General features: G+C 45.2%; 2 protein-coding genes and 3 long non-coding RNA genes across 11 annotated transcripts; 4 read left to right on the top strand and 1 right to left on the bottom strand.

The window, feature by feature from the left end:
- The first annotated feature begins 25 nt into the window (after positions 1–25).
- LOC308470305 lies at positions 26–3,449 on the top strand. The gene is made up of 2 exons (XR_013982356.1): positions 26–1,038; positions 3,131–3,449. It is a non-coding gene; the product is annotated as an uncharacterized lncRNA (long non-coding RNA).
- A 20,680-nt stretch (positions 3,450–24,129) lies between these two features.
- GATA2 (GATA binding protein 2) lies at positions 24,130–40,216 on the bottom strand (the record flags this gene model as incomplete). Of its 2 annotated transcripts, none has more annotated exons than XM_080996935.1 (5): positions 24,130–27,430; positions 28,300–28,425; positions 34,677–34,855; positions 38,144–38,761; positions 39,988–40,216. In XM_080996935.1, 5 exons carry the CDS (start codon positions 40,214–40,216, stop codon positions 27,131–27,133), a joined length of 1,452 nt encoding a protein of 483 aa, XP_080853061.1. In that variant the 3' UTR covers positions 24,130–27,130. The 2 variants fall into 2 exon arrangements, with proteins under 2 accessions (XP_080853061.1, XP_080853062.1); XM_080996936.1 differs by having other exon boundaries at positions 34,677–34,822.
- Positions 38,133–68,866, top strand: LOC308472262. Of its 6 annotated transcripts, none has more exons than XR_013983379.1 (4): positions 38,133–38,264; positions 40,352–40,416; positions 46,518–46,639; positions 66,240–66,604. It is a non-coding gene; the product is annotated as an uncharacterized lncRNA (long non-coding RNA). The 6 variants fall into 6 exon arrangements; XR_013983380.1 differs by lacking the exon at positions 38,133–38,264 and adding an exon at positions 38,286–38,375; XR_013983381.1 differs by lacking the exon at positions 38,133–38,264 and adding an exon at positions 38,612–38,751.
- Positions 68,867–69,997: 1,131 nt separating this feature from the next.
- Positions 69,998–89,145, top strand: LOC308472279. The gene is made up of 3 exons (XR_013983403.1): positions 69,998–70,799; positions 76,362–76,536; positions 87,983–89,145. It is a non-coding gene; the product is annotated as an uncharacterized lncRNA (long non-coding RNA).
- Positions 89,146–103,980: 14,835 nt separating this feature from the next.
- LOC308472291 (uncharacterized protein) lies at positions 103,981–113,829 on the top strand (the record flags this gene model as incomplete). The annotated part of the gene is made up of 4 exons (XM_080996982.1): positions 103,981–104,037; positions 109,829–109,959; positions 112,150–112,256; positions 113,797–113,829. The coding sequence occupies 4 exons, from the start codon at positions 103,981–103,983 to the stop codon at positions 113,817–113,819; spliced, it is 318 nt and encodes a 105-aa protein (XP_080853108.1). The 3' UTR covers positions 113,820–113,829.
- Positions 113,830–130,240: the final 16,411 nt, after the last annotated feature.

The raw sequence follows: 130,240 nt of genomic DNA, 5'->3' as shown, positions 1-130,240 counted from the left end.
TGTGGAATTCTCTTGTAAAGAACAGGACCACACTGGAGAATATAGCACGGGAGTGAGAGGCCTGTGGCTCTCTGGATGTTGCTGGATTCCAACTCTCATCTCTCAACTTTTCCACTTTTGATTTTAAAACATATGTCGCGGTGCACATTATCACAGATCGATGTTGTATATTTGTTTATGGACACAGCACAGCCCAAGTATTTCAGATATTTAAATTTTCAAATTTCAGTTCACACTTGCATGGTTGTCAGAAACCACTTCCTAATCCAAACAGAGTTTTGCCAGATAAAACAGACACTCCACGGTCAGAAGGAACATGCCTCTTAATACCATTTGCTGGGAATCCCAAGTCGCAGGCCTCCCATTGGCATTCATTGGCCACTGTGAGAACACAATGTTAGACTAGAAGGGCCTTTGGCCTGATTCTTATGTCTAACATGAGCAGGAGTCTTCTGTTAGCTAAGATTCAACATTCACAATGGCAACCAACACACACGGTGAAATAATATGTACAATTGCCAATGCTGGCGTCAGTTTCGGTTTGGGGGGGCTTCCGGTTTGGGGGGGCTTCCGGTTTGGGTCGCGGACAGCGAGGAAGCGCAGAAAGCCCTTGTCAGGGTTTTCTGAGCAACACGGGGGCTTGGGGGAGATGCAAAGGCACTGCTTGCGTCAGTTTTCTGTGGGAGCCCTTGAGCAAGATGGGCCTCCCTCTAGGAGTGTGCTCACCTCCATATTGCCATTGTCACTGCTCTTGTTCACTCGCCTTCTGCCTCTTGTTGCTGCTGGCATGCTTGGAGAAGACAGGTGAACAGACAGAGGCAGCAAGGAGTCTCTCATGGCAAAATATCACCCTGGACACCAGCATTGACTAACATCAAGTAGATAAACGTCCCATAGAGCTAGAGTGGCTGAGCTATGAAGCAGGAAGTTCTGCTTCTGCCATCATCTCATGAGGTAGCCTTAAGCAAATTTTAACCTCTTGGCCTCCTATTTACAGTAGAAGTAACAATCCTGACTGCCTTACAGAGTTGCCATAAGGTTGTTGTTTTTTTTTATAATTTTTTATTAAGTTTTTAAACAAACAAAAAAGAAAAACAACACACACAAAAAACAATACAAAGCTTAACAATATAAACACAAAACAATTAATAACGAACTCTCTTTTCCATTACCAATTTTAAATTACTTATTTTCTGGACTTCCTCATACCTCCCTCTTTTGTATTCCAATCCACATTTATTTATCCAGCAGTTTCTTTTCCACTTTTTTAATCCCAATCTTTAATTTAATAAAATGTTAAAATATATAACTTCAACTCTTTTAAACCTAATCCTTGATCTTAATATCCTGTAACTTTAAAGTTTTCCCTTTTAAAATCAAATTTCCATTTCTTTAAGCTTCTTTAATCTTAATCTTTAATCTTAATCTATCCTTAACTTTAACCTATGCAGCTGGAAACCACTTATTTTCAGTCCAACATCACTCTAACATTCCTTAATTTTGCAGTGTTTCTGAAGATAGTCTTTGAATTTCTTCCAGTCTTCCTCCATCGACTCTTCTCCCTGGTCACGGATTCTGCCAGTCATTTCCGCCAATTCCATATAGTCCATAAGTTTCATCTGCCATTCCTCCAGCGTGGGAAGTTCTTGTGTCTTCCAATACTTTGCGATGAGTATTCTTGCTGCTGTTGTTGCATACATAAAGAAAGTTCTATCCTTTTTTAACACCATTTGGCCGACTATGCCCAGGAGAAAGGCCTCTGGTTTCTTAGGGAAGGTATACTTAAATACCTTTTTTAATTCATTATATATCATTTCCCAGAAAGCCTTAATCTTTGGGCACGTCCACCAAAGGTGAAAAAATGTACCTTCAATTTCTTTACATTTCCAACATTTGTTATCGGGCAAGTGATAGATCTTCGCAAGCTTGACTGGGGTTATGTACCACCTGTATATCATTTTCATAATATTCTCTCTTAAGGCATTACATGCCGTAAATTTCATACCTGTGGTCCATAACTGTTCCCAGTCAGCAAACATAATGTTATGGCCAACGTCCTGTGCCCATTTAATCATAGCCGATTTTACCGTTTCATCTTGAGTATTCCATTTCAGCAGCAAGTTATACATTCTTGACAAGTTCTTAGTATTGGGTTCTAACAATTCTGTTTCTAATTTGGATCTTTCCACCTGGAAGCCAATTTTCCTGTCCAATTTAAATACCTCCATTATTTGATAATAATGAAGCCAGTCTCGCACTTTGTTTTTTAGTTTTTCAAAACTCTGCAATTTCAGTCTATCTCCGTCTTGTTTCAAAATTTCCCAATATTTCGGCCATTTGACCTCCATATTGACCTTTTTCAAGGCTTTCGCTTCCATTGGTGACAGCCACCTTGGGGTTTTATTTTCTAACAAATCCTTATATCTTATCCAAACATTAAACAGCGCTTTCCTGACAATGTGGTTTTTAAATGCTTTATGTGCTTTGACCTTATCATACCATAAATATGCATGCCATCCAAATACATTATTAAAACCTTCTAGATCCAAAATGTCAGTGTTTTCAAGAAGTAGCCATTCTTTCAACCAGCAAAAGGCTGCTGATTCATAGTACAGTTTAAGGTCTGGCAGGGCAAATCCACCTCTTTCCTTTGCATCCGTTAATATTTTAAATTTTATTCTGGGTTTCTTGCCCTGCCAGACAAATTTAGAAATATCTTTCTGCCACCTCTTGAAACAATCCATTTTGTCCACAATCTGCAAGGTTTGAAACAAAAACAACATTCTGGGCAATACATTCATCTTTATCGCAGCAATACGGCCTAGCAGTGAAAGCTTCAAATTTGACCAAATTTCTAAATCTTTTTTCACTTCTGACCAACATTTTTCATAGTTATCTTTAAATAAATTCCCATTTTTTGCTGTCATGTTAATCCCCAAGTATTTAACTTTCTTAACCACTGTTAAACCTGTCTCATTCTGAAACCTCTCTCTTTCAAACGGTGTTAAATTTTTCTCTAAAACCTTGGTTTTTGACTTGTTCAATTTAAATCCTGCCACTTGACCAAATTCTTGAATCAGTTCTAAAACCCTTTTTGTACTAGATCCTGGCTCCTCAGAGTTGCCATAAGGTTTACTGGGAAAATGTAAGCAAAGCACACTAAACACTCAGAAGAGCTACTTAAATGCTACATATCATTATTATTGTCCTGTATTTATCCAACACCTATGATAAGAGAGGGCAGCGCTAATGGGAATTTATTGTTGACAATTTCATACCTGGGGAGGCCCACATTAGTGAATTGGTGATGTTGGATGTTTTGAATTGTTTTTAGGAGGTTGTTTTTAAAAGTTTGAATTGTAATATATTATTGACATATTTGTCACCCTGTGTTCTTTCAGGAGGAGGGGTGGGTTGAAAATTTATTGAATGAATGTTGCTACCCAGTTTTAGTTTTGTCTTTTTTTACCTATTTCCCTGTGTAAATGAAACTATCTTGCAACCATTCTTGGGGTGGAGCAACACATTTCAATGGAAGATAAAACAGTGCATTCCTTTTTATTGGAGCTCTAGAGAGAGAAATAAAGAAAGGCTGGGGATGACAAAGAAGCTGGCGAATGTGAATACAGACACATCTTCAGGTAGAAAGGGAGAACAAAAGACCTTCTGCCCAGAAATGTCCCCCAAGCCTCATTGTCACTTCTAGGCGTAACATTATCCCATCTGCTATACAGAGACAGACTACTAGGCACTGGCACCTGAGTTCCATGACAATAGTCGCCTTTACCTTGCTGTGGCCCAGACATGCAGGGAGTGGCCTGAGGTGTGGGTTCAAGAGAAAATGGGATTATGCAGATTACACTCCCTGACACCAGCAAGGCTGCCAATACTGAGTTTATTGGGAAAGAAAGAAAGAAAGAAAGAAAGAAAGAAAGAGGGAGGGAGGGAGGGAGGGAGGAAGGAAGGAAGGAAGGAAGGAAGGAAGGAAGGAAGGAAGGAAGGAATCTCATTCATTCAACACCATCCATGTGTATATAGAATTTTTTTTTTTAACCCTGGGATTTAATATGATGCCTCAATAGTGATTTAAGAAGCCCTTGCATCCTAAGATTCCAAGATCCCCTCCTCTTCCTCTTAAACTGACCATAACTACACACTGACATTGAACTTAAATCAGGGATGGAGAATCTGTCACTCTCCAGATGTGGTTGGATTCCAACTCCTTTCATCCCTGACCTTTGGCCATCCTGGCTGGGCTGTGATGAGATTCAGAGCCCAAGAATGTTGGGAAGGGCCAATGGTCTCCCATCCCTGCCTTAAATTGCTAAAGAAAATCATTCCTGGGAGAATCATCAGACAAGACTCATTTACATGCTGAGCATCTAACAAATCAACATATTCAGGAGTAGGAAGGAATTCCCCCCTCCCCCCAAGGTTAGATTAGCTGGTAATTCTCACATAATTGCCAAAGCAAGCGTAAGACAAAACCCTTAGAATAAACTGGATTGAGCTGAAGGGGTGTCTCTGAGGTGGCAAAGTTAGTTCTACAGCTCTTTATAAACTGGATAACCAGAGGATGTCCTCTGTGAGAAATATGTGTGCTAGGAGAATAATTTAACTGCAGAAGGTTACATTCCAGGTGTGTTGGTCCGAGTATGCTTTCCCAGAAAAGCAATCTCAGCAGCACACGTCCACTCAGAGCCCATACATTTCAATGAAGCTGTGCTGACTTACAGGGAGAATGCTATATACCACTTAACCCAAATCCTCCACAGCATACTGAGTTGAATTACATTTAAGGTCAACAGCTTCTAGGTGGTACATAGATGGATGTAAGAAGGCACTTTATAGTCTCTCACATTAAACTTACTGGTTTCCTCGCCGCCTTTTCTGAGAGACATTTCTGTAAGTTACTTAGGAATCAACATATTGATTTCCTAGAAATCAACAAATTAATCATCATAAAACATATTACCAGAGGATCAAACCTAATGAGTCACATTTTCAAGCTACGGTAATTTTTGCATTGCTAAAATTTCCATCTTTTAACACCATTTTTTCCCCTGTTTTGCAAATTCCCCCCAAAAAACTTGGAGTGGGAGTAATGGCAGTGTGATCCTAGACATGTGTGCTCAGAAGTAAATCCCACTGAGTTCAGTAGAACCTACTCCAGGGTAATTGTTTATAGGCTGCAATATAATACACATTTTCCTAGGCCCCATGGAGCTCCATGGGTGGTCTTGAGCTAAGGTTTACCCGGAATAAACCCACTAAAATGAATCAACATAGCTAAGTCAGATCTATTAATTTCAATAGGTCTACTCTGAGTAAAACCTTATTAAATACCACCCAATGTGCTAACTTTTGAATAGACATGCAAAGGATTGCACTGTTAGGCACTAAGTTCCAATCAAGCAGAGGAATAGGAGGGAGAGGGAGAAGAAATGGAGAGAATGTAATAATAATAATAATAATAATAATAATAGGCAACAACCCCCTTTTTACTCATATTGAAAGGCGCTACACCAGAGCAATCATGCAATTTAGCTCCGGAGTAATAAAGACGCATGCTTGACTTTATAATTATAATGCTTTGGATGAGGAACCTGCCAGCCTCCAGATACTACTGAACTAAAACTCCCATTATTCATTAGCATTGGCCATGCTGGCTGGGGCTGATGGGAGTTGGAGTTCAGTTACGTTTGAAGGGCCATAAATTCCCAATTCCTGCTTTAGAAAATCCTATATGCTATTCTAGGTTATCAATTTTCTTTATTTATACAACAACAACAATTTGTACCTCACCCATCTGACTGGGTTGCCCCAGCCACTCTGGGCGGCTTCCAACATATATAAAAACATAATCAAACCTTAAACCTTAAGAAGCTTCCCTATATAGGGCTGCCTTCGGATGTCTTCTAAAGGTTATATAGTTACTCATCTCCTTGACAATGGGAGGGCGTTCCACAAGGTGGGCACCACTACCGAGAAGGCCCTCTGCCTGGTTCTCTCTCTCTATATATCTATATGTATAGATATATATAGAGAGAGATAATTATGTAGAGGTGGCAGTAATCTGCATATGCATTTATGGACCTATATGTAAATGTGTGGGGACGCGGGTGGCGCTGTGGGTTAAATCACAGAGCCTAGGACTTGCCGATCAGAAGGTCGGGGGTTCGAATTCCCGTGATGGGGTGAGCTCCCATTGCTCGGTCCCTGCTCCTGCCAACCTAGCAGTTTGAAAGCACGTCAAAGTGCAAGTAGATAAATAGGTACCGCTCCGGCAGGAAGGTAAACGGTGTTTCCATGTGCTGCTCTGGTTCGCCAGAAGCGGCTTTTTCATGCTGGCCACATGACTCGGAAGCTGTCTGTGGACAAACGCCAGCTCCCTCGGCCTACAGAGTGAGATGAGCGCACAACCCCAGAGTCGGTCACGACTGGACCTAATGGTCAGGGGTACCTTTACCTTTAATTATGTAGAGGTGGAAGTACTCTGCATATGCATTTATGGACCTATATGTAAATGTGTGAGCAAACTGTGGATGTGCATCACACATATTTTTGGCTCTTCCAGGTGTCAAAACACTGCAAACCCAAATCAGTATCCTTTTATCCTACATTTTAAGGTAATCCTTAACAGGGCAGAGTTATAGCAGTGCAATATCCTGGCCCCAAGTAAGGAATGGGGAAGGGGCAAGAGATGTGAGGATATTGGAATCAGGGAGAGAAAAGAAGCAAGAAAAGCAGTTGGTAAGATGAGCCGCATGATATTAAAAAAGGATTTCAGTGCAATACCACAGCGGGGAGTTCAAAGGAGCTGAAAATAAAGAACATTTAAAAACTGTTGTACAAATTGCTCAGTATGCCACACGAATGTTGTGAGGACAGTGTTGCACAGCTCCATTGATGTCATGATTGCTAGTTAACAGTTGCCCATGAAGCTTTTTCAAGCTGCAATTGACATGCCCGCTGGAGGGCATTTTGCCATTGTCTAGAAGCAAAATATTATTTATATATTCTTGTTTCATTTGTTAATTGCTTCTAGTAAAACATCCCAATGCGACTTAACAATAAATATATATTGCTGTCCAAGTGCAGGAAAAATCTGATTTCCGTGCATATACCTATCTACAGTGGTACCTCAGTTTATGAACTTAATCCATTCCGGAAGTCCGTTCTTAAACCAAACCAAAACCATTCTTAAACCAAAGTGCACTTTCCCTAATGAGGTCTCCCGCCGCCGGTGCCCTTCCACCGTTCAGCTTCTGTTTGTAGACCGAGGTAAAGTTTGCTAACCGGAACACTACTTCTGGTTTTGCAGAGTTCATATACCAAATCGTTCTTAAACCGGACTGTTCTTAAACCGAGGTACCACTGTATATGGAGGCACCACATACTGGGTTGAAACTGAAGGGAAAACCATTCTGCCATTAAGGCAAGTAAATGCATTGAAACTAGTTCCAGTTCTGAACCAGGCTTGAATCTTTTTTTTTTTTTTTTTCCATATTTGCTATTCATAATTTATTTGGAAGTTCTGACAAGTTTGCTTTCTTTCTTTCTTTCTTTCTTTCTTTCTTTCTTTCTTTCTTTCTTTCTTTCTTTCTTTCTTTCTTGTTTATGTATGCATGCATGCATGTATGTATTCATTTATTCCCAGAATATGTTTGTCCCAGCCTTCGTCCAAGGAGTTCCAGTACAGGGAGAGATAGCCATGTTACATTGAGACTCCCATGTCCACCTTGTCTCCTTTTCATCCCTTACTTCCAACCAACACTACCCTTCAGCCAAGTTCTTCACCCCACCCCACCCCACCCCACCCCAGATATATTTGTAAAAGGCCACTTATTCCTTTTAATCCCTTTGGCTATAATTAACTAACTCTGCATTTTCCCCTGCCCTTATCTTCCCCTGCAAGCCCCAACTGACTGAATATTCCTGTTTACTTGCATCTCCTGTTCTTCATTTCCAGGGCAAGTTTTCTTTTTGATCTTCTTAGATCCTGGAGCAGTCTCTTGCGAATTCTTAATTCTTGTACTCTCTCACCCACCACATTTATCTTCCTCTCTTCATCCTCCCCCTTTCTCCATTTTACTTAACTACTCCATCGTTTAAGATCCCTGGTTTTCTCTTCTTCTTGCTCACTATTATTTATTTACTCATTTTATTAAGGACTTGTTTTACCTTTGAGTCAAGGAGCAGCACATATTGGAGTTAGCCCTTTTCATTTTCACAACAACACTGTTGCAGACACTAAAAACAGGAATATCCAAGTAAGGATTTAGGAGGTCTGGAATATCTCAGCTTTAGGGTGCATTCATGCTGATATTTCAGGGCTCATACCCTCCCTCACTATTTCCCCAAACAGCTGACTGGTTGCGTTTTAGCTGCCCGCTCCCCAGCATGGCTGCATGTTCCATTGGATCAGGGCAAATGTATTATTTAAATTCAATTGCATTCCTATTCCACCTTTCCTCCAAGGAGCTCAAGGTGGTATACATATTTTGCCCGCTGCCTATTTTATCCTCGCAGCAACCCTGACTGGCCCAAGGTCATCTGTGAACTTCATGGCAGAGTAGAGATTTGAACCTTGAGCTTCCCAGATCCTAGTCCAGCATTCTGACCAGCCTGGCAGAGAAACACCACTATGTTTTGCATGACTAAGTGAATCTCCATTTAAAAAAAAGCAGAAGAATCTGTCCTCCTTACTGCTTCTATGAATTTCTGTGTCCACAAGAGGAGTGGTTTGGGTGTTTATTTGTTTGTTTGTTTTCACATTTGCAACTAGAGAAATAGGCAAGCAAATTGGATCATTTTCTACATCCCCGGGTCAGGGCTCCTCCTGCTTCTCATCTTTCCCCGTCTGCTGCTTTAATATGATCAGGGGAGCAGCAAAGCCCCTACAGGTCCATGAGGTAATTGGGTGGGTTGCGATGGCAATAAAGACCCCACTTCTTTGTCCACATTGTTTTGGTAACAAAGGCTGAAAAGGTAAACTGCAAACAAGCATTTTACCACTGTGTGTTTCCTGAATTTTTGCTAGACTAATCCTGTCAAGAGTTTTAGCCTGGTGAGCAGCTCAGGTTGCTGTCATGTGAAAGGAAGGGGATACATCTTGCTGAATCCCCAGAAAGCGCAGATGTGGTCCACCCACCTTGTTCCTTGTTCTGACTTCTCTCCCCATTTTGCCTCGTACGTTGGACCATCACACAAAAAAGAGAAGCATTTCAGAATTCTGGACTGCAGAGAAAGAGAAATAAATTTGCCATCTTTTCTCTCCCCACCCCTTAATTTAATTATTTCACTTCGTTCTGGGCACTGAGCCCATTTCAAATACAAATGGAGGGAAACAGGGGAGTCAGTACCACAAGTCAGCCTTTGGAGCTGAAATAGTGGGGTTTCCTGGGCATAGCTGCTCTCTTGGACACTGTGAGGGTGAGAGAGGATGAGCTTTATGACTGAATGTGTACTACTGTCTCTCAGATGATGCTGTACATCTCTAGACAAAGGCAGCAAGAGGCACAGGCTACACATTTGGTGGCCTTGGACCCGGCAAGAAAACAGGGTTCTAGTTGCTATGAAAAAAGAATCATTCTCCAATGGGATGTTTAGCAGTACAATTATGTACATGTCTATTCAAGAGTTAGTGTTATAGTTTTGCAATGGAGTTTCCTCCCAAGTAAGTGTGCATAGGGAGGAAACGGGGGCTATATTTGGGGGTGGAGGTGAACCTATGTCTCTGAACATTGTAATGATAAGTGCCTTTCCTGTTGTGGTCACCCCCCCCCCCATGTCAAACGCCCTGCTCCGGGAGGTCAGCTCAGCTCCTACTTTTAAATATTCAATTACCACCTACAGATGTGTTTTCCAGTGTGAGCATTGGGATTATATATTCTGGTGTGCCCACAAGTACCTCCTATGATGCCAAAGGAAGGTCTTAATAAATACCCTCTCAAAAATCCACATTGCATGAAAGACTGTTTGCTCTTCCTGCTCAGTTCCTCTGTGCAATGGCTTATATTCTCCTGCATTGAACACACCTCCTTAAATACGCCCAGCTTCCACTGGTTGATAGGACTGGACACATTCTCATCCATTATGAACGAAAGAGAGGTTCAAGGTCCTTCTCTCCGTGAGCAAATGTAGAAGCAACTGCCGTTTCTCTCATTGATGGGGTGGCTGATGGGGTGGGTATGCCTGCACCGTTTTGTGGCCGTCTCTTTTTCTGCTCTTACAGATGTGGCAGCCATTTTGTGAGTGGTGCCAAAGCCCTTCTCAAAATTCCCTATGTGCCCACTAGACCCAGAGGGTTGGCAAACCCTTATTGATTGTACATAATTTGTCTTATTTGCCCCTGACTCTTACTGAGTATTCGGGGTTATCTACTCAGCTATCCTCTCAGCAGCTGAAACAACTTGTATAAACCTTCAATGCTGACAGCACCATTGTATTGTTAATGTGTTGTTGTTGTTGTTGTTGTTGTTGTTGTTGTTCACAGGAGAAATTACATCATCAGTGCCCACTGAACAAATAGTATGCACAGGAGTGATGATCGTTAAATCCATGTGTGCCAATTTATTGCTGTATAGGATAGGGTTAAACCACACAGGAAAATCACGCATCAAGAAGAGCCTACAAAGGCAGTGAAAACAGGTATGCAAAACTTAAACAAATGGAGGGGTGCCACCAAAGAAGCTCCTTGTCTCTGGTGCCATTTGTTCTAGGTCTGGCTCGGCATAATATATTACTGTATCGGTATGATGGCTTAGCATCAGAGAGCTCCTTAGCTAGCAGCTAGCTGGTCTGCAAGACCCGGTGCACTGAGCTGAAGTGTAGGAAGGAAAATATGGTGTCAAAACAGTCATATACTCTTGAACTAGGCCTCCACAACCTGTAACCCACAAAGCCATGTAAAGAGGCCCCCACAATCCTGCAGGTACTCTGTTAAACTCCTATTTTTGCCTGACCAAATTCTGCATTCCTTCATGTTAGCTTATTTATTTAATTATTTGCAAAAGTTCTGGATGAAAGATGCCTCCAGGTCTCCCTTGTCCCCACAGTTTCCAGAAAGGTTAGACTGAGGTGGCTGGAGAAAAACAGACGTTTCCATAGGATGGGTAGGCTGGTTGTAAATAACCATTAACGAAAACCCTACGGTCCTTATTCCATAGTAGTACAGGCACTGGTGCTGGTCTGAATTCTGCTGTCCACATAAATGGGCCCCTCCAGATGGTGTTTTCTTGCAGATGTATTCTGCAGCACATTTTTATTTTTATTTTTTTTGCATTCGTGGTGGGTTTTTTCTACTTTCATTTGTTCTGTGATGCTTCCCTCATGCTACCACATTATCACTATCTGAAGGAGCTATAGTACAATAAATGCAGGAGAAAAATAAACCAGGACATTCGTGCTGGATAGAACATTTGTGGGGAGGAGGGGGGGGTTACTGGTTTGTTTCTATTCTTGTTTTTATTATGTACAGTATTTTGTGTTTTTTAACTTGTATTTTTATGTTGTGAACTGCCCTGAGATCTACACATGAAGGGCGGTATACAAATGTAATAAATAATAAAATAATAATGTTTTTTTAAAGTACAGGATTTCAGCAGGATGTTATGCGATATGAAGCACCCCAACATTTTTGAAGGTGCAAAAAGTACAGAAAGCAGGATCGCACGTGACCACCATATTATTATTATTATTTGCATATTAACTGAATTTATATACTGCTCTATACCTGGAGGTCTTAGGGCGGTTCACAGAATAAGATCAAAATATAAAACCACAAAATACATAATCAAAATAAAAACAACAACAACCCAATAACCCTCTCCCAAAAAAACCTCCACGTTTTAAAAGGGCAGAGGATGTCAATCATATCATACAAAGGCCCTATATCACCTCCAGCACAAATCCTCAGGGATGCACAATAGAAAGGATGTCTGGAGGGGCCTAAAATTAGAGTTGCCAGCTCTTGAAAACAAAACTTGCAACTGGTCATGGCCTGGGAACCAAGCCCAGATCAGGTCCAGAGGTGAAGGGAGAGAGGGAGAGAGCCCATCATTAAAAAATTTTTTGGCAGATTCACGGAAGAATTAGGAAGGGCAAAGACGATTTGCATAAGGTGTACATACAGTGACAGAAGGAAAGAATGAAGGGCGAAAGAAAACCAACCTCAGCCTTGCCCCCTTGCCTTTCTGGCAACTGGCCTGAAAGCAAAACAAAAAAGGAAGGGGGAGAGGAATCCAGTCCAGCCACGCTTTGTTGTCAGCTTGTTTCTGTACAAAATGCAGGTGGGAATAACATCTCCGACGACAACAGAGAATGAAAAGGGGGTCACTGAGAAAAGCTGCAGGTAGGTGCTGACTGCAGACTGAGAAGGGCATCTGAGCCATACATCAAGCATCACTCAGAGGTAGGCCTTGCCGTCTTGGCAGTCATATTGTTGCAAGGCCAGCTGCAGCTCCTGGCAGTTGCATCTTCCTTGTTCGAAATCCCGGATCTGCTGGTGATAACCAGTTCTATTATTCACTCGCCAGTGAATCAAGACAAACATACTATCCCAGAGTGCAAGGAAGCTTGTCCGCGTGTGCGTTTCCAGTGATCAGACAGCTTTAATGAGATCAGGGCCCGTCCTCCAGTGCAATGATGGGACTAGCCCTGCCTACTTAAGAACAATGGGGAAAGTGACAATGATAGGGATGGGTAGATTCTTCCCACCCCCCAAGAAAGGGTTTCTGATGAGATAATCCCTCCTTTCTTACACACTAGATTCTGCAGTGCTTAAAGAAAAAAGAAAAAAAGTATAACTATAACCAGCAGTTTATTTTCAAAAAAGCAATCTATTGAACGACAACAAAAAAGAACAAAGACCAGTTTTTATTCTCTAATTCCAGGCACATAAGCCAAAATGATTTGTGCTGAAATTACTAAAGATGCAAGTGGCGATAACCCAATGATGGTGATTATACCTGCTTAATTTGAGCCAGGTGCTCAGCCCTGGAACAACTTAGTTCCAGTGCCAGGGCTGAATCCTGGAACAGATCCATACCAGGAAAAGTCACACTTGTTGCCTTTTTGCCTGTCATATAGCTGCTGAAGGCACAGGAACCTAGCTATGGGGAGGAGGAAGAGGGCAACACAACATATATGCAGCAGATTGAAAGCCTTCCGATTCAGCTTTTCCCAGGGGTTCAGGGTCTTTCTTAGTGGGGAACCTGTAGCTCTCCTGATGTTGCACTGCAGCTCCCATCTGCCGCCACCAGCATGGTCAATGGTCTGGGTTGAGAGTTGTAGTCCAACAACATCTGAAGGTTGCCACACCCATCCCCAGCATTAAAACACATAGATCCAATGGGGCAGGCATGCAGTATCTCCACCAACAACAGGTTAACAGGCACTGGAAGATCACCAGATGCAATGCCTGACATGGGCATAGCCAGGATTTATTGGGGGGGCAGGCTTTATGTTGGAGGGGCAGAACCAAGTTATCTGTGATGCAATTGGTCAGTTAGTTGAGTATTTTTATTTATTTACATGATTAAGGGGGGCAGCTGCACCCATGGTGCCTGAGGAACCTGAGGGGGATGTGTGTTTCACAACCAGTGTGCCATTACTGAGTAATGTCACAGTATGGTTTTATAATATATTTCAAAGCGTGTTCAGGTATCTTCAGGGGTAGGGTTTGGAGAGAAGAAATGGACCATTATGAATGTTTCTCTTGGTCACTTTCTAGAGCTGAAGAAGGCCAGAATATTGATGTAAGCCCAACTTCAGCTCAAATAATTCTGGTCCAAGCCAGGGGAAGCATCACAGGAGTTTTATTAGCATGGTGCTTCCTGTTGCTATGGAGGTGCTGTGTTCCATTCCAGTGGTCTGCATTTTCAGGATGTAGCTTTTGTCTGTGTAGGTCCTAATGAAAGGGGTGGGGGAGCTGTTATATATCTGCCTTAGAGTTAGATGTTGTCTTGACTTTTTATTTTTTTAAAAAAAATCCAGACTTTCCACCATTGCATCCTGGAAACATCCTACCAAAGCTGTCCCTATTGTTTTGGCTTTTATTACCTCTATAGGAAGCAATAACCTCTTAGTCCTATCAAAGCTATCTTTCTCTCTCTCTTTTCTCACCTCCCTGGTTAATAAGAGACACCTTTCTTCATTTTTGTAATGAATCTCAATATTAAAATCCATTACCCCTTTAAATGCACCCTGACAGAGAGAAGCAACATTTCCACAAACAATTGCTTCTTGTGAAATCTGATCTATCCATTCTGCTAGGATTTCTCTCATTGCCTGGCTTTGTTCCAAGGAGTTCTCAAAGGCACTGGACCTTGGGTCTTAGCTTCCATTAGGCGAACTATTTCCGTCAGAAGTTACTCACTTCCTGTTTTCTGTATTTAGACAATCCGTGTTCTGGGGAGGCTTTGATTCGATTTGCTGTACACTTTAGTCTAAGTGTTAACAAAATGAAGTGAGGAGGAGAAATTTGAGGCATATTAAAGGTGTTTCTAGACAGGGGTTTATTCTGGATCTGTGCTGCTTATAAATGCAAGGTTTTCACACCACCCACACATGGTCATCAAAATGCCAAGGTCTATTTTTAATCCCATTAAATCCAGGTTTCCCTGTACCTAGTGTTCTTCTTCTAGAAGAAATGGTGCTAGTACTCACCATAAAGTTGTAAGTGTCACACTTTAACCAGTGCTTTTCTTCTTCTAAAAAAAGAGAGGTGCCAGTACTGCGTACCCCTGAGCACCCTTGAACTTTACCCCAAATAATCCAATAGGTAAAAATAGACTGTGATACATTTGCAGTCACTGTTCCTGTCGAGGTGCTATTTAATCATAAAATTGTATGGTTGGAAAAGACCATGAGGGTCATCTAGTCCAACCCCCTGCAATATCACATTGTTTGAATGGTTTGTCACGTGTGTGGTGGCATTTTGGTGGGTGTTCCCTATTGCCACAGCCCCTATTTCTGTTTGCTCTTCAACCGAGCACAGTCTAGCTATTTTGTTTCTGCCAGCTCAAACAATGTGACAATGCCTATTTCCACCAACTGCTGCATGCTGCTTGCATGTCGGAACCATAGTACATATCAGCCTCAAATAAATAAAATAAAATAAATAAAATAAAATAGAGAGGTCTTGGGCAATAGCACTCTTGTGCTAACTTTTGTGCAAGACCTCTGCATTAAATAGAATAAATATTCCCCTAACAGGGGTCCCAGCAAGCAAGTTCTTCAGATAGCTGTTTGCTGTGTGAGGAAGATGCTGGAGCAGGACAGCTGCAGTGCCCACAGTCACTATTGGGGTCTGTGGCTAGCCAAATACAACAACAACCCAGCATAAGGATGCAGCAATTCTGTATCAGTTGCATTTCCAGGTGCTGTGCAAATGTTAAAGGCCCTAGAGCCTTATTGGGGGGAAATATGGCAACCTTAAAAGCATTTTGTGAACTGGTGAGTCATTTTGTCCCACAAGACTTACAACATTTCAGAAGCATAGGAGTTTGGTCGTAGAAAAGGTTCCTTGTTTCCATATTATTAATGTGTCTGTTGTTACATTATGGATATCTTGTGTGGTTCAATTCACAGCACCTCCCAGTAGAATTGGGAATGTCCCTTTGTCTCAGTAGCCCTGGAGAATTTCTGCCAGTCATTGCAGACAATGCAGACAATATAGATGGGCCAAGCTTAAGCTGCCTCCTGTGTTCCAGGGTGCTTCAGTTTTGAAGGGCTGGCCCAGAACTGCTTCTCGTAAAGGGGCACAAAAGTTGTGTTTGCCTTTTGGGAAGACTTAAATGGCTCAGGAACGCAATACCTCAAGGACCATCTCTTTCCATATGAACCTACCGGGACCCTGAGATCATCTTCTGGGGCCCTTCTTCATGTGCCTCCTCCACAAGAGGTCCAGAGGGTAGCAACACAAGAACGGGCCTTTTCTGTGGTGGCTCCCCGCTTGTGGAATGCTCTCCCTAGGGAGGCTCGGCTGGTGCCTTTAGGTGCAAGGTGAACATGTTCCACTTCAACTAGGCCTTGGGCTGTTTAACATCCTATACCCTTTTGTTTTGGGGGAGGGGAGTTATTGGTTTGTTCTGCTGTTGTTCTTGTTTTTATTATGTATTTTGTATTTTTATCTTGTATTTTTTTATGCTGTGAATGGCCCTGAGATCTATGGATGAAGGACAGTGCACAAAATTAATTAAAATAATTAATTAAATAATTAAATAACAACAACAACAATAATAAGACTACTCCTGAATGTCGGTTTTTGTCAAGCGCAGTGCATTGTGAGTTGAAATCAGCATTAGACTTGGTTGAAATAGAAAACATAAGCTTAACCAGCTAACTGAATTCTATTGCTGACTCTATATGGTCAAATATAAAACCAATTCATTACCACAGCTATGCTGCAGTTCAAACGCTGCCAAGAATCATAAAACGAAGCAAGCGGCAGGATTTATTAAACCATCAGAAGAACATTTCTGATGACAAGCTGAAACAGACAAAGCTGCAAGTCAAGCTGAATTCAGCCTCTTGCTCCTCTTTATAATAGAGCTTATTTTGGTCAAGAAGAACGGTGCAGTAGCCGCTTCCTCTTCATGACCACTCTGGGGCTGTTGCTAAGTCTGTATCTGTCTTAGATGCCACAGTGTAGTAGGCTAAAACAAGGCAAGGGTAGCCAAAGTGGTGCCCATCCAGATTTATTACAACTTCCCTCATTCAGTCTTATTACCCTGAAAACTGTTTCCCAACATGATGCACTCATGGGATCTGGACTGGTAGGGACTGGCTGGGAGCAGGACCTTGGGGTTGTAGTGGATAGCTCAATGAAGAGGCAGCAATGCTTCTGAATACCAGTTTCTGGAAGCCACAGGAGGGGAGAGTGCCCTTGTGCTCATTTTCTGCTTACTGGTTTCTCACACGCATCTGGTTGACCACAGTGAGAACAGGATGCTGGACTAGATGGGCCATTGGCCTGATCCAGCAGGCTCTTATGTTCTTACGTTAAGATGTCACCCCAGTGTATGGTAGCTGTGGAAAAGGTGAGTGCCATGCTAGGGATCATTAGGAAAGGGGTTGAAAATATAACTACCAATAGCTTGATGCCATTATACACATCAGTGGTGCAACCACACTTTGAATACTGTGTATAGCTCTGGTCGCCTCACCTCAGAAAGGATAGGAACATAAGAACATAGGAAGCTGCCTTGTACCAAGTCAGACCAAGTGTCCATCTATCTCAGAACTGTCTCAACTGACCGGCAGTGGCTCTCCAGGGTTTCAGACAAGGAGCCTCTCACAGCCTGACCTGGATATGCCAGCATTGAACCTGGAACCTTCTATGGGCAAAGAAGATGCTCTGCTATCGAGCTTGCCCTCAGTTATAATGGCAATTATAATATTAAAGAACCTTTGGATATGTTATTTGTTTGAGGCTGCCAGGATGGGTTGGAGTTGTTAAGATGAAGGAGGGAAGAAAAGGCGCCTTGTTCTCAAGTACTTTGGGTAGGAGGTATTTTTTGTGTCTTTTAAGCTGAAGTAAAATAGTAGACAAGAATTATGAGGCAGGAAGTGTCCAGATAAGATCTAACCTCAGCCACGAACTCACTAGGGGTCCTGAAGCAAGTGACTATTCCTGACCCTCACCACCCCCATTTGTAACATGGGGGCCAAAATAGGTTCCTACCTCGAAAGATTGTCACCTGGGTTACTGAGGTAATGTACAGAACTTTGAGCATTCAAAAAGTATAAGGATCGGGTCCATTTTTATTGATGAGCCTTCATTCTTTTGAGCAATTCTGGACTGGAAAAGCACATAATACATAAATACATAATGCATAAATACTGTACTCATTCTGAACCCAAAATAAATGGAATAAACTTGGGGTTCCGACATTTGATTTCTCCCACACCGCTTCCCCTAAAGCCACTACAGACCCATTTTAATAGCTGTGTGTCTGGCATTAGAATCCAACACAAGGAAACGTAACGTGAATCAAGTTTATAAATGGATTAAAAGCAGCAGAACTGTTGTTCAGCTAAGATCCAACCTTGTTTCTATTTAATGGTGATAATTTAATACCACTTAAGAAATCACTGCTGCATACAGGGTCTGAATGCCTTGGACCTTTGGGATAATGAAGCATTTCACTTTAAGATCCCCCATCCTTATCCAGCCTAGGTTGAAGATCAAGGCATACTGTCACTTGATGACTCACTCCTTCTTGATTCTTAGCCCTGTTCACATGACACTCTTACTGCAGGGCAACCTCTGCTTATCCTATCTATTATCAAGGAATTACACAACAGCCCTGCTATTTACTCACTGCTGGAGGGGCTATTTGCAAGGTAAAGGTATTTACCACATAGCAGTGCACCGTCCTTGAATTTAGAAGCCAGCCCTTCCTCCCTTCTGTAAATTTTATGTTTTCATTTCCTTGCATGTTCGATAGTATATTTCAGGCATGTCCAACAGGTAGATCGTGATCTACCAGTAGATCACTGGACGTCTGTGGTAGATCACTGGCTCACCCCAAAGAACCTCAACAACTCCAGCTTCCCTAAAAAAAAGCTCTGCCCTGCTCTCCTAAAAAACGGGGCTTTCCTCCTCCCTAAAAAAAGCTTAACAACTTACCCCCAAAAGGGGGTAGATCACTGCCAGTTTTTAACTCTGTGAGTAGATCGCAGTCTCTTGGGAGTTGGCCACCCCTGGTAAATTTAAAGAAATCTGGCAATATAGGACCTACTTCAACTGATTAATAGGATTTCTGGAGTGCTTAATTACTAAGTATAGAATCCTGCAATGATGTGAATTCAGTATGCATTCATATATATAGTCCAATGCAACAGACCCCTTACACAGAACATGTGAGAATTCACCTTGCAGGCGGCCATGATTTGTGTGATGGTGGCACCCTTTTTAAACCACTGCCATTGTGCACATTTTGGCACACCCAAAGAAATAGGGGGGTGAGTGCGGAAGGCACTGGACTCGGGGAAAATCCAGGGAGAACAGGCTCTCAAAGTGCCAAAATGTTTTATTGTGCCCAACACATTTCAGAATTCTGAAGTCTCTTTTTTTGTGGGCAGCATTCCTACCGGAAACCTGTGAAGATTAACTTTCATTTATTGTTTTTTCCTTTGCTAAATATACTCACATGCATAAATTGCACTTCACCATTTTAGCTGTTTGTCTGAATGCATCAACAGAGGCGCTAACTTTCTTTTTTCATCTCCCCAAAGCTACTCCGTAAGGTCAGCTCTAATGGGCCCCCTCCTTAATACTCTGAGACTGAGGAAAGGCCAGGAACTGAGTGTCTACATTCCTTTCCAACACTCCAGGTCAGGGTCACTGTTCACAGGAAGTTGGTCTGACTATTGGCCATCCTACAATGATCCCCCCCCCCAATTTATATATATATATATATTGCAAGACTAACAAAATCTGTCACCTTTCATCATTTAAGAAACAAGAGGGAAGGAGAAGCAGAATCATGTATTTCCCCATGCTAGATTTGTATATTCTGTAACTGTGTTACAGAGCTATTTTTGTTGTTGTGGCTTGCCGTCTTTTGTCTACTTTTCAAGCTGTAAGTGGTACATATTTGGCAAGGGAGTAAATGACAAAATTCTCAAGGGCCATTTGCAGGTCACCCAGATAGCTTAAGAAGTTTGCATTAATTATGCTGTGTTTACTACCCAAGAGGGAGTGCATTAACTCTTTCAAGCCACAATAGGTTAAACCATGGCATTTTGCTGGTGGGGGGTGGGGGATGAAAGAGATTTGGGTTTTTTGGGGGGAGGGAACTACCCTTTTAAAAAGCATTCTTTTTATGTGCCAGTCAAAAAGCTCGGCAAAAAATAAATAAATCTAAAAAGGTAGACTATTTTCTTTTGCTCTTAATCTATTTTTCCCCTGTATTTTGACATCAAACGCTGCCTGTAACCTAATCTTCTAGGTGTTTGATGTGGCCTTAGAGACATGACAATTAAGCATGGCTTAAAACATTAATCCTAACAACAGAATCCAAAGACAAGTAATGTCAGGACTCTCCACCAGCGAGAAACTCTCTCAGCGTTTGTGGAGAAAATGAGTTGCAAATGAATTTAGGCACCTAGAACACCCTAAGTGGCCTGGGTGCAGAATCCCTTGGGGATCACCTTCCCATATATGGGTCAGTCCCCATCCTTTGGATTAGGGTGATGAAGAGTCACTACTGTATTTCAAGACTCACCACTGCTGGCAGTGAAGTTGTCCCCTACTAAGAGGAGAGCATGTCCAGTGGTGGGATGAGTGTTGCGGAATGCCTTCTCTAAAGAAATCCACCAGGCATGCTCTATTGCAATCTTGAGATGCTTGATTGAAATCTGTATCACCTCTTCCTCCAGACTTTTTATTACCTCTTGACTGGTCGCCCATCTCTCTACATTGTTACTATTAATTTTGCCAGTTGTGTCAAGCGCATGATGTTTTATTAGTTTTAGTGTTGTGTTTGGTGGAGTGCGGTGGTGGTGCTCGCCTGACTTCTGGTTGTCCACACCACAGCTGCACACCAGAGCACAGGGACAGGGAAGAGTGAGGTGGCAATGAGGTTGGCATGGTGCAAACACACTGGCAGGAGAGTCGGTTTGGTTCAGCTGCTGCATTTGCACCATACTGTCCTCTCCACTGGCTCAGCCCTTTCTGTCCCAGGATGCAGCAGCATGCGTGAACAGGGGGCAGATGAGCACCACTACCATCCACTGCTACTTATGTTACCAATAAAAGAAAAGGCAGCTGTTCTTCTTTGTACAGTGGTACCTCGGGTTAAGTACTTAATTCGTACCGGAGGTCCATTCTTAACCTGAAATTATTCTTAACCTGAAGCACCACTTTAGCTAATGGGGCCTCCTGCTGCCACTGCGCTGCCGGAGCACAATTTCTGTTCTCATCCTGAAGCAAAGTTCTTAACCCGAGGTAATATTTCTGAGTTAGTGGAGTCTGTAACCTGAAGCGTATGTAACCCGAGGTACCACTGTACTGAGAAAATCAGCATGTTCGTTTAAACAAAGCTGCATGCAGGCTTTAAATCAGGAATGGGGAACCTTAGGCCCAGCACCCAAATGTGATCTTCCAGGCCTGCTTGGCTGGCTTTTAGGAGTCTTCCCTGGCCACAGTTTCTCCAGAGCCTTAGCAGCCCTGATTTGCACCTTCCTCAACTGCTTTTGCCTTCCCAGAATGTGTACGTGAACTCCGATAATGCTTCTTGCTTGCCTGGATAAAGAATAGAAAGTTTGAGTGTGAAGAAACAAACCTACTGTACACAAAATAAAATTCACTTTTGTTACTTTGCCCACTTTTGGCCCAGCTCTGCCCACCAATGGCATGTGGCCCCTGGAAGGTCACTCAGAAGGGAGTGTGACCCTCAGGCTTAAGAAGGTCCCCCGCACCTGCTTTAAATAAATAATACTGTTTGAGATATCCTCTGTGCTTTATCATTGCAATTAAGGACAGACATTGCCCCAAGTGTTATTCTGGTTGATTTTTCAGATGCTGTACAACAGTATCTGCAGACACACATAATATTCAGCTTGATTTTTTTTTTTTTTTAACAGATAATAAAACTATGTAAACAATATAGTTTTCTTTTATGTAGTGGTTGTAACAATCAAATTCCTCTAGTGTAGCTGTGGGACATTTTGTGTCTTGTGGATGTTACCAGGACTCAAGCTGGACCAGAAGAGATTCCCTTCGAGATGGGGATCTGCCTTATTCCTATTTCTAGATGTGGTAACTACTTGCGGTTATTCAGTGGTGAGGAAAAGATATTCTGCAGAGGCACCCAGCTATTACTTAACATGTTCCAGAGTGTTAGGGCTATGCTGTGGGCAACAGTCTGAAGTGAGCCAAAAGCTGGGGAGACAGGCCAAAGATGAGAACCATTGGGTATGGCAAGACTGAAGGACAAACCAGGCATCAGGCTGAAGGAATAAGCTAGGAGACAGGACCAGGGAGCATGGCAGGTCTAGAGGACAAAGCAGGAGCACAGACCAAAGGCGGCGGCAGAACAATGTCCAAAGAGACCTTGTTGCTCAAGTATGGCTTATCTGGAAAAAGAAGCCCTTTTTACTCCTTCCTGCCCAGAAAGGTCTAATGGTCACAGTCTGGGTGGGTGACCCAGTCAGTTCTGACATCCTGTTGCACAAGCAGAAGCACAAGGGGAAGTATGTTTTGCTAACACAACAGCAGTAGCAGATGGTGGTGTTGTGGGTCCTAACCAGACCTCCGCTCAACTGCATCACTGCTGCATTCTGGGATGGAGAGGGAAATGGCAGCAGCGAGGGCAGCACAGTGCAAATGCAAGAGTGGGAATGCTGAATTGGCTTTGCCCTCATCATCCCAGTATGCAACAGTGATGTGGGCAACTGGAGGTTGGGGGAGAATTGATGCTCCATCCTATAACCAAACTATACGTATGCATTCTAAGCCCCAGGCTCACCTCCATTTCATTGCGTATCACCCTATAGACACAATCCAGAGAAAGTTAAGCATGCTTTTAAGTGCTACTGAAACCAATGTAATGAAGCCCACCAAATCAGGTCTAGCTATCAGACACTGTGCCAGATGAATGTTACTGCAACGGGGATTTATTTCTGCCCTCATTTAATAGTTGCTGAAACTTATTAACAGTGAAAAGATCTGTATTAAAATGTGTTACAATATAAAATCTGGCATTGTTGGTAGAGCTACAGACATTGCGTGTTGAATTCTGACCCAGGTTATTGCTCAGTGCCCAAAAACTGGAGTGTGTGCGTGTAAACAAAGTGAGTTTTCACACAGGAAACTTAAACTGTTAGGTCTGTATTGTGAAACCTACATTGGGTGGAATGTTATCAAATTTAAAACTGACTGCCCTTCATCTTCTGTCTTGCATTTCCATCCTTCACTTCTGACAAAAATAGAGAAGCTCAAGGGCACTTTTTGGCATTACAAATGAAAATGGCCTCAAATCTAAATTCTCAAGTTAACTGCTATGGCAATTCTTTCTAACACCTCCCTCTTCCAAACCAAGCTGCGCTGTCTTCATACCTTTGAATACCATCAGAAAAAAAGCACTGATAACATTGAATGGGAAGTGGATCTTCTGACCCATCAGGTCCAAATTGCAGCAGCAGCCTGTGCATTCAAAAAGCTACTCCCCAAGCTCAAAGACTCTTTGGAATATCTGCTTATAACATAAGGAACTTATGTCTGTGCGGGGAAATTCCAGGGCAGCTTGTGTGCTCAGGAGATATGCTTTTGTGCCTAATGCTTGCTGCAGGAGTAAAATTCCCATGGCTTCTCTTCCAATATTGTCGCAAACCAGAAACTCATAGCTTGGGTATCATCCTTTCACCACACTGCCCTATGAAGCAACATCATCTAGAGACCAGTGCTCTTCAACTGGTGTGTGTCAGGACCCCCTAGCGTCTCAGCCTGATCCAAAGTGCATCCCAACAATGGCACTACCAGCATGCAAATATACAGTAAAAGATTAAGAAGCAAGTCCCCAAATGCACATTTGGGTTCAAAGTGGGTCCCAGATCTGAAAAAGTCAAGGAGACCTAAAGTAGAGAGAGAGCAAAAACTTGCTTTCACAAAAAAGGGGGTATTTTTTATTATTATTCTTAGCAGTATTCACCTTGAAGGAATATGAGGGAAGCATACACTTTTTTTTTACAGACAATATATAAACATGTTGTACATAATTAACAATAACTTAGTTCACTAAACCAAAAATTAAGCCAAAATAAAAAAACAAAACAGAAAATACTGCCAAATCTTTATGCTGATACAAGTACAAAATAATTTAAATCCTGACTGCGGTTCTTATACGCTGCAGTGACTGACAATATATTGCACTTTGTCGACTGTGTGGACCCTGCCCAGCAAGCGCTCCTGCTGCACAATCTCCATTCACCAAAGCGGGGCTTGTCGAGGGCTCACCCCACAGAGACAAAGGAAGATTGTGGAGCAGCAGGAGCAGCACTGGGCGGCTATTCTCCCCCAATGTCATGAAGCCTCTCATGCTCTCACCCAGCCACTCCCACCCCTAAAGAATTTGAATTGAGTTACAAATCGTGTATAACTGTACCATATTTTTTAAAAAAGCCCCCCGCCTCCCTTAAATATAAAAGGTAGTTTAATTTCCCAGTTTGTCAATTGAAGATGCCATTTCTCCCAGACAGAATTTCTCTTCCATTTGTTTTGGCGATTATTTCTATTTCTTCACAAAGTGCAGCTATATATGCCCACACCAACCAGAAAAGGGAGGAAAGCAACTTTTCACTTTGGATGCTTGGTCCTTCGTTCTTTATAAAACAGCTGAATTATATATTTGGGGGGGGGGGGAGGAAAGAGAAACCAAAACCAACGTACACCTTTGTTTTTTGTTTTAAGCAGACTTTTGCAGTTAAGATACAATTGGCTTGATTAAAAAAAAAAACCATTAAAAAAACAAACAAGAAAAAGCTCGTCACAGAATTAAGCTTATGCGGTTTACATTATCAAACCCCTTTGCTCACGGGGGCTTTTTTCTCATCAGAAATATAGCTAAATATGTACATCATATGTTATACTGGACCTTGTGATCATGAAAGTCATCAGATCATAACAATTAGGAGAATACACTTCACACTGGCAAGAGCTTTATTTTTCGGTTGTTTACGTACAATATGGTTTCAGAATGGGATATAACTTTTTTTTCTGTTTCTCAACATTCGTGATTTTCCTTACAAAAAACAAACATATGTGTGCTATAGGAAACGGCCAGTATACCCGTCTATGCTCCCCAGTAGCAGATCACTTTCCCATCACTCAGTAGCTGTTGCTATGTCTGAACTACTGGACGAATCTCTCTTCCACCACTCTCCCTTATAGACCTTCACCTATTTTCCACCCTTCACCAGTTTCACAGCTATGAAAGCTGCTGTGTGACATGCATGCCTACAGATGGCAAACTCCAGCTCTGGACACATTATTTAAAACATCTAGTAGGGAATTAGCTACCGTGACATTTCTTAGTATCTCGGGCAAGGTCTGCTAATCAAACAGACAAAACAAAAGCATCATGGCAGATCCTCAATAAGGTTTCCTTTCCCTTGCCCTAAATTAAGGGTTGCGTGTTAGATCCAGGGGCACAGACCACTAAAGCAAGGGCTACAGCTCCAGGGTTTTAGGTGTCAAAGGTTCAGCATCTGGCATCACCATCTCAGAAAAGAAACACTCTTGCCCAAGACCTGGGAGACCACCTGCCATACCTCCAATCTCAGCAGACTGATACAAGGAGGGTCTGAATCAGTGTTAGGGCGGCTCACTATACCAAACTGTCTGTGCTGCAGCACAAACAGGGCAGCCCCCCTCCCATCCTCAAGGTGGGGCTGGGAAAGATGGCAGAGTTGTTGCCATCGGTCTCTGTAGGCAATACTGAGCTAGATTGACCAATCATCTGACTTGGTATAAGGCAGCTTCCTAGGTTCATATGAAACAAGAACTCTACACAAAAACCATCAGAGCAACTGGAGACTGAACAAGAGCAATGCATAAAGGTGGTGCCTCGAGGAGGGACGTTTTTAGGTTCTGGGGGCTCCTAGTGCCAGGAGTTAGTAGGGCTTTTTGGTGCGAAGGGCACGTCTTTGTACAGACCGGGGAACAGGGAAAGAAGGCACAGATAACAGGAGTGATAGAAACAGTGCGGTCACCCTGCACCGACCGGGAGGTTGAGAGCGGATAGAGCACAGAGGTTGTGGAGTTAGATCGCAGATTGCCAACGCGGTGCCTGCAGGCACAGATGTGCCCACAGAAGTCTCCCTTGGCGCCCAGGGGGTCCCCCTCCTGCCGCTGATGTCAGACAACGAAAGAAGCATTCTATTGCGGTCAATAGAATGGATTGCAATGTATGCTTGGCTGTGGTGTGTATGTGTTGTGCCCATGGGCTCCCAAAAAAGTTGGCAACCCCCAAGCTAGGCGGATGGAGCAAATCATGGAACTTAGTGGACTGGTGTGCTCTATCTAAAACAACACAATCCATGACTGGAGGAGGTGCAGTTCAGACCTGCTGTTGGGAAGGAGCAAGAGAGAAGGGCAGCCTGGGATGCGAGTATACCTGTTATCACTTTCTACAACCAACTAGATGCTCAGAGAGGTATGATGGGGAAGAAATGCCGATTTTGTGCATTTTAGCCCTCCGGCCAATGCAGAACTGTTCGGTATGGAAAAACCTTTTAGCCATTTGTCCAGTGTATCATGGTCTTCTTGTAGGATGCCACGCTTTTAAACAAAAGACCTTCACATTGACAAAAATGAATACAGAAATTATGTCAAAATAATCTGCACCTTGAGGCTGTTGGAACCTAGGTCAGCGCCAAATGTCTCCCTCTTTCACATACACAGCCCCTTCCTAGTAGATTTTTTAAAAGTCTAACAGCGATGAAGAGAATCAAGAGTGGCCATTAAAGCAATAAGAAGAAGATTTTTTTAAAAAAACTTTACCTGGGTGGACGTTTCTTTAAACAAAATAAAAAAAAAATAAGATCCACAAGAACATGCAAGAGTTTTGAAGCTCTTTCTGGAACACAAGAGCAAAATAAATAATGATTTTTTTTCCTGTATCTGATTTCTTTTCTTAAAAAGTAGATTTTTTTTTATAAAGTTGTCCATTTTTCCTCCCCTGAACACAAAGTCTGTGATAGAAATCCAGCATGGGCGGCTACCACTGAGCTTCCTCTTGCCTTGGGAGGCTGCTAATCTCTTTACAATATTCACAGTAATTAACAAAGAGAAAGGAAAGCTGGCTCCAGCTTCTTCGACTGCTTCAGCCACCTTTTCTTTCCGCTGGGACCAGAAGGTATCATTTCAGACAGGTGAGTTCCTTTTTCTCCATTTACCTGAGGGGGCAAAGTGCATAACAGGCACCATTAAGCATTTCTGCAGAAGACCCATCACTGCAAAGTTTTAGTCTAGCGCTAGGAGTCGAACCACACTGGAATGAGATCCCCTTTCGTTCCTCTTCCTTCCCTACATTCTCTCCTCTGGGCAGATTTTTTTCCTTGCTGTCGTCTTATAGGCAAAGCCCAGTGTTTTCAAGTTCTCTGTTAGGATCTTCAGATTCTATCCCATGGCTGTGACCATGCTGGATGGATGTGGATGTCCAAATGAGATGCTGGAAGATGGGTGAATGGGGGTAGGCGTTGGCAGGATATGTCCAGAGTGGCTGAAAGGTGGCAAATGCCCCATCGGTGTCATGTGACTGGCAAGGGCAGCAGCACTGAACGGAGAAGATTTCTCCTGCATGCACTTGGAAAGTTCCTCAAAGCATTCAGAGCCTTTCTTGCTCTTCTTCGACTTGTTAGACATTTTCCTATTTCTGGTCTGAATTCCTTCCTTCTTCATAGTCAAAGGCCTGTTCACCTGCAAGAAATGAGAAAATCAGGCTCATGCAAGCAAAATGACCTTCTTGTGTACAAAAATAAAAATATTTAAACAGCCCCTGAGAGTTTCCCGGACAGAAATCATTTTCAGGCCAAAAAACAAAACGAAAAGCCTACATCTCCTCCTTCCTCCCCGCAGATTTTGTTTATAAAATTTGATTTGTTTAATGAAACCACACTGGAAAACTTCAGACATGAAAAAGCAAGTTGGACCAAATACTGGCAGTTTCCACCCCTCCTTTCCTTAGCCTTAGCCCTTAACCTTCATTCATTTCCTAATTTAAAAAAGAAAGAAAAAAGATTTCCTTTTTAAAAAAAAGAGGGAGGGGGGAGGCACACACAGACAGAACACCAGATTCTAAAGCTGGAGTGTTTCAATTTTTAAAAAGAAGAAAGTTTGCACTATTTCTATGTTGAGATATATAATATTTGGAACCGTTCAGAGCATTCTACAATTTCTTTCATGCAGTGCCAAACTTATATAAAGATACCCTGATTGAATTAAACTTTACATGAATCCATTTGAAATGTCCTCTGAATTTCTGGGAAAGGCAGAGAACCATGGAGTGTTTGGGTTCTAACCAAAAGTTCTAACCCTATTTTGCTTAAATCGCCCGTGTGCTTTAGAAGCCAAGCTAATACATTGTAATGTCACTGAATTCCACATCACTATGCCAACAAAGAATGGCCGTGACTTCCCAGGGGGACCCTAAAAAGCTTTTCTCTTTAAATAAAAAAATAAAAAGACTCCCTGCAGTGAATACACAGGGGCTGGTGGACGCCATGCAGTTGAGGCATCAATCGCAGCTAAGCAAGCAAAAGGGTGACACATGGCAGGCAAATACTCACATTGTGCAATTTATAGTACAGTCCACAGGCATTGCACACTGGGTCCCCATTCGCATTACGTCGCCATAAGGTGGTGGTGGTTGTTTGGCAGTTGGCACAACAAGTTCCTGCTCTCCTAGCTGCTGACTAATTAAAGGGGGGGGGGAGAGAATATGTTGAACAATCTGTTCTTTCAATGGTTCACGTGCAGTATAATTTAATTTTTAAGAAACAAGATTTTAAATGAAATAAATGACACACACACACAGAGCAGGGGGGGGAACCCTTTCTATGTTCCACCCCCACCCCAATTTGTTTTCTTGGATTTAAATTATCTATTTTGAAAATGTAAACCTGGACCTAATGCTAATGGGTGGTACATTACTCTATCAAATGTATTTGGTAGCTAACCTGGGATATTATGATGCCTGAAGGTGTTCGGTCCCATAGCTCAAAAATTGGGGGGGGGGGATGTATGTGCATTAGTGCACCAGTCTAGTAGTTCCTTGCCCACCTGCTTGGCCTCTCATTCTTCTGCGCCAGAGAACTAAATGGAAAATTCCAACTGTGCAAGAGCCTAATGTGTGCATCAAAAATGCACCTGGAGCTCTGGGCTGTATGAACAGTGTGGAAAAACTGCATGTGAAATGTCATGTTGTTATCCATGTATATACAGTCGTATCTCAGAAATCAAACAGAATCTGTTCTGGAAGTCCGTTCGATTTCCAAAACGTTCAAAAACCAAAGCACGGCTTTTGATTGGCTGCAGGAAGCTCCTGCAGCCAATCGGAATCAGCGGAAGCCCCGTCTGACATTCGGCTTCTAATAGAACATTTGAAAACCAGAACACTCACTTCCGGGTTTCGATCGCTTGGGAGCTGAGATACAACTGTAAAGCAAGAGAGGAGCAGGAGAATGGACTGAACATCACCCAAACCCGTAACTTGCTGTGTTCCACTACTTTAAGCAACTGTCTTATAGGCTGTTTCACTTCCGTCACCTGAGCCAGAACTGGGAGAAAGTGTCTTAAAACAGAAGAGCACAGAAAGGGAAGGTGGGGAGCAGGGAGAGAAGGTTTGCACCTTTCCATGTGAAGCCTTTGCCCACACATTCTTGCACGCAGTGCTTTTTTCTAGAAAAATAGGTGCCGGTACTCACTGTGAAGTTGTTACAGTAAGTGTCACACTTTGTAACAACAAAAAGAGATGCCAGTACTAAGCACCCCCTGAAAAAAAGCACTGATTACCCAGATGCTTTACTCACGGTGTCTAATTTGACTCAACCTCCCATGCTAGTTCTACTCAGTAGACCCATTAAAGCTAACATATGTAACTAACTTTGGTTCATTAACTTTATCTACTCTGAGAAGAACTTATTTGGCTATAGCCCATTACCCATATACAGAACTTTGTGGAACAGTAAAAAAAATTAAAAAATTCCCTGTTCTCATTATCTCAAACTCCTTGCTTTTAAAAGAATATTTATTGCCATTTGTATGCAACATGGTATAGCACCACCAATGTTTCCCTCAAACTCTTTTAACTAATGCACCCAACCTTCATGAAGTATGAGGTATATTCAGCAGTTATCCACATTTCGGATCATCCAGGTCACTTGAATAAAATGAGTTTGTACCGTTCTCTTGTCTCCGTGTTAAATGCAGCAGGAGTGCATTTAGTTCTAACCACGACAAAAACTATGCATTTGATTCTAATTTGTAACCTGATGGTTTGGTGTATTTAGGCAGCTAGTCAATTCAAACTCAATGCTTTGCTTAACGCTCGGACCCTAAACAACTGGGCTGATTAATCTGCCTTTGACATGGCAGTAACATGAAGATGTGCGATACTGCACTGGCACCCAATATATATGACCACATCTATACACTTCTGAAGATGTTTGAATTTGCATTGGAATATTAAATTTAAACTAGTCCTTCTGACTTGCTAAGCATTAAACATACTAAACTTCAGCCTTGCTACAGAGTCTGCTAAACTGGAAGCTATGAGCTCTAGGGCCACCAGACTGAACTGAAAAGCTCCTGTGGATTGTGTTTAGTGTTTACTGTTGTTTTATAATGTTGCTTGGGCCCCCAAGGAGTAGGGAGGGAGGGAGCTCCTCAACATGAAAGCAACCTAAGTATTACATTCAGGGGGAAAAACTCTTTCCCCCCTAGATTGGCACTTGGCTGAGTGACCCATAACCCTGAAAACAATGGGGTCATTTCAGAAAATTTTAGGAGTGGGGGGGGGGGGAGGAAATGCACCCTCTCTTTTAGGAAAGAATCCTTCATACAAAGGGTTCAAAGGTATTCTGCTCCAGGAAATATGTTCAGTACACTATGTTTGGTGCGGCCTAATGAGTGTGTCAGGGAAATATATACAAATATGTAAAAAGCATGGATGAGCTGATCCTCAAAAGCTCCATGAACATTATTGCACCATCCAAGCAAATGAAATGTGTACTACGACAACGCCTTATGGCTCAGCCTGTGACACTGATTCAATTTCTACAAGCCCAGTTTCTGAAGCTGACACAAAATGTGCAATAAGCAAGTATCCACCCCACTATGGCAGAATATAGGACAGACCTCTACTCTGGATCCAGTTTAGACCAAAAAAATGTGCCTATCTACATAGGGTGCTACCACTGCTCTTATTCCATCTGATTTCAGCTACAATGCTAGGAATGTCTTATGTATGAGGACAAACGATCCAACCATCTTGACTGTGCACAACGGTCACCGATTCTCCCAAGCCTTTCAGTGTACAGTGGTACCTCGGTTTAAGAACAGCCCTGTTTACAAACTATTCAGTATACGAACTCTGCAAAACTGGATGTAGCGTTCCAGTTAGCAAACTTTACCTCGTTCTATGAATGGAAGCCGAACAGTGAAAGGGCACTGGCAGTGGGAGGCCTCATTAGGGAAAGCGCACCTCGGTTTAAGAACGGCTTCGGTTTAAGAACGAACTTCCGGAACAGATTAAGTTCATAAACCAAGGTACCACTGTATACTAAAAAGCTCATGACTGTGTTTACCAATTTTCACAATTTCATCATGAGTCTCACAACTAAGCATGTTTGTCTTTAATAGCCAGCTCTCAGGAGTAGAGAAATGAGAGAAAAAGAGAAAGAGAGAGAAGCATACATTTATTTTTACAACTGCTGCTATTGCTACGTTTGGCACCAAGAACGTGTTAGGAGCTGCAGGGGAAAAAAATATCTGAATCACAAAGTTACAAAATGAATGGAAGGAAAGCATGTTCAGAAACAAAGCTATATTATAAAAGGACTATTGAAAAAAATCATTATAACTGGAGTTGCCATACCATGGGACAAACTTAAGAGGCTAATTCAGGTGGTAGAAATTGGTTGCCCTGAAGTGCAGCAGAGGCACATCTGCTCCCTGGATCATAATCCTCCAAGAAGTTCTATTCTACAAGACCAATTGAAATGAATGGGAACTATGTGAAAAAGCATGGTAGTGGAATCGGGGAATGCGTGCCATTGGAGTTTGTTGTGTAAGGCATGAAAATGTAATGTGCCAACTGCGATTACACTATTCAGTTCACCAAAGTTGTTTTCAGAAGCTCCTTATAAGACACAGCCTTCTGTTACACCAGGCAGTTAGCCCAGTAGTGTCCATTCTGACTGGTAATAGCTCCCGAGGGTCAAAGCAAGTCTTCCACATCCTATACCACCTAATCCAAATGATGTACTAAACCAGGGTTTCCTAAACTTGGGTCTCCCGCTGTTGTTGGACTACAACTCCCATCATCCCTAGCAAGCAGGACCAGTGCCCAGGAATGATGGGAATTGTAGTCCAAAAACAACTGGAGCCCCAAGGTTGGGAAATCCTGTAATAAACTAACCTGTTACTTGCCAGAAAGTGAATCACTACCATTGCTTCTGCAGGAAAAGCACATACATACTCTGCCACTGGACTAAGGCCCCCTCCCAACTTATTCCAAGTTTACTGAGTCCTATTCAAAGAACTAGGAGTGCAAAAGAAGGACATGTAACTGCCCCTGGTTCTCAGAGCGGTGAAGTCTGGTGAGTAGAAGCTTCTCACAGCTGTGATCAGTTCAAGTAGGACCAGAGCTGGGGAAAGGGGATGCCTGGGGCATAGCTTAGGTGTTCCCGTCCCCCACTGAGGCCCCAGCACTGTAAGGGCCTTCTGGATGATAAGATGGGGTGAGGGAATAGTGGCAAAGGCTCTCAAACTGAGTCCTGCGCTTTCTTGTGTTCCTACTCTGCCTATCATTTGTGTTATGAAGGGCTTCACTCAAAAGCACATCACAGCACTAAACTGCTATTGGCCTGTGAGCACTGAGAGACCCCCCTTCCCAAAAAACCACAACAACACCCTTAAATAGAGCTAGATGTTCAGGCTGAATGATTGAAGCTAGCCTTCCCCGCCCCATCATGCTTTCATTGCAGCCGAGCAATGTTTAGATCCCTATCACTGGATCAAGATTATTTCTTATCTCTTATACAGCTACAGCTTTCTGGCACAGTTTATAAACATTTTCATCTTTTATCCAGACTTCCAAATTTTGCAATGCTTTTTGGAGGTCTCAGTGGGTAAAAAAATGGTGGTGCAGTATTTAAAAATTAATATCATTGTTCGGGGACAACAGTGGTGATTTTTCAACACCGATTGTTTATAATATTGGAAAGTACTTAGAATTTGGATTGCCCTGGCTCACTCCTTGATCTAACAAATAAAAAATATATAGTAACACAAACTCCAGAAACTTGCAGTGAGTTAAGGACTTGCAGTCTCCCACCAAACATTTGAAAGCAGAGAGCTATGTTTGCATATTTGAGATAGTTTATTGATACTAGACTCTGCCGCTTAACTCTATGGCCTGTCCCATTTAGTCTGGCATGGAGTTTAGCCTGCGAGAGACGATAATGTTACACTGTTGTCTTAACATTTTTCTAGACATGTCACTCACTTCAGAAGGAAAGCAAGCCTATTAAGAAGCTCGCCCTGTTGAAATTCTGACTCACAGCCGACCCCCACAGTAGCCCATCCTAGCTTTAGATTACTAGAGCCGCTCCTTCAGTCTCCTCCTAGTTCTTGCTGTGGCAAAAAACACCCCCCCTCCCCGAATGATGAGGGAGTTTTAGGACCTCCACCCAACTCCACAAACCACATTGCTCCAAAAAAGAAAAATATTTATTATTCTTAGCATATTTTTTTTACAAGCATTTGTAGAGTGGAGCATATTCGCAATTTCAAAACAGACAGCCTGACTGGCATGGCTTGTCTATAGAAACTCTTTAAAGCTTTTAGAGTCAGGAAACAGATACACAAAGTTTCCTTATCTTCAGAGTACAGATATCCGGATAGGAAACTACTACCAGGAGCCTAGAATTTTTTTTTTTAATCACTCAAATGAAAATACACAGTATAGGTGACTCCATGGAAAAATAATCAGTTCTTTTAAAAAGGCAATTAGAGAATTGCCCAAAGAGAGAGAGAGAAAAGAGAAAGAGAGAGCTAATGTTAGTTTTGCCATGGAATCTCTGAGTACAAAAATTACTTTATCAAAATAATTACTGAGCAGATAGCAACAACTTTGACGCATCTGATTTCCCAATCTCTCTTTTTCTCCCCTTTACACTTTCTGCTTTGGATCTCTTTTTGGACTTTTGGGCTGGAAGGGCATACATGACTAACACTTTCAGTTCCAGCCTACTTCTGAACTGTCCAAGAGGTCAAATGAATTAAAGCTGTCCTTTCTGGATAAAAGGGACAGAATGCAGCCACAGGAACAAACAGGCAAGCACAATTGGCTACACACCTTTCAACAGCCAGAGCTTTAGAGAAAATACAGACAGAACAGGAGAAGGTGAGCTGGTGGTTTCACACTGGCTAGTGTCTTTGAGCTACAAATCGGCAGCTTCAGAGTTTGAATCTCACCTCTGCAGTGAACTCAACTCTGTAGCCTTAGGGAACCCACCCTCTTTCGGCCTCAGTCCTTACCCCTGCACAATGGAAATAATAGTACTAACCTACCTTACAGGATCGATTTAAGAGCTACAATAAAACAATGGATGGGGGGGGGGGGAGAAGCCGCTCAAATACTAAATGTGTGATGTATATCCACAAACAAAATTGCTATTGTTCTGTAACTTGGCATGCAAAGTTCTGCGGGCAGGACCCCCTGCAAAAAAGAAAGTATGTCTCTAAGCGACACCGTGACCGCTGAGTGACATGGGTCTCGTGTGCAGTGCAATATCTAGATCCCATACAGGCTCTGAAGCACACAGATAGGGGTCAAGTTGCCCTCTCGTCACCATACACGTGTGTGTGTGTGTGTGTGTGTGTGTGTGTTCCCATTAAATCATTTTAGCCTCAAAGCTGGTAGAGAGAAATAGACACCTACCAGTCTCCGTTTAGGTTTAATGAGAGGTCGGTTTTGACCGTTCATTTTGTGGTAGAGCCCACAGGCGTTACACAGGTAATGCCCAGTACCGTCTCTTCTCCAGAGAGGGGTGGCAGTAGCTCCACAGTTGACACACTCTCTGCCTTCTAAATGGAAACACGAAGAAACCGGATTTCTTTCTTTAAAAACAAATTCACAAAAGCTTTTTGCATTGTCCTTTTAGGCAGATTCCAGAAATCAAAACAGCATATTATTCAAAACAGAGGGAAGGAAAACAAGAGAGACACATGAATGGCAACATCTACACTGCATGCAATAAAGGTCTAAATCCAGGAGAGTTGCACAAATTTCAAGCATCAATTTCGTACACAGCGATCAGAAAGCAATTATATTTAGTAGAACTTGCATTGGTATCAATCACAATGTGGCAGAAAATGTCCTGCTTTGCTTCTCCAGTCTAATGCAGCTCTATGGCCACAGCATATTTGGGACTGTTCTTTCCTCTCCTCACTCCCCCCCCCCCCCACAAAAAAAAGCTCCCAAGAAAAGCAAAGTAGGAACATCAACAATTGTATGGATTGCATTGCCGAGTTAGCATAGTTATCTAAACAGAATGGCAACTCTCCCACCACCAGCAGATCCAAACTGTTTTTCCTGTGAATACTACTCTCTCTGGAATTAAGCAGAGTTTGAAAGTGGACAAAGATCTGAAATAGTTCAATAAGGGTTTTCAATATATGGGAGGGAAAACAGCTTGAAATCTATTCTTTAAATGAGTATACATTTAACTTTTTGAGCCTGCGGTTTACAATTTCATAAGGAAGTTCTGATTGATTGAGTATGCTCTTTGTTGCTGGCTTGTTCATATCATACATAAATATTCACTGGCTATACGTTTAAGGATTGACCTAACTTGAAAGATTCTGCTATGTACATGCTTGTTCCTCTAAAAAAAAAAAAAAGGAGGGGGGGAGGATATTTACTAAAAGTTCATTTTTCTGTGAAAAAGTCTAGTTAATAGAGGAAATTCTTTTAGCACAGTTTATGCAAATCATACAGTATTTAATGCAGGGGAAATACACTTTGGCCAGTAACTCGAGCAGGCTGAGTTCTGCTGCATCTATGTCTCCTTTAATCTATGGAGTGGGTGGTTTTTAAACAGTACAGGCTGGAGTGAAAAATGAGGGAACTCTGTGAAGCTGAGTTCCTCGCTTTTGTCCCTCCTTGAGCAGGAAGCTGCAGGAGTCGCCTTGTCGTGAGTCTTGGTTTTTCTACAAAAACATTAAATGGTCACGAACTCTCCCCACTTCCATCTACAGGACAGGGTCTCCATTACAACACTTAGGAAAACTCACATCTAATAAAAAGCCTTGTGCTGAGAGAGCAGGGGAGGAGGGGCTGAGACCTAATTTTCCAAGGTGACTGTTTTATCTAGTTTGGAGCACTTTAGAAAAGTAACAGTAGTGTGGGATATTTTAAAAATTGCATTCTGTTTCTATGTACTAGAGACAGTAATCTATCTCGGGTCCTGGGGAAAATGTGAATTCTCTCGCTCTTGAAAGGGAGCAATTTGAAGTGGAGATCCTGAAGCAGTAAAAACATGTGATATTTGGGTTGCAATGCTCATAAAAGAGATCATGTTTCTGAATTACTAGCCACTTTGAAAAGAGATGTGTGTATAGACATATATATCCTGTTTTATTTTTTATTTTTGGCCACATTAAACTCCATATGTATTTACTATGACCTGGTAAGGTTTGAAAGCAAAAAATATAAATGAAGCAATATGAACATTAATTATTAGCTTTTGTATCCATGAGAATATTATTCATTCAACAGTACACTTTTAAAGAAAGAGAGGTTAAGAGAGTCTCTTTGGCTTAAAGATTTTATATGTGATGACAGATGGGATTTTTTTTTAAGTTGCTTGTTTTAACAAACAGGGATGAGCTGGAGTTAACATGATAAGTGGCACTTATTTCCCTCCCCCAGTTTTATTGAATTCATTTAAATTAGTATTTACAAGGTACCTTAGTAGCCAGCACTGGTATGTAAACTATATTTGAACTTTTGCTCCTTGTATGATCTGAAGGAAATCAGGCCCTCTGGAAGTTTTAAGAAAATGGCCTTGTAAATTTCAAGCTTGAACAGCTAGTTCTTTGCAAAATGTACTGCTTAATAAAGATGAACTTTTATCACAAGTTAACAAAAGCAACTTAGTGGAGATCCCGCAAAAAGAGGCAAGGGAATACAGGATCTTGCCAGACATTTCCAGTGAATACAGCTGGCCTAGGCCTTTATATTGCTGCTTTAGAGATTTTCCAATATAAACCCTTATTTGCATAATTCAGATCTGCCAGTTTTGTGGGGGTTTTTTAACGGATTACTGCATCCCTTGGGCCCAGCGGTGACCGAATGCTGCAGAGACCAGCGGCAGGAACTTGAAGGGAGAGACAGCTTGCCTACAACCAATTAGCAATAACAAACTAAACTTTTGAAAGCTAGAGATGCCCCTGCTGTTCCAAGCTGCTCCCCCATCCTCATAAAATGTATGAGTAAGTTCAATTTGGTTACACTTTCTCACTAAAACTGAGCAAGGGGAATCCATTCAGGTCGAAGCAGGGCATTTTAAAACATGTCCTATGAAACACAGAATCACTTAATCCAGATTATTTACCTACACCTTAACCCATTTAGCCACTCTTTTTGCACAAGATCAAGGTGCTTAAAGAGTTTTAAAATAAAAAACAATTGTTCCAGTTTTCAGTATATGTTAATACACCAACAGCAATTCTAATCTGCCTTGATTATTGCAATTACAAAACCAAAGGAGCAGTAAATTTAAACTGAATTAATAAACTGGATGTGAATGTAAGTGGCCCAGAACTTCCAGCATCCATTCAACTTTTTTTTTTTTTGTAAATGCTACTATTTAAATAGTTAGTTCAATGTGGGTGCTTTGGTCTTTGCAATTTGTACTGAGAAAACCACCCCGCAAAATACACTAAAAGCCTTATTTTTAAGCACTTGTTTTCATTTTTTTCTTCTATCCACTATCGCAAAATCTCTGAACTCTGATCTGATGGATGACATGAATTGCCTCAATCCCAAGCACTGAATTTCAGACAGGAGGTCACAAAGGATACATGCCTCAAGTCACCTCGGAATCCTTTGGCCGCATTTTAAATATATATAGTTATTGCTATAAGTTGTTAATTAGCAGCGGCCAGGGTAGCAGTTTCCAGTTCTTATCTCGGAGTAAGGCAGGAGCATTATAAATCCTCTTTTGAGAATATACACAAGACATCAAGTTGAGCAAACAAACTCATACGGGCTGCCTCTTCTTCCACCCCCATCCATGCACATGCAGCCCACCGACCCATTTTCCCTTCCTAAAGGGGTGCATTATTTATTCTTATTCTTATCATTATTCTGTGAGAAGAGGGTGGGGCGGACAAGGGGCTTACCTGAGCAGGACCGGGCTTTGCTCCTCTGCTTGGGGGTGAAGCTGGAGGCGGGCCCCCCGAGGAAGCTCCCCGGGTGGAAGAGGCTGCCGCCGTAGTCGTGGGCAGCGGGCACGTAGGAAGGGTAGGTGGGGATGGGGTGGTGCGTGGAGGGCTGCGCGCCCATGGAGGCGGCGAGGCTGCTGCGCAGCGGGCTGGCGCTCTCCATCTTCATGCCGTCGGCCAGGGACACCTGGTACTTGAGCGGCTCCTTGTCGTCTTGCCGGCCGGCCGAGGCCGAGGCGGGCGAGGCGGCGCTGCTGCCGGCGTTGGGGTCCGGGGAGACTTCCTTGGGCGGCGTGGGCGGGAAGCCGAAGAGGTGCGAGCCCGAGTGCGAGGCCGGCGTGAGCGACGAGGCGGAGGCCGCGCTCGACGCCGAGCTGCCGCCGCCGGGGTACACCGAGATGGCGCCGGGCGGCGCGCCGGCCGCCGAAGGGTGCAAGGGCCCCTTGGTGAAAGGGTTCACCGTCCACGGGTTGTGATGGTGCGCCGCCGACAGAGCCGCTTTGCTGCTGTCCAGCCAGGGCAGGCCGGGGCTGTGGAGCAAGTGAGGCCGGCACATTTGGCTCCCGGTGAGGCGGGCTGCGGGCAGGGAAAGGGCGGCAGTCAGTCAGACGGTATGGGGAGGCCTATGGGCGCTTTTCTCTCCCGGCCACCCACATGCCGACCCCCGCACCCCGCTGCGCCTAGGCGAGGCCTTGTGTGCAAGGAAGATAGCACACCCCTTGGCCTTGCCCCTACTCGAGCCACAAAATGGAGTCAGCCTTGCCTTCGCCCGGAATCTACGCCATGCACATTAGTATACCAGCCCCTCCAAGCAGCCATGATTCAACTCCCATTCCAAGGGAAACGCGCTTTTGACTCCCAGAGGAGGGTCAAAAGCTCGTTAAAGGAGCGCAAACGAGGCCGCCTACCCAAAATAAAATAAAAACTTGCAGAATCAACAGTGAGCAGCAAGAAAAAGGACACTTGGGGCTTCTTTTGGAAATCAGTGGGGATTCAGGAGTAAAGTGCCCGCATGCTGGATCCCGTGCTTTGGAACAGGGTTTTTTTTTGGGGGGGGGGAGATCCAGATAGGAAGGTACCCCACAGCTCCTCCACTCTTTGCTCAGGTCAAATGAATTTTAGCAACCGCCAGGCAGGCGATCTTCCCTCCTGCAATCGAGCAGCAGAACTACTTCGGGTATGGGAGCAAAGCCCCACCGTCAAAAGTACACGAGGAGAGGGCAGGGTGGGTGGATGTGTCAAGGAGTTGGGCCTTTCCTAGTCTTAAAAGCAACACGCACACCTCCCAACAGAGCTCTATTAAGCAGAACGAGTTGTTTTTGTTGGTGGTGGTGGTTTTGGGAGGATTTTTTCTCCCAGTGACTGCAATGCTTTTTAAAGTTTTCTCCACACACATGAAAAAGGTGCGCGTCATCTTTCCCCGACCCCGCCTTTATACGCATGCTGATCCAAAAGTATTTCAAATAGGATTAGATTTCATATCCGGGAAATGGCCCGGTCTTGTGCCTGCGAAGTATAGTACTGTATATCTGTAGTTAACAAGCCCCTTCCCCCTCTCCCAACGCAAAGACGCCGCTTCCCTTTCCTATTCCCCCCCCCTTTAAAAAAAAAGGGCACGCCAACCTTTTTCTAGGATTAAACCCAACCCGATCGCCCTCATCTACCATTGCTCCTTTGCCAGAAACCTCCCAGTCGCATCTCCATGAAGATCAGCAGCAGCCCGAGGCAGAAACAGAAAGCAAGAAGAGCTGGGAGGCCGGGGGTGGAGGGAGGAAGGAGCAAGCGGGGGGGGGGGGATTTACCGTGCGCCTGGCTGTAGGAAACTCTGGCTCTGGCATGGGCCGAGTTGGCATAGTACGGGTTGCCTTGGGAGTCCAGATGATTGAAGAAGACATCCACTTCGTCCGGAGGTAGGAGCTGCGCTGGTTCCATATAGTTATGAGCCAGTCCCGGGTGATGGCTCTCCGGGTGCTGCCCGTTCAGTACGGCGTGATGGGCCATCCAGCGCGGCTGGTCCGTGGCTACCTCCATTCCTGTGGGCTTCTCCCCCACTCCCCCCCTAAAACCCTCCCTCCAACCCAAAACCGTTTTGGTTTAGAAACAGTAGAGAGCTAGGTTGATCTCGGAAGGCAGACAAAGGTAACCGTGTGTCCCTCTTTTAAACAGGGAAGTTGCGGAGAGAGGCTCCTGCCACACACCTGGGATCACCACCTGTAAGGAAGGAAGGAACGGTTAGTACCTTACGTGCCTTTTGAAGATGTGCTCCAAAGAGTACGCGTTAGATTCCGGCAGACACAGTCCTGTAAAAATTGTCCTCTGAATCACGGGATGGAGGTGGGGGGAGGGAAGAGAGGGGAGCGAAGGAGGGTCCTTATTTTGACCATCACAGTCTGTAGCCGCCACCCCCTCCCAGTTCAAAAATATTCATTCTTCCACACCGTCCCCAGGCTAACATCAAAACATTTGTTTTTAATGTTCCGCTGTACAAAAAAAAATAAATAGTATCTACTTTTCTACAGTTGTCAATAAGCGACGAACTGTAAGAAAAGGGGAAAAGAAGAGAGCCCTTTGGTCTGCGTTTGTTTGTAGTTCAAACTGAGATAAAAGAAAAGAAAACTCGGAGTGATGAGTGCTTTAAAAACAAAAACAAAAAACAGCGATTCGAACGCGTTTTCTCCTGCAAAATAAGCGCAGTCTCCTTTTCCTCCTCCCGCCCACCCTCTCGGCTCCACTAACAAACATACTTACAGAGAGAAATTCCAAGCAGACTGAATCTAACTCCAAATGTTTGAAAAGTTTCTTTATGAGGCTGTAAAGGGGGGGGGGGGGAGATGATTGTTTGGAGGATGGAAATGCAGAAAAGAGTGAGCGAGGGAGAGGCGAAGGAGAGCGAAGAGAGAGAGAGAGAGAGAGAGAGAGAGAGAGAGAGAGAGAGAGAGGAGGCTTGGATAGAAGCTCTTACTCAGATGGCAAGCTCCACTTATTCTGGCCTTTTTTGTAACATCCCCAAAGCATCCTATGTCAGCTCTGGCGCCAGCTGGACTCAGTTCAGTAGACATGAACTAGGGGCGACGCGCAGGCTAAGAACCAGCCAATCAGCAGCCAGGCGCTCAGCCGAGCCTTGCGATTGGCCCCGGGAAATCCACATTCCCCTCATTTACTCCAAACAGCTAAAAAGCGCTGAACCCGCCAAAGACTCCCTCCCCCCCCCCACGCGCCATTCCACTCCTCCATTGCTTTTTAGACTTTTGCTGCCCCCCACCTCTCCCATAACTTCTCGCTTCGCCCCATTCCAGCTTTCCCATTATTAAGCAAGCTCCTTATCTCTCAGAGATCGCGCTTTCTTCTTGTTGCAAAGTGTATACTTTACTCAGCGTAAAGCATGCTCCTTACCTAGGATTTGGGAATCTACGCGGCACTAAATAACATAGGGAGAAAGGGGGTGGGGGAGAAAGAAGTACTTAAAAGCAGAGTAGGCAGGGACATGGGATCACGAAATATGGTCAGCTTTAGGAAACCCACCCCCTATTTCTCAAGGCCCACAGTCCGGTTTCCCATCATTTTAAAACAAGGGCAACAATTGCCTGCATTTGTTTTGTTTTGTTCAAGCTGATTCAGTTGTAATTAGAGTAGTGTTAGGTGGGTTGGATCCCAGGCACATGCAGAGTAAACCAGAAGTACCTCAAATAAAACTGAAGTGGCTGTTAATGTACCAGCGAATTTGAATCCAAACGTATTTAAAATCGGCAATGATTTTATTTCTAACTACATGCCTTATTTCTTTCCGCTGTAGTTCAGTGTTTTGGTTCTATTATTACATAATTGTCATTTCCTCATAACTTCAGTGCTCAGTCCATTCACTTCACAGTAGATCAGCCCCCCAAGCTGATTTAACTTCTTAGCAGTAAGTACATTCAGGATCGTAGTCGATATGCCATTTTTCTCAGGCAGCATGTTTTGTTCACCATTTCATAAATGAACAAAACCAATACCCAACCTGCATTTTTATATATATAAAAAAACAGAAATACGTTTCCCAAGTCACACTTTTAACATCAGTTTAAAATCTTCGTTTAAAATAGTAAATAATTTTAGTAGAAGTGAATTAATTATATTAATACTCCACGGGCATGGCAATTTGGAAATAATTCTGGGTAGAAGTATAATTTAGTGATAATATAGCTGCCAGATCATTACAATAGCCTCCTACCTCTCTGGATTTTCTTAAATCTGATATTTAGGTTAAAGCAGGAATACAAAAGCACTGGTTTTGCATGGAAGTCATGAGTCTTCCTAGGTAATCGCCTGAAAAATCCCGCCCAAACCAAGGCCATATTTAGAACCCTTTGTGTCCAATATAACTATTGGACATTTACAATTCCAGGAAAATCCAGGCAAACCACATAGGTTATTGTATACTCTTTTCATTCCTTATGGGGCATTGAAACGATGTAACAGGACCAGCTCACAATCATGTTCAAAATATTGATATGCTTTTAACTCCCTGAATGTAAACCATGACTATGCTACTGCTTGGGCTTTCCAAAACTTTTTAATAAACGCTTTCTGTTAGTTTGAAGCCCCCGAAGCTTTCGAGCCTGCTGCTTGAAACAGCTCCTGCCACAGGCGAGGTGGGTGGCTGGAGAGAACTAGCCGCTGGCTCCGCAACTCTCACTCCCCATTTGAAACCCAGCAAAAAGTAAAAATTGAAAAGGAAAATTATCCAATCACCCCCAGAAAACACTGATTGCCGACTGAAAGAACGCCCCCCTCACAAGCAAAAACATTTCTAAAAGGAAAGAAACCATCCAAATCAAGCCCACGACTTAGAAGACAAACTATTCAGTGGATACATTCTTCCGTCCACCATTCCGCATTAATAAAAACAGCAGCAGCAGCAACATTTCAAGGGACTTTGCTTTTGCACACGAGTTCTACGAGCGCTAGCTGCCTTCCCTTTCCTCAGATTAAGTGCGTTGTTGTTGTTGTTGTTGCCCATGCCAGCCTGACTAACCTTAAGAGTTTTAATATTCGCAATTTTTGCTAAAGACGCTGCTGCTCTTGTGGCTCGTTTCTTCCCTATTCCGAATCAGAACTCTAAATCTTTCTTTCAAATCCAGCACATAGAGGAGCCTAATAAAACCTCTCCTCTCCCCTGCCACTATTTTAAATGTTGCCTTTTCTGCGGCGATTTAATTGGGAACGAAGTGTGGGGTTGTTCCTGGATCCTTGCTAGCAGCGAAGGGAGCAAGGGCGCCCGACTGCCCAGGAGAGACTCCCCCGGATCACTTACTCGAGATTGGATTCCGCCTCCCTCCGTGCCTCGTTGTAACGAGGGTGAAAGCTGTGAATTCTTCGCCCTTAACTCGTTTCTCTCGACTCCTTCTTCCTTGAGCGAGCTGCGTGTCTCTAGTTTCTAGAAAACTCTCAATGCCATGGACGGCGTCTAGATAAGAGAGATATTCTTGCGGATTTCTCTCCGAGCAGAATACTCTTAAATATAGTCATGCCTTTTGTGCGGTAAAAGTTTTGATCTCCCTAAATCTGTTTTCGGGAGTAAGGCTATTTTCATAATAAGGTAGATTTTTTAAAAAATGCTTACTTTATAGATACTACCCCTTTCCCTCTGCCACCCTGCTTTTGAAGAGATATTTCCCCACCCCTCGCCGGATTTGAGACTCGCTCCCCAGCTTGTTTTAAATTGATGGACAGGTAAATGCCCCGTTGTTGCGGTGACACGCGCGCACGCCTTAGCATCGGTTCACTTGTGTCATTTGAGGCAGGCACCTGTGTCTCTGATCTGGGGGAAACACACACAACACACACCAGAGAATGACCTGGCTGGTTGCAGGAAAACAAGCCAGCCCACTGCAATTGCCATAACTAGCCAAGCCTGGTGAAGGAATAAATGGAGGCGTTAGATTAGAAACACACTCACCAACTTTGTCTCCTCGAGTTCGCTACTCCAACAGGAGCCCGCCCCAGACCCCTCTTGCTGCTCTTGCAGGTAAAGAAGGAGGTTTATAGACAAGTGACGTCTCTCCAAATATTTGATCTGCGGGCGGGGGTGCAGATGACGGCGTCGAAGATAGGGTGGGAACACCACACACTCTCTCTCTTTGGGGTTTACCCCCCCCCCGTCCCTACGAATGCAGTCCCGACTCTCCCCCTACCCCGCTTCAGTTTGGTGCAGCGTGCCTACTCGGAAGTAAGCCCTCCCGACTCTGCTGCGCGCATTCTCGGCCTGCATTTCCTCCCAGAGCCTGAAGCCGAAGCTACCATGGGCTGTAGTTGCCGCCTGTGATTTCTGGCTCTTCGTTGCGCATTGCACAATCAGGCCAGGATCGCCGTCGAATTTAACCGACCAGATAAAGGAAGTTCTGAAAGCCAAGCTCGCCCCCTTCCCTCCGCCCTCCGGACCCCCCCTAATACTATATTGCTGCCCTGTGTGATCCTTTCCACGACAGCCCCCCCCCCCCAGGTATGGATCGGGCGCACGCGTCCAGATACAAACTAGAGCGGCTAGGAGAGATGGCGACTCCGGTTGCAGGGCAGGCAAGCGCCGCGTCTTAAACTTTCTTAAACTCTTGGCCAACCGCTGCGTCGAGGGCCAGGCTTGCTAAGCAGCCACCCTTCCTGCCCTTTTGCTCAACACCCAAGCGGTCTGCTTTCACTCCGGTGGATTCTCGCATTGTTATTTTGTCCTTCGACCTTCTTCCTTATTCGTTCCTCTTCACAGCCGCCCAGGACTACCAAAGCGCTTGCACGGATGCTAAGAGACCTCACCGATCCTCAACCCCTGACCCAGACCCAGCCCTTTCTGCAGAATGGGGGTGGGGAAGGATGGGAGACACGACGCGCTCCCGTAATTTAGCCAAAAATTCTCTTCGTATTTGGACGGAAGGTACAGCAGCCTGTCCAGCCTGCATCAGTTCTGGAACAGCAGAGGCGTCATTTTCCTTCTCAGTTTTAAGACGCAGTTAATGAGAAACTTTTCTACAAAGTCAAGGCACTTTCATCTCTGGGTCTTTAATAACGCGCACGCACACAAACGCGCAGGCTGACAATGGAACCCGCGAATGGGCATCCTGCCTCTTCTTTCCAGTCTCCTCAAACGATTATTCACCTCTAATGTTACTTTTTTTGAGGGGTGGAGGTTGGGTATGGGGGAAAAGAAGTATTTCCCAAAGACACTTCATTTATTTTTCTCTTTAGGCCCTTGCGTACTTTTTACCTTAGTCACGTAATACAGGTCAGCCCCCTTGGATGGATACATTTAGGACAAATTTGGTCCTAAATTCACCTCAGATTCTTAGGTGAGAGAGGTTAGTGTCCACAATCTTAAAGCACGTTTACGCAGAGCCCACTGTGTTATCCTAGGTGCGCGGGATCGCAGCCTTAGTCGTAAAAAGGAAACATTATAAACCCACCTCGAAACGCCGTTTTGTTACCACCGCCCCAAACGCTGCTAAATCTATCTTATAGTATTCGGAAGGGATGGAAATAAAAGCAACCCCCTTTGACTAATGTTCCCCGTCAACAAGGCAAGGCTGGTTTATTTCAAACGCCCAGAAGATCTTCCTTCCTTTGACACCCTGAGCTGTTCAGCTGTCACTGGGCATTAGCCCCTCTTGGAAACGACAAGCCCCCAAGGTAGAGTTGGGGGAAGAAACTCCCCCTTTCCCCAAATGGGCTCTGTGTCCCTGCAAAGAGTTAGAGAAGTCGGCAGGAGAATGGAGCCAGTTACAAGCCCTTGCTAAGGACACCACCAAGGCTGAAGGAGCCTCTTCAGGTGTTCAGCAGCATGGGCTCTTCCGCCTCTGGTGGGGAGCGTCTCTTCCTCCAGGTGGACCCTTGCCTATCAAGCCCCTGTTCTGAAGCTATAGGAACAAGTCAACAGGACTTTTCATTCATGGCGTTAATTCAGTCATCACATTTTGAAGACTCTGTCTCCAGCTACCTGCACCTTAGGAAAACCTTAGCCAAGAAGAACTTAAGATATGGGAGTTTTCCTTTCTCTTAAAGTACCTGGTTGTGAGGGTAGGGTGGCTGTTTGTTTGTTTAATTAACTAAGGTAATGGAACCAAATGTCCCTATTCTCCCCTTCCACAAGGTATAATACTGTCTCCAGTATATATATATATACACAAACAGAGAGAGAAATTTAAAAATAAAAATGAAATCATGCCATTTAATGGAAGAATGGATGCAATCAACCAAATGTGAGTCAGAGGGAAGGAAAGACCTTCTTTCCCGTTCCAAAATTGAAATTTACTGGGATGGAAAATATAGGAGTGCCTCTGTGACTGACCCAGGTGCTATTATGTTCCAGGTGTTTGTTGTTGTTTTGCTTCTCCTGACACTTCCCGGGATCCAGGCCACAGAACAGAATAGATGATGGCACTTCAGTTGGCTGAGCATCTTGGAGGAATTGTGATCCACTTGTAAAGCCAGGTACTGTAAGCATAGACAGGAGGGCATCTGTTTGTGTGTGTCATTGTGGCTTGTGAAGGATCCCTATTTATAATGTGCAAACAGTGTAGGTGAAACAGGAAGACAAATAAGAACGTTCCCCAAAGTTTCAAGTGATAACATACCTATTTATTTTGCTAACAAAAAAGTGCAAGCTTTAGAGCTGCGCAGAACCCCCACCCACCCACATTGTTTTCTTTCAAAAGGTTCTGTAAAACTGGAAAAGGTGCTGCGCTGCATACATGCTTGATGCAATCAAAAATACCACCTGAACCACATCTGCCTTGTATACGACCAGAATTCTAAATACACTTCTAGGTGCTCTTGAAAAAGAAGTGAAGGTAGCTTTGTTGGCCAATAATCTAAAATCCATATTAGGACAATGCCCTTGCTAGGCCAACCAAAATGCTACACAAAACAATAAGCAAGCTTTAGGGTGCTTCAGAACTCTTCATCAGGCTAAATAGCAAGAGTTCTGGGGGACAAGAAAGTCTGCACCTTGTTTTGTGACGCTCTGGTTAGCCTAATAAAGGGATTGCCCTAATAGGGATTTTTTGGAATTGGTGTTGGCACCAACTTATAAGACAATACTGCCACGTACGCACACATTCCAGCCCAAGGAACTATATACCTTATGCGCTGTGTGAGGAGAGGGAGGAGATGAAAAATAATGAGCAGACTGTCATTCCTAGAGTGCTGGAGATATAAATTGAATTTCCAGCGTCAAAGCAAGACTTTGGTGTGCGCGCGATCAAATAGCATCATCGCTCTTCGTGGGTTGTTGGCGGGTGCAAATGACAGCACAGAGCGTGAATACCTGTTAGGGTGGGTTAGGGAGAAAGAGACGCGCTCGCAGCATCCTAGTTGGGGGGACAATTCCGCCTCCTCCTCACCTTACAGGCGAAGGAGGGGAGCGAAATGGCACGGAGGTCAGATGCAGCACCCTCGGTGGGGATCTGGGTGGGTGGGTGGCTTCTCTGCCTCCTCTCCTTGCTCCCCCGCCCCATATGAAGGGGGAGGGGGAGGCCAGGCCACTTTCCTGAAGGGCGGGGGAGGGGAAGATTGACAGCCCGTAATTGGGCCAGAGGAGGCTCCTTCTCCCCAGCCAGGCGGGCCGTCGCCGAGACGCCGGGGCTCTGACGTCACCCGCCGCTGCCAAATTCGCCAGGAAATGAACTTTTTAATAATATACCCCAAAGGGGGTGGGCAGAGCCCACCCTGCTCAGCCCCTCGTTGCCCCCCTCCAAGCCTCCGCGGGCTCTCCGGGGAGCTGGAGGCACCCTCCTGCGCCCCTCTCCTTCTCTCCCCCCGGCCCTCGCCTCCCTGTCACCTTCCGAGCCAGACAAAACAATTCCAGATTCCCAAACAAGGCGGGCGGGAAGGCGCAGCCCAGAGCCCTCTCTCCCCCCTCTCCTTCTCCCTGCTGCCCCCTCTTTGCGTCGGCTCCGGCGGGGATCCTATCCCAGCCCGTGGGCCCTGGAGGTTAGGACGATGCTCCCTTGCAATGCCCCTTTTTCCGCCCTCCAGCTTGCGCTGCTTCTCTCGCTCGTTTGGTCTTTGTTTTCTCCCGGATGCCTTCCCGGAGTCCTCGGCTTCCTCTTCAGCTTAGTTGCGAGGAGAGAGACGGAGAGAGAGAGACCCCCAGCCCACCCTCTTCCAAAGCAGGAGGGGAGCCATGGCGATCCGGGTAAGAAAGAGGAGAAGTGGGGGCAGCCGGCCCGGGCAGCACGGCTCCTCCCGCTCTGCTCCTGTGGCCGGAGGGTGGGCTGAGATGGTGGGCTTGTCAGGGAGCCAAGGCGGATCGACCCACCCACTGCCTTTGTCATTCTCCCCAGCACACACGCACCGCGAACAGACCCTGGCACAGCGAGACGTGAGCTCTGGGTGGCGCCCCATGTCCTTCAGGCTCAGTGTGCGCCCGGAGAGACGAGAGGTGACCGGGGCAAGCAGCCCATCTCCACCAGGAGTGTGCGCCACGATCAGGCCGCTCCCAGATGCTGCCGGCCTTTTCAGATCTTCAACCCGCTTCATTTTTGTTTGCGTGGTTTTGTTTTCAAGAGAAGCCGCTCTTTCTCACCAAAACCTAAAGCCTTTCCTACACGCACACAGTGCGTGCGTAATCTAAATAATACAGCAGCAACCAGGAAGCGCGGGTTCTCCTCCGTCTCCTGTTTTCCTTCCCCAGGTAAAAATTCTGGGGAGGGAGGAGAAGCAGCAGCAGCGAGAGATCCCTCCAAGCACAGAAGCAGCGGAGGGGACCTTCCCAAATCAAAGGAAGGTCAAGGGGTCGTGGGGGGTTCAGTGTCAAGCCAGCGCTAGAAAATATGATATTCTCCCAATATCGCGTTGTGAAGGGCTTCCGGCTCCACCAGGACTGGCAGCCGGGAGCGAGGGAGGGAGAGACCAGCTTGCTCCCCCCCCCCGCCCTCGTTTGTGATCTGAACCTTTTCTCCTGTTCTAATATTAGCTTTGCCTTTACCACAAAACGATATTTTAAAGTGACATGCACCATGCAGAATTATTTCACTCCCCAGCCCCAGTGACAAGAGGCGGAAAGAAAAGCTTCGATTTTGTTACTCGGGAATAAAGTTGGACACATTTTGATTTACCTGAGAGCCTTCCCCGCCCCGCCTCCGCCTGCCCTGTCGAGGTTTCAAAGGGGTGTTGGGATGTGTGTGTGTATGTGTGTGTGTAGATGGGGCATGTTTTTAATTAATAAATGAGCAAACATTTTCCAAATTTCCAAAATCCCAGAGGCCAGATCGAGACCCTCCACTGAGGCATTGTGGGATAAAAAGGTAATTTCATTGTTTGCTCCCCTAGATGCGCTCCTGTACCTCTCTGAAATGCTGGCATAAATGCGTGCAAAATGATGCGCTGTGCGTTCAAACCACCGTTTTAAATATTGCCCTTTCCCGCACTCAGCAAAGCTGCGGGTGTTTCCCCCCTTTTTTCCGAGGGGGGTGTTAAGGGAAGCTGTTTGTTTTAGACAGGTGATAAAATCGCAGTTAACGAGCTGATAATTCGCCTTGTTTGTTTTAAAAGACAAATTGTAAAGATTAATCAAGCTGCTTGATTTATGGCGAGCGAGAGACCCTAAGGCTGCCCAGGAAACTCCCCTGAAGCCCCGCGTGTCAGGTTACCCTGCAGCCGGCTCCTGCCACTTCCCCACCGCGAGAGAGCCAGCCGCCCCGCCGCGCATCCTTCGCAGGCCGAAAAGCGCGCAAAAACACTCGTTCAAAAACAGCGACGCGGCAACATTCCCAGCGGCCGCGTTCCTCCTCTCCACCTCCCCGTTACCATTCTTTCATGGCTTTTGCACAAAAGGCAACTTGCCTCCCCTTTCTCCTAAGATCCCCTCCATTATTATTAGTGCCTGCCACTAGCGTGGCTAAATTTGGGATTTTAGGAATGGCTTTTGTTTTGTGCTTTTGCCTTGCGCCTCGTCTCTTTTCCCTGCTTCGACTCAGCTCTCTAAATCTTCCTTTGAAATTCAGCACATAGAGGAGCCTCCGCCACTGTTTTAAATGTTGCCTTTTCTGCGGCGGTTTAATTGGGGACGAAGTGTGGGGTTGTTCCTGGATCCTTGCTAGCAGCAAAGGGAGCAAGGGCGCCCGACTGCCCAGGAGAGACTCCCCCGGATCATTTACTCGAGATCGGATTCCGCCTCCCTCCGTGCCTCGTTGTAACGAGGGTGAAAACTGTGAATTCTTCGCCCTTAACTCATTTCTCTCGACTCCTTCTTCCTTGAGCGAGCAGCGCGTCTCCAGTTTCTTTAAAAAAAAAAGCAAAAGCAAAAAAGCAACCCTCTCCGCTAGCTAGCAACTCTATCTGCGCTTTCTGAGGTCGCGTTGCTATTAAATGCATCGCTGCAGCCGACTACTCCGAGTAAGGAAACGAAGGAGAGCAAGGCATGCGCGCGCGTGTGTGAGAGAGCGTGTATTGGGGCCTCTTATTTAATTAATTCACTCATCGGAACATCAACTAACCCGCACAAGGACCACGGGTGCAGCAGCTTAACTAATTTTCTGGGGCTGAGATTCAGCCCGCTTCACACGGCTGGTTAAACAACTATTCTGTCAATTTTATTAAAGTCCTCTCTGGAGAGAATCTGCTTGAATGGGCAGCGGACTGCGGCGGCACTGCCGCAGCCAGCCGGCTCCAATCCCTGACAAATCTCTGCGTGGGCCGAAGAAGCAGCCTGCGCCGTCTCTCCCCGAGCCTCCCATTAGGATTTCGGGGGGCCATCGGTTGTTTAGTGGACTCTATGCGGGGAACGCCAGAATCAGAAAGGGAAGACAATTTTAAGACACCCCGCGTTGTTTTCCTTAAAGATGCACGTAACGGGATGCATTTTATACAACAGCAGCAGGTTCGAGACAGGCAGGGAACGCGGGTGGTTATATTTCGTCCCAGGAAAAGGTTGGCAGCTGCCTCCTACCAATGGACAGGGAGATATTAATCGAGTCAATGTATATAATTCGAGGACAGAGATCGCTCGGGCAAACTCGCTTCTTTCCTTTTTTTGTTTTGGTTCCCTTTTGTTTTTAAGTTGCAAAAGTTTTGGTCTAGGTAAATTCTTCCCTGGGATTAAAAACAACAACCCGCCTCCTTTTTCATATACTATAAATGCATTTCCGGTTAGGGAATGATGTACTGCTATAGATGCACATCTGCTCCCTATCCCTCGCATTCAATTTTGCTTTTGACGGGAGATTCCCCAGATTTTACTCCGCGGTTTGATCTGAATGGACACGCGATGCCATCTCGCTGAGATGACTCCCACCATGTTTGCACTCGCAACACACACGCGCGCGCGCACAAAAGCAACTGTTAATTGTGTCTTTCAAGGTAGGCAGGCACCTGTGCCAGTGATAAGAGCAGGGGGAGACCCCATTGTGAACAGACATAACAAAGACTGTTTATTTACACGCGCTGCTCGTTTTCTCCCTCTCTCTCTCTCCTCACCCCAGACTGGGTTTCCACCCCTTCCTAATTTATCTTAGTTTAAGAGACTTTTAAAAAAGGAAATAATAGAAAGGGAGCCATTCCTATAATCACCACGAGCTCTGACCCCAGAGAGCATTTGCCTGTGCTGGATATTCACCAACAGCAGTTTCCTCCACGTCCACAATCGCCTCTAAATTCGCTGCTGCTTCTCTCCAGGACACTACGTGTCACTCCGTGGCTCCTCCTGAACCCAAACACTCCCCAACTTTTGCCACACAAGCTGACCGGGTCATCTCTCCAGCTCCGACACTTTCGAGTCTGATTTCATTCCAGTTATTTGCATCTCGCTGCAAATAAAAACAAGCGACCTCTCCTAACGCTCCCGCGCGCCCTTTCCGCAGAAGGCGGCTCACAGCACCCAAGGGTGCTGCCGCCACGTTTCTCCCTCGTAGCGGGAAACCCGAGCTGAGACCTGCCTCGCTTCTGCTGCCTTAGGATCTTCTACACGACGGGGCGGGTCACCCTTTGAACCGCCGTCTCTTCAGACCTTTTGTGTGGAGATCCGCACGGATCTCGACGGCAAACTCCGCAGGCGGCCGCGCTCAGCTCTCGCTGCCTTTTACGCACACGCCAAACTGGCCCTTTCCAGCCGCAACAGTCACCATTTCTCCCTTCCTCCCTGCCTGTATGTAACCAAGTCACCAGAGCAAAGTGGTACCGAGAGAAAGAGAGAGGGAGGGAGCAGCCAATATATATAACCCCTAATGAAAAGGCGGCTCCACATCCAGGGCAGCAGGCAGCGCTGGAGAAAGGAACGGGCTTCCTCGGGCCGCCGAAGCAAAAAAAGGGAAATCTAGAGCTACTCACCCAGCAGTGCCGAACAAGGGTGGGCTCCCCGGACGCCGCATCCCAGACAGCTCCTCAGTGGCAGCAGGGGGTTGAAGGGAAAGATATTGGTGGCGGCCGGGAGGGGGCGGAGGAGCCGCGGGAGGGAGGGAGGAGGGGCAGCCAGGAGCAACGCTGGTCTGGGGAGGGGAGGGGGAGCCGCAGGCTGAGCCGACGGCCAGGCGGAGGCTGCAGCAGCCCCAGCCCCGCTCAGCGCTCCAACAAGCCGGCTAAGGCAGGTACAGAAATAGAAGCACGTACAAGTGGCGTCAGACTCTCTCTCTCTCTCTCTCTCTCTCTCTCACACACACACACACACCCCCACACCCCGCTCTCTCGTCTTCCGGGTTAGCTGTCCAGGCAGGCAGGCACCCCAGAGTTAGTCGCGCGCTGCAGCTGCAGGTAGCCAGAGAGCCTCTCGCCTCTCCAAAGGTCTCCTCTGCTGCTGCTGCAAAGGATAGCGCGGAAGGGCGGGCTGCTTTAGAGCGGGGAGGGGGGGGGACACTGCACACCCCGTAGGATTTTTGTTTCGTTTTGTTTCCCCATCAATGCATTCCAGAATTTTTCTCCTCCCCCCTCCCTGTTCAGTTTTGTTCAGCCCAATCCTTTTGTACGTCTTCTCGGAAGTAAATCCCTCCGAGCGGAGCAGCTTGGGCGGGATGGCAGCAGCCAGGAAGGGCCCCCCTCCCTCGCGCGTGTTTACTCGGGAGTAAGCCTCGCTGCGCCCAGTGAGAGAGCGCCTTGGTTTGCAGTTGGAGGCGGGGGGGGGGGGCATTGGCCGTCCTCTCCTCCAGGGCTGGATCCGGGAATGTCCAGCACCATCTCTCTCTCTCTCTCTCTCTGATTGCTGGCTCTTTGTTTCGTTGAGCCATCACGGGCTCATATTCGGACTTGGCCGGAGAGACTGACTGAAAACGGAGGGGGGAGTTCCGCAAGCAAACTCGGGGCCTCTTTCCCAGCCCAGATGCTGCCCCCCCCCCACCACCACACACCTCAGCCTCTCATGAGCCATATAGGTGGGGATCAGGCTCGCACATCTAGCTCCGGGTTGGGGTTCTTGAGAATGGCAAGGAGTGAATCTGTCTTACAGGGCGAGCGAAGGGAAAAGCCAGCAGCGCCCAGCTGGGGCCAGAGAGCTCTCACGTCTGCCTATGGAGCCACCCAAAATTCCTCACTAGCCCCATTTCCCAGGGCAACCCGCTTCCTGTAGGCAGGCTTCCTGCTTCCTCACCCCCTTTCACGGGCTCTAGTGGGGGTTTTTTTAAAACAAAACAAAACACGATTATTCATTTTCTTCTGTCCTCCCTTTTGCTTCTCTTCAAATACGGCCAATGATACCAGTGCTTTTGAATGGGTGCTAACGGGGTTGTACAATTAAACTATCAATCACTTAACTACGAGGGTCCGGTTAAGCTTCGTTAAAAACGACAACAACATATACATATATACATATACATACGTGTATGTATGTATGTATGTATGTATATGTTGGGAAAGCCTCCTGTATTTCCAAGTCCTCGTTGCCTCCCACCATTTCCTTCAATCTGTTAATTTGTACTGGATATTCTCCCCTTTTTGAGCCTGCTTCTCGTTTCACCTTCCTTTTCTTCTCTCTTTTCCCCTTTCAAATCCTGACCACCAGATGCACCTGACACTCAGCCTGCAAATACATTTTATTAACCTGCAATTTGTCAGCCACTAAGCACCAGCCACCCGCCCCTCTCCCCGCAACCCCTCTCCTCTGTCCGCCCCTCTTCCGCTTCCCCAGCTCCCCGCTTCATTCCACACCAGTTAGAATCGAAAAATAGTTTTACAAATATCACTTTGCAAAACAAAACAAAAAAAGAAAAGGCGAGGTTGCCTTGAACTCAGACCCACATACCTGGGGGTTCATAAAGGGTCGTGCAATGCCCCCTTGAAAGGGCTCTTGCAACCTGGGAGGGATCGATGTCCTGAATTAATATTTTTTTTAATGCGTGTTGACATCGGTTCAGCGGTGCCCGCCCGCCTTCCTTTCCCACGCAAAGCCCCGGACTCGTTTCTCGAAGAGAAAAACGCTTCGGGGTGGAGGCTGTGAAAGAGAGCCAAGCGGGAGACGGAAATTTGGTCCGTTTCAAAAACAGGCCACGAGTGTTTTGCAAAATGGGATCCTGCCATTTTGCAGCACGGAGATGCATCATTTGTCCAGAGGACTCTTCATCAAAGTGAATTCATGGATCCTTTGGGGAGCGACAAATGGGCGGGTCGTTTTCTTTTCTTCTTTTAAAATGACTTGCTTTAAGATACCGTTGATGGGCCCAGAGACAACCTTTTTTGGGGTTATATAAAAGATTCAAGAAATAAATGAGCCACCACAGCCCCCGTGCCTGATACTGGGAGGTAAGCCGCACTCTTTCAACGGGACTTACTCCCTAGTAAGTGCGTTTAGGACTTGCATCCGTCAATGAGGAAGGGATCCTGCTCCAGTCTGCATACAAATGTTAGTTGCTGCTAAAGGAGAGTCGACGCAGAGTTGCCCTTTATGAGTAATTTGTGGGATGCAGCCAAATTGGTAAGACTTAGAAATGTCAGCTAATACAGGAAGGAAAATAATAGTAATAATACATTCTGCTCACTGATGCTTTCATTATTATTATTATTATTATTATTATTCTCATCATCATCATCATCGCTATTTGAATGCATACAATTTGAGTCGGTTTTTTATCTGCGTTTAGTGCGTTATAGTTAATTTATTTTAAATAGACATTTTGTCTGTGTAGTCAGCTTGTAAGTGGGTTTTCTTTTTAACTACACTTGAGAGGAAAGTTGTTATTTTAATATTTATTTATGTAAAAGATGTATATGCTAACTATTTGGCTAGCCCCACGTACGCACGTGTGATGCCTGGAGTCTCACATCCGTCTCATAGGAAATGGCTATTTACAGACGCAGAGACACACAAACACACCCTCAGCCTTACGATTGATATATAGGTTACTCTCCGCTTAGCTTCTTCTAGTCTTGCGGACCAAACCTACTCCCACCACAGCCTTCCCCTCTCCCTGCTGAAATCCTCTCCAAGGGACCCAGCTCCTGTATTGCGCTGGCGGGGGATTCGCCGCGACTTTGAGTCCCGACAACGGAGGAAGGTGAGGGTAGCGTGCAGAAGAAAGAAGAGGAGGAAGGGTCGGTGAGAGAAGAAATAATTATTTTTAAAGCGGACCCCAGCAGAAAAAAATAAAAAGAAACAAAAAAGGGGGGAGGGGTGGGATGGGGGGGGGATCGGGAAGAGGCTGGTCGCCTAGAGTTGGATAGTTCTGAAACATGCAAAGCTGTGCAAATCTGCTGCACGGGACCGGGACTGAGAAAGCTCCCTGGGCAAGCAGGTGCAGAAAGACCAGAAACAGGAGAGGGTGGGGGGAAATCCTCGGAACTGCGGGGGTTTCCAGGGAAGAAGAAAAAACCCTCAACCCCCCTTCAAAAGAACCCCGTCCTCTTAAAACACGCACACAAATCTCAGAACAATAGGTTGGGGGAAGTGTGCCCGCGCGTGTGTGATTGTGGAGGAGGGAGGGAAGAGATGAAACAGGGCAGGGGGTATTTTATTTTTAAAAAAACTTTCTTTCCCCCCTCCACTTCTCTCTTTGCTGATTTTTTCTCTCTCCTCCTCCCTCCCCAAGTGGGAAGGTCGAGTTTGTGTGTGTGTCTTTTTTTATAATGCGCAAACATACACGGCCTCATAAGTTTGGTTTCTGAAAGGACTCGTCGCCCTGCGATGCCTTCTGGCTGTTTTCTGTTCTTTGGCCCGTGACAAATAAAATAGAATAAAACAAATCCGTGCGCGCCTCTCCCATCGGAGGGGTGGCTCGGTGGACTGAGAAGAGCGTGTTTTGGTTTCCAGAACTCCCTAGTAAAATTCTCTTGTGTAACTATAAAGAAAGAGGATCTTTTTTTCTCCCCTTCCCGTTAGAAGGGTCTTCAGCCTGTAAAATGCGCTTCGGTTTCTGGACAGAAGCGACATTTTATTTCCCCTATGATTTTAAGACGCTCTTAATTAGAAACTCATTTCAAGCCGCTCCATAAAGCCAAAAGCACTTTCATCTGGGTGTCTTTCATCAGGCACACTTAACAGCACAAACTACACGATGGCCGGGAGTCCCAGCCCATAATTCCACCTTCTCTGAATCGTCCTCGTGTCTAAAAATCGCTATTTTTAGCAGAAGAAAATTATTTACTTCTCGCAGGTACCAACAGCAAGTCTGTTTTCTAGAGAGCTCTTAGCCACTTATTTTTCTTTTCTTTTTAATGCAGCACCTTTGTCCCTTATTTAATATAGATTCCATATACTTATTACACCAACATGCTCATATTTATACAGGTAAGGAAATGTGTCCTTTATAAATACATAGAGAGAGGTTCCTGCATGTAGCCCGTGCTTTGGTAGCATAACCCAACCTGGCTGATCTGCCCTCCCCCCCACCCCCGGCATCCCAAACCACGTCTGATTAAAAACCCCTTTTAAAATCACAGCCCCGGGACTTGTTTGTTTATTTGTTTTCCGAAAGGGTTAGCAAAAAGCGCGCCACTGAATGCCCCTTTCAGGCAAAGAAAAAAGGCTGGCTTTATTCCGCTTACTCGGCGACAACTCTTTCTCTCGGGCCCCCGGAGCTGCTTAGTTCGTTGTCACCGGGCATTAGCCCCTCTTGAAAAAGACAAGTCCCCAGCGTGGAGTTGGGGGAAGCCGGTGTCCATCTCCGCGCCCCCCACCCCCCGCGCCCAACAGGGTCCTCTGCTTTCCTTCCAAGTGTGCATTGCAGAAACAAAGGAGCGCGCCCCCCTTCCCCAACACCCCACACCAGGTGCCTCTCCAGGTGGCCTCGATGGGGGACATCTCTGCCGCCAGCTGACCCCAAGCCCCTCTCCCTGCGCTGCCCAACTCGGAGTGGGTCGGCCCGGAACCCCTCCGGCGTCGCTTATACCAAGTCAGTGCTGTCTGCACTGGTCGGCAGCGTCTCCCCAGGGTTTCAGGCAGGCAGGGAGGCCCTCCTAGTTCCAGGATTCAGCCTGGCCCCTTCTGCATGCCAAGCAGGTGCTTCGCTACTGAGATACAGCCCTCCTCCCTGCGCGCCATCCAGTGTTTCATCTCTCTCTCTCTCATTTCCTCTTTTTCCTTGCTGGCCTTGGAATCACGCGCTTACCTTTGCTCTCTTCCGAGGTGCTTCCTCTCCGCGCGCTCCTGTAGCTCCTGAGCCCCTTTCCTTTCTCCTCCTTGGGATTGTGTGGGTTCCCCACCACCACCACCCAGTCTCTGTCTGTCTGTCTGTCTCTCTCTCTCTTGCCTTTCACCCCCCACACTTTCTCTGCCGTTGGGGTGGGTGGAGGAGAGCAGCTTTAACCGAGGCTCCCTTCCCGAGGAGGACTTGGGCTCCGCAGCTGGCACATCTGGATTCGTTGAGAGAGACAGGCGGGGAGAGCGCGCGCAAAGAGCGACGGCGACGACCACCCTTTCGCCTCTGCCCCGGCGCTCCCCTCGGCGGATCTGAATAAAGAAGGAGCGCCAGGGGGCAAGGAGCGGCTGATGAATGGGCAGGAGGCAAGGCGAGCGAGATCGGTTGCCAGGAATTGGGGTGGGTGTGGGGAAGGGGGGGGGGAGAGAGAAGTCAGCTCAAAACCTGGCAGCGCATTTCTCTCCTCCTCCGGCTTCCCCCCCCCTCCTCCCGCGCTCAGAGATGGCACGGCGAGCCCGTGCGCGCGTCCTCTGCGCACATTTATGTACATAATCAGCCAGCTCGGCCCCTCGCCTTCATTTGCATCATTACAATATCTGTACAAGCGCCTCGCATTGTCTGCGGCTTGCACCTTTTGTTGCCTTCCCTGTCACAGGCGACGCGACTTGACTTTCATATTTCCCAATGAACTGATATTATTCCAGAGACGCGCACCCGCCGCCGTCGCCACCTCTCTGCACGCCCCCCCCCAACCCACTCCGGGGCGCAGGGAGTCGCACAAAAGAAAGTCTCCCCGTCCCAAGGAAGAGGGGCGGGAGCGGGGGTCGGAGCTCAAAAGTCTGTAGGCCCCCGCAAAAAAGCCACCAACATCCCCAGCCCATCACCCCCATTCCGGACCTCTTTTAAAAATTATTCCTATTGATTTAAACCGGGGGTAGGTGCGGGGAGGAGCGGGGTTGCCAACCTCCCTCCCCGCAGTTCTCAGCTCCTTGGTCTTACGTGGGCTGGGGAGAAAAGTCTTCGATTGAACTCTCTCACCTGTTTTATCACGTTGTCTTCTCTCTCTGCCCCCCCATCCCCCATCGCCCATCGCCCAAGCTTTTGGTCCTAACTTCTTCTGAACTGGACTTCATAGACCTAGCTGGGAAAGTGTTTGTGTCTAGGTGTGTGAGAGCGCGCAGGGACGCTTAGTAAAGGCAGCGAGAGCCGCCCTTCAGCCATTGTTGCAGGAAGAGGAAAGGAAAGGAAGAAAAGATCTTGAAATTCATAAATTCTTGGCCCATTAGGCTAGTCAGCCGGAACTAATAGGTTGGGAAATGGTTGGAAGTCAAAGACGCCACAGCTTTTAAGGGCTGGCGAAATCGTGAGCTTTTTATTTCCTTGTTTGGCCTACAAATATCTTGGGCTAGCTAGGGATCTTCTTCTGGTTTGTTGGCTTGTTTGTTTGTTGTTCCACATTTACTAGCTAAAACACACACACACACACACACACACACACACACACTCCTCCATCACCTTGCCAGATCGCAGCCAATCAAATAATTTGTTTTGTCCCTTTCGCAAAAAAGGGCACTTCTGTTCTTTGCGTGGCAGAGGATCAGGTGGAAAACAAGCGTATGAGGGATGGACAAAGCAAAAGGAGAGTGTGAGTGAGTGTGTGTGAACAACAACTTGAAGCAGCCATAAGAGAAAGTCAAATGCCGAACAGCCCAGTCCTTTCCTGGCCCTGTTTCTTCGGTGACCACGGTGCGATTGACGACCGGCTGTATAGCCTGCAGTCTTAACTCCCCTTTCTTTCAATGGGGCTTAAGGGACGACGCCTTGGATGTCTCGGGTTTGCGTCTACGTTCTCGAATCTGAGGTCCCCCACAAGTTAAAAACCGCCACCACCACCGCTTAATATTTTTATACTCATAGTAAGGAACAGGAAAACTTCACATGTATGGTAAAAGGAGTGTGTGTGTGTGTGTAAGAGTTTCAATGGAAAAGAATTATCATCATAATAATGGTATGTGGGATACACACACACACACACACACACACACACGCACACCCCAGAGCAATAGCAAGGAGAAGGGGGTGGAATCCTATTTTGCTGGCATTTTCTGTCTGTCTTTGTGATATGGTTCAGGAGGGGAAAGGGCCCCTTGATATGCTGCAGATAATTCTTATCAGTCCGAAGCAGCCCATTGCCAAAGTAACTGGTTTAATTACCCTCCTGTATCACTCTTCATTCTAGGAGATGAGATACATAACTAGATTTATTCAAGTATGTTTTAAATCTCCCTCCCTCCCTCCCCCCCCCGCCATGTTTTTTTGCGGTTCCAGGTACAGTACTGGGAATCTGAGGGATGGAAAGAACAGCAAATGCTCTCCACTGAACAAACTGGTGTGAAATGGAATCACTTGCAAAGCTTGGGCGGGGAAAGGGTTAAGTCGGACGTGTGTGTTGCCAATTCATAGTGGGGCTGGAGCCTGGAGACCTTGCGGGGAGATACAGTGGCTTATGGGGGGTGGGTTAATGTGTCGTGGTGTAACAATACCAGTACTAATACCCTGCTGTTATTGATATTCTGCCCCATCGTAATAGTCTGTACTTTCTGAGCGGTATGGAAGTTTATAGGGGTCAGTAAACACACACACACACACACACACACACACACAACCTTACTCCTCAAAATTCAACAATCGCCCAACTTTCCATGCCGCCCCTGTCTTCCCTCCGCCTGCATTTCCATCCCCACCCGCCACGATTCTCCCATGATTATGAGATGATGGTGTTTCGCTCTCTCTGAGCTGCCCTGGTTAGATTTCCTACTGAAGATGTAGTCTTTAAACTATGAAAAGAAAAAGAGAGAGAAGAAGACGTGGGGTGTTGGTAAGGGGAATAGAAAAGAAAAACCCCACCTCTTTCTCCCTCTCCTCGCGCGTTAACAATCTTATTCTACATATGAAAACATGATAAACATTAAGTTGCTTAATGATGATAATGATGATGATGATAATGCTGCCAGGTTTTTTATTATTATTATGGGCAGGCCAATATTTTCGAAACTGATTTTTAAAAATGTATTTGTGTAAGTGTGTGTGTGTGTATTCCCAAAGCCTGGAGACTCTGGGCTCAGCAGCTCCCGAGGTTCTCTCCCTTATTATTACTATCCAGGAGTAATTTTTCATCTCTGCTAGCTAATCTTTGTTCCTTGTGAAGATAATGAATAGTCCAATCCTTATCTCCTGGGCTCCTGGAGGCTGCAGGAGAATGGGGTTGAACAGGGTTGAAAATTGGTTCCAAAGTGCTGCTGAATAAATGCTGTTCCTTATCTCTCGCTTCCAGATTATCGGGACCCTTTCAAAACTCGCACAACAAATACAGCCACCGCATCTAATGCATCATTTACCAGAGCAGATCCCCGCGCGTTTGATCGGCAGATAGGCAAAAAAAAAAAAGGGGGGGGGGTTGAGAAAAAGAGAGAGAGAAATAAGGAGGTGGGGGTGCAGCGGGAATAAGCAACAGCCAAAAATATAAAAAAATCTCAGGGTGGATGCCTGATTTCCCCCCCCCCCTCTAATCGCATTCACGAACGGTGCCTCTTTTTCAAAGAAGCGCGCGTGTGCGCGTATTCCGCGGGACAGCGCGTGCACACGTGCGGAGTGGCGTTGCGGGGATCCTGCCGTGGAGACGCGCCATGTGAGGCTGACAGTTTCAGCCGCCTTCTCCATCGGAGTCTCCTCCTCGTTGCGCTCCGGAGGGGATAGCCACGTATATTTATTTATATTATATACATATATCTCCTCTTAACTGCTATGGGTTCCTGGGCTCGATGAAGCGAGGCCGACAGGCATTTTTTCAGAGAACGAAAGGAGGAAGATGAGGGATTTTTTATCTTTATTTTTTGTAAAGCAGATTTTTTTAAAAAACAAAAACAAAACCACACACCGAACTGCCCCCAAGACCCGTAAGGTCGATCTTCTTAGGAAACCTCGCCAGGAAATATTGATCTGGACCGCTCCTGGGTGTTCATAGAAATCCGAGCAGTGATGGATCGCCTGGGGAGAGGAGGCGTTTGCTGCTTGCCGGGTCATGCAGGGAAAGGGGGAAGGAAAAAAAGACGGGGGGGGGGAATAAATAGATCCTGCACTCTTTGCAAGGGACTGCTCGGCTCCTGGTCAGCAGCCAGACGGTGCCCGGTGGGGGGGTCTGCCCGGCCAGAGATTTGGGGACGGGACGCCAGGAAGCTCCACAAAGCGCACAGAGCCTTTTCTTTTTGGCCTTTCAGCAGTGCATAGGTACCGGCTCCCTGGGTGCTCGAGCACCCACAAAATTCCCCATGAAGGGTCTGGGCACCCACACATTTTGGCGCCAAAGCCATGCACGCTGCATTAGCACCCAAGGAGACAGCCTTACTAATCCTCGACTCTGCTGTAGGTCACCTTCCACCCCCACCTTAAGCCTCTTCTCTTCACCTCTTCTTGTCCGAGTTGGCAGAGAACCCCCAAATTTATCCATAGCCGCCGTCCCCATCATTCTGGAAGCAGAAGAGTTCACCACCCCCACCCCGGGCTGCTTAGGTGATGGGATCTGATGAGCCCCCGGGAAGGAAAAGCTAGCAAGCCCGTGAGAATCCAAATTCGCAGGAGGCGGGTGCGGATACCAAACCCGTGGCAAGCCCCTTTCTGGTTTCATACAGGCGCATGGCGAAGAGCAGGTTTGGTAGCGGGAGGGGAAGAGGTCTGCAGGTTGGGGAGATCTCCCAGGAAGGGGTCACTCGATCCCTTTCCAGCTCACTCTTTCGCAGACGCCACTTGGGGAGCTGGGGGTCGAAAGTCGTTCCCCCTTGATCTCTCAAGGCTCCCTCTCTTTGCTGGGACCTGCGGAGCTAGCTTTGCATCAGGATTAACCCTGGCGCCGGACCAAGAGTCAGACCTGGGGGACAGGAAGGAACCCTGCTTGGCTTTCCTCACTTTTCATTATCCCCCTTGTTTTTTTATTTGCTTTCAATGTTTTGGTCTTGCCCAGCTTCCTTCGCTGCTCTTTCTCTCCCAATGATGGAAGGCAAGCTATTCATTGCTGGAGATCTGTTGTTGCAGCATGCTGGGCTTTAGATGCTTCCTGGCTCTTTTCACTCAGGCTCCCGGTTCAGCCCAACAAGCAATATTATATTCCTTGTATACTAGCTATGTCGAAATGTGTATAGATTGGAGGCCTAGCATCTTTACTTGCACGTTGTTGCTCCTGAGCAGAGAAACAGAAGATTCCTTTAAGGTTGAATGGAGTTCAACCTAGAACCTAGAAGTTTCAGTAACCCATGTTTAAAGTTGGAGGTTCATCACTGCTCTTCACAAATCAGGGATGGATGGACCCGGATTTTGCTTGTCCCTTCTACACAGCCACGATTTTAGAGGAAAGGTGAAGATTATGGCACCCCTTGCGTCTTCTGGAGTGAGACGCTTTATGCCAAACCCCACACCCCCCAAGAATGTATCACTATTTGGATCAGCTTGATCTGGTGCTTACAAGAAGAAAAAAGAAAAGAAAAAGAGGAAGGGAGAGAAAGAAAAGCTAAGCCGTAATACGGAACATTGGCGCTGAAAAATATTCCCATAGATGTTTTCTTCCTCCATTTCCCAGCAAAGCTCAAGCACACACAAATGCATCAAGGCCGGATAAAAGTGTTATGCAAATAATACCACTGGCAAGTTCAAAGATAGGGAAGGAGAGGTGTAAAATCAGTCCATTGTAGATCTTAACCCTCCTCCCCACCCCAAAAGAAATAAAGAAAGGTTTTAGTTTTATTTTAAATAGTGGGGCTGGCTTGCTGTGGCATCTTTCTTTACTTTAGTTACAGAGAAGCATAAAAACTTCAGGGGGAATTGGAGTAAAATTGCAACAGCTAAAAAAAAAAAAAGGAGGTTGGGGGGGGAGCCAACTGCACACTTCTGCCTCTATTAAAGAGGTTTTCTTTTTTCTTTTTTGCAAATGTTCAACTTGTACTTTTTTTTTACAGCTACATTCACAGTTGTTCCCTCTAAAAATGGACCTGTGTTCATTTATTAATAACCTAAACATTACGTATTAAAGACCTATGAGTGACACAGGATGACAAAAAGCTGTATTTTTCCAATATACACAAGCGCACATTTAATAACCTTCTATTGCATCTCAGCTAGGCCTTCTCCCTGATGGTTCCCATGGCAACTGAGATAAAAAAGCAGCCATTTTCCATATCTCTATGAAAGTCTATTATATTGCAGGATTAGTTCATCTTCTGCTAAGGTCAAACACAAAGTCATACAACCTGAAATATTTAGAATCCATGTACATTCATTTTTTGTAATGCCCTTTCATTTCCCACAAAAGAGTGGGCTCCCTGGAGGTTTTATTCCCCAGAAAATGCAAAGCAAAGCATTAAAAAATCATGATTAGCAGCTGATGAAAAGTTCAATTTTTCTTTTTTTCTTTTTCCTTAAAAAAAAAAAACTATTGTTACACAGGTAGTGCATTACCCATTTATCTCTATCAACAGCAATGATTTCTAGTGATATTGAACATATAATTGGTTTCAGTTTGATTTCCTGGTGGGGAGCGCCACCTACTGGTCAGTCTTGGAAAAGATACTGGCGTTTTCCAAAACATGGGGTTTGTTTGGGATGGGTTTTCATTTGTTTGTTGTTTTGTTTTAGTTTTAATATGGAGCTATGATAACAAAGGTAATCTGGGGTAAAGGTAAAGGTAAAGGTAAAGGGACCCCTGACCATTAGGTCCAGTCGTGACTTACTCTGGGGTTGCGGCGCTCATCTCGCTTTATTGGCCGAGGGAGCCGGTGTACAGCTTCCGGGTCGTGTGGCCAGCATGACTAAGCCGCTTCTGGCGAACCAGAGCAGCGCACGGAAACGCCGTTTACCTTCCCGCCGGAGCGGTACCTATTTATCTACTTGTACTTTGACGTGCTTTCGAACTGCTAGGTTGGCAGGAGCAGGGACCGAGCAACGGGAGCTCACCCCGTCGCGGGGATTCGAACCGCCGACCTTCTGATCGGCAAGTCCTAGGCTCTGTGGTTTAACCCACAGCACCACCCGAGCTGCAATTTACTCACTTGCAAAAAGACAACAAACGATGACAGCAAGTTGATGCCGAAACATCACTTGCTTGCTGAAGCTCGATGGAAGTGCGCTCTGCAAATGTGGCTCTGCAGTCTTGGTTTGAAAGATGAGTTATGTGGCATCTTTGTATCCTTAAAGCAGAGGTTTTCAAAGTTTTTGAGTCCACGGCTCCCTTGACCAACTGCATTCTTTCTGCGGCACCCTCTGGGGCTCAGGAGCACAGTTGTGTCACCCCTTGCCTGCAGAGCTGGCAGCCTCTCGCCCTTTTTTGAACACCTTCCCTTGTGGAGTCTTACCTCATCCTCCCCTATGCTTCCCTCTCCTTGGGAGTCCTCTGGGCAGCCGCAGCTGCTGCCCCGGTCTCTGAGCTGCTTCTCCTGCCCCAAAGAGAGGTGCCTTCTCACACTGCCCCACAGGGGCCTGGGATTTGTCTGTCCATTCCCAACAGCAAGGGCTGGTGGACTGTCTGGCTGGGCTCCCTGGCCTGATTGCTCCAAGGCCACCTCAGCTCCTGGCAACTAGCACCCCCTGGCCAGCCCCAGAGGCACCATTCGCCTGGGGAGCTTGTAGCCAGGGCTGCTGCAACAAACAGCTGTGCAAGCTTTTGGGAGGCAGAGATGCAAGAGGGCATCAGAGGAGGGAGGGAAGGAACAAGGGACAGAGGCCAGTGTTGCCTGTGGTACCCCTGACCTTCCTTCAAAGCACCCCAGAGTGCCATGGCACACTGGATGACAACCACTGCCTCAAAGGGGTCCTTTTTGGGTGCTGTTAAATGCAACGGATACAGACACATAAGAGCCCCACCGGAGCATAGAATCGTAGAACTACAGAGTTGGAAGGTCTCCAGAGGGTCATCTAGTCCAACCCCCTATGATGCAGAAAGATCAAAGTACTATTTGGTCCATCAGAACCCCCCACCACATGGTTTCCTACAGTGGCCAATCAGATAGCACCAAACCACATTTGGCCCTTTATTGCCCTTTGGAGAGGTCTGTTTGGAGCTATCCTTTTTTGCTTTCACAGCACTAAATTTAAATAGGTGCCCTCAGGAAACTTGACCCCCTCACTGCTCACCCTTATTTCCAGATCCCTTATGAATAAATGTAAAAGCATTGGGGGACCCTATTGATTATACTCCATCATGTGAACCTATCCTGTTTGCTCTCCTTTAAGCAGATTCCACCAGCCCATAAGAGGGCTTCTCTTATCTCATGACAGCTATACTTGCACAGGAATCTTTGAAGCAGGATTTCAGAAGGGGTTTCAAGCATCTCATAAACATTGACTACTGGATCACCCCAATCCAGTAGCCAATCCCAACTGACTTGATGTGTAATGAGTGATTGAGTGGACTGGTGCCCAGATAAGAGATCGAGAGTGAAGGGGCTGGGATGGTACATTCCTGCTAAAGAAATATCATTTCTCCTAATCCATAGATGCTTCTACTGGGTGCGTAGGGTGCATGCATGGGTGGAAGAATCTCTACAGAACTTACTGAACAACAGGTTAGTGCTGCTGGCTGTTGGTTGTTGAGATGGACTTACTTGGAAGGAGAGGCTGAATGCTAAAAGAAAAGAGGGTTCTATGTGAACACAACTGCAGAACCTTTCTGGTCAAGGATGTGATGCAGTAATTCAGGGCATCTGATCTCCACAAGTCTCAGGGCCCATAGTAGCTTCTGTGTATATTTCAGCCTTTGATTTGTAGCACTATTGTTCCAAGGGCTCAGGATGGAGATGTTTAAAGCACAATACTTGGATGAATAATAAAACTGAACTCTGATTGATTGATTGATTGATTGATTAATTGATTGATTGATTGATTGATTGATGTCACAATACGTATTTGAAATATTTACATAGTATTACATATTCATTATATTTGTAAAGTCACATTTCCCCATTTCATTATGTACATTTAGTCATTTCTTATTTGCTTCTTATTTCTTGCCCTGTGTCTTCCCTTCACCCATGTGTGACTTCCTTGTTTTTATTTTATAACTTTATTATTGTGATTGTATTTTTGTATCTTAATTAAACATACATTCTTGTATATCTGTTTAACTTAACTTTGTGAAATCAATCTATACATATCAATAAATTTTTGTTGGAGCATCTTTTGGTCATGTATTCTTCTACAGACTTCCATTCCTGTTTGAGATTTTGGTTAGATTGCATTTTTGCTAATTCAGTCATTAAAAAAAAAAATTATGTTGCCAATCTGTCACTGATGGTACTTCTTCTGATTTCTAATTTCTAGCAACCAATAACCTTGCGGCGGCCATTATATATAAAAAAATTCTCTTCATGAACTCTCATCATACTACCCTGTTCCTGGCCATCAAAGTCTTATACCACATTCAGGAAGTGCTCAGATAATAGCAATTATCAGTGGGAAGGAATTCCACAGATCAGTGGCATTCTTCTGCACAGGGAAAAGCTTACAAGTCCTGTGTTGTTCCATTATTTGCAAAGCAGCTACAGGTACTCTCAGGTTTAGGGGGGGCAGTTGACCATTTCGCCCTTCTCTTGACAGCCATCGGTCCGCTCAAAATTGCTACTCTAAGGCTGATTCCAGCTAGCAGGTAGAAAAATGCTGTGTCCCCACACCATCTCCTTCAGCTTGGGTGGGATGATATTGATAGAACAATCTGCTTCCCCCAACTTAAGTTGCATGTGCCCCCAAGCACATTTTTCATTCACCCCGGAGTTTTTAAAAAGTCAGTGGAGAAAAGGGAAGCAGCAGGAGAATGGAGAGGGGAAGTGACTGGCAGGGTACTTCTCTCCCTCTTTCTGATAGAATCAGAGAATTGTAGATGCAATGCCATTCACTGGGGGAACAACCGCAGGGTAGTGATGAAGCAGGATATCAAATCCAAATTCCTCCTCCTCCTCCTCCTCTTCTTCTTCTTCTTCTTCTTCTTCTTCTTCTTCTTCTTCTTCTTCTGGACTAGAGAGCCTCTTGGTGTGCTTCAGCAGGACTCCTCTTATTTCTCCTGTGTAGAAGACAGGTGTATAGACAGACTGTGGTATAATTAGTTTGGACTCTAGACCAGGGGGTCACCAAACTGATTTGTGGCGCTCCAGTGGCTGCCCACAAGCTTCATGCAGAGGCTGCATGCTGTGTTTGTGAATTTGTGGTTGAAGACAAGAGATGCTGCATCCATTGTATTAAATATTAATATGGATTTTAATTGTTTGTTTACTGCTTCTTTTATTTATTGTATTTCAGTTTTAATTCTGTGGAATTCAATCGGTAATACAACACCATACCACAGAAGATAAAAGAAGCCGTGAAGTGCAATGAAAAAACATACAGCACAGCGCATAACAATTGCTACATCAGGCAGAAAATTATTAAGTGGTCCACCAAGACCTTCAGCAATTTTCAAGTGGCCCATGCAAGGAAAAAAATGGGAACCAATGGTATACATTCTACACCTTCAGCTGCCACCCAGTTTTCCTTGCCTTGCATACCTGAGGCACTTTGCCATACACCCACCCACACCCCTATCAGACACTTCAAACCACGCAAAGATGTTTGGGCAGTGGCCATAGCTCAGTGATAGAACACCTGCTTTTCTGGAGCACAAATTTTCACTCCAGATGAAGAATTGCAGGTCACTGGGCAGGGAAAGACCTCTGAGCAGGCAAGCCTGCAATGGATGGACTAGTGGTTTGCCTGAGCTTAAAGCTGCCTTATATGTTCATTTGATATAAGACAAATGAGGGATGGAGGAAGGCTAACTCAGCAGGCAGAGCTGGTGCCACATGGAACTGCAATAAAATAAAAGCTCTGGCTTGCTTGAGACAGGTTGAATGGCTGCGAATCTGTTATCACCTCAATAACATGAAGGACCACAGCCGTTTTCTCCTTCAAGGTCACTCCAGGAGGCCTGGAAAAGATTGAGAGCAAACAAGAAAGCAATGCACAGTCTTGCATTTGTGTTACCGCAAGGTCTGTCTATATATAAGAAAAGGTTAACATATAGCTTTATAAACTCATGCAAGTGCTTGACACTTCCTTGGAAGCTTTCAAAGAATTTGCAGTTACAAATAAACAATTCCCCCATTTTTGGAGGTGTGCTGAAGTCACTGATGAATTCAAAGCATCTCCTATTGAGGATCTTTTGAGGGGCATTGCCTACTTTGGCAAATCCAGGACCGAGAAGTAAACTCCATTGATGATATTTGGCTACCATTGCTCATGCAGGCTTTTTGTGGGTATGACTCTTGAGGGGCATTGACTTGGCTGTATTGTCCCTGACTGCCAGTCTCATAATGCCCTTATACAGATCTGTGGCGCGACCACAATTGGAATACCGTGTGCCTTTCTGGTTTGCCTCCCCTCAAAAAGGGCTGGGAGAAGTTCAGAAAAGGGCAACCAAGATGATCAAGGGGAAAGTTGCAGCATTTGGGACTACTTGGTTCAGAGACAAGGCAAGTAACAGGTGACATGATAGAAGTGGGTAAAAGTAAGCGTGCATGGAGAAAATAGAGAAAATCTTTTCTCCCTCTCCTATAACACTGGAACTCATGGACCTCCAATGAAACTGAATCTTTGAAGATTTCATACAGATAAAAGAAAGTAATTCCTCACACAGCGCATAGTTAAAGTGCAGAACTTGCTCCCACAGGAGGCAGTGATGGCTACCAACTTAGATGGCATTAAAAGAGGGTTAGATAACTTCATAGGGAATAAGGCTATCAGTGGGCGGCTACTAGTCACAATGACTATGCTCTGTCTCCACAGTCAGAGGCAATTATACATCTGAATATTGCTGGAAACTGCAGAGGGGGAGAGTGCTCTTGTGCTCAGGTCTTGCCTGAGGATTTCTCACAGGCATCTGGTTGGCCACTGTGAGAACAAGAGGCTGGAATAGATGGGCCATTCGGGCCATTTGCCAGATCCAGCAGGCTCTTCTTATCTTCCAAGGTTGGTTAGAGTGTGGTGCTGACAATGCCAAAGTTGCAGGTTTGATCCCCGTAAGGGACAGCTGCATATTCTTACATTGCAGGGAGCTGGACAAGATGATCCCCAAAGGTCCCTTCCAACTCTATGGTTCCATGAGATATCCATGAGAAGTCCTGGACTGGAACTGGTTGTGGCACAGAGGTAGACCATATGCAGAAGGGCCCGGGTTCAATCCTCAACATCTCCAGGTAGGGTGGAGAGAGACAGCTGACAGAAACCCTGGAGAGCTAGTGTCAGTCAGTGTGGACAATAATGGCCTGACTCAGTGTAAGGCAGCTTCCTAGGTTGCTGAGGCACAGAAGTGATAGCAACCAAAGGTGGGCAGAAGACTAGTACAGTCAAACCTCGGTTCTCAAACACCTCCGTTTTGGAGTGTTTCGGCTCCCGAATGCGGAAAACCCGGAAGTAAATGCTCCAGTTTTCGAACGTTTTTCGGAACCCAAACGTCTGATGCGGCTTCCACTTGAGTGCGATAAGCTATTGCAACCAATCGGAAGCCACACCTCGGTTGTCAAACGTTTCAGAAGCCGAACGGGCTTCCAGAACGGATTGCGTTTGACAACCGAGGTTTGACTGTAGCATGAATACATTGGGGGCTTAGAACTGGAAAGCAGTGTCAGAACATTGTGTACAGATATAGTGACATAATTGGAACATGGAGGAATGTGTTTGCATTTGGCAGGGGGGAGAGAGCTCCTCAGTTTCCCCCTCAGAAATGAAGCCCTTGCTCCCCTTCCTCCCCCAGCGAATAATTCAACACCGAGCCTGCCCAAGCGCTTGTTTGCTGCAGATCCGTAAATCATGCTCGTTTCTGTGCGTCCATGTTTCCTTTGCCGTTTACACTCACTCCAGCAAGAGCCACCTTGCTTTTGTCTTGTGGAATGCGGGCCTAGCGCTGGACTGACACCATTATTCACCTGCTCCAGAGCTGAGGAGAATGGGCTTTGCTAGCAACTACCAGGAGCTAATGATTTAAATGATTACTCAAAGCGGACAAGCGGTAACTATTGACATTAAACAAGGTGCTTCCATTGTTTGGGGTGTTTTATTTTGGGTTTGGTTCCCCCTCCCCTCCCCTCCTCACCCAGTCTCTTCACAAGGTAGCTTGCCTGCAGGGACAACTCCACAGTATGGCTACACAAGGAAATGGCTGTCAGGAGATGTGTCAACAAAAAGCCATCAATAAAGTGAGTCCTAGAAGCTTTGCGCAAGGAAGTCTGTTGATATATTTCTATAAGTTCTTAACTGTGCAGGCAAGAGCTCGTTCATTTAAAGGAGGGGTGGGGAGCCATCTGTCTGGGCCCTCAACACGTCCCCCAGGCCTCTCACGCCCCTTCTCACCAGACTGCAACCCTCACTAGCCTGCCCAGCCATACATATCCAGAGTTGTTTCCATGCAACCACAGTGCCAAGCTTTCAAGTTAAATCCACGGTGGATCCAGAGTAACGATGTTTTTTCCCTCCTCTGAACAGTAACATGGTTGTGTGGAGTGTACGTTTGACATGTAGGATCCTGCTCAGACTTGGACTGGCCATTTGACAGTTCTGGCAAATGCCACATAGGCTGGTGAACACAGTATTCAGACGGATCATGGAGGAGACTGCTCTCTCTCTCTGTGTGTGTGTGTGTGTGTGTGTGTGTGAACACAGTCCTTGAGTTTATTTCTTGAATTTTAAAAGGGCTTCTTTCTTTTCTTTGGCTGCTGTTTTGGCAAATAGTGGAAGGAGGGAGAAATTCTCACTAACCCATCAGCCACACAGCATGGAAATAATAATATTTAGCGTATATTATGCTAGCTGTGACAGTGCTTACACAAAGGGGTGGGGAAGTTGAAGTCTCACAGAAAGTGCAGAGCTGGAAGGGATGTACTCCACAAAGCCCAATACAGGACTTGCTTCCCAATTACCTTGTTAAACTGAAGCACCTCATTCATTAAGCACAAGGCCAGGTTCAAGGTTCTTGTATTAATTTAAAAGGCCCTTTGCAACCTGGGTCCACAATACCTCAAGGGCTGCCTGATCCCTATATCCCTGCCTGATCACTGGGTCTTCTGGGGAGTCACAGTTACTGGTCGCCCACGGCTCAGATGCTTGGCTCCTATCCACCAGGAGCCTGATTCAGGAAGATGCCCCATGGATCCCCATGGAACTGTATCTCAGAGAAATTGCCTTTTTCCACTGTGGAGAAAGATGTTGAAGGGCAAACGTCAAGCCACACACATTACAGTCAGAAGGAGAACATGCATGGGACAGTTTCCTTCTCTTTTTTTATGCTAGTTGTCTATGGAATCTTGTAGTCCAACTCCTTATCTACCTCCTGTCTAAGGCACGCACAACAAACAACAGTTTTGAGAGGCACGGCCCTAAGGGGCAAAACTGAGGGAAACAAAGAGCGGCAGATCTAAACTTTATTTGGACACTGGAGGTGTCAAAGAAGAAATGAGCAACTACTTCCTCTCTTGTGTCAATCTTCGCTTACTGTGCCTTTTATTTTTGGTAGGCAAATTGCGTTTCCCCCTGACTTTCTGAGACCAGGCATTTCCTGATGTTTCCTTTTCTTCAGGGGAAAGCAGGGGTTTTGTGTTTTGTTTCGTTTTTTTGTTTTGCCTTGATGCCCATTTCATGGAATGTTTCCTTCCCCTTTACCCACCTTTCTTTTTCTGCAAACAGGGATTTTCTGTGCCAACAATAACTTCCAGCTCCTCACTTTGCCAGCTCCTTGTCCTTGTGGTACAAAGGCCCCAAGTGCTTTGTGTGTCTATGTAGTCTCCCCCCCTCCGTTCCCCCCACAACACACCATTCCGCTTCAAATCAGTTCCTTGTGTGCCTTATGTGCACATATTATGGGCCAGTCTCAGGGCAGCATCGTCTAAAGAAGCCGACTGAAGCTCACCGGTTCCTTTCACTCCCTTTTTAAAGTAAAAAGATACTTTAGGAAAACAGGAAGAAAGGAATCCCTTTGACCAGAAATATTCCTGAGAATGTCGAGATGTAATTGACTCTGCCTTTGCTATGCTTCCAAAATTATAATTCATTTCTTAAAGAGTTGATTCACATGATCCTTTGGGAATGTTTCAAACTGGGTCAAAATCTTGCTCATCCATTTGGAACGAGAGTCCATCTACCTTATTTCAAGCAATCTGCTGCTGGGTAAGGCCAGGAGAGGGCTGTGTTTTGAGTTGCTCCCTGCCCCAACTTTCACCCCCCCCACAAGAAACTACAGTAAGCCCCCAATTTATGTGGGGGCTATGTTCCAGGGATCATGCCTAAACCCAATATCATACTTGGTCAAAACCCATTGGGTTCAATGGTGGGTAGGACTGTCAAAGTCATTTTCTCAGAAACCCCACCACTTTAAAAATAAAACAAAACATTTTTTTACCAGGTGCATAAAGCTGAATGTGCTCATTAAATGCATGTAAGCTGCAAGCTTATTGTATTCCTCTTCAAACTGGAATTGGATTTTTAAAACTGTAACATGTGTAACCTCTGCAAAATAGCACAATGCACACCTAAAGGGATCAAAGTTGTAACTCTGAGATACCATCTTGCTGTTAGCCCTAAAGACTTGCTCCCTGCCTTGCAGGCCTTTTCTACCTGGTCGGGGAAGGTGGGGCCGTGGCTGACTCCAGCTCCATAAACTGAGGCTGCTGAACAGACTTTTGGGCTGGGGTATTGCTGGTGGGGTTTTGTTGGGTTCCCCCCACCCCTACCCCCCTGCTTTTTGTTGTTGTTGATTTTTTTGTATCTTTATTTTTAAATCTTATAATGATTTGTGTGGAAATTGTTCGATTATTGTTGTGTACTTGTTGATGTGTTTTGTTCGTTGTTTCTGGCTACTTTCATTATGTTTGTAATAATGTAAACATTTTCTCATTGTAAGCTGCCTTGAGCATGGTTTTAACTATGGCAAGGCGGCATACAAATTAAATGATGATGGTGATGATGATGATATGCCCAAGCCAAGGAGGTTGCATGTGGACCTTCCGTTGAGAATGGTTTGCCGAAGCCATCCTGAGGATGCAGTTTTGGAGTGCTGGGCAAATGTGTTGTGGCTTTTCTTACATCCCATCAACACGGGTGTAAATTAAAACAGGCCCCACCTGCATTTTGAACAGTAGGGCTCTGGCCCAGGATATGAGCATAATATTAAAACAGGCAGTGCTTTTAATACAAGTGCTTTGGATACAAGTGAGGGAGAAAATTGGCTCAGTTTCCTTTTGAAGGTGACTCTACCTCATCGACCCTTCCTGAAAGAGAACATCAACTGAAACACATACATCCTCCGAAAGCCGCACATTTTGCAGTTCAGAATTCAACCAAATAATGTGCACATAAGTTCATATACCAGGTAAAGTGCGCATTAAATGCATACTTTAATGAAATTATTTATTAATGATGAAATTATTGGGAAAATATTAATATTAAATTAATATTAAATAATTAAAGGTTAAATTAATATTATTAAAGGTAAAGGGACCCCTGACCGTTAAGTCCAGTCATGAACAACTCTGGGGTTGCGGTGCTCATCTCGCTTTATTGGCCGAGGGAGCCGGCGTACAGCTTGCGGGTCATGTGGCCAGCATGACTAAGTCATGCTGTGGCCAGCATGACTAAGTCATGGTGAACCAGAGCAGCGCACGGAAACACCGTTTACCTTCCCGCCGGAGCGGTTCCTATTTATCTACTTGCACTTTGACATGCTTTTGAACTGCCAGGTTGGCAGGAGCAGGGACCGGGCAACGGGAGCTCACCCCGTTGCGGGGATTCGAACCGCTGACCTTCTGATCGGCAAGTCCTAGGCTCTGTGGTTTAACCCACAGCACCACCCGCACCCCTAAATAAATTAATATTATTAGGGAAATATTTAAAAGCGTTTGCAAACTTATGTGGCGAACTGAGTTTAAGACTGGAAAAATGAGAAGTTCAAATTGACTTGACCCCAGCAGAGGACCATCCCCTCATCACAGAGAGACACTTCAGATGTTCTAGAATGAGGCTGATCATGAAACACAAATGCCCTGTACTTCCTGTTTCCTTCACTTCTGTGCGGAAGGGAGGTGGGAAAGATCAATTTTGCATAGTGCAGAGAAGCCCAAGGAACTGAAAGGGTGAGCCACTTCTCATCTCCTCCCCATCCCATCCATTGTATAAGATCCAAAGTCTAAAAGAAACGATGGCCACCAGTCTCCATGCACCTGAGCTTAAGGCAGAGCTTTTGGGTCAAACGATTGTGACCTCTAGGCTGGCCGGAGCCCTGGCATGTTAGACTTTGGGTTGAACTCTAAAGCAAATTTGCAGGTACATTTTATATTTTTAAATTCATTCGTTTTACATTTAATCAGCAGGTTACTTATTAGGAAAAACATGTCCAGTTCATGGCCGTGATGTAATTTATCTAAAAATTTGATTAAAGAGTCCCCCCCCATCCCACCCCCGTGCACACCAACACAACCCAAAACAGCCATTTCAAATGCGACAAGCAAATCATTGGAAAAGGAGGCTTGGCTCAATAAATTCTATGAAGTCTGACCAACCCTGATGTTGTCTGATAAGGCGGCTCGAAGACAAGACAGGCCTATCAATTGAGTCAGGCCAGCTAGCCAGGTTGTCATCTTGAGAAAGTAAAGCCAGGCAATGCAGTGGGGGAAGGATTGCATCAGAAGGCAAGCATCCTGACCCTAAGCTTGCTTACTCAGAAGAAGTCGGTTTCAGCCAGTTCAAAAGGACTTACTTCCGAGGAAGTGCTTGCAGGACTGCTGCTTATGTTGAAATAGCTGTATTGGGAAAGTGTGGGACTGGAGATCTGAAGGTCCCTAGAACCTTCCTTTGTTTCAGCAAATTGTATTTTCCTTGTAAAACAAGTTTTTTGAGAGGCAGTGTAGTGTAGTAGTAAGAGGGTTGGACAGGTCTGTGAACAGAGACATCTGCCAGTTTTGGTTTTCCTCTTTTCCTCATTTCTCCAGGCTTAAAATCACTTTATTCTATTTGCAAAAATTTCTTTTAAAAATCTGCACAAAAACCCAGATGCATTTTTGTTCTGATTTCTCCTAAAAATGTGTTTTTGTATGCAATTTGACCTCAAGCATTTCCCCTAATATTATGTGTAGCATTGCACATTGTTTTCACTTTTATGTGGAGATATTCCAGTCCATATCTGTTTTGCATTAGAACTTATTTCTAAATATGTTGTGTGTATGTGTGTGTGTGAAATTAGTTTGATAGGTTGTGTAGGAAATGATTTCTAAATGGAAATAAATAGTATATGCATTTTTGTGAACCCTGTTTGGCTGGAGCAGGGCATCACAAAGGCTCACTTCCTGGTTCAGGAAGTACAAATCAGTTGTAGGTCCCCATGAAAATGCGAACTGAACAAGTTCTTCCCCTATTCCTAGACTGGACATGGTTGGACAGGGCTGCTGAGGCCTAGTTTTAGATCCCCATTCAGGCATAAAGCTGAGGAACGACCTTGAGCCAGTTGTCATCTCTCAGCCTAATCTACTTCAGAGAGGGCAATGGAGGCTGATCCACTATGTATATGCTTCAGAGAAAAATTGAGGTTTTGCATTCCTGTTTTTCCTTAGGTTTAAAAAATGCTCCGGGAGAACAGGACGCTGAACCAGATGGGCCCCTGGCCTGACCCACCAGAACCTTCCACTGCAGTCATTATATGATGTACTGTTTATACAAAGGATACCTGTTGTGGAATCACTTTATTAAATACAAAAAGAGAGCAAATGATTGGCCCAAAGTCACACAGTGAGTTTCATGGTTGATTTTAATCCTGACCTCCAAGGTCTGCTTAATATCCACCTTATTCCAAATTTGGGGCGGGGGGGGGGGGGGAGAGATGTAGAAGTTAATAAGCTGGGGGAGGGGAATGATATTTTTCCGTACATCTGGAAATGGATGGGGTTCCATGTTAAAACAGTCCTTTAAGATTAACCAATTCAAGCTGCAATCCTGTGGATGTGGGTCATGGAATTCAGTGGGGCTTACTTCTGAGTAATGTACAGCATGAAATTGCAACAGGAGGGACCCCTTCTATACCAAAGTAAGGCAATTTTCATTTGAGTCGGGTCGTATTGGTAAATTTTCAGTAGCTTTGCAAGGAAGGGAGAATACCAGAATAACTTAGCTGAACCCTTGTGAGTGCTCATTGGTCACACCCCATGACCTTCAAGCACCGCCCCCCTGCCGCCACCAGCCGCCACTGGCCTAGGGTGCCAAGTGCTGGCACCAGGCCTGTTGGGGGTGCTGAGAAAAAATGTTGCTCCACCATGAGTAGAAGGAGAAAGCAAAGTAACCATCAGCGGAGTGTTTGTGTGAATCAGCCCACATAGACACACCTCCAGCTAACACAAAGGTACACTAGCCACAGAACACTGTTGTGTGTCCACAACACCGTAAACAAATAGCCCATAAATCATTCCTCCACCAACTTAAAAGGGAGGGAAGCGCAGCCCTTTGTAAAAGCTCGACTTGCCAGCCTTTAATTGACAGAATCCATTAATAATGTTTTCCAGCCGCTCCTCGTTCAGCACTCTAACCCCCTTTTAAAAGTCCTGTCATGTTAAAAATTGACATGTGTTGACTTTGGCCTGCGAAAGCCCGAGTGCTGGTTGTAGGTAGGAACTTTGGGTGTTTAGTCTGGCTTGCATTTTATTTTTCCCTTTCATCAAATTAGTTCAGCTGTAGTTTTTAAAAAAGAGAGAAGAAAAGGAAAACGGCTTTACAATCTGAGGCTCTGGCTCGGGATTGCAGCATCCCACCCCCACACCTTAAAACAAAAACAAAAAAGACGTTTACAAATGTTGCGTGATGCATGCATAAGAATGGGAAATGGCCAGCCATGAGAGAAAGGGAGGCACGTGAACCTGACTGCGTGGAAGCAACACCTCTTTTCAGAGAAGTGTAGGAGACTCCATTTCCCTAATGCACAACTGTCACTGTTTGTTTTAAAAACCTGAGGGCACTTCCTAGCCAAACCAAAGCACTTTGAAGTCCCGTTGGTTTCCGTGGAGAGATTTAATCTCATATTTAATTTTCCCATTGAAATCCATGGAGAAAGGGGCGAGGCGTGTGCAATTAGGCATAGTGTGGAGAGAGTGGATAGGGAGACCATTTTCTCCCCCTCTCGTGATACTAGAACTGTCGGCCATCCAAGGAAGCTGAGGAGGATTCGGGACAGAAAAAGCAAGCAGATTTTCTCGAAGCACGTGGAACTTGGTCCCACAGGACGCAGTGATGGCCACCAGCTTGGATGGCTTCGAAAGAGGGTTAGACAAATTCATGAATGATCTCGATGGCTGTGTTCGTCCTCCAGTTTCAGAGAAAACAGGCCTCTGAATACCAGTGGCTTGGAATCACAAGTGCATGGGAGTTCTGTTGCACAAAGGTCCTGAGTGTGGGATCTCTATGGGCATCTGATTGGCTATGGTGAGAACAGGATACTGGAAAAGGTGGATTTTAGGTGTGATCCTGCAAGGCTCTTATGTTCTTAATACTAGTTCTCTTTGCAGCAGTGAATGAACCCATGACATAATTTGTTTTAGTCTATTCTATTGTGGTTTAAACTTTCTGTATGTTTTAAATTATAGTAGTGATGAATTTATTGTTTTATCTTTGTTTGTAAACTTTTAAGGGTTTTTTTTCTACCAGCAATTGGTATATAATTTTTTATGAAATGCATATATAAAATAGATCACTTAAATTAATAGGAGGAATTCAGTGGTTGGCATCTGTCTGTCTTGGGAGACAATGGAGAAGTGCACCCTTTGGGCGTGAAATCAAACTATTGGAAAATTACAGCGCCTGCTGTGGCTGTAGAAACACATGCAGGAGAGACATGTTTTGTTGCAGCCGAGACAGATGAAGGCATCCGGTTATGTTGATGCAGATGCACCATGGCGTTTCTTCTCTCTGTACTCTTCCCAGCGGTCATTCCTCCTCTGGTCATTGCTGTGGACGTGTGATCTGACTGTTTGCCTCCAGGCACTGCAGTCATCTGCAAGGGATTCCCACACGGTGGGGATGTTCAATGGTAGCATTAAGGAAATGGCTCTGTCAGCCCGAGCATTTCTGCTTGCCTAATAGAACAGTCTTCTCTCTCCCTTCATGTGCTGATCTGGGTTTTTCCAAACCCCCACAGCCAGAATCATTTGGAGGGCACAGGAGACACAGAGGGGGGGAAAGCAGGGGGAGTTCTGTTGGGCTGGCAGAAATCATTGCATGGGCTTCTACTAGTGGGACTGGTTGGTCGAATCAGGAGAGAATCAAGGTAGATTAGGTACAGGTACACTTATTGAAAAAAAGGTGTGCCTTGTATTATTTACAGGGATTATTAAAATAAATCAAGGGTGTTTGGCTGTAATCCTTAAACACATTTACTTAGCAAAAAGCCACATTGAATTCAATAGGCCTTGCTTCTTTAAAAAACAAATTGAATATTTCTTAATTTTACGTGTCAGAAAATTTAAAAATAAAATAAAGCAGATGAAAAGGGTGAGTTACTAGCACAACAGGTTTATGGCAACTTAGTGACTAAACATACTGAATGGAAATTCTGAGTACTTGAGCCTGGCTGGATCGGACCCATGGCCCATCTAGTCCAGCATCCTGTTCTCACAGTGGCCAACCAGATGTGGGGGAAGCTTGCAAGCAGGAACTGCAGATTAACATGCATAGGATCTCACTGATAATTTTAACAAATTTTTATTTCTGCTGAATATTGAAGTATATGGCAAATAACATTTAGGGTACGATGGCGACATTTTTAGCTTATTTTTAAATAGGATCTGATTAATTGGATTATTTTATGCTATTGTAAACCACACGACACATGATTCAGCCAAAGTTAATGTCACATTGGTTTTAATGGGAGAGACGGAAGCATGTGCTTAACTTGCCACTTGAAATCTGAAGGACTTAAAAGGGCTTAATTTTGGTAGGTTGTGTCCGTATAATTTTTGTGAAATATGTGGAAGTGTATTAAAATAAATAAACTGAGGAAATTATCTGAAGTATATTTATCTGTATTTTAAAGTTTGGCATCTCAGTATACTAACTAATATTTTATTTTTTAATGAATAAGTTGAGATCTAACCTTCTTTGGCAACTTTTAAGCAATTGACAGTGTAAACCTTATATGATCTCCTTTATAATTTGCTCTATGTGATCTGCATATGTGAATTCTTTTATTTTTGTTTGAATTTGTCTTGATTTCCATATATTGAACTCACGTTACCAGTGAAATTTCTATATCATATTTGGATAGGGTTGGGTTTTTTGTTTTACATCTTAGTTCTTTTTTTTCTTTTCTTTTTAAAGAAAAGCTTGGCTTTTAAAAAGTAGATGGGCTCATCCATACTACTCTTTAATGTGGATAGTAAGCTTCCTGTACCTCCCTCAAATTTCCCCTGGTCATATGACATTCTCCTCCAAATCATTGCCTCCCATAGCTTTTGCCTCCCTCAGTCTGGATTTTCTTATATCTTCCCCTTTTCAGAGTATCCCTGGTATGACAAAATCCGAACTGAGGGAGGGGAAAGTGAGGGAAGGCAATAAATTGACCAATGGAGAATTAATGGAGGAAGAGGAAGCTTTTGAAGGTGAAGGTGCCTGCTCTTTTTCGTAGGTACTTATTTTCTGACGCTCATAAGGTATAAAATGGGTACATTTCCCCTGCAAAACCATTTGGATATCAAAAGTGGGGTTCAATATGCTCATTGGGACCTTGGAAAACCATTTCCTAATCTTCTTTGTGGAGCATTGCACAAAAAGGACACGTTGTGATAAACACAGGACAGCTGATCTCTCTGTAACATGTAGTAAAACCTACCAGGTTCCTCATATTACACTGATTGTCTCCATCCCTACCCACTGTCACTGGTGGCAATGCATGGGCAGGGCTAACCCTTTCACTAGGAAGAGTGGCAGCCGCCTCAGGTGTCCAGTTCTGGGCACCACAGTTCAAGAAGGACACTGACAAACTGGAACGTGTCCAGAGGAGGGCAACCAAAATGGTCAAAGGCCTGGAAACGATGCCTTATGAGGAACGGCTAAGGGAGCTGGGCATGTTTAGCCTGGAGAAGAGGAGGTTAAGGGGTGATATGATAGCCATGTTCAAATATATAAAAGGATGTCACATAGAGGAGGGAGAAAGGTTGTTTTCTGCTGCTCCAGAGAAGCGGACACGGAGCAATGGATCCAAACTACAAGAAAGAAGATTCCACCTAAACATTAGGAAGAACTTCCTGAAGTAAGAGCTGTTCGACAGTGGAATTTGCTGCCAAGGAGTGTGGTGGAGTCTCCTTTTTTGGAGGTCTTTAAGCAGAGGCTTGACAACCATATGTCAGGAGTGCTCTGATGGTGTTTCCTGCTTGGCAGGGGGTTGGACTCGATGGCCCTTGTGGTCTCTTCCAACTCTATGATTCTATGATTCTATGATTCTAAGAGATGCTAGAGGGCAGGCTGTGTTGGAGGACAGAGCTGTGTCTGCCCTATGGCTTGCCCTGTGCCCCTTAACCTAGTCTGTTGCCCTCAGGTACAGAGAGGAGCGCTGAAGCAAGAGTCTTTGTGTGGAATGAGAGGAGAGGGGCGCTATCTTTTCCTTCACCTCAGACAGCAGAGCATCTTGGCCTGACACTAGAGGAAATCCACAGCATGATGAAATCATTTACAGAGAGAAAAGCCATGGCACAGGCTGACATTTTGGCAGCAGCCCTCTGTTTATTTACTACTTTATCTATTTCCATTTCTGAATGGCTTCCTATGAAACATTGCTGTTAAATAAAAGCATCAACAATTAAAACATATGTAAGACAATGTCATGCATAGGAACAATTTCAAATCCATTGCATACTGGGATAAAAATATGCACTTAAAAGGTTGCTTGAGAAAGGAATGACTTCAATGGGTGCAAAAAAAATAAAAAATAGAGATGGCACCTGTGTGATATGTTGTGGGAAAGCCTGATTCCAACATTCATAGAATCATAGAACTGCAGAGTTGGAAGGGACCCCGAGGATCATCTAGTCCAACCCCCTGCGAAGCAGGAATCTCAGCTAAAGCATCCATGACAGATGGCCATCCAACCTCTGTTTAAAAACCTTCAACAATCCATCACTTCTCATGAGAGTCTGTTCCACTGTCAAACAGTTCTTACTGACAGAAAGTTCTTCCTGATGTTTAGTCTGAATTTCCTTTCTTGTAACTTGAAGCCATTGGTTTGGGTCCTACCCTCCAGAGCAGGAGAAAACCATCTTCCATGTCATAGAATCATAGAATCATAGAGTTGGAAGAGACCACAAGAGCCATCGAGTCCAACCCCCTGCCAAGCAGGAAACACCATCAGAGCACTCCTGACATATGGTTGTCAAGCCTCTGCTTAAAGACCTCCAAAGAAGGAGACTCCACCACACTCCTTGGCAGCAAATTCCACTGTCGAACAGCTCTTACTGTCAGGAAGTTCTTCCTAATGTTTAGGTGGAATCTTCTTTCTTGTAGTGACATCGTATGGAATGAATCTCCTGATGAGATGTTACCAGTGATCAGTTGGGCATACAGTCATACCTAGGATCTCAAACGCCTTGGTACTCGTCCATTTTGGCTCCCAAATGCCGCAAACCTGGAAGTGAGTGTTCCGGTTTGTGAACGTTTTTTGGAAGCCAAACATTCAACGCAGCTTCCGCAGTTTCTGATTGAGTGCAGGAAACTCCTGCAGCCAATCGGAAGCGTGCCTTGGTTTTCGAATGCTTCCAGAACAGATTCCGTTAGAGAGCCAAGGTATGGCTGCATAATGATATTTTAGGTATCCTTTTTATCATTCAATGTGGTTTATCCCTGAAGACCCAGCTCTTGCTTTTTCCCTTTCCTTCCTTAACTGATGAGCAGCCACCCTGCAAGCCCTCACTTTTGTGGGTGTTATGTACTGAGTTGAATAGGATCCAAACTGTAGCAGTCTGATTGGTCCTAGAACAATAGGATCCAAAAGGCAGCAGTCTGATTGGTCCTAGAACAATAGGATTCAGAATGCAGCAGTCTGATTGGTCCTAGAACAATGCAGCAGTATGATTGGTTGGCAGGAACCACCCAATCCTGCTCCAGATAGAAGTGAATCCACAACCTGATTGGCTTACAGTAGAATTCCAGAATTAGCCAATCATGTGCAGCCCATTGTGGAAATAATGTATATAAAGCAGATACTGTGAGGGGACATTTATTCATTCCTCCTCACCACTATGAGCTGAATAAAGAGCATGAAATCACTTTGCGACTCTGAGTATATTTCACTGGCGACGAAGGTGGGATCCCGCTGAGCTGACTGCCACACACAGCACCGCAGCACCGCCAACTGCCGCACCGCTGCCTCGCACCGTGTATCCAGGCTTCAGCTCCGGGGCACAAGGAACTCAGAATGGCAGCCAACAACAGCTTCTCGCCATTCAACCCAGCATCTGGAGACTGGGAAGCGTACGCCTCCCGTTTCACCTTCCTCCTAGAAGCCAAAGGGGTCACCGACGAAGAAGACGCCAAGAAGAGGGCGATATTCTTCAGCGTCTGCGGAGAGGAGACGTTTGAAATCGCCCGGGCTCTCCTTGCGCCTGAAGACGTCGCTACTGTTCCATACAAAACAATAATGGAACAGCTGAAGGGGCACTTTTCGCCGCAGCCCTCAGTGGTGGCTCGTCGAAATGCCTTCTACGCAAAGCGGCAAGCCCCTGGGGAAACCATAACTGGGTTTGTGACCTCTCTCCGCCAAGCCGCCCGGTTCTGCAACTTCTCAGAGCTGGAGAACATGCTTCGTGACCGCCTCGTCGGTGGCCTGAAGGATGAGAAGCTGCAACGGCGCCTCTACGCTAAGAAGGACCTAACGTTCCAGGTCGCTCTGGAGGAGGCCCTGGCAACAGAAGCTGCCGAGAGGTCGACCCAAGAGGCACGGCCGAGCCTGCCATCCCAACCGAGGGTCCACCATGAAGACCTCACCGACGACTCAGGATCCGACAGGGAGGAGGTGCACCGAGTACAGCAGCGCACTCAAGCAGCGCACAGACCACAGCTGCCTCGACGAGAAGGAGGGAACTGCGCAAGCTGCGGGGAGAGTCACGAGAGGAGGACCTGCCGTTTCCGCAACGCAGAGTGCAGGCAGTGCAGAAAATCGGGACACATCGCCCGGGTGTGTCGGGTTCGGCCCACCCGACACCAGGCATCAGATGACCAATCCAAGAGCCCCAGGTCCCGGGGCCCAACGCACCAAGGCAACTCGACGGAGCTCACGGACTTCCAGGTATACCAGTTGCCCCACCCCAACGTAGAGAAAATTTATGTAGAGGTACAGATAGAGGGGGCCCCATGCCGCATGGAGCTTGACACGGGTTCAACTCTATCCATAATCTCGGCAAGGACCTTAAGGAAACTGTGTCCCACTGGGGGTCCCAAACTCAGGCCGGCCCCATTCACCCTCCGGGACTTCCAGAAACGTAAGGTCCCCACAATGGGGGTGGGGACCTTCAGGGTGCAATACCGAGGGCGGACGCGGCAACTGGACTTGCTTGTGGTCAAGGGCCCCTACATTAGCTTACTGGGATTGGCATGGTTTGGACCACTGGGGCTAGCTGTCACCGGGGTGAACCACACTAGCTTACAAGTGGACGTGGACGCCATATGCAAGGAATTTCCAGGGGTTTTCGATGGGAAATTGGGACAGTATACGGGCCCCCCCATTGCGCTACAGCTTGACCCCGCAGTACGACCGGTCAGGCTCAAGGCCCGCCGGGTCCCGTTCGCCTTGAAACCCCGTATAGACGAGGAATTGGACCGACTCGTAGAGCAAGGAGTGCTGGAGCCGGTGCCTAATGCTCCCTGGGAAACCCCAATCGTCACACCCGTCAAGCCTAATGGTTCGGTCCGCATCTGCGCAGACTACAAATGTACCATAAACAAGGCCCTCACGGCCCACGCATACCCAGTGCCAGTGGTCAGCCATGTCCTTGCCACCCTGGCTGGGTCGAAAATTTTTGGCAAGCTGGACTTGGCCCAAGCATATCAACAGCTGCCAGTAGATGAGGCCACAGCAGAGGCACAGACGATTGTGACGCACAGAGGAGCGTTCAGGGTAAAGCGGCTGCAATTCGGTGTCAGCGTGGCACCAGGCATATTCCAGAATATAATGGACTCTCTCCTTAAAGGGATTCCTGGCGTCACCCCCTTCTTCGATGATGTGTTGATTGCCGGCCCCACACCAGAGGAGTTTGAGGACCGCCTCCGCACCGTTCTGCACCGTTTCCAGACGGCGGGTCTCAAGGTGAAGCGGGAAAAATGTCTACTAGGAGTGCCTCAGGTGGACTTTCTGGGATTTATGGTGGACGCAGAAGGGGTCCACCCGACTGGGGACAAGGTACGGGCCATTTGTGATGCCCCAGCGCCCAAGAGCAAGACTGAACTTCAGGCCTTCTTGGGACTATTGAACTTTTACCATTCCTTCCTTCCCCACAAGGCGGCGGTAGCGGAGCCCCTACACAGACTCCTGGACAAGCGGGCCCCTTGGGTGTGGGGCCAGCGCCAGGAGGCCGCATTCCAGGCAGTCAAGGACTTGCTCGTCTCAAACTCGGTCTTGGCACACTTCGACGAGAGGCTGCCGGTGGTGCTAGCATGCGACGCCTCACCCTATGGCATTGGAGCTGTCCTGGGGCACCAACTCCCGGATGGAAGAGAGGTACCGGTGGCGTACTTTTCCCAGACACTCAACACAACCGAGCGGAACTACTCGCAAATCGACAAGGAGGGTCTGGCAATCGTAAAGGGAGTAAAAAAATTCCATGATTTCTTGTACGGGCGGCCCTTCACCGTGGTGACTGACCACAAGCCGTTGCTTGGCTTGTTTGCCCCCGAAAAGCAGACCCCCCAAGTGCTGTCTCCTCGCGTCCTCAGGTGGTCAATTTTCCTTGCCAGCTACCAGTATGCACTGATTCACCGACCTGGGAAGGCGATGGGCCATGCGGACGCCCTCAGCAGGCTACCACTACCGGAAACAGGCCCTGACCCAGCACCTGCACAAGAGGTTATGAGCCTGGAGCTGCTTCCCGACTGCCCCATTCAGGCACAAGAAGTTGCACACCATTCCAAGAAAGATAGGGTCATCTCCCGGGTCCTGGACTGGGTGTGGAGGGGATGGCCCAGCAGCAGCCCCGGGCCAGAATTCGCCGGCTACACAACCCGCAAACATGAACTGTCGGCCCACAAGGGGTGCCTGTTATGGGGAAGCAGAGTCGTTGTTCCCCAGCCCCTCTGCAAAAGGGTCCTCACAGCCCTACACGAGACACATCCAGGGGTAGTAAGAATGAAGGCCCTTGCCAGGAGTTATGTGTGGTGGCCGGGGATCGATGGAGAGATAGAGGCCTGGGTCAAACACTGCCAGGCCTGCCAAGAATCCCGCCCAGATCCCCCAAGGGCCCCAGTCCAGTCCTGGGAGTCCGCCCGAGCACCATGGTCACGCCTGCATGTGGATTTCGCTGGCCCCTTTCAGGGGAAAACATTCTTCATAGTGGTGGACTCCTACACCAAATGGCTGGAAGTCGCACTGGTACCGTCCACTTCCACGTCCGCAGCCATCCGGGTACTACGCAGGCTGTTTGCAACCCACGGGCTCCCTGACACTCTCGTCTCAGACAACGGGACTGCATTTACGTCAGGAGAATTCCAAACCTTCACAGCGCAGAACGCCATCCGCCACATCCGTTCGGCGCCGTTCCACCCTGCCACCAATGGCCAAGCAGAACGCATGGTGCGGACCACCAAGGACACCCTTCGCCGCATGACGCAAGGGGACTGGGAGTACCGCCTTGCCACATTCCTTCTAGCACAGCACAGCACCCCCAGCTCAACGACTGGCCGGAGCCCCGCTGAACTACTAATGGGTCGGCGCCTTGCAATCAGATTGGACCGCCTTCACCCCGATAGAGCTCAGGATGAGGTAGTGGTGGGGGAAGGCAGGAACCCCCGGACCTTCGAGGCCCAGGACCCAGTGTACGCAAAGAATTTTGGGGCAGGCCCAGCATGGGTACCCGCCACAATCACCAGGGTCACTGGCCCCGTGTCGTACGAGGTGCTAACGGATGGGGGGCAATGCTGGCGCCGCCACTGCGACCAGATACGGCGACGATTCCCGGGAGAAAACCAGGAGGAGGACAGGTCAGAGGAGTCCCAAGGGAACAGCGGGGCAGTGAGGCCCATAGAGCAGGAGGGGCCAGCAGGAGAGGCAGAATCAGTAAATACAGAGAGGACCCGTGAGGCCGAAAGGACACCGGAACCAGAACCACGACTGAGCGAGCCGGTTGCACCAGACCAAACAGCCGCATCACAGCCAGCATCCTTGGAACACGAGCCAGAACCCGGAGCCCGGACCAGGGAACACCCCAGGCCACAACGCACACGTAGGCCGCCGGCATACCTTGAGGACTATGAATGCGACCTCCCGGGCAGGACTGGAACTTAGAGGGGAGGGGTGTTATGTACTGAGTTGAATAGGATCCAAACTGTAGCAGTCTGATTGGTCCTAGAACAATAGGATCCAAAAGGCAGCAGTCTGATTGGTCCTAGAACAATAGGATTCAGAATGCAGCAGTCTGATTGGTCCTAGAACAATGCAGCAGTATGATTGGTTGGCAGGAACCACCCAATCCTGCTCCAGATAGAAGTGAATCCACAACCTGATTGGCTTACAGTAGAATTCCAGAATTAGCCAATCATGTGCAGCCCATTGTGGAAATAATGTATATAAAGCAGATACTGTGAGGGGACATTTATTCATTCCTCCTCACCACTATGAGCTGAATAAAGAGCATGAAATCACTTTGCGACTCTGAGTATATTTCAGTGGGCGACCCCTTGCTGATAGCACTTTAATTTAACGTGTGCATGCCAGGGCCCAAGTGATGTCATATTAGTTTAGGAAGCGTAGCCTGTGTTGTGCGGGCAGCTTAACTGGTCTGAAAGTTGTGTGGTTCAAGCAAACAGCAGGATTTATGTTACGCACGTCCCGTTCTTCCCATGCAAGCCAGAATATCTGCGTAGTGATGACTGGGAGGATACAGGTTGCTATTTTAGAGCCAAGTGGAATGGCGTTTCTGAAACTTCAGGAAGTTAATAACATGCTCATGTCATCGTGCTGCCGCTTTCAAATTGAATCCTTCTCTTCTCGGCTCAGGGGAGATGAGAGATTCCGTCACAGAAAGCAGAGTTGGAAATAACAATGGAAAACCCCGGTGAGCAAATGACCTTGGAAAGGAGGGCGAGACCAGACTGCTAGCAACCCACCTCTTGCGAGGGAACATGGAGGACCAGATAGGCCCGCTGGCTCCTGCTTGAACCCAGAGGTCAGTACAAGATGCTACCTTTAAAATGCTGGGGCTATAAAGAGGATCTGACAAAGGAGGAGGTCACTTAAGAGATTAAAAATGCATAGACAGTTTTGCAGCCCCATTCATTCCTCAGTGTTTCGTGAGTGAAGATCTTTTCACATATCTCTGAATGCCAGTTGTCTCAGGAAGTGATGTAGCATCTCTTTGGGTCTAAGAGTATATGCCACCACAATCTCCAAGCGATGCAAGATCCCAGGGGTTCCAGGGGCTGACCCAGGGTTTGTGTTACCTTTGGAAATGAGGCACAGCAGAGACTGTGGTGTCTCTATGAGATATGGTTTATTACACATATAAACAACTTGAGCCTATGATGCAGGGGTTCACAGTGTTACAACCCCAAAAGGATCTTGTTTCTGCCAGGCATTCTTCTCCCAGTTTGCTGCTTTATATCTAGCTTCTAGTTCATATCAATTCACTCTCTGCTCTGAACTCTCGCTTTGTCCTTCTAACTACCTGGAGTTGAGGGAGTGGGCCCCAATCATTTACTGTCTCACACAGAGCCTCTTTCCTTTGTCCCCCTTAATGGCCCATCACCCATGCGATCACCTCATCAGGAGGCTAGCCTGACTTATACAGGGTGAGTCCTTTAAAAGAGGCCCCATGGATACAGAGTACACATGTTCCACGGGGCCTCTTTTAAAAGACTCACCCTGTATTTTAACACTTCCTGGATCCAGGGGTTAGAAGGGTCTCGGCATACAGCCTAATGCCCCAAACTCAAAACAGTACATCTATTCAAAAGTAAGCCCTCTGTCTTTCTCTAGGCCTCTCTCAGGTACTCTTAAAAAGAAGAAAGTCTCAGGGTGCTTTCAGATGGTGTTTATTAGAAGACAGGTTTTTTTAAGCCTCAATACAATGTAGAAATCAAATTGCCAGTCTGTATCCTTCCCACACATTTTATCCAAATTTACCCTTTCAATGGAAAATAAATAAAACCCGTTGTCAACTACCTGTTTCAGACCCCTCAATCACTGATTTACAATATTAAACATCTGGGAACACCCTCAATTCACACAGAGTGTGGGGTGATATCATACCCCTCACAGGGCGGGGGGGGGGGGTTGCAGGAGAAAAGACATGCCCCCTTGCAGAAAGAATCTCTAGCCATTTCTTTAGTTCTGCAATGGCCAGCCATTCATGCCCACCAGCAGCAGTTTCTTCTGGTGACAGAAAATTGGCCAGGCCATGCTTGCCCAACCAGTTTGACTGTCAATAGCAGGGTTGTTTTTGCTGTTTACAACCAGAGTTCTTAAGAGATAATTCAGAGCAACACCCATAGTGTGTGTGTGTGTGTGTGTGTGTGTGTGCATATATATATATATATATATATATATATATATATGGAACGTTACAGGGTGACCTTCTGGGTGACCTTACAGGGGGCCACATGATAGGTAAGGCCAGAGACAAACATGGGTGGAGGGATTAATGTAAATTTGACCTCTGTACAGTAGATTTTCTACACACATTCACACTCCCCTCACAATTCTTCATCCAGGCCAGCTGGACAAAAACATTCAAGGAGGTAAGGGGTGTGGCCTAGAGAGGGATTGGGGAGTAGTTTCCAGGCCTGAGGTTGCCTACCCACCCATTCTGGGCCCTATTTCTATATAGCTCTCTGTCTCCGTATATACATATTTACACACACACACACACACACACACACCTGGCTAACCTTCTTCTCTAGCCAAGCAACCCATCCACATGCACAAGTACCCTGTGTTGAGATGAAGGATGAAACATTTTTAAACAGCTGCCTTTGTAGCATGAGCAAAATCAAATCAAAAACGTGTCAAAATACCCTTTAAAAAAACCTTCAGTTTCCCAACACTGTAAGACTTTAATGCCTTTGGCCTAAGGCAGATTGGAGCATGTGTGTGTGTGTTGTTTGTTTCCTGCAAAGGCCAGGAGAGCCTATTGGATTACAAGGCAGAACAGTGCAAGAATCTGCTCTCTAAAGGGTCAAGGTGTTTCCCTAATCAGGATCACTTTAAATCTGACTCTGGATTATTAGTCCTGCCCTGTCTGCTGCCTGCGGAGGAGGAAGAGAAAGGAGCAGCAATTCCTGCAGGGCAGAGGGCACCAGCCCAGTCAGCTAGACAGGCCCGTGGGGTGACTGGATGACTGTGGGAATGATCAAAGAGCTACACAGCTTTCTTTGGTTCCCCTTTTGCTATCTGAAAGCATCATATTAAATATTGATGCTGCACACTGAATAACCTATTCGATTCAAACTAATCAGGGGGTTCTCCCCATCCTTTAAAAATAACAATAAATTGGGGAATCAAGGTTTTTGGCACAGTTGAGGGCAAGGATCGTCCTTGAATCTTCCCGCCACACTTGCCGTCCTCTCCTGCCACACCAGTGCGGCATGCCATACCCATAGACTGCAGCAGAGGATCCAGACACCCTTCCTTTGCAGTGCTTTGACCACAAGGATACTGTAGCTTATCCCTACTCCTGAGTCCTGTCTTTCTCTTAAGCACAAACTCGAAACAAAGAAATGAAACATGCAAGCATATGCACATTTAACATTTATATGGATTTGAAACTGATGGGCCTGCCCATCCCTTTCCCCAAAAAGCACTGGGAACTGTAGTTATGGGAGGGGGCTAAGAGCTATTTGTTAGAAAACCCCAGTAAGCTTTCACAGAATGACAGTCCCCTATGTAGGGAAGAACAACAGTGAAATGCATGTGGAACAGATTTAGAATCCTCAGTCACTGCCTCTCCCCAGCAGGCCACCACTGTATACCCTCCAAGTGTCCCGATTTTCCAGGGACAGTTCCAGAATTACAAAAGCCACCCTAGCTTCTGATTTGATCCTGGAATGTCTATATTTCCCCTGCCAGTGCCAAGCTCAGGAAGGAGGATGAGCCAGCTATTGTCCCAAGTGATGGCGGTAGTGGCGGCAGTGGCTGTGAGGGAGTAATCCATGGCCTCTCCATGGCTGCTGCTGCCAGCCTCCTCCCTAGGGAGTATAACAATAAAACCATGAACAGGATGGTGATGCAATGACTACTACAATCGAAACAAGATGATATCATCCAGGCAACTATCTGTAAACAAACAATAAACATCCATAAAAATGGCAAAAGTAGTTTCTTTCCCAAATAATTTTTATCTTAAACAATAGCAAACACAAGTAAATAAAGAGTTCACTTGTGATATACCAGTGATTCAGTGCTCATTTCTTCTCTTTCCAAAATAGATTTTATCTTGAACCATTGCAAACGCAGCAACAAAGAGTCCACTTGTGATATACCAGTGGTTCAGTCTCGGACGTCGTACCGGTAATCTGACGTTTCGTCGCTAAAGAGCTTAGTCATTGAGCTTTGTAGTAAATAATATACAAGAGAAGACAGTATGTAAATGACTTAAAGCAGGGGTATATCTGTCCCCATTTGCATGTTTCCATCGGGAGGAGCATAGAAAGAGGACAATGTCCTTCTGTTTGTTAAATCCCCTAGGAGGTCTTCTTTTGTGTATTGTCAATCAGCCAAAGGCCTGGTTAAAGTAGAGCATTTTTGCCTGGCGCTTAAAGGTGTATAATGAATGCCCCGGGAAAACCCACTGTTTACCACTAAATCAGAACTAGCATCGATCCACAGAAAATCTGATTGGTGTTCATTCCAATTCGACTGTAAACACCAGGCTTTCCTATGGAAGGCAGCAGGACAAAAGAGATGCCTCTTGGATCCATCTGCACCAATCCCTGGTAAAAAAAAGCCAGGTTTTATGAAGTCATCTCCAAAAGGAAGGAATTCTGGGAACTTTTTGGCCACACTACCAAACATAGCATGCTGGGTAAATGAGCATCCCAAATTCCTGGAAGCTTCTTTTAAAATGTCAAGGAGTCTAAAGGTGACATTTCTACAGAGCTAAGCATGTTTCTATAGCTGTGGGCTTTGCAGGCCTGTCCGTGAGAGTAAGCGGTGAGCAGAATTGTGACCTGGGCCGAGCATCAAGGGAAGGAGATTGCAATAGGCAAGTTAAATATAATGCTGCTCAGTAATTTTCTCCTTTCCAATTCTGCACGAGCCCTTAGAGCTAGCATGGATTTGACAAAAAGGAGGGGGGGAGTTGGGAAGGAGGGGAAATGGGGAGAGCTCTCCAATTCCGCTTCTTAAAATTGAAGCCTACAAGGCAGATAGCTGTAGCAGGGATTGAACCTTACGCTCCGTAACTGTGGCCTCGCATTTACCGGCTGTAAAGCCTAAGACAGTCCATGTCAAGTGAGCAGCACACAAGGACCACAGGGCTGCTGCTGATGTTGCAATTCAAGGAAAGCAGAAAATCCAGCAATCAGGTAGGTCTAAGAAGTCACTCGAGCCTCTCTGACATTGATGATGCCTGACTCCCTGTAACCGCTCCTTTTGCTGCTTATGTCTTGCTTGCTAAAGAATTCTCTGCACTACGTTCACTGGCTGCAGACTAGCGGGGTATTCAAAGCCTACGGCTGAAGGGACCTGTGAAAATCAGGGGCAGACCTACCAGGCCTGCAGCCCAGTCTCTCCCCACCACCACCTCCCCACTGCTAACCAAGACAGAGTTAATATTTTGAGAGAAGCGGAGCCATCGGAAAGCACCCTTACCGCATTCAGTGTGAACATTATGCTTCCTAGTAGGAATGAGCTCTGGAAATTAAGTTCTGCAAGTTTTCAGCATGTTTGCTGTCGAACTGGGGCAGGGCTTCCGCCAAGTCAAGTGACTGGTGATGGCTTCAGACCACCCTGGATCAGGTTGCCTGGAGCAATCAGGGGCTGTTCCAGGAAGAAGAGGCAGGCAGACCCAGTGCATTTCACACTGTGAACATATCAGGGAAGCAGGCCCCAGCAGGATGCAATCTTGCTGGCTGCAAGGGTGCTCCTTCAACCAGAACCCTTGGGATCCCTTCCCATCCCTACAGTTCTAGGGCAGATGCTTGCAAAGCAGCACCCAATAGGGGCCAAACCCTCCTGCTCTCAGTCAGGAGGGGGATGAAAAGGGAAGCAGAGCCTCCTACTTTCCCTCCTCCTGACCCTCAACAAACATTAGTGCCGAACCCAAATTGCTCTGTGGCCAGATGGTCCCAGAGTGGCAAGCTGGGGGGGCTGTGTACCGCCCTAATAAAATCTGTACATAATAATAAATATAGGTATGCCTTACATACATCAATATATGTAAGGTGAGTTGAGAAGCTAGGATCACACCAGCCACTGTTGAAAACTTACATCTGCCACAAGGGTGTTCTCCCCCTTTGTGTTGGTATCATAAAACTTGGGAAATTCCAATAAAACTCACACATCTGCACCCCCAGAGGCTTCCACTGGTGCCAATAGGGTCCCACCCCCTGCTGAAATTAGGCTTGAAGGAAGCAGGCCATTGTAGCCATTTGAATAATTTTCGGGGGGGGGGGTGTTGTAGTGCCTGGGCAGTTCCTTCAGTTTGCAGAAGTGGCCACAGGCCCACCAAAGGTTGCCGACCTCCTGCACTAGGTTAAAACCACAGGAAATCAGGCACATGCTGCTGATTTTCTGGTTACTTGATTGGGTCCTTTGGTTGACTAATCAAGATAATGAAAACCATAGTCTAAAGACTGTGACATGGATTCTGAGATATGGTCACTTAAAGAAGGTCACAGAATGAAAGTTTCAAGGTCTCTCCTCCCACCACAGCCAAATGTGCTCTACAAAAGCTTGGCGGGTGGCAAGGGACTCTCCTGAACAATCAGGTGGGGCATGGGGAGGTGCTGATGCAGGTAAGAGGGGGCGGAAAACTCTGCTTGCTTGATATTCCTTAAACTAACTTCTTTTAGGATTCAAGTTCAATATTTTGTAATTCTGCTCTCACTAGCATTTCCCATGCCCCCCATATTATTCAGGAGAGTTCCAAAAACCTCCAAGAGATAATAGGGGCCACAGCTGCCTCTTGGGGATGGGAGGGTATAGGACACTCTTCTGCCATGAATTCTCTTAAATTAACATCTTAGGACCCCAGTCTCTACCTACCTACCTACCTATTGATATACAGATGCAGCTACACCCCCATAATATCCTAAAATAATGATTTACAATCCACTACGTAATTAGAAAATATGATAGGCTGGAAAAGAAAGTGGTACTCGTAAACTATGTTTCCATTCATGTAATAAAGCTTCAGATGACCAAACCACGAACCCAGAGAAAGCTTACCTAGCTGGTGTGCGAATAGAGAATTGCCAGCCTTCTTTCTTGAAAATTGTTGAAACAGATAAAACTACTTGCTCAACTGAAATTTGGCCTCTAATTCATAATTTTTTTGAAACAAATATACTCTTCCTCCACAGTAAAATTAAACAGTATAAATCAGGGTTGCCAACCTGAGTAAAATATTGTGGTAAGCCCCGTCCCTCATAATTGATCACATGACACAGTGCACACACACCATTTGAATGGGAATGCCTATCAATTTTGTGGGGGCCCAGCCCCCACAAATATTTTATTATGGAGGCCAAAGCCCCCACGGCCCCTAAGAGTTGGCTCCTGTGGTATAAATTCATCCCCTGTGTTCATCCTAACTTTAGAACCATTAGTTATATTCCTCAGAACAACACCAGACATCAAGGGAGTCCAAATTGGAAAACAAAACTATACAATCAGACTATTCACTAACGATTTAATGATTATGACACCTAACCTGCAGAACAATACTTTGAGAGCTTAACAAATTTGCAGCACTATCAGGCCTGTTGGTTAACATCTCAAAATCTGAAACTTTATGCTTCAGTGTATCACCTGAGATCCAAAAAGCATTCACAGTACTCACAGGCATTGTCACACGAGGCTTAGATATTTAGGAATAATTATAACAAGAAACCTTAACGGACTCTATTCACAAAACTAGCCCCCTGTATGGCAGACAATTCTTCAAAATTTGAAACAATGGCACAAAACCCATTTTATATTCCCAAATTAGCGATGGTAAAAATCATGATCCTATCCAAACTGCTGTTTCTATTCCAGTCGCTCCCAATTAGGATCACACTCAATGAGATACGAAAAAATTGGAATTCGTTTATTTTTTCCTGTAAAAGACCCAGGAGAAATGCTAAACTCCTTCTATAGTGGAAGTACTAAAAGGCTATGGCATCCCAAACCTGAAGCTTTATTTCATTGCTAACCAAGTAATACATGCCACCCCTTTTATTTTAGACATACCTCAAAACAATGTGTCCAAACAGAACTACTTGAAGGAATTCCAACCTCTGCTCGCCCCACACCCAGTACATATCTCCACATCTGGTGGGAATGTACAAAAATCCAGCCTTTCTGGAATTCAATATTCCAAGAAATTAATAAAATAACAAAACAACAATTGGAAGTCAATCTAAAATTAGCTTTATTCAATTTATTTCAAGACACTGATCTGGATTTACATAATAAAGATTTCTATAAGCTGTTTATTATAAGCGGTGAGATGCAACATAGCCAGATACTGGAAAGACCTTTGTGGCACAACAATAGACAATTGGTACAAAATAGTTTGGGAAACAGCACTGCTTGAGAGATTAACAAATAAACTACAGTTGACACAAGGACAGATCAAGAAAGATGGCATTACCCTGGTGTGGTTTAATTTCATAACATGCCAGTATTCCAGAAATGGAACAATCCCTCTCATTAGATTTTGGCTCAGTCTGGTTTATGTCAATTTAAATTTAAACATAAATTATTATCTTCACTTTGAGCGCCCGCCCCCTTCAGCAATTTACCAACACTTTATATTGTTTCATTGGTAACATAGAAGGGAAAAATGACTATTACACTTAATCTAAGCACAACCACAAGGGCTCTTGATTGGGCATTTAGCTATGTGATGTTGAACGTTACCTGTCAATTCTGTTCTATCCTGTTTGTTTTTGTTTAAACCACTTCACACACCAAGAACCCATGCATTGACCATTAATATTGTACCATATATTACTGCAAATTTATGATGCTATTTTTGTGATGTACAAATGACACAAGACGGCTTGGTCTATTAATTTGTATCATTTATTATTCCTATGATCCTTGTTCATAAAACCCATTTAAAATTTATTTAAAAAAAACCACAACACACAAGTGTCAAGCAGCCCTTGTGAACGTGCTCTATTTCTCACAATGGCTCATCATACCACTCTATGCTCTCCTTCCTGGGGGTCATTTGGATTATAGTCAAATTACAACTCTCCCTCCACAGTAGCGAAGATCAGCATCAAAGAATGCTAAAGCTGTTTAGTCTGGACAGCTACTGGAACCTCCAGTCACTATGAAAACACTAGTCTATATAGCAGCTATACAAATGGGGGAACTGGCTTTTAAAACTTTTTTTTGCTTAATGCACCTGGACTTCCTCAGGGCTTCCTCAAAAGTCCCTGGGTATATTGTCCCACTGATGTAGCATGGCAGCCTTGGTTGCAAAATGTATCCGGCATGGCAGTTGGCAGCTGTATTGTGCAATTTTCATTAACTTACGGAAACCACTGTGCGAGATTGGAGAGACAGGGAGAGAAATTTCCAGCCCATCTGTCACTCCAGCTGCAGTCATATGTCTGGCTGTCAGCTGACAGGGTGCACCCATGGACAATGCAAGTGTTGCGACCTCCAAAAGGTTTCCTCCTTAAATCTGTTCCTTTCCATGGGAGTGAGAAGCACAGGGTACCTAGCCTAGATCACTGAAGACCACTCAGTAGCAACTCCCCTCCCAGTTGACATTTCTGATCCGACATTCGTTTTCATTTGTGCACTGGACACATGCATGTTTTCACCTTTGCTGAATTTTATTACTGGCTTTCTTTATTTTGTTCTCCCGATCAAAATTTGGCTTACTATATTTTAATCACCATCTAAAATTATTTTGATGGGAAAATGAGATGGTTAGTCTATGAGTTCTAGAATGACACTGAAGTGAAAGCCCTGGGGAGTTCTTTGGGAGCCAAACTTTCAGCTCAGAATGAATGATTGCAACCTTGTTGACATTGTCATTTGCTGAAGGGGATGTGTTATTAGTAGCAGTGGTGTTGTTTAGTCGTGTCCAACTCTTCGTGACCCCATGGACCAGAGCACGCCAGGCACTTCTGTCTTCCACTGCCTCCCGCAGTTTGGTCAAACTCATGCTGGTAGCTTCGAGAACACTGTCCAACCATCTCGTCCTCTGTCGTCCCCTTCTTCTTGTGCCCTCCATCTTTCCCAGCATCAGGGTCTTTTCCAGGGAGTCTTCTCTTCTCATGAGGTGGCCAAAGTATTGGAGCCTCAGCTTCAGGATCTGTCCTTCCAGTGAACACTCAGGGCTGATAGTAGTAGTGTTGTTCTTGTTTGTTTGTTTGTTTGTTTGTTTGTTTGTTGAAACCCTTCCCAAATCTGGAGTGGGGTCCCTGAGATGGTTGACTGGTGCCTTGTAGACCTCCTTCCAGCAACTCCTGCAGCCATGCTGGTACCAAAAATATTGCTCTGCTTTCTTTTGGACCACACCAGCAGAGCCGAGATGGGGGTCTTGTCGTCTGGGCAGCCCAGGACCACCATACACACTGCTCAGCTTTGCACCCCAGAGAGGTCACTTTGGTCCTGCTAAAGCAGTGGTTTGGCTTCACCCCCGGAGGCACACTCCATTGTCTCTTGAGACAGATGGGTGCCAACAACAATTTTATCCCCTCAAGGGGCACAATGGTTGCAAAGGGAAGGCCTGTACCTGTAACTGAAATCCCAGTTGTTTTGCCCTTTTTGTACTTTGGATGCTTAACTGAAACACCTTCATTGCCATTCCTCGTGCGGCTGCTCCTTCCCACTTTCCCCTCAAGTCACCTTCAGTTCATTTCAGCCTCTGCAGACATTAAATCCGGTGAAGTCTGCCGAGGCAAACATGCCGCCATTCCATTACTCCACTGTCAGCATCTGTTACACTTGTGAGAATCAAGCACTGAATCAGAAAATAATAACAGTGGCATTATGATTGGAGGGGAGAGAAGATTAGAAGAAGAAAAAACTCAGTTAGGGCCATGTAGGTCTCTTCACCGTTTATTGCACATAGCAGTTTGGTCTATCTCCCCCCCCCCCCCCCCCGGTTTCCTTGTTACATTTTCTTACACGTCAGAGGTTGCTGGTTTTTAACTCAGGAACAAATGGCCGGTTTCATCAGAGAAGGCAATGCGTGTTATTTCAGAAACAGTCTGTATGAAAGTTTCATTGCTTACTTTGCCTGAGATTTAAAAATCTGCTCACCTATAATCATTTAACACCTGCATTGGACTAACTATGTGGTGGTACCCTTGAGATTGGCTTGGAAATTGCTGCTAGTGCAGGATGCTGCTGCCCAGCTGAGTAACTCCGTATCAGCATGTTACAGTGGGGTTGAAAGTTCTGCAGTGGCTGCCAGTACATTCCTGAACTAAGGTATGTCTGTTAGTGTTGTCTTGAAAAGCAGTGATCATAGTACAGCAAGTAAATCAAAGTTACCACAAGGTGGAAAGTCTAAGGCGCAATGTGCAAAAGGCGAGTGCCGTCTGCAAAGAAAGAGTGCTGTCGGTAAAAAAGTGCCATGTGGGAAACTGTGGTGTTCAAAGAGTTACATTTGCTTACTGAATAGTTGTAAAAGCTTGTAAGGTGAGTGTGTTGAGAGTCTTCTTCCTGAACTTTGAGGTTGGCGGCATATCATTCTTGGCCAAAAATGAAGCTTGAAGTTTTGCCTCTCTGCCTGGTTTATTGACTCCTTTAGCCAACAAACTAACGGTGAAGCCATCCATCTGTATCTCAACAGACAATGGAGTGCACCTCTGAGGGAGAATAAAACCACTATATTAGCAACACTGAAATCAAACCCCAGATGGTCTAGGGCCAGGTTACCTGAAGGACCACCTTTTCCCTTATACAGTACACCAGCTGGATTTGGAAGGTTAAAATGTCACTTTGGAAGGTGAAGTTGCACTTACTGGCTAGCTCTGGCTTTGTGGAATGTCCTCTCCTGAGAGATTCTTCCGTGTTCCTGTTTCCTAGATGCTCTGTGTGTATAGCTCTCTCTCTCTCTCTCTCTCTGTGTGTGTGTGTGTGTGTGTGTGTGTGTCTACACACATACAGTGACAATTTCTTAGGAGATTTGTTTCCTTTCGATCCCAAATAGATTTTGCAGAGTGGAAACACAAATATCCATAGAGATTTTCATCATTCCCCCTCTACTAATGCTAAATTTCCTTTTATTAAGGTAAAAGGTAAAGAACCCTTGGACAGTTAAGTCCAGTCAAAGACGACTATGGGGTTGCGGTGCTCATCTCGCTTTCAGGCCGAGGGAACCGGCGTTTGTCCACAGACAGTTTTCCGGGTCATGTGGCCAGCATGACTAAACCACTTCTGGCACAATGGAACACCATGACAGAAACCAGAGCACATGGAAACACCGTTTACCTTCCTGCCACAGCAGTACCTATTTATCTACTTGCACTGGCGTGCTTTTGAAGTGCTAAGTTGGCAGGAGCTGGGACAGGGCAATGGGAACTCACCCTGTCGCACAGATTCGAACCACCGACCTTCCGATCGGCAGAGTCTCTTTCCTTTTATTAAAAACACATCAAAAGTTGCTACAATTATGCTTAGTCCTTTGATGTGTCATCATTTATAACCCCTTTGTTATCTCTTGCTATGTTTTCTTCATTTCTAGTTATTACACATAAATGTCCCTTTTGCTCATTATGGGACCCTGTTTTGTTCTATACAATTGTTGTACAAAAGAAAAACTCTTAAAGGTTTTTTTACAAAACAAAAAACAACTTACTAATTTACAGACAGTCAATGCTAGCTGATAATGTAGCTCAACTTAACCTGCCAAGGTGTGACTGGAAAATAAAAATGGGAGAAGGTTAAGAGGCATTTCTGAATGTGGGCAAAGAGAAGCAATGGGAAGTTCTGAACCTGTCTGGAACGGGCCTGAGGGTGGGGATACTGGTGTAATTTTGGTGATTGATGCTGCTTTAGGATTTGAGCTGGTGCTGGTGTAAAGCAGAAGGAAGCCTTTCTTCCAGAGACTCCTCCAGACAGCCTGTGTATTTAGCATTTATCCTGATTCACTTGCTCAAAGCTTACATGGGATTTAAACTCTCCAGTCTTTACAGAGCACTGGTTCTTGTTTGTTTGCAGGACAATGAGCATTCACCTTACATTCATCCTGATTTGCTTGAGGGGGGTTTATACTTCTTCCCTTTAATCCTTCACCCCACACTTCTCAGTGAATTCCCTTATCACTTTCTTCACTGCAAAAAGTTGGCTGCTTTATTTTTATTTTTTTTAAAAAAGATTTTATTGCTTTACAAAAGTACGTCCATTGTCTCTTTTAAAGTGGATTTGTTGTACTAGGACAGGGGTAGTCAAAAATGATGGTCTCTAGATTTATTTATTAGGTTTGCCAGTCGCTTTATCTTGCCCAGGGCAACCGAAAGCGACTTTCAACCAATCAAGTAGACAAGAAACCTCACATAGATACATTAGAACACAACAAAAGTAGTCATAAACAACAAATAAAACATCTAAAAGTGCACACTTCCACTCATCCCATGTCTAGAAAGCATGGGTCCAAGCAGTTTTCCTTTGCCCCACCTCTTTCCTTCTTTGGTCCTACGAATGTATATTGAAGTAGGTCCCCCCCCCCCCCCAGAAGATGCATCATGTCCTAATTTCTTTTCTCCTTGTCTACCACTCACCTGTCTTTTTAGCAGTTTTCAGCAGTTAGGTCATCTTTAGAGTGGTAACAGTTTTTAGTTTGCCATCTTTTTTCTTGGGATGGTTTAACAATACTGTTTATTGGAGTTATTATTCTTTGAATATTCTGTTTTTATTTGTCCTTCTATTAATGTGGGACATTGGCATTTGCTTTATGGTGTTAATTTATCTATTTGGAGCTTTTTTTAGTGTTGTATTTGTGGCATTATACTGTATATCTTAGTTTTAATTGTTAAGTTCTCTAACACAATTTTTTCACATTTTTATTGTTTTATCTCTTTGTAAACCCCTTTGAGGGTCTTTATAAAACAACAACATCAAGGTGTGTGTAAATTTTATGAAATAAAATAAATAAATAAACTGGTGATGAATACTTTCTCATACTGTCCATATCAATACTTTACAAACGTGGATCCTTCCATCCTCAGAGGCCTCCATAATAACCCAGATGCCACCCTGAGCAGTCCAGCTGTAGGCTTGAGTGGAAACAATGAATGAGGAACTATAGCTGGTATTGTCCATGGTGCAGAGGATATATAGATGAGCAGCAAATTGTATGAGGGAGAAAAAGTGACCTCCATGCACCCCAGGCTGGGTTTAGGGAAGGCTTACAAGTCAAGGAATTTATAAGGCACAAGTGTGGATATCAGGGTTGTTTTGTGCACTGGAAAGAAACAAAGGAGAATTATGAATCACCCATCAATCTTATTTCCCCGCTTCTGCTGTAACATGGCAAGTGGGAATCAGGCAGTATCCACAGGCACCAGAGAACTTCAGGATGCTGCTGCCCTTAGTCATCGCAGGCGTGTCAGTCATACCAAAATGTTCTCAAGTATATATGGAGGAAATGCCAGCTATACTTCTGGCAGCCGGCCTAATCTTTTCTGAGATAGGACATAAGGGAGAGCTCCACCAATTTGATCAAAGGCGATGGTTGTGTGGCTTCGTTTGTTTACTTATTTGCTTGTTTGATAGATATTTGTACCCTGACTCATTACAAAAAAAACCCCAAGAACGCTTCTGTTAACTATCATTAAAGATCAACAAGCATGAAGATAAACTAAGGAAATAAAATAAGATGAGACAGTAAGAGCCGTTCAACAGTGGAACGGAAGATGGAGGAAGCTTGTTTTTTGCTGCTCCAGAGGGTAGGACTCAAACCAATGGCTTCAAGTTACCAGAAAGGAATAACTTTCTGGCAGTAAGAGCTGTTTGACAGTGGAATGTACTCCCTCAGGAAGTGATGGACTCTCCTTTGTTAGAGGTTTTTAAGCCGAGGTTGGAATGGCCATCTGTGAGGGATGCTTTGAGATTCCTGCATGCAGAGGGTTGGACTAGATAACTCTCAGGATCCCTTCCAACTCTACAATTCTATGATTCTAGGAGAAACCTGAAATGAATGTGTGTCCTGTGTGCGTGCGTAATGACTGCTCCACAGTGCTGTTTCCAAGTACCTGATTTTTCCTAAAATAGTGATTTGATTTTCATTTGGTTTATTATACTTCTGTGCCACTTTTCATTCAAATGACTCCCAAAGTAGCTTACAAACAATAAATAACAATAACACGAGAGAACATAATTCAGATCAAATCCAAGCTGAATATCACAATTAAAGCAAAAGTCATACAATAAAGATTAGCAAATCAATACAGCATGTATAATCTATAAAAAACAGTATTAACAGCATTAACAGAATAGCAACCAAAAAATAAACTAAGCACTGGTAAGTTCATACACACACTCTCCACCCCCCCGTGACTCATAATCTTTCACTCTATCCAGCTCATTAAAATGAACATACTGCCTGTGGCAGCAATTCCCTTCTGAAGATTCCTCAGGCTGGAAGTGGGGCAGCACAGGTGAAACCAACCAGCCCCTGATGGCAAACAGAGTCTCTCTCTTTCTCCCCTCACTTGTGCACACGTCCCCCTAATACACATTTTTGTATTCAGTTTTTGTTCTCCATTTTGCAACTACATTACAAAATTCAGGATTTTGAAGGATAGCTGCATTTTAGTTCAACTATTGGGCCCAGAACTACAAATCAGATACATTCGCATACCCTCCAACATTCCTCTGATGAAAATAGGGATGTCCTATTCCACAATAACAATGCAGTCGTACCTTGGAAGTCGAACAGAATCCATTCCGGAAGTCCGTTTGACTTCCAAAATGTTCGGAAACCAAAGCTCCTCCAGCAAATCGCAAGCCGCGGAAGCCCCACTGGACATTCAGCTTCCAAAAGAACGTTTGAAAACCAGAACACTCACTTCCAGGTTTCGATTGTTCAGGAGCCGATTTGTTCGGGATCCAAGGCGGTCGATATCCAAGGTACAACTGTAGTAATCATTTTCTTATTTACACCCACCCATTAAACATTAAAAAAACTTCACAAAGAGGACTGCCTTCAGGTTTTAGATTTTTATTTTTCTGTACTGATTTATTTACAGGATTGGTTTTTTAAAAAAATTAACATATAAAACACATACATTTGCATTTACACAATACATATACACAACACACTACCTTATTTTCATAGCATAAAACATACCTACATTACTGTATATAATACCTACCTATACTCTACATATCAACATACCTACACACCTACCCCACACGGACACCCACCAAGTGACTTGACTTCCAGCCATTCTTGTTACGCTACTTTATTTTTCCAGTTAGCTTAAACACATTTCATTAATCTCTTCTTCTATCTTAACTTTACTCTCCTTTCACTCTAATCATTTTCTGGATTCACTCAATATCTGTCAAAAGTTCTACTTTTTCCACATAGATTTTGATGTATTCCTTAAAGATAGCCCACTCCTTATTCACTTTTTGTACCATATCTCCTCTTATACTCCCTGTTAATTCGGCAATATGGAAGTATTCCATCATTCTAGATAGGCAGTCTGTTTTAGTTGGGATGCTGCTTTTCCAATTGCTTTTCCAATTTTTGGCAATTAATAACCTTGCTGCTGTAGTCGCATACATAATTATTGGTCTGACCGTTCTTTTTATTTCCTCTGACATGATACTTAGGAGAAAGGATTCTGGGTTTTTCCCCTCTATCCCTAGTGATGGCCACCAACATGAACAAGGAATTGCTGTTGGAGACCAGTTGCTGGAAATCACAGGTACTTGGTTGTGGGCTCCCTACAGGCCTCTAGGTAAGAAAAGGAACTATGTTGCACTACAATGGGCCTTTGACCTGATTCAGCAGGGCTCAGCTGCTCCCTCTGTATTGAATCAGAGGCCTGAAAGAGGCCATTATGCACAATCAGTGTTCCCAATGACACAAAGATGCCTATGGCTGTACATGCAGAAGCCCCTTTCAGACCTTCAGCTGAATGCGTAGAAGTCGGGGCAGAGGCAGCAGATGTTCAGAGATTGGGGCAAGGGCCAGTGGGCACAACAGTGCTCCCCCTCTATGTGTTCCATCTGCACACCAGGAAGTCTGAAAAAGACTGTTTTTGAGCAATGCTCTTCTGCCTGGTGTATGAAGGCAGGTGGCCATTTCCCTTGCAATCTCTTAAGCAAAACTTTTTGGTGACTGATGAAGATGGAAACTTATAACTTCTCTTCCCCAAAAATGTTTAGAATGCTGATGCACTTAAATCTTACTCATTCTTCCACAAAATCCCCTTCGCTTACTGCCAGCCATGTCAGTACCTGGTCAAAAGAATCACCTGAGCTTTCAATCATTCATAATAAGGGCAAAAAGTTTGTCTCTTTATGCACATGTGTGCTTTGACAAAATGGCAGGAATGTTAGCTGTGAAATAGGTGGTGACAAGAAGGACTGTGTTAGCAGTGATGGAGGCACAATTCAGATAGGTGACGTTATGTATGGTTATGTACACACTGTACTTCCCAAACTGACACACAAACCAAAGCGTAGCTATCCTTCAATGATCACACTTTTTCAAATTTTGTGATTCAGTTTTCTAATTTAAAAAAATGTACAAAAATAGCACATATTATTGGAAAGGTGGGCATAAGAATACTTATATTGGTGAAAATGACACACAATAATGCATTTAGTGGGAATTTCTTGCAAAAATTGATGTATTAGGAGAAATGCACATACAAATGCACATGAATTTTCATGGAAACTCTTAACCTTTTATAGTTGAGGGTGTATCTCCGGACCAGAAGATACAGCTTCCAGCCAGATAGGAAGCCTAGCGTTCTGTAAACCATTGCATAGTTCTGTTTCTGTGTTGTTGTCGTCTAATAGCTTGTATGGATGCGTGGATGGATGCTTTCGGGTTTTTTAAGAATGCTCTCCTCTTGCACTGAAATACTCACAAGCATTTCTTCAAGAGGAGACTGGGAGCTCACAACAGCTGCAAGTTGAAAAGGTTGGCTCTGGTGCTGAACATTTCAGAGAACAATTAGTGCTTCCAGTAAAACTCCAGGCTTGGCTGCAGAGAGGAGAATGATATGGGAGGGGGAACCGAAGGGTGGGGGAGAGAAAGAGAGACAGGAAGCGAAGCAGGAAGTGTGCATCGGCACTTCAGGAAGTTAGCGGTACAAAAGCCAAAGCTGGCTGGGCCGCAGCAGCATTCCTAAGCAGTGGAAACCCGAGTCGCTCTTCCTGCAGCATGCCTGGAATGCTTCTGGCTTTGCTTGAGCCCTTCTGCTGACCTGGCAGCTCAAGGAGTGACTAACTCACTCGCTGTTTGGGATAAGGAGTGGGAAAGGCTGAATGTTTCAGTGTGGGAAATGTCTTCTGTGGGTAGAATCCCATTGCAGTTATGCTTTCTAGGAGATGTGGGTCACTCTGCGTACTCTGGAATTCAAGGAGGATCACAGCACACATTGCATTGAAATGGATAATGGATGCAGAATATGCTGTTCAGGAAATCTCAGCTTTCTTATTTCAAAAAGTCCCAATAAATCTACAAACACACTGTGGCAGCCATCCTGGGCCCAGTTCTTCCAGGGGAAGAGAGATCTGGCCACAACTTTGTGTACCCCTTTCCTCAGTCCATCCTTTATAAAAAAAAACTTTCTACCACCATATAAAGGGGAGATTATTTCTAAAAGGATGTCCTTTATCAATCAGCCTTCAAACTTTCTGAGCTGTCCCTGAAGCCCCTCAGGGCAGCATCCAGGTATGAGGGCATTAAAATAAGAAAAGACCACGATAAGTTTTGGAAACGAGGACTAAAGTTTGCTAGGATATGGAGTTTTAAGAAAAACATACTGCATGCAAAGTTTACAGAAAACCATCAAATTTCTCAATGGAGCAAAATAAATGAATAAAGCAGATTAAAATGCTATCCACTTTCCCTGAAGTTAAAAGGTCCCTCACCTTACTGGAATCTCTGAGGACTCTTGCTATGGAGTACCAACCCTTAACTCTTCATTTGCCTCTCTTCCAGGCTCACAATTCCCGGAGTTCCCTAGAAAGAGGGATTGTGAGGGGAATAGGAGTCTCCTAAAAACTCTCATGTCCCTTAACAAACTGCACTTTCCTCCACATTTCAGAGGAAAGGCAATGGGAGGGGATTGTTATCTCTAGATTATGCCTGATGGGATAAGCGGCACTGAGATGCCGTCATGTTCACCGTGTGGTCCCTTATTGGCTGGGTTTCCTCATGGGCCAGGATCCTTTATTGGCTGGGATCATGCAGCAAAGAAAAAAGTTCTAAAAATGGCATAGAAGTAGCAGGATCCTGGCGCTTCGTATACACTCCATTCTCCTGGATGAACTATAACTGTACCATGCTATGTACGAAAAAGTAAGTTTTCTGTATGTGCTGAACAGCTTTTCTGAGTAAAGGGGCTTTCGTAGTTCCATTCTCTTTTACTTTTGTAGCCTCGATTTTGTCCTCAAGACTGTAGCAATGTGGCAGTCCTCCGGACTGCAATCCTAACCTCATTTACCAAGGAGTAAGCCCCATTGAATTCAGCAGGACTTACTTCTGAGTAGACATACATCACATCCACTGTTGTTTGTTCAGCAGGCCAGAAATTATAACTCTGTGAGTGGAAAACTACAGCTCCCAGGATTCATTGGGGGAAGCCATGTGTTTTAAATGTATGGTGTGGATGAGCTCGTGGTTAGGACTGCAGCCTTAAGTCATGCTTAGAGTCTGTTCTAAGCATGACGAAGTCTGGAATCCAACTCATACTGTAGGTATTTTCATGAATATCCTGGTATTCCTGATCCTGACTTTATTTATTCACATTTCTTAAAGGCCTATCATGGTACATAGCCTAATGATAATTAGTTACCCAGACATCCTATGACAAAAGCAGAACTCTGCTTTCAGGAAAGGAAATCCCAGTTTCCCCAAGAGCTGTGCATGCCAGAGAGCACCTGCCATCATAGAGCAGGAAGAGTTTGTTAGGAATGAACAAGGAAGTGGAGCCAATGGCTCCATCAGGAGAGCAAAATTCTCACGATCGGAAAATTGGAAATAGAAAACTTGGGAAAAAATTGCTAAGATCTTGAGAGCTAGTAGTAAAATGTCTATGGAGTTTTGAAACAAGACTGCATTGTTGCTGTACTCTAATGGTGGCTGGAAAAGCTACAAGTTCATCTGCAATTTTTATTAAGAGAAAATCAAACAATTGAATGACTAGAAATAGGTAACAGTTTACTTACTCTTCATCTACAAGAAGGGCCCAGTGGGACAATCAGGATAGGGATATTGCAATTGCATTTTCTACAATCAGCGTCATCAAGGAATTGGAAACCCTCTGTTTCTTTGTCCTAGTAGTTAACCCTGCTAAACCCATCAGGTGAAGGAACATAACAAGTCCAGAGAAACAGCTGCTGCTATCACCTTGGAAGCCACTATTTCAAGGCACACGGTTTCTCTTACTCAGTGGTGCAATGGGTCAGTGCATCTGGCTGTTAACCTGAAGGTTGGTGGTTCGAGCCCACCCAGGGACGGCTGTGGGCAGGACTGCATATTTAGACGTACAGTGGTACCTCGGGTTACAGACACTTCAGGTTACAGACACTTCAGGTTACAGACTGCGCTAACCCAGAAATAGTACCTCGGGTTAAGAACTTTGCTTCAGGATGAGAACAGAAATCGTCTGATGGCGCGGCCGCAGCGGGAAGCCCCATTAGCTAAAGTGGTACCTCAGGTTAAGAACAGTTTCATGTTAAGAACGGACCTCCAGAACAAATTAAGTTCTTAACCCGAGGTACCACTGTATCCATAACCTAACACGCCAGTGAAGTTATGAGAGGAAAGGTAATGTTGGTTTAAGGCTAGCCAGGTAGAAACTCCATGTAGATGTACAGTACCAACCCCAGTAAGACACACCATTATTTTCTGAACCAAAACACATAGGAAATATACAGAGTCAAAATTTTGGCAGGTTTTTCATTTTCTGCTCACAGATCTTCTGGGGGAACTCCTCATGGATGTTCAGTCTGAGCATAGTCACCTCTTTGTGCATTCCTTGATGTGACTTTCACTTCACAAGGACTCCCGCTAGAGAATGTCCACCCCAATGATCTTGACGTCGAAAGGCAGCTAATCTTTAAGACAATAAGGCAAGAACAGGAAGGATCCAGGCACACCATGCCAGAAGTTCATTTCAGACAAGATAATTCCAGGTGGCTCAGTAGTTTGAGTAAGATACAGCATCATGAGGCTGGGCGGAGGAATTGTCCTTGAAAATATGCGCATAGACCCATTTCTTCCTGGCGCTGGGAGGTTTGGGCTGAGGTGGGAAGGAGGAGAGAGGGTGGAGGGGAACCTTGCAGGAGGGTAACTGAGTGGGAGAGTGGGAGAGGAAGTTGGAGGGGAGGAAAAAGGGTGAGTCCAAAAAACCTTAAAGAGCAATTAGTCAAAGCTGAACTGTTTTTCTAAACTCTTAACGAAAACAAAGAGTGGGGCATGGCCCAGATGGTGCCAGGGGATCAAATAAACGTCGCACTCAGGAAGCAGGTGCTACTGGGAATGTTTCCTGCCAGCCTCACTGCTGCTCACAGCCGCTTTTATTATTTGTTATTTTTCATGACTGCAGCTGGGGTTTCCCTCCAGCTGTGTGGAAATATGTTTAAAGCTGGTTGTTACTGGAGCGCAGGAGAGGGAGGGCTCAGGAGGGCTGATCAACAAGCTGGAAATGTCAGGGTTTCTTGGGAAAGGTGTAAGGAACCATCTGGATCTGGTTTCCCTGGCAAGGTTGGGATTTCCTTGTCTAACCTCGTCAAAGGCCCTTCTCAATCTCACCACCTTCCTAGTTTTCTCAGGCCTGCAGTTGTGCCTGTTCTATAGTCCTTCCAAAACAGATGAATGGCTCCACTTTCTCATGCATGTTGCTTTGCCTTGAAAATATTGTCTGTGCGATAACAGAATCAGAAATTGAAGACACCAGAGGATCACTCTGTTCAGAGTTTTTCAAAGATATTTCTGCAATTCAGAAAAAGCTAGCACCACTTCCCAAGATACATTCTGTCCAACCTGCCAAGTTTCAGTCAAGTCTCTCTGTAGTTATGTCGTCACTGCCTCTCATTCCATAGTGGTTCAGCCAGTTTCTGGTGCTACCAGGAGGTTGTAACTTCCCTCATGTAGTTACCATGTAATGCAAGGGTGGGGAACTGGCTCACCTTAAAGGGACTTTTTTGACAAATGGGTGGGGCCACATGCCTGTCAGTCATCTGACATCTTATGAAGTCAGCTGATTACACTGCAAAGGAAGAATCAAGAGTGCACTCAAATTCTTCCTTTCTAGCCATGCTTTAATTAAATTGGAAAACCCTAATTGAGCCCAATCCCTTCTAGAGCACTCATATGTTGCACAGGTAATGGTGGATCACAAGCAAGAGAAGGGACATAGGCATGCTTGTAGGACAAGGCCTGTATTTAGCAAAGGATATATAGATGTGGCAGGTAAGCAACACTGAACGATTCTCCCCTATTGTTTTATTCAAGAAAGAATATTTCTGTGTCAGGGATCCAGTGGAGCACTTGTGCGAGAGGAAGGCACTTCCACTGACACTGAGTTTGAGACTCTGACCCTGGCTCTATCTTCAGCCTCTTCTGCTACATCAAATGCTGTCCTCACTTTCAGAAGCAGCCTTTGGTAAGGGGTGAGGGGGGCAGGGGGAACAGCTGAGGGAAGAAGCAGGGGGCTCTGGTCTGCTCATGGCTTATAGGATCAAAGCCTTTTTTATATACATTTTCACAGCCTCAGGTGTGTGGGGGTGTGGGGTGGGAATATAGTTCTGTGAAGAAACTTTCTTCATTACAATTCTAATGGATTACTCTGATTCTTTTATTGGTGGTGATGAAGGGGCAGGTGGATATATATGTGATTCAAAATGAGGTGCTGGTACTCATATCTTGATAAAAGTGTTGTGAGTACCAGCACAAAATGGCTGCCATAGTCAGCAAAAAAAAGAGGTGATGTTATCTCATACCAGTGAGTTCCACCACACACAAAAACACTGCTTTTGTTGATTTCACATATTAAAACGAAATCCTGCTTTTTGGTCAAAAACTCTCTCATAGTGACTAACGACAAAACAGTGCAGCCTCCTTAAAGAAGAAACTACAAATAATTAAAACACCCCAAACTACATCAAGTATAAAGCCATAAAGGAGTGGCTGAAGACCAAATTGATTAACATACACAGAGTCTGCTAAAAGGCAAGCAGTGATGAGACCAGATGGGCCTTTTAAAGGAAGTGTAGGGGCTACAACTGAAGAGCCCTTGCCTCTGGTGCCTGTTTGCCACACTTCAACTGACAGGGGGAAACAAAGCAAAGCTTCTACAGTTGATCTGAGCCCATGGACCATTTTGTACAGGAGGAGATATATTTCAGAAGACCTTGCCACTTAGGACTTTAAAGGTCAGCAAACACTAACATCGTGAAATTGAACAGGAACAAGTAGGGAACCAGTGGAAACGGAACAGTATCGAGGTCGCGTTCTTCATATGGCATTTTTTAAAAAACGACTGGCTCTCTTTATCATGTCAGAAGCTTTCGTGGACTAGAGTCCACGTCGTACTTCAGATGGAATGTAGTCCACAAAAGATTAGGCAAAAATCAGATTTGTTAGTCTTTATGGTTCCATAAGTCTCTTTGTTGGCTTTGTGTCAACAGGCTTAGATGGCTGCTCCTCCACAAATAGGTGCTAATAGTAACTGTTCTTGGTATGAAGCGCCAAGTGGACAGCAAGGAGTGTACAACTGGAGCAGCAGCACAGTTAAACAACGAGCCTTCCATCCTGCCCTTTCCACCCACTGATGTGTTCTACTCCAGCCAAAATGTCCAAGGCCATTTAGAACCCCTGGTCTCCAAAACAAGGCCGACCAGAGGGAATATCATTAAGCAATGGGCACCTGTTCTTCTTTGAACTCCAGCGTATCCCTTCAGGTGTGAATGACTTTAAGCTGGTGATATGTGGCTTGGATCTGAATGAGTGATTAGCCAGGCCTTCTCCAGAAACCTTGGTACATAGTGTTTTTTTACCTTGAAGCCTCATAGGTGCTGGGACTGAGTCATCTACAAGGTAGAGAGCAACTCCACTGAAAAGCCACCAGCCGGCAACATCTTTAGTTGTAAAACATCACCTTTCAAACATGGGCTGCTTGGTGCTTATCCTGAATGCATTCTTTGTTCCTTCATTGCCTGCTTGAGAGACTGACCTCCTCCACCAAACCCCTGTTACAGAGGACACCCATCAGCAGGCCCATAGCAAGATCAGGAGCAATATAGGTAATGCCAGGTGTCCAATCCATGGAGGGTTGGGGTAGCGATCAGTACTAAATCACAATGTTGGTAGCTAGGAAGCTAAAGGTTATGTTTAGCTTCAGTTGGTAGAGTATCAGCTTTGCAAGCAGGAGGTCCTAGGTTCAGTCCCCAGCATCTTCTAGGACTGAGAGAGACAGCTATGTTGTTCAGACATTCATTTATTGATTCCTATAGTAAAGCCAGTCACATCCCTAACACTCAGGTGGCCTATGTTTTCTTAACTCATTCATCTTGAAACCTGTGACCAAGGCCATTCCCATTTAGCCTGTGGGGGAACTCAGGCTGAGAGATAGTGATGTCCCCAATGTCACTATATGTCTAGGGAAATGTGGGCCCAAGCCTAATGCTACCCTTGTATGAGGGATACATATTGAGTCCACCTGCTCTGTCTTACCTGTCCAATCGTATGCACATCCACACACAAACCCTCGCACACATGCAGTGCAACCTGACAACTGCCTCTCAAAGAATAGCGACAGAGTTATTACTAATGCACATTATTTCCTGTTTCCTAGGGTGAAAGCAGATGTCTGCTTACCGCATGTTCGCTGCTTACAAATGTCCCACATGGCAGCTCCTAACCGCATGGGGATGCGGCCATCTGTAGGTGCCTGGACATGTGGTGAGGGGAGCCTTATCACACTTCTGCAACCACTCAGAAATCCACATAAACAAGGGGGTGTGGGAATGCTCTGGTTGCCGTGTGGCTGAAACCTATAGGCAACTACCTTCCCATTCAGTTAGAGCCACTGTGAGACGTTTTAAAGGGGAGGGACCATGTGGTCAGGGGTGATTTGCCCTCCCATGCATTGTGCACTGCATCACACTGCCTCCTAAAAGCCTGCAAAAAGAAAAGTCATTTTTCCCCTACATAGCCAGGATATCCCCCACAATAAATAGCCATCACTTGCTAGAAGCTGCACTTCTGTTACAACACCTATATTGGCACAAACTCACCCTGTTCTAGCACTATACCAGTTTGTGAGATTCTTTTTAATCACCATTCTTTACTTCAATTATTAATATTCTATTTTTGCCGGCTGTGTCCTCTCCTGCTGTGCAAACCCAGTGCTAGTCTGCTCAGCTCACACACCTCCATCATTTGTTATTTGAAAAAGAAAGTGTCAAAGGATAACAAAACTGCGCTGCAGTTTTGTGGACCTTTACCCCAGCTTTCATCTGCATCTGCCTTGCCATTTCATACTATAAACCTCTTAAATGTTAATGCCAAGTGCTCCCCATTCCCCCAAGTGGCAAGAAGTCCAGAGGCAAGGCTATGTAGGGTTCGGCCTCTTCTGGCTGAGAAAGAGCATTGGAGGCATATGGTATCCTTTTCTGTAATATTTGTTGTATTTCCTAATATATATAGCCAGTTGGAGGAAGCAACCAGGTTCCTAAAAATAGGCAACAACACCATGGATCCTGCTTCGGCATCCCCATAGCAACAGTGGGGAGCCCTACAGCCCCAGAGGCTGGGGCCTTCTTCATATGGAAATGCTCCAAATGGGCACCAAATAGCTGGCATCCCTTGATGTGTCATTGGGCAATAATAATAATAATAATAATAATAATAATAATAATAATTTATTATTTATATCCCGCCCATCTGGCTGGGTTTCCTCAGCCACTCTGGGCAGCTTCCAACAAAATATTAAAATACAATAGTCCTTCAAATGGCAGGAGGTTCTAAAGAACATCTGTACTGCAGAGCCTGCAAGCTCTATGGTCGTCTCTAGGCAGACTGTCAGCCTCCTCTCTTCACTAGAACCATCAATCTAACTTTTATTGCTTTGTTGACATGAACACTGTTGCCTGAGGTGACAACTGAGGGCAGTGGAAACCATTCTGTATGGACATACCCTACTTGGTTGGTTGTTTATGAAATTAGGCCTTGGAAAAAAGAGACAGTTTGCTCTTTGGATTCCCTCTCGGAGCCTCAGGATACAAACTTTCCATTAGCACTGGTTGGGTGTGTGCAGCTGTGTGCTTGCAAAGGCCAGCAATGGAATATACTGCTAAATATAACACAATCCGGAAACAGGTGAGTGGAGAAGTCAGTGCATTTATTATAGGAGAGCTTTCAGACTGTCAGTCCTGTGGGCAGTCCATACAGGGTGTCCTTTGAATCACTCCCACTTATTTCCCATTACCATTATTAACAGTGACCCGCCCTCCATTAGCCTGAAGGGAACACCCCATGGAGTCTTTTATGACCACCTGAGCACCTGCCCAGTGATGGGAGGGGCTTCCTCATCAAGGGCAGCAACCCTGTTTTATGGCATTTCCTCCCGCAGCTTTTACTTCTCATGTAACTTTTTAAGTCAAAGTGCGTAATTTAAGTAGCATGTTCAGTGCACATAGTGCTCTGTGGTCATGTTTTGAAGTGACACTGAAGATGGGCTAATTCCCTTCTTCCAGCAATTTTATGCAACTTTTTAAGCCAGTGTATAGAACTTCCATTGTACAAAGGGCTCTACAATCATAATCTTTTGAAGCAACCATCCAAGGTGCACTAATTCACATTTCATTTTACAAACGAAGAATTGAATCTGAGTGGGAGAGACGAGCCTACAGTCTCACACTAGGACAGAACAAAACCTAAGCCCAACACTATCTCTTGTATTTCATCAGCCCCAGAAGAACTCTCATGTACCATTTGTTTTGTCTCATATTGATTTGACTAGGTGGGCAAGCACCACCCATTTATAAAAGTTGATGACCCTGGAAAACAGCTCAAGTGCACCAAATTATTTACCATTTAACATTCCATGAAAACTCAGTTGGTGATCAGTTCCATTGATTGAAAAAACTGAAAGCTGGCCACCACCAGGGCCGAACTTACCGGGAAGCAGATGTGTGTTTTCATTCACAGGGAAAATAGCAATTCTGTGGAGTGCCATCCGGAAAATGGTGCAGAAAGAAAGGGTTAACTCCCCAAGCCACGATCCAGACCAAATTTCCCTGTATAGCTGCAATTAAACTGCTTTTTTAAATAATAATAAAAAAGAGGGAAATCTGATCACGGAGCTTCAGTGTCGTGCCTAGTTTGGTCCTCAAGCTCTTCTTGAAGATGCTCACCCAATTTATTATGTATATATCCTCAAAGGGGTATATGTAAGAGTCTCACCTGGTCTCCTATCCATACACTGACGCAATCCAGACTTGCTTAACTTCTTTTAAAAAAACATGTACAGCACTACAGGTGTTTCGTAATGTGTATGGTCAGTCCTATTCCTTATTCTTGGTGGTGGTGGGGAACTTTAGCTTATTCACATCACTTTTGTGAGATAGGTCATGATAAGAGGTTTCCATTGAATAGGCCATGGAAGGGAAACTCAGAGCAACACACAATGACTCGTCCAAGGCTATCAAATGTATGGGATTCAGCAGAATTTAAATCCAAGTCTAAAAATTCCCTCTGTATGTGGAGAGAATGGGGCTGAGTGAAGTATGGGCTCATTCACCCTATCAGTTGAGAAAATATGGTGTACATTTACATTCCGACTTGCACTATCAGGCCAGTTCTGTACTAGCACACTCCCTCAAGCAAAATGAAACTTTTGGTGCTTAGTTGGTAGGGAGACACTCAAACATGGCGGCAGGACTTAGCTTTCTTGGAAACACTATTTAACTGGAGTTTGCAGGGACTGAGCTGTTCTGAAAGGAACTGGCCCTGCTGCAGGTGCCACATAGTATTCATTCCGCATACTATTCTTTTTTCTTGTTACAAAATTGTACACACATAAATAATAAAACATGACAAGACTAACCAAAAATGGGCCACCAAGGGGAGTAAAATACTAAACCTATTCTTTTACAGTCCATAACAATGAAGTGATTTCAGACTCCTCCGAGCTGGAAAGCCCACCACCTGTCCTCTCGACCCGTGCCCGTCTTGGCTGATTAGAGCGTGTCCAGACGAGGTGCGGGCCCCCCTGGGGGATATCATCAATCTGTCCCTTGGCACCGGGACATTCCCAGGGGAACTGAAGGAGGCAGTGGTGCGTCCGCTCTTAAAGAAAACATCATTAGATCCCTTAGATCTATCCAATTACCGCCCAGTTTCGAATCTTCCATTCCTGGGTAAGGTGATTGAGAGAGCGGTTGCTGAACAGCTTGGTAGGTTTCTGGATGAAACATCGGCTCTGGATCCATTCCAGTCCGGCTTCCGCGCTGGTCATGGGACCGAGACGGCTCTGGTCGCCCTAACAGATGATCTCCGCAGGCAGCTGGATCGAGGCGGGTCGGGGCTGCTGATTCTTCTAGACCTGTCAGCAGCCTTCGACATGGTCGATCACGAACTCCTGGACCACTGCCTTGCCGACGTGGGGATCCAGGGCACAGTCCTTCAATGGCTGCGCTCGTTTCTCTCTGGTCGGGGACAGAGGGTGGCGCTTGGGGGGGAACTGTCATCCCGCCACTCCTTGGTGTGTGGAGTGCCCCAGGGTGCGATACTCTCCCCGATGCTTTTTAACATCTTTATGCGCCCCCTCGCCCAGCTTGTCCGGAGTTTTGGGCTGGGCTGCCATCAGTATGCTGATGACACCCAACTCTATCTGTTGATGGATGGCCATCCTGACTCGGCCCCAGACACACTGATCAGATGCTTGGAAGCTGTGGCTGGATGGTTACGTGGGAGCCGGTTGAAGTTAAATCCTTCGAAGACAGAGGTCCTCTGGCTGGGACGGGACGATATGGGATTGAGGGGGCAACTCCCATCTCTTGCGGGGGTGCAATTAGTGCCAGCACCGTCCGTTAAGAGTTTGGGTGTAATCTTCGATACCTCCCTCTCCATGGAGGCGCAGATTGCAGCTATAACAAAGGCGGCATTTTTTCATCTCCGCCAAGCTAAGCAGTTGGCTCCTTACCTCTCTCGCCCTGACCTAGCCACTGTGATCCACGCGACGGTCACCTCCAGACTGGATTATTGTAACTCGCTCTACGTGGGGCTGCCCCTGAGACTGACCCAGAAACTCCAGCGGGTGCAGAATGCCGCAGCGAGACTCCTTACGGGGTCTTCGCTGCGGGATCACATTCATCCGGTGCTATACCAGCTGCACTGGCTCCCGGTGGAGTACAGGATCAGGTTTAAGGTGCTGGTTTTAACCTTCAAAGCCCTATACGGCCTAGGACCCTCGTATCTACGGGACCGCCTCTCCTGGTATGCCCCACAGAGGAACTTACGGTCTTCAAATAAAAACATCTTGAAGGTCCCAGGCCTCAGAGAGGTTAGGCTGGCCTCAACTAGAGCCAGGGCTTTTTCGGCTGCGGCTCCATCCTGGTGGAACGCTCTGTCACAAGAGACAAGGGCCCTCCAGGACTTGACATCTTTCCGCAGGGCCTGCAAGACAGAGCTGTTCCACCAGGCCTTTGGTCATGGCGCAGCCTGACTCCCTCCTTTGGCAATCTTTACAATACTTTAGTTTATGATTGCCATCAATTTTGATTTCAATTAATTCTTTGATGTTTTTATAATGTTGCACTATTTTAGTGTTGTTAGCCGCCCTGAGCCCGGCTTCGGCTGGGGAGGGCGGGATATAAATAAAATTTATTATTATTATTATTATTATTAAACCAGTAAAATGAATTCTTCAGTAAGCCAACTTGGGAAACACAGAGGAATGGGAGTGACCTAATGAATATTGCCTACTTATCTACACCAGATTGCAATACTTATGTGTTGAAGGTATTTCTCATCCATGTGTTGTTTTATTTGTATATTTAATGACATTATACATTGTAAAAATGATCTTGTTTTCTCTCTCTCGTTCCACACTTGTAGGAAATCAATATTTTAGTGTACCAGCACCTGCACTTTGGGACTCCTTGCCTACTGACAGGCGACTTCACTATACTCTTTTCGGCACCTGCTTAAAGCATTTTTGTTTAGGCGAGCCTAGCCAGACATGTAAAAATTACATGTGCTTCATATTTAGCTACTGTTGATTTTAAACATCTTTTGAATACCTGTTTTTAACTGTTTTTTGGGATAATGTAAAGGATTTATTTTATATACTGTAAACTGCTTACATGTGGTCTTTTCATGAGTGATATATAAATTTTGTTAAATCTGTTTGTTAAAATATATGCAGAGCAGATGCGTTGAAAACTCTGCCCTCTGCATTGGAGCACCACAGAGTGAGCAGTTGTCAAATTACACAGGGAGGGAATGTTAACAGACTGGAGAAAATACTTTCGAAATATGTGAATAAGTCTGGACACATGACTCCTCCCCCTTCTGATCCCCTGGCACAGCTGTGGGGAGAATATCAGAAGTTTTCACTTCTACTTTCAGCTACCCACAGATTCTTGTCATGTCCAAAGTGGGGAATACGGTTAGTGTTAACAATGGTGCATTGAAATAAGCCAGGATGAAATTCACAGGGTTTCCTGGTTTCTGTCCCAGTACATTTGAGTGTGTGATAGATCAAGCTGCTTTTAGCATGAAAATAATGATGATGATAATGACCTAATTCTTAGGATCTGTGATCAAACATAGAGCCATAAACATCAGAGCAAAGTATTTCTCAGGCTCTGCTCAGCCACTCCAATAAGAGATTATTACCTTCCAAATGTTTAGTGAGAAGTGACCTTGGAGCACAGAGTTAAAACTTGATTCCAAAACAATGGGAAAGAACTGGAAAAAAGGAAACTCCTTAAGTACCAGATGGTAATCTCAGGGCTAGTGGTAGAGAGGGACAGGAAGCATGCCTAGAGGTCACACATAAAAAGCATGTCAGAACTTCCTGGGGCCCTTAGACACCAGTTTTAACATCAGGCAAATGTGTTACTGGTAGCTTATCCATGGAGCCCTCTGGTCTGGTGGCACTGTTACTGAATGCCACGCCAGTCCATGACAAGACCATGCTCATCCACAACATCTGAAAGACACCCTCTTGACTACCTCTGGGGATCAGAACGAAAGAAGATGAGTGACCAACATCAGTCTGGAAGTGATGCTTCTTCATGAGGTCTCAAGACCCACTGCTGCCTAGATTTATGAGGTTATGGAGCATTCCTAGGCCTTGGATTCAAGAGCTTTCACGGAGGCAGAATTTCATAGCATATGTTGTTGTTGTTTAGTCATGTCCAACTCTTTGTGACCCCATGGACCAGAGCACGCCAGGCACTCCTGTGCCAGTGTGGTGTAGTGTAGTGTAGTGGTTAAGAGCGGTAGTCTCGTAATCTGGTGAACCGGGTTCGCGTCTCTGCTTCTCCACATGCAGCTGCTGGGTGACCTTGGGCCAGTCACACTTCTTTGAAGTCTCTCAGCCCCACTCACCTCACAGAGTGTTTGTTGTGGGGGAGGAAGGGAAAGGAGAATGTTAGCCGCTTTGAGACTCCTTCGGGTAGTGATAAAGCGGGATATCAAATCCAAACTCTTCTTCTTCTTCTTCTTCTTCTTCTTCTTCTTCCTCCTCCTGTCTTCCACTGCCACACGCAGTTTGGTCAAACTCATGCTGGTAGCTTCGAGAACACTATCTAACCATCTCATCCTCTGTCGTCCCCTTCTCCTTGTGCCCTCCATCTTTGGCAACATCAGGGTCTTTTCCAGGGAGTCTTCTCTTCTCATGAGGTGGCCAAAGTATTGGAGCCTCAGCTTCACGATCTGTCCTTCCAGTGAGCACTCAGGGCTGATTTCCTTAAGAATGGATAGGTTTGATCTTCTTGCAGTCCATGGGACTCTCAAGAGTTTCCTCCAGCACCATACTTCAAAAGCATCAATTCTTCGGCGATCAGCCTTCTTTATGGTCCAGCTCTCACTTCCATACATTGGACATACTGCAGTTGTGGCCAGCAATGGACAAAGGACGCAGTACATATGTAGGGTAAAGCTGGTACTTTCTCTTGAAGACAATCTATGGACACTCAGCAGAGGACACAGGGCAACTGATGAACAAGCATTCCATGCATACTCATAGAGGCCAAACATCTGAAGCTATTAATACTATATAATCAGCTCAGCAGCACAAATGCTTTGCCCGTTTCATGGCAAGAAAGGGTGGTGAATGGTGTGCTGTGGAAAGTAGATTCAGTCCAGAAGATTGAAGTCATTATAATGGATAGACTGCCAGCCACTCACAGCAGCCTCTTCCTGTCCTTTCCCTCAACTCCCCTCCCTCCCTCGGAGCTTCTTGTGATCTATGGGGCAGAGGGAGGGAATCCAGCTTCCCAGGTAATAAAGGCAGCTGGCAGCCACTGTGCTTGGAGGATGTCATGGCAAAATCAGCCAGGCTATTTATAGGCCGCTAATTGATTAGGGTGGTAGCAGCCAGAGGAAATGACTTTCAGGACTGACAGAGAGGCACCGCGTGAAGTGTTTTGGATACAGACCTTTAAGCAATCAGTGTCTTTCAGGCCCTTGAATGCAGAGAGTATTTGAAAGGGGGGGGCGGATTATGAGAACAAAGGCCAGCAGTGAACAACTTCAACAGCCTTTCTCAACCTGGTGCCCTCCAGAGGTTGGTAGGACTCCAGTTCCCATCAGCCCCAGTCAGCCCAGCCATGGCCAGGGATGATGAGAACTGGAGTCCAGCAACACCTGAAGAGCATCAGGTTAGCTAGTTGGCCTCAGCTGTGATCCTTGTACATCTGCATGTTGTACATAGGTTTCAAGTGCATTGGAAGACCAAGGCCAGCTTTTGAAATTCTGTGTTTGGATGCTGTTTTCTCCAAACCAGCCTCAATCCAGATTGAGAAAAAGAATGATCTGGTCTGCATTTTAAGCTGGGAATGTGTATGCAGCCACTTGCTTAATATATAGTCGAATTGTGGCTGAACTATTATGAATTATTTTTTTGTGAGAAATGGAGTTTAACTTTCTAAAAATAGTGTTTTGTTTAAGAAGACAACAGTTCATTTACTGTCCTGGGTTTGACTTACCCTGGTGCTTTGACCATGTCACTTGGTAACAAGGAATTTTAAGATCAATCCTAGAGTAGAAAATTCAGGAGAGCTGAGGTAAGTTTTGGCTGTCCCAAGTAAGTCTTTTTCAAAAAGTCTTTGCAAATGACAGTGAATGATGGATTCTACACCCTCAACACACACACACACACACACACTTCTTTGAGTGTAAAAACATTAAACTATAATTAGCATAATAACGAACCCATTGAAACAGGTATACAAAACAGGTAAATTTGCTCCAACAAATTTTTAAAAATCAAATTTTTCTTTGACAAGAAGGTTGCCCTATTGGTCAATATTCCTTTTATTTTAAAGGGGTGGGCCACAAGCAGGGGGGGAGGAGTGCACTGTAAGTTTCCCTGAGCTCCCTTGGGAGGAAAGGCAGTCTAGAAATAAAACAAGTAAGTTGGGATTGCTTTAAAGGAGACAGATTTTCCCACTAAATCATTTCCTCACCTGCGTTCCAGAAGAGGTTCATTGAACCTTGCCGGAGGCTTTGTGATCTTTGACTCGAAAGTACTAATGAAATGGGAAGTATTGGTATAACAATTATACTGCATTATATCAAAGGCTAAAGCTTCTGCTGCAAAAAAATAAAAAAAATTAAGGAGAGATGGATTGTCAAATACAAAGACTTGTGTTTACTCCTCAGCTTGTCAAGCCAGAAATTCTCCAATTACAACAGATCTATAACTATACCAGATCCAATTTCCCTAGTACTAACAGCCCTGTGCCTCCATAATTTACTGATTCAATGACTGATCTTGACCTCTCTCCTTGATGATTGACTCTGACCACAATCAGATTTCAGATTTTTGTGGAACAAAGTGCACCCCTCACCACACCACCCATCCTTACCTTGCTACATGCAAAATAAAAAAGAATAAAAGGTGATCCCTTTGAGGACTTCTAATGATAAAGGAAGTCCATCCAATGGTTAAGAACAGACACCTAGTTTGCTGTGGCTTACAGTAAACAAGAAACTAAAGTGACATTGCCCTCTAGCCACAATCTTTTGGCTCCCAGAACCCAGAACCAAGTAGTTCAGGTCACATTTACAACTGAGTAGATTGGATGTGGCCACACAGGGCACATCCAGGTTGTCAATATTTGGGGATTCAGTCACATCCCAGCAAGTTCCAGTTGTGCAGTTGGAGCGGGTTTGGAGCTCTTGTGTAACAAAACTGCTTCCCCCCCCCCAAAAAAAACCCAGACTTTTTTGATAAGAAAAGTGATGGGAAAATGTACTGGAATATGTAGTATGTTTGAGGCAAACAGCGAGGACAAAATCTGGGAGCCACAACAGAAAAGATCCTGCCCCAGGTAACCACCCACCTGGCCTCTAAAGGTGGAGACACCTGGAACAGAACCTCAGTTGATGATCTCAGAAAACTGGAAGGTCCGTATTGGGGGAAAATGAGTCTTTATGATAACTTGGTCCCTGGTTATAGGGCTTTATTGGTCAAAACAAGCACTCTAAACCAGTGTGGGGTAGTGGTTAGAGAGTCGGACTAGGACCTGGGAGACCAGGGTTCAAATCCCCACTCGGCCATGAAGCTCACGAGGTGACATTAGGCCACTCACTGCCTCTTAGCCTAACCTTGAGGGTGCCATGTCTGAGAGCTACCCAGAATCTTGCAGGCAGCACTAGTGCTGGGGACGGACGGACCCTGAAGCACAGTGAAGTACTGCTCAAATGTATTCAGTATAGTGGGTCTCTGTAAATAATCGAGCTGGGATATTTTAACCAGCTGAAGTTTTCTCAATGCCGTTCACAGGAAGCATCCCTTATAAGGCGCTGCTTTAAGCTAACCTGACTGTTCATGTTCCTAGGCATGGAGAACTGTATGTATCTGCCACTAGGATGCCCTGGGCCTAGCAGTTGCTGACAGTAGAGTTAGAAATGTCCAGGGCTGACTACAGTTTCTTTATCTCCCAGCACAAGAACAAATAAACACCTCCCTTCCAGAGAAAACAAAGACTCTGATCTGCATTGACTGCAGAACGTGTCCACAAACCCAGAATGAGACTCAAACGTCTGCTTGCCAAGTACTTGGTCCTCATGGAGGGCCACTGAGAGGGTCTAGCTCAGTGGTAGAACTCATGCTTGGCATGGAGAAGGTCCCAGGATCATTTCCAGGCATTTCAAAGTAGGATCGGAAAAGGCCCCTGCCTCAGACCCTCCAAGTGTCCCTATTTTTGAGGAACACCCCTGATTTAGAGAAGCTGTCCTGGTTTCTTATTTGATCCTGGAATATCCCGCTTTTCCTTAGGACATCCCAATTTTCATTGGAGAAATGTTGGAGGGTATGGTAGTAAAGGTAAAGGGACCCCTGACCATTAGGTCCAGTTCCGGACGACTCTGGGGTTGCGGCGCTCATCTTGCTTTAATGGCCGAGGGAGCCGGCGTACAGCTTCCGGGTCTTGTGGCCAGCATGACTAAGCCGCTTCTGGCAAACCAGAGCAGCGCACGGAAACGCCGTTTACCTTCCCCGCCGGAGCGATACCTATTGATCTACTTGCACTGGCTTGCTTTCAAACTGCTAGGTTGGCAGGAGCAGGGACTAAGCAACGTGAGCTCACCCTGTCACAGGGATTCGAACTGCCGACCTTCTGATCGGCAAGTCCTAGGCTCTGTGGTTTAACCCACAGCGCCACCCGCGTCCCGGAGCGTATGATAGGACATCCCTATTTTCACTGGAGAAATAATGGAGGATATGGAGTTGACTCCCAAACTATATGAAGGCAATCCTGTACAGGGAAGTTTTTTTTTTAATGTTTAATGTTTTGTTATGTTTTTATATATGTTGGAAGCTGCCTAGAGTGGCTGGGGCAACCCAGTAAGATGTGTGGGGCATAAATAGTAAACTTACCATTATGGAATGGGACGTCCCTATTTTCATCAGAGAAACGTTGGAGGGTATGCTGCCTGACACCCTGGAGAGATGCTGCCAGTCAGTGTAAATGCTGAGTGAGATGGAGCAATGATCTGACTTCTTGTACGGCACTTTCCTGCCTCCTCCTACTACAAGGGGTGGATCCCGTGACACGAAACAAGAAATTGCTCTATTCCACATCCTAAGATAAGCAGCAGCCTTTCCTGCCTCAGATTAGCCTGTAGCAGAGGTGTGGGATGTAGAGGTCCAAACACGGCAGAGCAAGGTAGAGGAAAACGTTGCCAGTGCTGTGCCACGAGGGCCCTTGCTGCAGACCAGTAGAGCTAAGTTGGTGAGAGTCCGGCAGGAATCCTCTGTCTCTGAGTTTTCTCGTTTGGAAGTGGTGCTCTTTTCAACGGTTCTGTTATCAGATGGAGCATTTCCTTCATCAGTGTTAATATCCATGTAGTGAAACAATGAAAGGGCTTCCTATCAGTTCCAAATAGGACGTGAAAAGCTCTCAGCGTTAAGAGTAGAGGATGCGGGAATAGGGCAATGGGAAACGCCTGAGTCACTGAAATGCCTCTTTGATTCCAGTAGTCTGATACCTTCAAAAGGATGGGGGGGGGGGGAGAGGAGGGGGGGGGAGAGAGAGACAGACAGACAAAGCAGCCAGCTAATAGTCCGATCTGACAAGACAGGAAAGGAAAGGGATACAGTATGGATTCTAGAGAAAAACTAGGGAGCAAACAGCAGGCTGGAGAACTGAAAAGCAGTTATTTTGGAGGGTATTTGCAGTTTGGGTCTCTTCACATAGTAAACACAGGAACAACCTAGGGTTGAGAGGTTGCATTTTAAAGTGAACCTACATCATTTGCATTCCCAAAGCAATACACGAAATGCAGCTAGCCTCCGGAATTTGCAATTCTCCAAATTTCGTGAGGTAGCTCTCCAAGCCAAAGAAGCGTGCCTAAAAATGCACACGGTTGAGGTGGTGGGAAATGTACACACCCTCTCTCTCTTTCTCTCTCTCTCTCTATATAATAATATATATAATATGATAACAACATGCAAAAATGCATTATATTATGAAAATGATTTGGAAAAAAATATTAGGAGAAACTTGCACTACAATGCTGATGATTTGTTTCATTTTTAAAAAATCGTAAACTGATGCAGACATGTGGCAAACCTAACTTAAGACATGGAGTGGGGGGGGGGGAGATGGATGAGGAATTGAGAGAAACCAGAACTGAAAGATTAATCTAGCCCTAAACAAATCTGTTTTATCGCTGAGAATACACTCATCTAAAATTCCAGTGGCCTAACAAGTATAGTACATGCTTGGAAAAGCCTATTTGTTATATTCACAGTTTTATTTCAGTTATATTAACAATTTAAATATTTAAATAAAACAGTTATATTCAGTTATATTAACAATTTTTAGGTGTGCACATTTTGAAGCAGTTTATGTGTACACCCCTTCAAAAGTATGTATAATGTGGGGCGAAAATCCCACACCACACCAGAGTCTGTTAAAAACACGCATGCTTACACCAAAAGTGAAATTGACCCATTGACTTCAACTTTGCTGTGATCCCACAGGAGATGAGCTAGCAGCTACAGTGTGACTCATTTTCATGTCACGTAACAACTTGGCATAAAGGCCATAAATACGGGCATATATTAACGAGGCTTTTGTCAGTATGTAATGGGAGCATGATAGATTGCAATGCCCTGCAATTCAGCACAATGCAAGACAATGCAATGCAATACAATAAAAATGCAATACAATACTGCAGAGTGCCATGTAATTCAATACAATGCAATATCACCAAGAATCAGACAATATTGTGGCGAGCAAGGAAAGAAGAATGCAGTACAGCCTGCTTCAATGGCAGCAGGACAGAGAAATTTCAAGTGATAACGCAGCCCTAGCTGCTGTTTGAAGTCAGGGAGAATTTCCCTCCATTTATTCTGATGTGAAAAGAATTGGCATTAATACTACACTACAGTAATTATGGCTTCCTTGAAATAATCTAATATAAGGCAGTCATCTCCTGCCCCTCTGTCCATGAGCTGTAGAATTACTTCACAGATGACATTTCATCTACACAGAGTGTAGGGAAAGATATTTACACCGTGCACCCCATAATGCAAGGCACCGGGTTGGCTATCCCTGCCATAATGTGTGACAAGCAAGCACACGTTTTGCCTTGGATACTCGTTTTTGGAAGCCTCTAGCCCGCAGTGGCTTCCAAACGTGTGTGCCTATGGAAAATGAGACACTGATGCGAGATGCAAGGAAGAGGTGAAGAGCTTCATCTCTTCTGTTTCAGTCTCCGCTCCAGCATATAACAGTAAGCCCAAGAAACCAGGAGGGAGCTGTGGGTAACTAGGCACACCTGGGAGAGGAGGCAGTGTCATTGCCAACGGCCGGTAACGTCAGCAGCAGTGGCCGGAGGCAGAGATGTGGCAAGACAAGATTCTGAGGAAGTGGGGCTGAGTCCGCATTCTGTGCGCTCCCTGAATTTCTATCTCATCAAGGAACCGAGATTGAAAGCTATATATGTCAAAAACATGCATCCATTTTGAACACTGAATGATAAACGGATCAGTATATTTTCAATTTGAAAAAAATACTAATTGCTTTTTTGATTTCCTACTTATCTGATTTAACTCAAGATAAATTTATTTGTCTGAGGAAGCAATTTTGCTTTTTGGAAAAATATTTCATTTTTTGGATTAGGTGGGTGTTGTGCCACAAACACCTGAGTCACTCTGGTGAGTCACATGACCCGGAAGCTGCACGCTGGCTCCCTCGGCCAATAAAGCAAGATGAGCACCGCAACGCCAGAGTCGGACACGACTGTACCTAATGGTCAGGGGTCCCTTTACCTTTTAATACTAATCACAGAACTATATAAACTAAATTATTATTATTATTATTTCATTATATATATTTATAAAAAATACTGGTATGCCGCTGTGTTGTAAATATATATATATCTCAAAAAAGTTCACAGCAAAAAAGCATACAATAAAACCAAAATAGATCTGCCTTCAAAGGAACATTACAAAAGCATTTTATAATAGCGCTAAATAATAACTATCTTAATAGATGCATCTTCTACCACCCCAAAACTAAAAACTGTATCTTTTTCTCTCATGATTCATATTCATTGATAACTTTTCCATTAAAAATATTTTAATATGAGATAGATATATTGATAACTTCACCTAATCAAGAATCTTTAATCGAACATATTTGCATCCAACCAATGACCTATGCTGACCATGCGCCAATAGTTCTGGTCCTAAAAGTACAAAATGTGCCCCAAGGTAAACCCTGAAGACTAAGCAATTATATTCTACAAAATAAAGACCTAGTAATTAATATCCAAGCACATATAGATTTTTTTAAGCAAAATGCAACATCTGCAATAATTTGGCCTGTAATATGGGATGCAGCAAAGCTTACATGAGAGGAATACTAAAGCTGTGTTGACATTCCTATTTACTATGCTCTCACTGCATTTCCAGTGCTGGGTTTTCAACCTGTGTTCACACAAAATTATACAAAATGCTTACAACCTGTACTTTGTTAGAAGGCACTGCTGTTTGGTGCATTGTTTTCCAAATCAGCTTCACATCAGTTGGAGTCCTTATTGCTAACATGTCCCTAGCCATGCTAAAGACACCTTTAAATAGGGGAAAGACATTGAAACCCACCTGGTCAATGCCTCCTGATGTGTACACAAACAGAAACAAATGGAAGCTGTGCTGATGTGAATAGTGTTAAAGGAATAAGTTTAATATGCATAAAATGTTATGTGGAGATTTGCATTTGCAGACTGTCTGTTTTTTCAGAGAGCTATAACAGGTGCACACAGGGATGCGGGCAGCACTGTGGTCTAAACCACAGAGCCTAGGGCTTGCCAATTGGAAGGTCGGCAGTTCGAATCCCTGCGACGGGGTGAGCTCCCGTTGTTCGGTCCCTGCTCCTGCCCACCTAGCAGTTCGAAAGCACGTCAAAGTGCAAGTAGATAAATAGGTACCACTCCGGCGGGAAGGTAAACGGCGTTTCCGTGCACTGCTCTGGTTTTGCCAGAAGCGACTTAGTCATGCTAGCCACATGACCCGGAAGCTGTATGCCAGCTCCCTCGGCCAATAAAGCGAGATGAGTCGGTCACGACTGGACCTAATGGTCAGGGGTCCCTTTACCTTTTTTAATCTTATATGATGAACAAGTAATAAAATAGCCAAAATTACATGGACTCCCACAATAATAAATTTCATTTGAAAAGCTTCTGATCGATTTAGATTTTTAAAAAGTTTTATAACTGGAATATAATGTTATTAGATATTAAGCTGAATCAGTTATCTCCATCAATTAAAAAGAGAGATTACCAGTTGATAAGTTACATATGAACAATGGACTTGGTTATTCAACACAATACCATTATTATTAGTAAGTTTTCACCCTAAGGAAAACTTTTCAAAATTCATACATTAGTGTCAGTTAATACCCTACAAAGGGGCGCGGGTGGCACTGTGGGTTAAACCACAGAGCCTAGGACTTGCCAATCAGAAGGTTGGGGGTTTGAATCCCCGCGACGGGGTGAGCTCCCGTTGCTCGGTCCCTGCTCCTGCCAAACTAGCAGTTCGAAAGCACAAAGTACATGTAGATAAATAGGTACTGGTCCGGCGGGAAGGTAAACGGCATTTCCGTGCACTGCTCTGGTTCGCCAGAAGCGGCTTAGTCATGCTGGCCACATGACCCAGAAGCTGTACGCTGGCTCCCTTGGCCTATAGAACGAGATGAGCGCCACAACCCCAGAGTCAGCCACGACTGGACCTAATGGTCAGGGGTCCCTTTACCTTTACCTTTAATACCCTACAAAACAGGCAAAATTTACAGAACTAAATTTGCCAAAGTCCCAAGTAGCTACCATGTACTTTGTACACATTTTCTGGTCATGTGTCAGAGCAAAAAGAAATTGTGGAACAGGATGTTGGAATGTTCCAAAATGATTCTTTTGTGCATAATTCAAAAATAAGTAGAAAAAGTGCACATACAATTAATCATATGACTTCTCATATGCCTTCTCATATGAGGCTTTGCCTCAGTCATTACTGGGGGGAAACCACTCTTCCTATATCAGACTGAATAACGAAAATGTGGGGATCAGTCTTGTTATTTCAAGTAACGTATCAAATCAAAAATGGAATAAGCCCCCAAGAAAACAAATTTATGGAGACATGGACACTGCAAGTTTCTGGGGTGAGAAAATTGAAGAGTTTATTATAACTAGTTTCTGCTGCTCTAAAACATTCTTAAATATGTTAAACTGCTGTCTAACTGGAGGGGTAGGGGGTGGGCGTATAATATAAAATATATGAGTTGGATTCTCTAGTCTTCAGTTACTTTTTATTCCTTTCTCTTTTGTTTTGTTTTGATAAACTTTTTGCCATTTTTTAAAAATTGTGCATGTCAGAGAGAAAGGTTCATCCTTGCCTTCTTCCTGTCATGCTATGTTTCCATGTGCGAGGAGTCTTTCTTTTTAAAAAGAGGAGCATTCATATATACTTTGCAATCTGAGAACCTATACCACTTGACTCTGCTGACAGTGTAATAAACTGCCTTCAAGCACTCGCTCAGGAAAGGGTTACATTTTCCTAGAAATTCAACATTGCAGTCTACTGGGGGAAATGCAATTTCTCAACAATGGATACTTCCCCGCAACACCTCAGCAACGAGATGTGCCTGTGTTTCATTGTATGGAAAGGCACAGAGTGAAATTATATATTTCAGTTGTAATTCTCTACATTTTGTGTGCTGCTTTCCCATGGCAAACATGTCGAATGTGGCTCACAATGACATCAGAAAAGTTTCCTTGAAAGATCCTGCAACATTTGAGGGTGATCCACCAGCAATTACACAATATAAGAGCTTAAAATAAACACACATACATATGAACAGGGCAAACATCTCATATTAGTAATTCTACAGTAAGATCGAACAGTTCACTAAAAACTCATGCTACTACCTAAAAGAGTATACAGAGTTATAACCCAAATAGCAATTTAGTACGGCTTATAAAAAAATAAAAGTCGGGTGGAAACCTGCTGCCCATCAGGTGCTGTTGAACTACAACTCTCATCACACCCAGCCAGCATGACCAGTTGGCAGGGATGTTGGGAGTTGTAGTCCAGCGACATCTAGACAGCTGAAGATTAGCCTCTCCTGCCCTAAGTCAACCTGGAAATGAGTCAGACCCAGAGTAGGAATATGGTCTTGCAGGACTGACACCTACATGGTCCATGTATAGGAGTGCACTACTATTATGCCAATATTTTGTTAAGAATCATGGAGTCATAGAATGGGAAACAACCCAGTGGATGATCTAATCCAGAAGTCTGTGCTTTAACCTCCCAAAAACAAGTTTCCACAACCTCCTTAGGTAGCTTAGGCTGTATTGCTGCCACTCCCGACTCACCACATTGGTGGCTGGGGAGAGGAGGAGTGGTTAGGTCGTGGTGCAGTTACTTCTCTGCCTGGCTCGGTCGGAAGAGAAGAGTACACTGTTGGGGAGAAGTTCAATGTGGCAGAGAGGCCCTGCCTCTTCCCAAGTGTGCAGTAAGCTACTGCCAAGGTTCCTCCTGCCAGAAGTGGGCAGTGGAAAACCAAATAGGAAGGTATTTAGGGATGGGCCCCAGAGGCTCTGGATCACCTGCGGATCCGGTGAGAGGCCCAGTTCCCAAAACCACCAACTGCACCAACCTGGCTGGTCTTTGGATGCAGTGGTGCAGCTACTGGTCT

The sequence above is a fragment of the Podarcis pityusensis genome (assembly GCF_964106645.2).
Source record: "Podarcis pityusensis genome assembly, chromosome: 2".
NCBI lineage: Eukaryota > Metazoa > Chordata > Lepidosauria > Squamata > Lacertidae > Podarcis > Podarcis pityusensis.
This window is presented reverse-complemented; position numbering and strand designations above follow the sequence as displayed.